At 40.9% G+C, this 144,179-nt stretch overlaps 7 protein-coding genes across 10 annotated transcripts in view; 4 read left to right on the top strand and 3 right to left on the bottom strand.

The window, feature by feature from the left end:
• The window catches only part of tomm7 (translocase of outer mitochondrial membrane 7 homolog (yeast)), a 5,002-nt gene extending 2,503 nt beyond the window's left edge, over positions 1-2,499 (top strand). Inside the window, exon 3 of the mRNA XM_040121991.1 lies at positions 2,319-2,499. Within this exon, the coding sequence (XP_039977925.1) occupies positions 2,319-2,334 (16 nt within the window). The 3' untranslated portion in view covers positions 2,335-2,499. The remainder of the gene's footprint in view (positions 1-2,318) is intronic.
• A 1,014-nt stretch (positions 2,500-3,513) lies between these two features.
• Positions 3,514-5,301, bottom strand: LOC120786412 (interleukin-6-like). The gene is made up of 5 exons (XM_040121854.1): positions 5,196-5,301; positions 4,911-5,104; positions 4,693-4,791; positions 4,450-4,593; positions 3,514-3,744 (listed from the first exon to the last, which is right to left on the bottom strand). Exons 1-5 carry the CDS (start codon positions 5,209-5,211, stop codon positions 3,514-3,516), a joined length of 684 nt encoding a protein of 227 aa, XP_039977788.1. The 5' UTR covers positions 5,212-5,301.
• Positions 5,302-24,159: 18,858 nt separating this feature from the next.
• On the top strand, positions 24,160-73,464 carry rapgef5a (Rap guanine nucleotide exchange factor (GEF) 5a). Of its 3 annotated transcripts, none has more exons than XM_040122220.1 (27): positions 24,160-24,275; positions 24,525-24,809; positions 32,275-32,325; positions 34,687-34,793; positions 35,322-35,443; positions 36,894-37,071; positions 43,910-43,991; positions 44,162-44,210; positions 44,396-44,469; positions 47,962-48,165; positions 55,275-55,420; positions 56,509-56,609; positions 60,254-60,332; positions 60,427-60,571; positions 63,449-63,540; positions 63,638-63,668; positions 64,082-64,160; positions 64,464-64,613; positions 64,810-64,919; positions 65,984-66,106; positions 66,622-66,800; positions 66,908-66,998; positions 67,095-67,145; positions 67,264-67,351; positions 67,504-67,568; positions 68,880-68,934; positions 69,314-73,464. In XM_040122220.1, exons 2-27 carry the CDS (start codon positions 24,666-24,668, stop codon positions 69,430-69,432), a joined length of 2,715 nt encoding a protein of 904 aa, XP_039978154.1. In that variant the 5' UTR covers positions 24,160-24,275; positions 24,525-24,665; the 3' UTR covers positions 69,433-73,464. The 3 variants fall into 3 exon arrangements, with proteins under 3 accessions (XP_039978154.1, XP_039978156.1, XP_039978155.1); XM_040122222.1 differs by lacking the exon at positions 24,160-24,275 and having other exon boundaries at positions 24,397-24,809; positions 66,625-66,800; positions 69,314-69,345; positions 72,885-73,464; XM_040122221.1 differs by lacking the exon at positions 24,160-24,275 and having other exon boundaries at positions 24,397-24,809; positions 69,314-69,345; positions 72,885-73,464.
• A 5,882-nt stretch (positions 73,465-79,346) lies between these two features.
• On the top strand, positions 79,347-86,072 carry cdca7b (cell division cycle associated 7b). Its single transcript, XM_040121025.1, has 10 exons — positions 79,347-79,675; positions 81,432-81,575; positions 81,683-81,783; positions 82,166-82,430; positions 82,562-82,624; positions 82,912-83,100; positions 83,396-83,551; positions 83,676-83,825; positions 85,255-85,391; positions 85,568-86,072. The coding sequence occupies exons 1-10, from the start codon at positions 79,658-79,660 to the stop codon at positions 85,587-85,589; spliced, it is 1,245 nt and encodes a 414-aa protein (XP_039976959.1). The 5' UTR covers positions 79,347-79,657; the 3' UTR covers positions 85,590-86,072.
• A 2,658-nt stretch (positions 86,073-88,730) lies between these two features.
• On the bottom strand, positions 88,731-94,842 carry sp4 (sp4 transcription factor). 2 transcript variants are annotated; one of them, XM_040122601.1, is made up of 7 exons: positions 94,276-94,842; positions 93,939-94,009; positions 92,630-92,980; positions 91,318-92,527; positions 90,734-90,932; positions 90,006-90,205; positions 88,731-89,759 (listed from the first exon to the last, which is right to left on the bottom strand). In XM_040122601.1, exons 1-7 carry the CDS (start codon positions 94,280-94,282, stop codon positions 89,488-89,490), a joined length of 2,310 nt encoding a protein of 769 aa, XP_039978535.1. In that variant the 5' UTR covers positions 94,283-94,842; the 3' UTR covers positions 88,731-89,487. The 2 variants fall into 2 exon arrangements, with proteins under 2 accessions (XP_039978535.1, XP_039978534.1); XM_040122600.1 differs by lacking the exon at positions 94,276-94,842 and having other exon boundaries at positions 93,939-94,241.
• A 15,920-nt stretch (positions 94,843-110,762) lies between these two features.
• Positions 110,763-112,748, top strand: sp8a (sp8 transcription factor a). Its single transcript, XM_040122226.1, has 2 exons — positions 110,763-110,899; positions 111,528-112,748. The coding sequence occupies exons 1-2, from the start codon at positions 110,879-110,881 to the stop codon at positions 112,746-112,748; spliced, it is 1,242 nt and encodes a 413-aa protein (XP_039978160.1). The 5' UTR covers positions 110,763-110,878.
• A 1,496-nt stretch (positions 112,749-114,244) lies between these two features.
• On the bottom strand, positions 114,245-129,934 carry itgb8 (integrin, beta 8). Its single transcript, XM_040122737.1, has 16 exons — positions 129,583-129,934; positions 128,202-128,287; positions 126,116-126,287; positions 125,771-125,877; positions 125,255-125,394; positions 124,659-124,824; positions 123,629-123,787; positions 123,193-123,288; positions 122,969-123,061; positions 121,601-121,741; positions 119,930-120,350; positions 119,536-119,758; positions 119,332-119,435; positions 118,444-118,560; positions 117,134-117,297; positions 114,245-116,113 (listed from the first exon to the last, which is right to left on the bottom strand). Exons 1-16 carry the CDS (start codon positions 129,674-129,676, stop codon positions 115,991-115,993), a joined length of 2,406 nt encoding a protein of 801 aa, XP_039978671.1. The 5' UTR covers positions 129,677-129,934; the 3' UTR covers positions 114,245-115,990.
• Positions 129,935-144,179: the final 14,245 nt, after the last annotated feature.

Below are 144,179 nucleotides of genomic sequence, written 5' to 3'. Positions count from 1 at the left end.
AGTTTTCACATGACATGAATTAACCAATGAATGATGGGTTTTACTGCATAAAAAGGGGCTGATTGTTTCCAGATTCTGTTAAACAATGGAAAAAATAAGAGAACTCTCTGAGATCATCCAAAAAGCTATTATCAAAAAACAGAACGATTCCAAAGGCTACAAGCCAATTGCCAAATATCTTGAAATCCCTGTTTCAGCAGTTCGTAATGTTATCGAGAAGTTTCACAGTCATAAAGCTCATAAAGCTATTTCACTGCCTGGAAATAGCGCTGAGAAGAAACCCAATGAGAAAAGTCTGCGAGGGTTGGTGCAGATTGTGGAAAAAATAGCATGGGAGACATCTAAAGAGCTTCAGGCTGACCTGGAGCAATCTAGAGTGGTGGTTTCAGCCTGTACCATACGCTGCACACTAAACTAAGTAGAGCTCCATGGGCGAAGGCCAAGAAGGACACCTCTATTGAAAGAAAGGCACGAAAAGTCAAGATGAATGTGCAATAACTCAGTCTCTCTGGGATAATGGTCTATGGATAGATGAAACCAAAGTAGTTGCTCTTTGGGAATGCAGTGCATCAGTTTGTTTATAGGCGACGAAATTAAGCCGATTAGGAAAAGAAGACCCTGCATACAGTAAAACATGGTGGGGATTCTATCATGCTGTGCGGCTGCTTTGCTGCCTCTGGTATTGGAGGCACAGAATGTATCAAAGGAATGATGAAAGAAGATGATAACCAAGGCATTTTAGAGCAAAATGTGTTACCCAGTGTCAGAAAACTAGGTCTGGGGCAAAGGTCTTGGGTCTTTCTGCGGGACAACGACCCGAAGCACACATCCAGCAGCACAAATGAGTTGTTGAAAAGGAAAAGATGGACTGTTTTAAGCTGGCCAGCAATGAGTCCTGACCTAAATCCTGTTGAAAACCTATGGAGAGAGCTGAAATCTGCTTTTGCAAGAAGGACTGCTGCAAATTTAAAAGAGCTTTAATGCATAGCAATGGAAAAGTGACAGAAACTACCAGCAGTCAGGTGCAAGAAGCTTCTAGATGGCTACAAGAAAACATTTAGAGGTTTTCATTGTTGCCAAAGGTTCTATAACCAAATATTAGTGAAGGGTGACAATAAATGTCTGGGGTACATTTTGTTTTTGTATTTTTTCTGTGTTATGCAAGTTTTGTTTTTTCTTTTATTCAGTAACTTTGGACATTGTATTAAAATATACTGGTTGTACAAAATTGGTTCATTTGCATTTATTTCTGAAGATATTCTGAGTTATGTACTTGAAATTAAGGCGTGCAAAACAGAATGGTGTGAATTGCGGCGCTACAAAAGAGTTTTCAGTTATGCACCACACCCACGAATTTCCTTTATTCATGGAATAGCTGGGCTAACTGTCACCTAGTCATACAAGTTATGTGAAATCTGTTGTTGTGCATGTTGTGGTTTATGTATTAAGATTGTGACAAAAACAAAAAAAACCTAATTATTTTTATTTTAAGGTTATGATTTCAGTCAAATTGTGGTGATTACTTTGCATAATTTGGGAATGAAAATAATGACGCTGCACATTTAGCACCTATCAAGGTGTTGCTATTTTCTGATTCTGTTTATTATTATTTTTAGTTATACACAGAAAAACACAACACTTAATGCACAAACTACTTTCCAGCTTTACCCAAAGTTCCCAACGCAGAATACTACATTTAAAACACAATATAAGAAAAAGAAAACAAATAATAATAAATACAAAATGTTTCCAATCTATGGCCAGACTGTGGGACATCTACTAGGCTTATGTCTTTGAATATCTCTCAATATTAAAGGAATCTCACATTTGGCTTCTAGTAAACAAAAAACAACTACATAATATTTCCTTCTTTTAATGTAAAAATGTTCATGATAATGATAAAGAAAAAATTTTCTTCTGCAGGAACAATACTTTCTATTAATCAAGAAATAAGTTTAATTTGTCTCCTAAGATTCTGACACCTCTTTGAGCTTCTGGCGCCTGTAAATCCTGAGCATCCATTTTATTTACGTTAGTTCTTGCTCGTGAGCATGCTAAGTACTACAAATCAAGCATTACAGTCAGTAACTGGAAAAGATCATGATGTATGATAGTGTGCGTGCGTGTGTAATGGAAACCACTTTTAACCTGTTGAGATGTACCATTTTGTTTTCAAGGGGAATTCTTTGATTCGTGGTGTATCATTAGTGAACGAACAAAAAAAAAAAACTTTTCCGGGACATCTTGGGCTTTGTAATTGAACTGTAGAATTTCAAGAGCATACTTGAACCTTTTAATTGTTTTATTCTTTTCTCTAGTTTGCTATGGGGCTGAGGAACATCGCTACATGGCCAATCCCCTCCCCTCTTTGAGACCATGTGACCGACCTGACTTTTGGAAGTCTGGGAAATGGACATTATTTTTCACTTTCTTCTCCACAAATCATAATGTCCAGTGTCTAAGAAATAATGATTTAATTATCTGTGCTCCATGTGTGTGTGGCTGTGTTTTATTTTTTATATATATATATATATATATATATATATATATATATATATATGAGTATTGGCAACAGAGATGGAAGATATTTGGATGAACACACTGGAATGAAGACTGTGTCCCAGAAAATATGTTGTGCTGACTGGACCATCAGATAGTATTTTGTCTATGAATGTGTGACACCGATGTTTGGGTATACCATTTGTTCCATGTTTGTTTGTTCTTTTTTTTCTTTTTTTTTTTGTAATTTAAAATTTCCAAAAATAAATCCTCAGATCACTCTTCTAATTTTGTTTTTGTCTGTTTTCATGGTTTCACACTCGTACTATCCAGCCTCCATCGAACGTACAGACACTGATCAAAATCTGAGTTTTAGAAAAAACACAGTTACAAAATGTATTTGCCCCCCTGAAATGTGTCACAAGTGTTGGACTGAAGAAACTGGCTTCTTAGGTATGCAATTCTTTTTTTTTTTTTTTTTAATTATTTCTACATGTGTACAGAATATTCCTTCAAATCACTCAAAACACGGCTTATTGCATTATAATTGTATGAACAGTGGGTAGAGTTTAGACATGAAAATAAATAACAGTAATATAAGTAAAAATAATTGTTTACAAAAATGGATGATACAATCATTTCATTTATTTAAAAAAATGCTAACAATGCAGCTCTAGTTAATTGTCCCAATCCAGATATGAATCAAACTTCAAAATCATTCTATCAAGTATCAAGTATTTTATTTTCATTTCAAGTATCCCACAGTCATGGATTTTCATATGACCCAATAAATAACACACCAAGTATAAATAGGTTAAATAAGCAATGCAATAGTGGGTGATTCAAGCCCTCACGCCTACAATGTTAAACGCAGTAGTTTGCCATAGAGCCACTATACCTGCAGTTAGTCAGTGCAGTCACAGTTGCCACTTTTATGATTCCCCCTTAAAAACGAACATTCAAGTGTGAGGATGATTCTGAAAAGAGTGACAGTGTTAACACCACCCAGTCTCCCTAAGGTAACCCTTCATAACTGATTTTTATTACTTTAATGTTTGTAGTATTTCCTCTGGGCCTCTCTCTTTTACGAATTGCCCGTTTGGCATCGCGAAGGAAGTCGTGGAAGTGGCGCAGGATGCTGTGCGCGGTCATCTTTCTGTAGAAAGTATCGGGGTTGTCGATGTCCTTCAGCAGCTGCTCCTCCAGGCTGCCGGTCAGCACCGTGACCTGTTCAGGGTTCCTCATCTGTGTGGCAGAAACAACAGTGGTAATTTATGAGTAAACAGTGTTGTGTCATGATGTTAAAGACATAATGCAATAGCAGACATGACAAAGTCCTTTATGATATGACATTTACAAAAAGAAGGTTCTAGACTCAGAAATTAAAAGCTGGATAAATACCGTAATAAATTAGCTATAACCAGCGGTGGAATGTAACTAAGTAACTAAGTACATCAACTCAAATCTATCTCAAATCTCAAATAGTAACTATTTAACAATAGTTAACTCATATTTTCAGGGGCTTGTACTCTATTATTTTCATTTTGTGCTACCTAATTCTTCCAGTCCCCTACATTTCTGAGGGAAATGTCGTACTTTTTACTCCACTACATTTATTCGCCAGCTATAGTTACTCTGCAGATTACATACAAAATTTATGAGGAGTTTCTGGGTACACTGTATTACTATAGTAACTACATAACGCTTAAAATTAGTGGTACCTTGGCTGACTACAACAGTTAAACACAACTTACACATTAATGCATACTCCATTAATGTCCAGCTACTTTTGATTGTTTTTTTTTTGTAATTAAGTTGTTCACTTACATTACTTTACTGTAATGGATCATTTTTACAATGCGGTAACTTCTTTTATTTAAGTGAAGGATCGAAATACTTCCATAAGTACTTCCACCACTGGCTGACAAGTATGCAGCACATCAGACCTACCTTTCCTTTGATAAGGCTGATCAGGAGCCCGCTGTAGTGTCTGACTTCTGCGAGGATTAAACTGCCGGGGTACTCCTTCTCCACATGCTTAAAAAGAACCATGTAGGTGTGCAGGCCTTGGGCCAACCTTTGGAAACAAGCCTCCTGGAGAGAGGAGAGAAAATCACTGTTAGTGCTCAAATGCACCCCATCACCAGTTTGTTTTATCATCGTATCAGAAGCAAAGAGGAAGAGACCTACTACCTTGCTGAAGTTGGAGTTAGGGCAGCTTGCTGGAAGTGAGGAGATTTTGTAGTAGTCCAGAAAATGATATTTCACCTCCTTTTCAAATTCGTCTTCAAACTGATGGAGGGGTGATAAAATAAAAATGACGGAGGTCAGGAGTGCAGTTTATTTTAAACGTCAGCCAACTCTAACTTTGAAAAGGACTCAGAGAAATTCCTGGAAGATAAAGCGCTTACCTCTTTCTGGTGGCGTTCAGTTGTGCCAAGGATTGAGTCCCAAATCGGGGAGGCGCTCAGCAGGTCAGAGGGCACCATCTCCTCCTCACCTGAGGTGTCACCTGCCGGACTCTCGGTTGGCTCATTTTCAACTGGAAGTCCAAGGGTGCAGAGTAGCCGAGCTGCCAGCATCAATGCAGAGATCAAGAAGAAGTCTGTGGAGAGTGCAAGAGCATGAATGACTGAATGAATGGAAAGAGGAAGAAACACAGGAAACATGCGCACCACAGGCTCCAAATCACTCACTGAGTTTAGCGGGCATGTTGCACTGCTGGGAAGCACTTGTTGAGTTTCCGCTGATGCTGAGGGCTGTCGCGGCAAGAAGGGGTTGCCTTGTCTTTGCGATGGGCTGTCATTTTATATTATCCAGACAGGAGGGATTTCCAGGTACCTCCCTGCAACATGCAGGAATTAATAGAATGTGTCAACCATTCCGGTCAGTGATTTTTGATGAAGATGGTCGCATTGTTCATCTTCAAAATGTAATATGCGAGGACAGGAATTTAACCTAATGTACAATCTGATTTTATTCTTTTCTTGTTGGGTAAAAGTAACGGATAAAGTTATGTATAACTAAATATTTCAATAATTGTAACAATAACAAAGCACGTTTCTCTCTCTCTCTCACACACACACACACACACACACACACACACACATGCACACAAAAACACTGTCAGTAATCACATCATTCTGAAAAGTCCCTCTGATATTTTCAGCCAATTTAAAGGGAAAATCCAATCCAAACCATATATTTGCATAGCATTATTCCAATGGTGTGTAATGCTAAAACCAGTATAAATTAATGAGTAATGAGAGGTCAAATTTACTGTGGAATACTTCCTTAAGACCATCTTCCCCAGTATTAGCAACGCTTGTGTGTAACGTAAGGGTTACACAACGTAAGATGTTCTTCCCCTCACATGAGCAAATGAAATGATCAGTAGTTGTCACACAGGTATTTTTTTTTATTATTATTCAGGCACTGGTATCTTAGGAACATATATAGTATATATATATATATATATATATATATATATAAATACACATTTTTATATTTGTACAAATGTAATTGTTGCATATGTTTTGTCTCCTGCAATCAGTGATTTTTGTGCTGTTTCTTGGCTTTAAAACTGATGATTTATGCTTAGTGGTGGAATTTAACTAAGTGAATTTACTCAAATATTTGAGTATTTCCATTTAATGCTACTTTATTGTTCTACCTCACTACATTTAAGAGGGAAATATTGTACTTGTATTGTTCTTTCTACTCCGTTACATTTATCTGATAATTTCTCTCAGATTATGATTAATTTTCGAATAAGGATTTTAAATACACTGCATAATTAAAGATTAAGCCAGTGTTTCCCAACAATGTTGGCTTGTGACCTCATACAAATGAGCAGCATGTAATTAGGGCTCCTCGTCATGTTTCAGATGCCTGAGTTAGTAGTTGGTAACGGTAAGTAATAGTTCTACAAAAGATACATTTTCCCTCTAAATGTTGTAGATGGTTTCATTTAAATAACTATTTGGGGCCCAAAAAGGTCAAATGATCAAATATTTCACAACATCTACAAAAATATCAAAATACTGTATGAATACACATTTATGTATCAGAACTTTGTTTTTTCTTCTTTTCTCTCCCATTTAATATTTCACTACCCCTAAGATTATATCCTGTGACCATTTGGAAGGGGCCTGAACTCTAAATTGGGAACAACTGAACTAAGCTACTTAACTGTCTCAAAAGTTAAAACTAGATTCACTTCAACTAGCTATGCTAGTAGTATAATGGTGCTTGCACACTTGCACATCAACAACCTAAAAATGTTGCATATATCAGTGACTTTGCTGACAAGGATTTTGGTACTTTAGATTTTCAATGTATGACTTTTACTTGTGGTGGAGTATTTTCATATTGTTGTACCAGTGGTTCTTCTAATTGAGTAAGAACTTTGTATTTATTCCACCACCGCCTATGCTTGACCTTGCCCCTACAAAATGTTTTAAAGAATACGATAACATTAGAAGTTTGTCATTTTCTACACTTCAAAATTAAAAAGTTAGCATCGGCCTGCTAGCTTCCAGCCTGCTTTCCAGGCTCTTCCAGTGTCTGCTAACCTGCTGCTTCCTCTTGAGTCAACTAGTTCCATGCCTGCAAGCCACCAGTCTGAACACCAGTCAGCTAGCTTCAGGCCTGCAAGCCTCCAGCTAGCACCCCAGTTGGCTAGTCTCCACAAGGAACTTCAGTCGGCTGGCCCCCAGCATGCTAGCCACCAGCACGTTAGCCACCAGCCTGCATCCAAGCCTGTTAACTTCCAATCTAGCATCCTGCCTGGTCCTACCCCTGAGCCAGCTAGCCACTTGCATGTTCCTGCTCCAAAGTTGATCAGCCTCCTGTCAGATCCTGACCCCGAAGATCTCAAGCACTCCCCTTTCTTCGGGACTCGTCTGGTCATTGCCCCAAGACATCATGGGGTCGGAGCCCCCGGAAGGAAGTGTGAGGCACAGTGACATCAATCCTCCAAGTTGCCCCTGATCTCCAGTCAGTGGCCCTGCCAGTACCACCCTCAGATCTCATATCAGAAGTTCCTTCTGACACACTACCTGTCCTCCCAGATCATCAGTTGGCTGTCTTTGCCAACTGAACCAGTCAGATCTTCGGCTGACTGCCTACTACTCAGTAGCCCAGAGGTCTGCCTGTCCCGTTCTCGGCTCCAACCCGCAGCTGCCCACCTCCTGCCATGCACCCAGCTTCGACCTACAGCTTAATCCTCTGGTGCCGACTGTCTTTCCAGACCTCCAGTCTCCATAGTGGTCTTTCCTATGGCGCCAGCCTCCAGAGAGGTTTCGTCTGTCTGGTTATCCTCCAGCTTTGTTTCCTGCGGGGACCAGCCTCCGCCAACACCTATGATTTGCCCCGCTCAGTGACTTTGTGCCTGGACTCTTCTGTGTTTCCTGTTTTATTTTGAAATTACAGCCCTTGTGCATCTGTAATTTTACTTTCTGTGTTTTATGTTTTTATTTTTCCCGCCTTTTGTGATTGCTTACCCCACCTTAATTAGGTTCACCTGTTTCCTATGTCTTCCCCTCACTAGTGTATTTAAGTCTCTGGGTTGACTTCACTCCTGGTCCATCTCCTATGTTTGGGGAGAGTAGGCCCCCTTGGAAAAGGCAGATGAAGGCACATCCACTCTGATGTGCTCCTGGTAAGCAAAGCGCAAGGTGGCCAGTGCAGTTTTGACCGGAGTTGAGGTTGTTAGGTTGGTGTTTTGAATATAATTTCCTGAGTCATAAATCAAGAATATTAAGACTATGAGTCTGAAAGTGCAAACATGTGATTTGACTTTCTGAGTTCAACTTCTATTATAAAAAAGTGTGTCAACATCTAGGATATTGCCCAGTATGTCATATTTCTGTGAAACTTGGCTAGGATATGATGCTCATAAACAAAATATTACCCTAACCTGGATATGAGCTTTGTGTTTCACATTAATTATATGACACTTACTCATAGACAGTTTCCTCAAGAGAATGAAAGGGAAGAGGAGGGTATCAAAGAATTCATCTCAATGACCAGCTTCGGATACCTCTTTTCCTTTTTCCTTAAACAACCAAAGAAGTGTCACCTGCTGCCACCAACTTTTAAATACGTTTTCACATCTTTATTTCTTTTTCAACTACCTTGCTTCCATTCAATTCACCATTGCAACATGTGTGATCATTAGTGCTTCCCTCTGAAGGTTCTGTGAGATGCTTCTTAGTCAAAATATGTCATTCTTTTTAATCCCCCCGCTACTATTTTTGATATGTAACTTTCAATCTGTCTGTCAGCATTACTCATGGGGAATCAAACAGGAGAACTCCCAAATTGGGTCAAATAAGTGGCAGTAATCCGCATATTAGTCGATGCTGGATCTGCTCTGTTGAGGATGTTGTAAGAACGGGTTTGTGTCCACTTAGGAAGTATTTTGGTACTTTCGGTGGGCAATTTGAGACTTTAGAATAGCTCAGGGCGGTGCCTGAGGTTATTGGGAAGTGCAGATCCTGGACTTTCTCCTCCCCCAGTGAAGAGCTCCGCTCAGGGACTTTATGCCTGGACTCAGATTTTGACATGCAAAGTTTTGGGCAAATATATTTATTCCAATTCTGAACCTTTGACGCACTGAGATGCACTCCTGGATTTGGTTTATGTGTTATCATTATGCTTGGTTTTTCTTGCTTGGGAAGAAAGTCTGGTGAGCTGGAAGCAGTTCTGACTCTCATTTCTGCTTTTCTGTTTTTGTAACCAACTCAATTTATTTTTTACAATAAAAGTCCACAGTATGTACTCCCCATTAGCCACAGACAAACCCCGTCTCTTCTATTGAAAATTAACTCAATATATCCTCAACATAAACATCTTTTATGTCTAAATATTGCATAAAAACTTACAGTTTAAAGCAACTTTGTATTATATTGTGGCTTCTCAGTGTGTGGCAAAGGGATGTGTCTAAGATGTGCATGAACATGTAAAGTTTGCACTTTACTTCTCTACTTTGTTTCTTTGCATTTTAAAAGGGGCTAAAAATCTAAGTAAGCAAGTAAGTAACGGTAAGCAGCTTGGATTGAAGGCACATTATGATTTACTGCATGGTTATCCTCAAAGAATGGTGCTCTAAGGAAACAGTTATTTGTTTACTCTTTTCAAATTTACTACATTTTGTTGATGTAATTTTAGCTTCTGTCTTTCAGACCTCAGACAAATAAAGAATGTGGTCCAAACTTTCTTACAAATTTTAATATGACATTTTTTTGAGTGTGATCTTGCATTAACAGAACATTGAATCTCTAAATACAGCAATACAGAAGATTAGTTTCAAAGTTCATTCTGGCCCTTGGAAACAGTAGTTCACAAAACCATCTCAGCTCAGGATCAATTTAGTAGCGGCTGGAGCTTTCGATCATATCACATGATCTTAATCAGAAGATGAACTTGCAGCAGTTTCCAATGTCAAAAATTTAACTTTTGAAACTCGACTTTTAAGGCCGCACACAGGACAACTTCTTAAAGTGCTCAGAATAAAAAACGGAAATTTTAAAATTTATGACTCCATGACAACTTAGCAACTCTGCATGCTCATGAAGATCCTGAGATGTGATTGACAGCTCCTGATTAACTGATTAACAGCTACCGGATGGTTCTGGAGGTGTTATTGAATTGAATTCCATGTAGCATTAAGATAAGGTGGTCGGCCAAGTGGATCAGCACTGTCACTCTCACAACAAAAGGGTGCTGGGTTCAAATCCACCTGCTGATTGGGGCCTTTCTATGTCACTCACTTAAAAGTTACAGTGTAATAATTCATATTTAATATGATAATACAAACCACACAGACTTTGTCATATCTGTGTGGTTATGATCTCTTAGCATCTAACACCAGATATTGTACCATATCTGGTCCTTAATGTCTGTATTGAAAAAAAATTTAGCTGAACAATATTATCCAACAGACAACATCAAAACAGCTTTAGTGACAAATTTTGAGGCCAAATTTTTATCCAGAGTGTAGGAACTATCCTAATGCAGTAAAGCTGATTTTAGACAGACCTGAGATGACTATATGTGAAGACCAGTAAACTCTTTCGAGCATCTTTACAATAGAGACCACACTCTAAGTAAAAAGAAAATGAATAACAGACACCCTACATACAATACTTTGAACTTTTTTGAGACACAAAATATGACCCACTCTATAGTATGCAGTGCAAGTGCAAATGCAATAAGGATAGGCTGAAAACGTAAGATTAGTGAAAACTAAATTGTCAGAGGTTCTGATAAGGTTGCTCAATTTCCTTCTTCTCTTACTTTCTACGGTAGAAAAAGCTGGCCAAATTGGCCACAGGGCTTTATAACTCATATGCCAATGCACTGCTTGAACCTTGGTCAGGTTCCCTTTGGCAGAGGGAGTTAATGCTAACTAGATCATCAGAAACATTATTCAGCATATTTGTAGAAGTTCACCATCGGCTGACATCTCTCCCAGTTTCCTCTTGCTCAAGTGTTTGCTTTTGTTCCTCTCATGCTTCCACTGAAATTCTTATTACTAAGAAAGGGAGGGATCCAGTTATTATATATATATATATTATTATCCTGTATATATTTTTATGGTTCAATTCTCCACAGTCACTTCAAGGGTTTGTGTGTCTGCACATGCATATACATAAAGTACTTACATATCTTCTCTTGTTTATTTTATTTACTTGTATTACTTATTTTAGAGATAATATTGCCTTTAGTCATCTAGCTTATATATATAAGGAAGCCCACACAAAGGAAAGGATAGGATCCATCAAACTTCCCACCTGGTCTTTCCCTATAACCTTCACTCTGTTTGTCCACAACCCCATCTTAATTACACCCTGGATGACGTATTAGTCAGATCCTCTTTTTAAATTTAGTTATGAAAGAAACTCAAATTCAAGTAAAATCAGTATCAGTTCTGTCCTTACAAGTTTAGTATAGAATAATCTTTAATTAAAATTCCACTGTTTTGATCTTTTACATTCTTTCCATTTGTCAGACTAAGGTTGCGCATAATTTATTGACTTTGTAGTTGAACAAGCAATATATAGAGTATGGCTGGGTATGTGCAGGCAGTTTATATTTTGTGTATATGCAGTTAGTAACAGTTAGTAACATATATGGGAAACATTAAGTCACTTTGGAGAACAAAGTATCTGTCGGATGATTGCAATGTAATATAGTAGAACAAATACAACACTTCGAAATGTGGAGCATTGGATCGAACCCCAACCCCACTATTATAAACCTACCCACTCTACCAACTTAACTATGGCCAACGCTAACATACATGTCATAGTGTCATCACGTCATATAAACAAAACATGTAATACTAAGCTACCACAAGCTAAACACAACCTTATCAGGACTACTCATCACATGAACATTGTATAAAAAAAATAATTCTCAAAACGAGATTTTGACACAGAGGCCCACTACTATTTATACAGTACAGAGAGGGCCACATAACTATGTAATAATGCAGGACCCTCATTTGGTGATAATGTTCTTCAGTGGTAAAAATGTCCCCACAAATTTTCAAATATCAAGTGTTAAAACCAATTAATATGTAGACACCGTGGGCCTTTGGATTTCCCTCAGGGTCTGGGGGCCCAGGGACAGTTGCCCACCTTGCCTGGTTGGTAGTCCAGCTTTGGTCATTAGACTTGGCGAGATGTAGAAATTATAAACTAAAAGTACCCCCATGGGAGGTAGCAGACATAATGGACTGGATATTCAGCTGGTGGCCTAATAACTACATGGGTGATCAATCAAAGCAACAAGTTGATCTTTTCATCAATTGAATTACTAATTTAATTCCTATTTTTTGATAAATAAATTTTTTTTTTCATTGTTTTCACTTTCATTTTGATAATACCTTTGGATAATTAGTATGTCGGGGTTGCAATGCAAAAATTATGTTGTGTAATCACCTGGAAAGTTAACCTCTGCACTCTTACAATATAAATATATAAAGTACATACAGTATAAAAAAGGATGGATTTATGACTCTCATTCATAAGTGTGAACATATTAAGATGTATGCTGTGATCAAAAGAGGTCAGTACACTTACGAAATAAGGATCCCATGTGCAATCATTAAAAAACATTCTAGCGTTGTGTGCAGTTGAACCTACATCTCCGTGGTTGAGAGTGGAGCTGGAGGATTCAATCCTTAAATCTGCAGTTCACCGAGGCTGCTGCTAGATGGCAATCCCGCAGCAGCTATGATGAGAGGCACATTCTCTGGAAGGGTAACATCCTGAGGCAACAGCATGGAGAGGACTGTTCTATGCTTTGCCCACGCACCACAGCAATAATATATGACCCTCACATTGAACAGAAATTGCCTGAGGGCCTCTGTAGACATGGAAGTGTGTGTTTGGACTTGAGTTAGAGAGTTTTGTGTACTGTACGTGAGTCCGAAATCAGTGTGCAATGTGAATTAATTACTGTGTATTATATGAAATATTTATAATCTAATGCCTTTAAAATTGTCTCAGCTGGAATGTCAGCATTGGGCTGAATTCTCTTAAGAAGTTGGACAAGTTTAGTAAAAAAAAGTTTTAGGGTCCCATCTTGTGTTTCCTCCGGTGCACGTTCATATGATTCCTTACTTCATACATAATGTTCATGTCAGGGTTTTGAAGATGTATGATGACTACGACTAAGAGTCTACAGCCATGGTAGCGGCTCCCTGAGGCTGCATTTAGGCACAGCGTTGCTTTGAGCTAAATGCTCAAATTTACATGTTAACATACTCACAATGACAATGCCAACATGCACTAGGAATGTCATTTAGTTTTGCAGGCATTGACTCATACACCAAAATATCAGACACATTGAAATTTCGACCTGATGGTGGCGCTGGATGAAAAGTCAGGAGTTCACAAAAGTTATCATAATTCATCCCAGGGGGAACCTGAATGTCTGTGTAAAATTTCATCCCAATCCATCCAGTAGTTGTTGAGATATTTCAGTCTGGACCACAGTTGTATCCTCCCTCTTTGTCATTTGCATTATTGGCCTGGATTCATGTCTGCCTCTCTCTGTTATCCCTGTGAAATATGCTGATGACCTTACAAAACACGGAGCTCTCCACCTGGCCTGAGTCAGAAGGCCTTGGATTCTGCGGCTGAATGGGAATGGGAGTTTTCACTGAATAAGGAAGGGAGATAAGACAATGGATGTGGTAATTAGTGCCAGGCGAGAAGTTAACCTCCCCCCTCCACCGTCTTCAACGCTGTGGTTTAACACATCAGCAGAGTTTCCTCCTTTAAAGTGGTTGGGGTTGAGATATCATCTGATCTGTCGTGGGACGCCCACATCAAGTGTACTGTATGCTCTCAAAGACTAGGCCTAGGGTTCATCACCTCAGCGTTGCCAAAAGGGAAGGTCTTACATGTGATATTCTAAAACAGATATACCTGTTTTTCATCCACCCAGTCCTTGAGTATGCCAGCCCAGTTTGGAGTGGGCTGACAAACGACCTCTCCAAGGAGATGGAGAGGGTACAAAAGCGATGCCGCAGGATCAATGGCACACTGTCTTCTTCTCTTACATCACTGAGTGAAAGGTGTGATGAGGCCCCCCCCCATTGCACCCTCACTAACATACTTGTGGACGTTCATCCTCCCCACATGGCTTCCTGCTTGCAACCCCAACACTTTACAGTATATGTAGTGCCCGTGAGCACAACCAAAAGACATGAACTCTCTTTTATTCATTGCGCTCTTAAATTCTAATGTTTGATGCATTTCAGGTTTCACTGTTTTAAAAACTTTTTCTTTTAATGCTGTTTTACCCTGCTTTGTCAAATAAATGAATCTGGATCTGAATCTGAATCTGAAGAGTGGTGGAGGGACCAGACAACCGACACTGCCATCCATAGTGCCATGGTTTCAGCCTGGCTAAAAAAGTCGTTTTGTAATGTCTTTCATGCACTACGGGGCAGTGCGGTTACCTACAAGTGTGCAGAACAGTATGAGCTCTTTCATGGTGTGAGCATTGCTCCTTTTCTTTTACATGACCTTAGCTGTCATATTGTGTTGAGCTTTTAGTTAAATATGGCAGTTCTCTCGTCATTTTTCCTTCCCTTCTGATTCTATTCTCAGTTTCTCTTTCCTGTCGTTTTATCACTGCCCTGCTGATTTCTCTCCCCTTACCCATTGCCATTGTCAACCTTCCCTCTCTGCCCTCCTCCTCATCCTCCCCTTCCCTTTGTGCCTTTTTCTCGGGCTGCGCTGTTCTTCTTATCCTCTTCTCCCTTCGTCTGGCGCTTCTTCTTCCATGGACGAGGAGAGTCCATATGAGACGAGAGGAATTGTATCTCCACTCAGTTCGCCACAGGCACTTTTCAATATTTAATCAAGAGTGCATTTGTTTGAAGAGAGCCCTGAATATGTGTGCGAGTGAGTGATAAAGAGAGATATCTGACCAATGTATGTGTGGATACTTTATTTGTATGCAGGAGAGAGGCAGAAAAGAAAAAAAGATAGAAGTGTGTATATTTGCGTGTGTGCTGACAGTTTGGGGATGAAAGGCTTTCTCCAGTCCTATGGTAATTGGTTTACTATCTCTCTCTCCCTGCTTTGGCCCCCTTGTTCCTCTCGTTCTGTCTTTCCCGATCTCCCCCTTTACTCCGCTTCCCCTCCCCCTATAATCCATTCTTTTCCCCGCGCACCATCATGTAACCCCACTATACTGTATGGTACTGTATATGCATTCCTATGTGGGGCTCATTCATTCAAACACTGTAGGTTTATTTGATTCTGCTGTGTGTGCATATGTGGCTGTGTGTGCATGTATCAGCGGCTGGTCTCAGTGGTCCCCAGGGACAGCAGAGCAGCAAATTTCATCATCCTCCAGACTCGGCACAAGAAAGCCGTATGGCCCCTTCTCTTCTTTTTGCCTCTTCAGCAATTCAGCAAACACTGAGTCTTCAACTTCTTTCCTTGCTTCATTTTTCAGGCAGCTGCTTGTGCTTGTGAGTCTAAATACATAGCTTGCCACTTTTTTCAGATTTACTGTAGAGCAACTGAAGTTACAAGTCATGCGCATACGCACTTTTAAACTCCTCACTGAAGTCCTTTGACAATTAGCTTTTGGACTTCTGTGGAGAAAACATGCTGATTATCATACTTCTCCTCAGTCTTGTCCAATGTGACACACGTACAACGAGCACTGTGGGATACTACTTTACTGGAATTATGTTAAATTTTTCCAACAGCTTATTTTTTTTTAATGTGTGCAAAATATCCAGAGGGATTTTTGGCTGTGTTGCTCTCAACTGTTATAACTTCTCCTCACAGCTGACCGTAGTTGTTTCACAGCCTCTGCTTCAGTATTGTTCACCAAATCTCAGAAGGTGGCTATCTGAACGATAATCTGAAAAAGGACTGATGGCCTCGGGCTCTCAGTAATTGTCTTTAGCCCTCCTTTAGCACTTTAGCAGATTATAGGACCCATGAGGCCCCAGATGGGATTTTTTTCACTGCTGCTTTGTAGATCACAAACCGAAAATCCCCTCATTATAGAAAGAGTTTAACTAACTGCTGCTTTGCATTTTTTTCGACTGTATCTTTCTCTACAAAAGCAGCATGTCAAACTCTCCAAACAAAGAATGAATTCACCAGACATGTAGCGTGTCAAGCCTGTGTACAACCTTAATGTTAAGACTCCAACCTGAGTGTGAGCTTCACTGTGTTGAATCATTGATAAACCAATACTTTTACTTGATACTAAAATTTTCAGCTTCTTACTACTAGTGATGGAGTCCTACATTATGACACTATTTCCTGCCACAGTTAGAGCAGTTTGGTTATTTCATGAGAGTTTTCTGCATTTCTTAGTCTTTGCACAAACTTTCCTCACTGGTTTGTGGTGAACGGAGCTCATTTGGGAAAAGATGTATTTCCATCCACCAATCAGGATATGTTTTTTATATATTGCTGAAATTGCCAGTCGAATCTGATCAAACACAAAACACCCACAAAGTCCTGATAAAGCAAATTAGCAGAATTTTTACTTTGTAATGTTTCTGTCTGTTCACTGTATTCCAGTAGCTAAAAATGTAACACAATATAGAAGTTGCAGCTGACATCCCGTTCTTTTGCTACTGTGAGACAACTGCAGGGCTATAAAACTTGATTTGATCAAAGATCTAAAGACCTTTACCTAGATTGTGCAGAGACTTCCAGATTTTGTGATACCAGTACTGCCATAGGAAAGGTGACAATGACAACCCCGAGTATGGAGAACGGTGGATAGAGTGTGTCTGTGTTCATCACAGTTCTTTTCCCTCATTTGAGTCTGGATGCTTAACCCAACTGGGCTTTAATGTGTGAAGGAATGAAATGTTACAGCAAGCCTTTGATCAAAATAAAAAAAGAGGTTTTCTTGATATGTCTGTGGGTGTTATTCAGATGTCAAACTCTATATATGCTGGTCCATTACCTCTGACAGCGATACTGTTGGTATAATCTGAGTCCCTGAAAGGGGCCAATTATCCCAGATTACAAATTCTATCAGAAAAGCAGGCTCGACATCTGAGTTATACAACTGAACCCACCGCACTCAAGCTCAACTCTGCTCAGCTTCATGTCATCTGGAGTATCAGGCTCATATCCTGTGGGATCTACTGAATCAAAATTAATTCTCTTTCATATCATATTCAGTTGAACTCTTTCATCAAATTTAATGCATTTTCACCAACTTCCAAAGACCGTTGCTGCTCAACAAGCCAAAAAAGATGGTATAGAATGAAAAAGCATGGTTTGGATTAGTGTCCTGCGTGTATATAGTGGCACAGAATTCATCTTTCGTAAGGTAGTGGTAGAGAATTGCACACATCATATTGTTGTTGAATTCAAAGTCAAAATGAGAAAACTGATTTTGACTTTGGCCTTCCAAAATATTTCAGGGGTGCTCCTGCATAGACAAAGTTTCTGAGTGAATGAACATATTTTATCATAATCATTTTTCATATTGTAAATACTGTTTAAATTTCAAACGTTTTAAAAATGGCTTACTTAAAAAGAACTAGTAGTCACAAAAATATAAGCAGATCTCCACAAATATATTGCGGATATCTGTTGAAAGATAGCCAAAAAGATAATAATAAATGCCAACATGTCTCACTTCAGTTATGACTAGTGACAATTAGCTTGTAGATATCTGAAATGGGAGTTTTTTCCCAGAAAGAATTCTATTGCAGATATCCAGAATGTTCACTCTAGATATCAAAAATGCTGAAACTGAAAGCCCAATACATATGAATGGCAAAAGTAAGTAAGTAATTCCAGTGTAAAAAAGTGACTTTGGACAGTTTGGATGTCTGACATGACAATTGTGGATAGTAAAAATGTCATTGGGGATATCTTAAATCTTCTTTTTGACTAGGAAGAATTGAATTACGGATATCTGCAATATATATCCCGTCTAGCTATTAAATGTCAAAACAGCTTGCCACATGTTTGCTTATTTTTCTCCCCTTTGCCCTGGAGCGCTGGCACTGAGTGTGCTGAGATTCATCCAGTTACAAAGTCCATCTGTCATTAATCTAAAGTCCTTTTTGGAAAATAATTAAAAAGCCTCCAAGTGAAATTAATATGTCTTACCTCGGCTCTGCAAAACGTCATCTTTCTTGGCTTTCTTTCGTTTTGATTTTTCATTTCACAAAGGATAAGAACTTTTGGAAGCCACGACAGTGCATAAAATATCTTTCAGGCTGTCACACTTGACGGACTGACCGACTCAGCTATCAACGTCAGTACATCAGTATGTTGTTGAAGGAAACTGTGATGGTCAAGTAATCAATACTTGGTCTGATATGTGTCCAATAAAGCATATTACTTATAGTTACATAAAAATGGTACATGTAATCATAACTGTGCACAGAGTGGTGGAAAAGAGAAAGATCTTTTTGAACTGCAGAGGAAGTGAATCTGTTGCTCTTCAAGGTTACCTAGGGATAGTAGAGAAAAGTGCACTACTGTACCAATGTGCAGGTGCAAACTTTCCCGACAGGGATGAGCAGCTCAGATATTTCGGTGTTTTCCTAGCAATCAGCAATATTTTAGAGGTACACCAATCAGAGAATCCTGTGTATCTCTTTAGAAAGAGAATGGAGCGAGGGGGTTAAAAGAACATGTCAGAGAGGTTAGTTTGGATTCTGCCGACCCTTTGCATGTCAGATTTGTGCTTTGTACTCTCTGTTATCTGAAGAAAGAAATTATGGGATATAGTATAAAATTTCCTTTTCTCCTGTGTTTTTGGTTTGGTGCCAGAAGTGGATGTTTGATAAAATTTGTTGAAGAATTGAAGAAGACAGAAGAAAATCCACAACGGCAATACATCAGAATCTGATGATGTCTTTGAAATGGGTTTGCTTGTAAGGGAAAGAGCTCTTGGAATAAAAACAGCTTTTTGATATATACAGACATTTTATTTTTGCTGTTGTGAGCTTGAGCTTATGAGGAAACTTGGTTACCAAAAGTGTCAATTTATATTCAAGGAGAAAAAAACAATACAATGGCGCAATGGGGCCCCTTGGCAGTCAAGGGACCCTAGCACATGCATAGTCTGCGTATAGCGAGAAACGTTTCTGCTGGTATTGAAATAAGCATTGCATTAGTTATTTTTTGTAGCTGCACTCTTTGGATTCTGTAGTGTTTATAAGTGACTGATAGACCAGCAAATTAGTAGCAGGAAAATCCACTGTTGGACTGGTTACATGTAGTAATGAATGGATGACTTTAGGATTGAATTGATCATTCTGTTTGCTGAGTGGGGAATTTACTGTTTGAGGCAAGTGTAGTAAATGGCATTTTGGAGCCCTCTTTTTTGCGCATGTTCTTACATCTCCTAGAACTGTGTATCCTTCTTGCAGGTTGTGTAGAGCCTAAGTTGTCTCATCTAAAGCAAGTTTCTGCTTTCTGAGCCTGAGCTCCATGTCACTGATGTGTCTGAACTGAAAGTTTTACTCTGCCAGCTGTTGTTCCTGAAGTCTGGGAAGCTGTCCTGAGCAATCTGGGGGGTCACAGCCAGTTTCTGACGTTCCTCCAGTATTTCTCTCTGCTTGGTCAAAGCTTCCGTGAGTGCGGCACAGTGTTTCTCACATGTTGTCATTTATTTTTCGAAAGCAGAGGCAGTCTGATCAGCTCTCTGGTGAAAGTCAGAACTCTGTGTCTTTTCCTGTTTTAATGAATCCTCAATTCTTGCATTTCTTCGTGGCTGTTAGAGAGTTAGCAGTGTTTAAATATTATTCTGTCATAGTGTGTCTGCGTAGCCTTGAATTTAGCCCTAATATCTGAATTTTCCATCCTTAGTGTCTGCTTGTCATACATCATATGCTCTGAGTATGCAGGGGCTTCTCTGAGCTGGTTACTGAGGATGGTTAGAGGAATTGTCTGCAGTCTGTTAATGTAAAACTGTCTGTTCAAAGCACTTTCTCACATTTTTGAGGGAAGACCTCGACATTTTTTCAGCAGTCAGTATCTTTTCTAAAGGCAGAGTCAATTTCAGAGAGCTTTTTTTCTTGCATCTGTATCTTTTTATATGCGTGTCAAGAACCAAGCCTTCTTCTTATTAACTGCCTTCTCAAGTCTGCTGCAAGCTTCTCTCTCTTCCTGAAGCTACTTTTGAGCAAGCTCTATATCATTTAGGGCAGCCTCAAGATCACCTTGCAGCCTCTTCTTCCAAGAAGCCAGTTGTCGGTTTTCATGAGTCAGATGGTCCAGCTCTTCTGCTTCCTTCTGCTGCTGGGAGGCAGCAGCCTCACAGTCCCTCTGGAGTTTGCAGTTTGAGGTCTTAGGCCCACTGGTTAACTTTTTCCTGGAGCAAGGAAACAGTAATTGGCTCAATATAGCTCTGAAGATTCTGAATATTGAAGTTCGGGGACTCAATTTCGTTTTGATTTTTCAAGACCTTTCTTCTGTTGCTCAATGAGTTAGTCCAGCTTTTACGAGTTAAAACAGCTTGTCATATGTTGGCTTATTTTTCTCCCCTCTGCCCCGGAGCCCTGGAACTCAGTGTGCTGAGATTCATCCAGTTACAAAGTCCATCTGTCATTAATCTAAAATCCTTTTTGGAAAATAATTCACAGCAAAAGCAGTATGCTGCACTGGAGCGCTGGAACTCAGTGCGCTTATTTTTCTCTCTCTCCGGGTCAAATTTTTTCCCTTCTCTCCCGGTCTCCAGAATGCGTTAACAAATAGCCAAATTTTTGAATGGACCTTTTCCTACCGTTATCCCGTCATGGTGTGTGGAGGCGTCAGTACCTGAATATTGTAATTATGACCATAAGGCTAGTTTCCAGATGTAGACAGATGAGGTTCGATAACACCATGATACCTCGGGTCACGTTAGCTAGCCTAGCCAGCTCTGAAAATGAAATGTGTGTTAGGGTTAGCTAGCTAGCTAGGTTGGCTTGTATTACACGTGGTAAAACTACCTAGCTAACGTTAGCTAGCCAGTGGTTCAGGTAACTGTACGCTCTCCATAAAAAGCTTCAAAGTGAAATTAATATGTCTTAATATGTCTTACCTGTTTTGCTCTGCAAAACGTCTTCTTTCTCGGCTTTCTTTTGTTTTGAGTTTTCATTTCACAAAGGATAAGACCTTTTGGAAGCCACGACAGTGCATAAAATATCTTTCAGACTGTCACACTTGACGGACTGACCGACTCAGCTATCAACGTCAGTACATCAGTATGTTGTTGAAGGAAACTGTGATGGTCATGTAATCAATACTTGGTCTGATATGTGTCCAATAAAGCATATTACTTATAGTTACATAGAAATGGTACATGTAATCATAACTGTGCACAGAGTGGTGAAAAAGAGAAAGATCTTTTTGAACTGCAGAGGAAGTGAATCTGCTACTCTTCAAGGTTACCTAGGGATAGTAGAGAAAAGTGCACTACTGTACCAATGTGCAGGTGCAAACTTTCCCGACAGGGATGAGCAGCTCAGATATTTCGGTGTTTTCCTAGCAATCAGCAATATTTTAGAGGTACACCAATCAGAGAATCCTGTGTAACTTGCATCCCAAAGACAAAGTTTCTGAGTGAATGAACATATTTGATCATAATCATTTTTCATATTGTAAACTGTACTGTTTAAATCCCAAACGTTTTAAAAATGGTTTATTTAAAAGAACTATTAACTAGTAAAATTACATTAATGACTACAAACTGGGAGAATCGTGACTAGTCACAAAAATATAAGCAGATATCCACAAATATATTGCGGATATCTGTTGAAAGATAGCCAAAAAGATAATAATAAATGCCAACATGTCTCACTTCAGTTATGACTAGTGACAATTGGCTTGTAGATATGGGAGTTTTTTCCCAAAAAGAATTCTATTGCAGATATCCAGAATACTCACTCTAGATATCAAAAATGCTGTGTATATCTGAAACTGGCAAAAGTAAGTAGTGTGGAGATGTCAGTACCTGACTATTGTAATTTTCTAACTAGGTTGGCTCATATTACATGTTGTAAAATTACCTAGCTAACGTTAGCTAGCCAGTGGTTCAGGTAACTGTACGCTCTCCAAAAAAGGTTTTAAGTGAGATTAATATGTCTTATCTCTGCTATGCAAACATCCTTGTTCCTCGGCTTTGTTTTCGTTTTTCGTTTCACAAAGGATAAGTCCTTTTGGAAGGCATGACAGTGCATAAAATATCTTTCAGACTGTCACACTCGAAGAACTGACTGACTCAGCTATCATATTCAGTACGTTAATATGTCAGAATCTGACAATCTCTTTAAAATCAGTTTGCTTGTAAGGCAAAGGGCTCTCTGAATAAAACTGCTTTTTTTATATGTACATACATTTTATTGTAGCCATTATGAGCTTGAACACACGAGGACACTTGGTTACCAAAGTCAATTTATATTCAAGGAGAAGAAAAAAAATACTTTGGTGCAATGGGGCCCTTTGATGGTCACGGGACCCTGTGCAGATGCATAGTCTGCGTATAGCAACTCTGCATAGTTTATGCGTCTCATTCATTAAGACATCTGAATCACAGAAAATATTCTGTCTGCTGCACGGCAAAAAGAATTTTGAACCTGTTTCCCAAGTTGTGAGTATTTCCTATCCAAGTAGCTGGAAAAAACATATCACCTTACTCGTTTTGTGTGACACAAGAAAAATTTTAACTCATTATCTTCTTAGTTTTATTATCTCAAACTGATAATAAAACTTGGACGTGTCATTTCCAGCTACCATCTGCGTTTGGATCACGAAAGAAAGTTAAAATTGGGAGAATTCTGAAAATACCTTTAGAACAACAGTGTTTTTCAGGAAAAAAAAAAAAGCTTAGCTCTGTGATTCGTCGATCATAATGTTTTTTACATTTACATTCCACTGACCTCAATTTGAAATATTATGTTAATACTAGGGTCTGGCTGACACTGTATTTTTGAGGCCGATACCGATATTGATACTTGCAAGTTAAAAAAAAAATCTGTTATCAATCTATTCGCTGACTTTCATGCAATATTTATCATAAATACATCATATAAACAAACGTTACTAATAAGCAAAGAATTGGTGTACTAATGGTGTATTCAGATTATGGTGGAAAAACAGCTTTTTCACGCACCTCCTCCCGGCACAGGGTGGAGTGGGCGTGTACCCAAAGTTCATATTTCTTGAACTTTTTCCCGGACTGCGCTGACTGTTGTGGGTGCAGCCAGTCGAAGTTGACCACTGCTTGAGTGAAAGATGGATAAAAAGCTAATGATTGTGTTTCTGAATGATCAGAACTGTACAAAAACAACACAGAAAAGATATTTTCTTGGTGAAATATCAGAATTGCAGAGGCAGGTACCAGGTATGTTACAAAAACAGTGTTTGACTCACTGACCAGTGTGATCTACTGCTTCTGGCGTTGTAGCTAAGCTGGTGTTGTTTGGTACAGCAACACCTGAAGGTCCAGTGATCTAAATACCGCAACAACTGACGCCCTTGTTTTACTGCAGAATTGTGAATACGATTTGTACTGAGCTGGACATTTTATAGTGGAAAAATTAAATTGTCCGTGCTCTCTGGTGGACAAACTATGTAATGGCACCAGTGTTTCTAAACTCATTGGCCAACAAATACTGTATATAGTAGTGATACATCTGTGAGAAGCTCATATTGGCGGGCCAATTTATTGTTGGACTCATGAAAAGGAACACACTGGGGCTACTTCGGATCCACACAATCACCAGCATGTTATGCAAACATACACAAGGAAGAGGAAGATTTTAAAAGGACTATTAGGATTATGAAAATCCGCAGAGTGGGGAACCACATGAGAGACACAGTGTCTCATCTTCAACAACCCACACCCGTGCAGGGTGGAGACCCTCTCATGTTTCATCTCACCTGCCCTCAGGTTAGACTGGAATGCAAAGCTCCAGGCTCCACAGCATTCTCACACTGTCGGGACGAAATGCAGCTTGCAACTTGAAAAATGGCCTTCTGAGTGTACCACACACACACACGCGCACACACACACACACACACACACACACACACACACACACACACACACACACACACAGGGGCTGCTCTTTGTTTACCTATGGAAATTTGAGCCAGGTAACGTGGTGACGTAGCCCTACCGAGTGCCTTCTGCTTGTCTCTTTTCTCCCTTCCCCCAAAGACCATTATCCTTATCATTGCATGAAATTTACAACTTGTGATATAAAAAAAACCGTAACCTGCTACTGTCGTGTCTCCTCTACCAGTACACCACAGGTAATTGGATGTTTTTTAAATGTACCTCGCGCATTCTTTTTCAGACTGGTCAAAGAATGAAAGGTGGAAGTGATGCAATGTTTATTTGCACCTGTGACCCACAGACACACAGACACACACACACACACACACACATCAACCTGGTAGTACTTAGGAGTAGGTCGCGCGAGCCATTGGGTGGAGCAGCAGCGTCGCGTGCTGCAGTATACATTCAGTGGGTCGTCAAGACTGCGCGCGGTTTGGTTGCAGATGCAGCTCGCCGAGTGTGAGCGCGAGGCGGGGGGAAATGGCGAACGGGCGCGGGCGGCGGTGCGCCTTGTGAGGACACAGTAGACACCGGGAGCGGAGACAGGTTGCAGCGCGAGGACAGACGGGAGAAGGAGGAGAACCATGGAGGACTCCGAGCCCGCAGAGGACGGCTTGCTCGCGGGCTTGCGGTGGAACCGGAGCGCACGGGACCAGGCTCAGCTCAAACACAAAATCCGGGATCTGCCGGGACTACTCAAGCACGGTCTGCACCTGCGGAAGAAGAGCGTGAGTATTTCAAAACGACCGCTGACTGACTGTCCGTCCTTCCTTGTTTGATGTTTGATGAACGTTAGCGACGGTTTTATTTTTTCCACCATCAATTTTCCCGACACCCCTCTGTGCTCTGAGGCTGTTTCGTAACACCGTCACGACTCAGGTGTTTTCATTATGGTTTAAGCATTACTGTCGCAGAGGCTGTGTGTGTGTGTGTGTGTGTGTGTGTGTGTGTGTGTGTGTGTGTGTGTGTGTGTGTGTGTGTGTGTGTTACATCCATAATAACCAGAACTGCTGTTGGACACCATACCTTCACACTCCTGTAGTCAAGGCAACACTACCACCACCCCCAAACACATAGGCTACACACACACACCTATTCACATGCACTTAGAAATACACACAATATATATCCACAACTATTTTCTTTATTTGTCCTTCACTTTTCAATGAATAGATCAAAAAATTGTGGAAAAATGTGCATCACAAGTTCCCAGAGCCCAATGTGATCTCCTCAGCTGTCTTGTTTTGTCTGACCGATAGTCAAAGGCTCAAATATTTGCCATTTAAAATGATATCAAACAAAGAAAAAGCAGCAATTTGTCATGTATGAGAACTGACGATTTTGCTTGATAAACTACTGCAACGATAAATCGAGTAGCAGAGTTGTCGCTATTTTATTTTCTGATCATTGACTAATTATAACAGCTCTATTTTGTAATAAATAAGAATATCTCTTAGTTGTAATAGTGCAGGATTCCCACTCCAAATGGGGCAAATTTGTAGAAATCTATCTCGTGGGTACTCTTTTTGTGATGATTGGTCAACTAAGCAGCAAATGTGTGTGACTCGCCGTGCCCTGATGTGGAACAAACGCACCTGACAAGCCAAATCGCTGCTCAGAGTGTCAGCACCACTCATCTTCATCAGCGGTGGGGGCCAGGAGAGAACGTGTCCCGGATTCCCTCTGTGGGAATTGCAGACAGAGTGCCAGGACTCTCAGTCCCACCGCTGCCAAATGTGCTAAAAATATGCAGCATTTGTAGTCTAAAGCCACTTTGGACCAAGGAGAAGAGCAGTTAATGTCGTGTTACATCGTATTATTTTAAGCGATGTTTAATGACCCACAGATTGATGTCACTTTGTATTCACGTCAGCTGTCTGATTACTGTAATTAAATCAGTCATACTAAATCCTACTATTAATATCAAAAGAAACTATGCCAATAGGGCAGTCCACACAAGAATGTTTCTAGTGAAACTATAGAGAATGATAAATGATTGGATTACGTTTCTAGCAAGTATTACACGTGTCTAAGTGATGTTGCTTCACCGATCAACTCAGTAGCTGGATCACATTTTAAAAAGCAGTCTGTGGGCCTTTTTTTTTTTTCACTGTATCATGCGTTGTTTCTTCTTTTTTTTTGTTCATTGCCTGTGATTGAGCTAAGCGAAGCAAAGAAGGGGATACTGAGTAGATGAAGAATGTCAAGTTTTCCTTCTCCTTACTTCATCTAACTTAGTGCGTGTGTTTATGTGTGAGTAAGTGTGATGAGGCGTAGGTAAGTGGTGTAAAGGCATGGCTATTCTGTGCAGGCTGGTTTTCTCTACTAGACACTGGCCATCGGCTATGCTTCACCTGGCACACACACTCTCTCACACACACACACACACTCTCACACACACACACACACACACACACACACACACACACACACACACACACACACACACACACATACACTCACACATTTTTGCACAGACAATTTTCCAAAATGATGTCAACGAGGAACTACCAGAGATTGTTTTGGCACTGCACTACAATAGCCCTTAAAATTGGGAACGCTAATTACCAAATAGTGACTTCTTCAGCGCAGTGATCACTGGAATGAAGCAGCATCTGTAAGCACTCTTCCAAAGGTGGACACTTCTACGTACATGAAACTGTTGTATCGCACAGAACCGTCTACTGCCTTTGGTTCCAGTCTGCAGCAGCCTCACATTATTCTCTGTTGTGACTTGCTCTGGTAGTCAGTTATTTGTTATTTATTGGCGGCAATATGACGTGAGCAGAGAGATTTGCCACAAGCAACACTTTTCTTACTCCTCAACTTTTAAAACAGCAAGGGTGCTCTGTAGAGTAGCCACCATGTGGAGAGTTTACAACCACAAATGCCAGGAAGGTTTTCTTCCGTCCTCCTCTAGAGAGAAGACTACAGCTCAGTCACGCGTTAGATTTAAGAGCCACTTATTGGTCTATACATTTGTGCAGAGGACATTATGAGTTACTCCACCTTTTTTATGGTATGTTGTCAGGGTAAAACATCAGTGTGAGCCCACTGGTGAGGAGACGTTAACAGAGCCAGTGAGAGGCTCAAGCTGCCACTGCAGCACTGCTAGCTAACAGATCGAGCTGACCATTTTTTTCCATTGTTACCCACCAATACCCTCAAGCCCTGAGTCAATTTTCTGCACCTGGTTTTACTAAAAGGTTTTGGTTGCTGACACCAAAACAGAGGAAGAATCAGTGTGTATGGCAGCTTGAGACATGAAAGATAATGCTCCCAGCAGTAATAAGAAAACAGATAACCTGACAGTGATGTCTTAATATAAAATTTATTGTAATAATAGTTGCAGCGGTTTAAGCGAATAGACCTATTTTGTGATTTTCACAGGTAGACTATTACAATTACATTGTGTTTCCTGAAGGGCTCCTTTTATCCAATCAATAAAAACAGACCAGTAGAACATTAAAATATGTGCTGTATGTGCATATGTTTTGTTGTTTTCTGTTTGCATTCTTAATGTCACTAAAGGAAATTATGCATGTTAAAGGTAGAGGGGGTAGAAATATGCAATAGTATATTTTCCTGAAAGAATCTTAAGACATGGTTGAATCATGGTGCACTCTCAGTTTAATCATACTATTTTGTTTGGGGTTGCAGCCTCTTCATCTTTCTTTCTTCGTCTAATGAATTTATAGCAGACTTCACACCGGAAATTACATTGCCACCCCCTGATGATATCAGATTTTTTATTTTCAAAGTTTGTGTGACGTCAGTCCTTCTTGCGGATTAAAATTGAACTCAAGCTTAGATTTACACATCCATACAATACGTCTACACAATACGTTGACCCAAAAACTCTGTATATAAATGTCCAGCTTGTTGCTCAAAACATATCTTTTAGGCGGTAAAATTAGATTATTACAATCATAATGTAAGCTATCAGACCACAGTTACGGTCTGAGAGGAAAGTTGATGGTATTCCTCAGAAGATGATCTAATTTCTGCATTATACATAGAGCAAAACAGTGGCTTGTGATGTGTTTTTATGTCTGCCAGCAATATCCATAACTGCATTATACATTACGATAAAAAAGATGAAAGGGCAAGTGAGGGGTGGAAAGAGTTTCAAACATATTCGCACTCACTCACCATATAAATTTACACATTCTGTGACTACAACCATTGCATTTGATTGAGAGGATTAGCTCAGTAAGAAGCATGCCAGCATTAGCCGAACTTTATTAACAATTTCAATATGCATTTCAAGTTTCAACTAGGAATATACTTTACTTAAATAAAAGAAAATATTCATTCAGTCAGTCTGAATTCCAGAATATTCAGTTTACTACTATAGAAGACTAAGATATCCAGCGAAACAAGCAGGATAACTAGATAACCCCTGGAATTAGTGTGGTATCATTAAATATAGACACTGATTGTTGGTAAATGTTGGTAAGCCAAAGGTCATGTGGGCTGGCAGATAGGTGTGGGCCGGCAGGTGGGTTTCTTAACAGCTTTACTGTGTGTGTGTCTGTCTGTCTGTCTGTTTGTGCTTGTGTCCAATGAGCTGTAGCTGCTTTGATGTCTCCATTTTGACTTCCTTGTATGACGGATCTGTCGAGGAGTAGACAGGAGCTTTGTGTGTGTGTGTGTGTGTGTGTGTGTGTGTGTGTGTGTGTGTGTGTGTGTGTGTGTGTGTGTGTGTGAGTGAGGGGGCTTGCCAAGCATACCGTGCTACAGCTCTTCTCTGTGCACAGCAATCTAATGTGAGAGTAATAAAGAGTAATCCATTTCTTGCCAATAATGACCTCGCTCTCTCCTGGTCTCTCTCTCTCTCTCTCTGTATACACACTTCGAAGTCATCACACAGATAAGCGTGTCAGCATGTGTTCTGTCTTAATAGCTCTCACTCCTCATCTGCTCTTCTTGTTCTTCTTCTCTATCACTGTCATTCGGCCTCCGGTGTACTGAAAGCAACGGGCTGTATACGCTGTGATGGAGAATGGAGGATGGATGGATGGAAGGATGGAGTGAGTGTTTGTGAGAAACTGAGACACAGACAAAGAGACTCACAGGAACATGGCTAGCAGACATCTCTCTTGTCGTGTGATACAGTATGAATGAAACACCTCTAGTGCTAGTGTGTCTGGACTGTGTTTGTGAGAAGAGATGATGGTGTAGAAACAAAGAGCCCTCGAGGGATCTGTGTTCATCAGACAGGGAGACAAAAAAGAGATGGAGAGATAAGATGCAGTGACCAAGACAAAAGAGTGAGACAGAGATAGCGAGAGTCGGAAACAATTTATTTAGTCTGTGTGCTTGGCTGGCTGGTGTGCTCTACTTAGCTCCCAGTCCAAACACTGCATGTCTTCACACACAAACACAGAAAAAAAGTCTTGTTATTGCTGATGTCTACAAGTACATATACACTGAGTGGGTTTTTTTTCACAGAAATTGTTTGATTGTGAATGGGGGAAAAACTGTGCTTTTGGAAATTCTGTCACCTCCAATCACCTCCTCTGATGTACACTTTTGTTGTTTGCTGACCCTCTTAAGTGTAGTCTTAAAGGGATAGTTTATTTAGGAAATACACTTATTTGTTTTCTTGCCTGGAGTAAAATTGATAAAACTCTAATATCTGACTGATAATATGAAGCTAGAGTTAGCAGCAGTTAGCTTATCTTAGTATAAAGAGTGTGCCCACCCAATGAATAGTGCTGTACACAGCCACCCGTAAAACCACAAATTGTTGTTTATACACTTTGTATTTTTTGTGGATCAAACAAATCAAAGATATAACCTGGTAATCAGTAAGCTTTAGAAGTACTGTTCCCTTTGGACTGAGCCAGGTGGCTGTTTCCTGTTGTTTCCAGTCTTTGTGCTAAGCTAAGCTGCTGACTGTAGCTTTAATTTTAAAGGACGGACACGAGAGTGGTATTGATCATGTCCTCTAACTCTCAGTCAGAAATCAAAGAAGCGTATTTCCCAAAATGTTGAGCTGTTCCTTTAATGGAGAGTAGGTGATTTGTGATAGTCCCTCGTTTTGAATAAGGCGTGTGTGCTCTTGCGTAAGCGCTCTTGCGTGTGTGTGTGTGTGTGACATCCCAGACAGTATCATCGCCCTAATGAGGATCACACACACTGCTCTATATCTCTCTAATCATCCCTCTATTTCATTTTTTTACAACTCAAAGCCACAGCTGAGCATTTCTCTCCTTCTCTGTCTTTGTCTTGCTCACTCTTTCTCTCTTTCCCAATTACAATTAAAATGATGTCTCTCACAGCCTCATATCTTTCCCTCTCCATCTGTCATGCTCATATCCCCTTTCATACATTCATAGACTGTTGTGAATTGTTCAACCTCTCTCTCTTTTCTCCTCTTGCACGCTAACTCATTTATAATTTTTCATCTACAGCCATTTTCCACAGTAGCTCAGGTGCTTTTCATTGATCCCATCATTTGATCTCGCTGTATCTCCCTATTCGTCATCATCTGGTGGTTTTATAATCGTCAGCCAGTGAGAGACGAAGGGCAGCAGGGATTGCTTTCTGTGAAGGTTTCCAGAGAGAATCAAGCCCACAACTCTGTCAGTGATCCTGCTTCACTGACTGAGCTCACAGGCCAGTTGCACTCCTATTGCAGGAGGTTCTCAGCTGTCGGCTTTTAATGAACCTTGGCGACGTGTTCATCATCCTAATACGATTCTACAGTTTGTATTTTTATCAGGGGTGCACTACTTTGGTGTTTTCAAAGCAGATAGCAGTATCTGATAGTTGCCTCACCCATATCCACTGACAATGATGCTGTATTGTTGAGATTGAGAACATATTCAAAATAGTGCTTATAAAATCTACAGACTGTATTCACCCTTTCTTTAACCTAAAATCCCTTGTCACAGCTTGATTACACACAGATGATCTTGGAACACTTGGCTGCACCATTTAGGTGACGCAGTGTAAAAGGGGTAAATATTGATGCAAACAGTCAATTTGTGCTTTATATTCATATTTAATTTAGATGCATTTGTAGAGGTTTTTAAATTTAACATCAAAGAGTTTCTTTCTATTATCAGTGTGAAAATGCCCCTCCAAATCAAAGTGATTTAGTGCTGTAAAACAATAAAACATGAAAACGTTCCAAGCATGTGAATACCTTTATAGGCACTGTAAAGTTTCACTGTGTGGGTTCGACAGTAACAGATTAAGCCTTTTCTTAATCACTGTAATTAAATATCTATACAAAATTAATATTGGAATAGTGAATACTGGCCATATATTAACAGTAGAAATTATACAAGACCAATAAATGTTTTAAAAGCTTCTAAAGCTTTTTTAATTTTTTTCTATTTACAAGTACCCTTTGATAAACAGCAAGGACTCAGATTTTAAGATCTATTATCTCTATCTTTGAAAGAAGCTTTTAATTCAGCATCAGTGCAACAACGGTGTTACTAAATTACATCACATCGTATTACACCGCAGTGAAATACTAAAACAGATTACTGCATGTAGTGCCATTTCCGTTTTACTTGATCTCAGACTTACTATCATTTTGAATCTCTTTTATGATGAGTGTGTCACCAGAGTGTCAACACTGTTATCTAGCTCTTCTGGCACCATAATAATCCATAAAGATTAAGAACTTATTCAGTGATAGGTGAAGTGGATACGCCCAGGGCGAAGGCTGCAACAAGATGGCATGATGGCAGTAACCATGAAGAGATTTATCATATCATATATAGTGTGATAGTTTTCCTGTGAAAGGTTAATGGCTTTGTATCGTTGAACATGGAACCGATAAATGTATTTTTATCGTTTTATTGTTTAATATGGCACTGGTTTTATATTGATGTGTGCTTGTGTGAATAAGTCCCACTGTTAAACCATTCATCATACACTTTCTTCACTTTTTTCCTCATCACAAAAATGAGTAGCCACATTCTTTAACTTTTGCAAAAGTCTATTACATTAACACATTAAGGAGTCACTGCACATTAAATCACTGAATAAAACCAGAAAGTCTGTGTGTGAGCAATGGTTATTAATATTGTTGGTTTAAACAAAACGTGACTAATGTTTTTGGAATGGTAAAACTGGTCTTTCTTATCTCAGTCTTGTTTGTTCAGTGTATTTACTGTGTGTTTCATTGTGTGTTTGCTCTGACGGCTTGTGTGTATTTTGTTTCAACAGCAATCACCTGACACTATTCCTGGACCAAGCACTGGACCTATAGTACACAGGGTGAGGAAATGTGCACACACACAGTCACAGGTGATGTCATCCATTTAGTTTTGCTGTGAGGCGAAAGTGTGTTTGTTTAGCCTCAATCAAGGTGATACCGGTACTGATATTACCTTGGGGATTTTCCAAGTTGGTTTCACCAGTACATACACAAACGTACATACACACACACTCGAGAGTCTTAATTTGTCATGCATCTCTACATTGCGGTTTGGCAAATACTTAAGTACTGCATTCTGAAAACTGCCTCGGGGGCTTAAAGCAACACCATTTAACTTTTGAGCAGTGGCAACAGCGGCCTCTGCAGCCACAAGTGGTAATTACAGGATGATGGCACATTAAATTCTGCTGGGGCTCCGGAAGTATTGTATCCCTAGAAGCTTACAGCTAATGAACAGAAAACAAAGTTTATCAATCACTCAGGCAACAAACACAAAATCCTCATCTCGGTACAAACCAGCAATCGGCATTCGGCTAATCTGACTGAAAACATCTGAACCCACAGCAGTTGTGTGTTAAAATGTAGATGCTAGGGGCCAGCTTTAAACTGACTGAGTGACTAGCAACAGGGAAGAATGGCAGTGGTGACAACTCAAGCCACGGCAACAGGCTGTTAGTGAGTTACCCAACATGTGACTATGTTCCGCCAATGTAACGATCCACATCATCTTCATACGCCGTGGAAATACAGTCTAGTGGCTGGTAGTATGTAACTTAACTCTGTAGATAACGCACCGAGTTACAAATTCTCACTGATGTCTGGTAGAAATGTATGTAACTTAGCTCTCTTAATGACCAGCTATGATGCATATACAGTCTGGAACTTAGTTATACTGATTTATGAGCCAGGTTATAGATTGAAGAGATAATAAGTTAACGAGCAACTGCACCAATGAGTTTCATTTTCATCAAAGGGGTTGATAAATAAAAGAGAACTACTGAGCTTGCTCCTTCTTAAAGGTAGCTGAAGACCCATAGTTGGAGACGTATTCCATAAAGCATTATGCACTTCTCACAAGAGATCGTACTCACTCAACCCAAGTAACATAGTGCAAGAACAGGCCTTGGGGGCGCGGAGTGGGAATGAGAGATGTGCCATCAAAATGATTTTGAAGCTGTTAAGGCTTTTAAGGTAAAATGGTTGCATAATGTTGCTTTAAATATCTCACATGAATACAGTTTTCTGTTATCACTGAAAACAGGAGCTAAAAAAAAAAAAAAGTTCTTAAAATATGAAAGAAATCAACATATGAAGCTTAGATGCTGCTCATTGTTTTGCACTGCTGTCAGTCCTGTGCCAAAAAATCTTTGTCTGCTTCATTGTTTGTCCCTCAGCACTGTTGTATATTCTATTAGTTGTTTTTCACTAAATTTTAATTCATGTCTTTGCTCAATAGCCATGGCTATGCTAACATTGATGTGGTACCCAAAGCAGTATGATGCTGGCAAAAACTTGCCCATGAAGGACCTAAGCAGGGAGATGCTTGCTTGCAAAAAAAGGAGCCTTACACACTAAAAACGTTTAATGCATTTCCTTTTTCATAAAATATTCGCAAAGCTGATGTTCTTTTTGAATATTCTGGGACCCGCATTGTTTACATCTATGTTTCTCTCATCTAGCAGTCTTCTTGCTTGCCTTTTTACTGGCACATTTATGTGTTTCTCGGCGCATTATGATACAAACAGTCGATCAAGAACAGCGTCAGAACAGAACCATCTGCAAGAATGCATATTGTGTCAGCCATGTGCTTTTGCAATTGCATCCTTTTCCATGTGCACGAGATGCGAAAAAAGTGATGTGAAAACTCACTCAAACTTTGCTCCACAGCACTACTAGTGGTCAAAAAATCCACAGGGTACCTTTTTATTCATGCAGTACATAGGTCAGTTTAGCTAATACATTCACTACCATCTTACTATAAAAGTAATAGTGACTTGACCATGAAGTCAAAAAGACGGGGCAGAATTTTAGGTTGAATTGACACTTAATTTAGTCTCGTCAGTCATGAAGTGGATTCTACTTTTTTAGCATGTAAAGGGGAATATGAATGGAGAACAACAAGCAGCCTATGTAAACAGCTTAATTGAAATGCGGCCTTATTTATGATAAGGTCAATAGCAGGATTATTACAGAGCATGTAGACACAGTCAATGTTTCATCCCTTGGGGGGAAAGAAATCGAGCTGTCCTTGTGAGTCGGTCAATGACGGTCTCAAGTGGCCACACTAGCTCTCTGCAGTCTTATATTCATGTGTGAAACAATGTTGACATAAGATTTTTGTCATTTTAGTTTCATTTATTATTATTATTTTTTTACTTTCAGGCTAAAAATGAATTTTGATGTGTTTCTGTGTGTGTCAGTCTTGCTCCCAGAGTTTCCCATGTGCTGGTCGGGCTGTGAGGAATGCCTTCCTCTCTCATGGACCATACCCAGCTAAAGACAAGATACACCTGGCCAGAATCATACGGTACACTTGTCTCTGTGTTTGTTTGTCTGAGTGCAGGGCTGAATCGATGTGTCCTGTGAAGCATACCCACTGACTCACCAGTTATTGTTGAGCCCCTACCCGATTGGCCACTCAAGTTGTTTATGCAGTAAGACGGGCAAAGTGACACAGACATTATATAGCAGAGCACAAGATGGTCCGAGAATACACGCACCTTCATACTGCACACACTGTACAGTACATACAGATGCATGCAAAAACCCTGTGAACATCTGGACACAAATATAAATAGATACTCTTAACCACCATTGCATATACACTCACACACATACACAAGGAGTTTATCCTGGGGGGAAGCAGACGGAAAGTGTTCAGTGTTTCAGAGGAAAAGGCTTACAGGGAACTAATGAATAATCAATGGATATTGATTAACCAAAAAAGACATCCTTTGTGCTGAGGGAAGAAGTGTGTGTATGTGCATGTGCCTGTGGATCGTAACACTGTGTGGCTGGACCTGTGTGCTGAAAATGTGTTTGTGTATTTTACCAGGCGTAGCTATGTGGGTGTGGAGCTGGTGCAGTGGCTGTGCGAACAGTGCGTGTATGTGCGCTGTCGGACTACTGCTGTGCGTGTCTGGCAGGTGCTGCTGGAGCTGGGAGTCCTGCTGTCTGGTAAAAACACAACCACACACGCACTCACAAACACACACACATTAACACGCCCCAGGATTGGACTGTCTACAAGGTGTCCATAGTCGCCTTGTAAAGACACGAGCAAAAATCTAAACATCTCGAAAGGGACAAGTGATGAACCACATCACCAGGTAATTTACAACTGAACAGAGAGACGAATTCACTGTCTCATTCACCTAATAAGATCTTGTCTAGTAAAGATATTGACATTACCTTTATGAGATTAACCAGGTAAAATTGCACTGAAACTGGGCTTCAGTGCACTGTGTATCCAAGCCCCCCTCCAATAATCTCAGTTAACATCCTTATTCGTTATTTACCAGAGACAATGTTAACAACACTTACGACACACTAAACCTCCTGAGATGCTATTAATTTTAATATCAGCACACTTGCACTTCGTGAGTATGATAAATGTTTCTGTATTCAGTGGAGCAGATGTAAAGTAAATAATATAGAAACCATGTTACATTACTCATCTTTGTAAAGACAGCAACTTTGTCTATCCTGACAGTATAATAGTCAAAGGCTGTTTCTTTAAAGAATGAACAGTCCTGCTCAGGTGCAGTTCATCGGTCTGGCTAATCCACCATAACTGATACAAAGACTTCATCCAGGTTTTATTGTGGGCACCATGTCTCTGCTCTTTCTCTAGAACTAAGAAGTGCTCAATATAAATGAGCAATGTTCATTTTAAATAGCTATATTTTGTCAGTAAATAACAATCCATAATAATTCAGGTGACTAAAATATTCACCACAGTGAGAGCAGTATTTTTTTAAAATGGCTCTTAAATTTGGAGACATAATCGACATTAAACAATTAATCATATCTTTCCGGTGGTTTTCAGAACACAACAACTTGAAGTGTTTACTTAATGCTCACTTAAATAATGTATTAACACAGTATATATTTAGCTCCAAAAATATAGTCTGTGTGTCATACTACTTCTACTACTACTACTAATAATGAAAATAATAATAATAATTTGCATGCCAGAATGCAACACAGATAAAATAATGTCTGTTTGGCAAATTAGAGAGAAATGCTCAACTGAGGCCAACTCTGAAAAATATTCTAAAAAAATGCCATTGCATGCAATATTTACCCTGTGCCTTTTAACTGTACCTGGTAAGTTGAATATGATAGCATTTCTCATACCTGTATATTACCAACAAATCTCTAGCTCTTCACTGATCTTGATTTATATGAATGTGATTAAGGAATAATCAATCTTACATTAAGTATGTTTATTCTAACTACAAACAGTACAATACATATCTCTTTCTTTTTATCAGTAGCATAGACCGTCACTCACTGATTATTATGCAGGATAGGCAAGCTAACATCGTGTCTGATACACAACATGAGAGGAAGCTAGTTCTTGTCACATTTTGTTTTGGTTTATCTGTGTCTGCTCTTCCTCCAGTGGACCAGCGGGTGGTGTTTTCGGACTCAAACTCTTACTACCAGTTCAGCTTTGAGGAGTGCGACTCTGCCTCCTGTGAGTTTCGCTCCAATGAGGGGGAGTGGCCAGAGGCTGTTAGGCTCCTCCTACAACTCGCCCCATATGTCCAGTTTCGCTCTGGAGGTGGGGCCAATAGCCCGTAAGTGTCCAAAAAATCTGATTGCAAGTTATGCTGGGATGGACGGATGGACGGATGGACGGTGGGTAGGGCTGTCACTTTTTTCAAAAAATTTCAAGTTTGAACATAGAGAACAACACTTAATTAGTTTGAATTAATTTGAACAAAACTTATATTTCAGACAGAGAACCTTACGTGAAGTGAACGTTTAAATCAAATGGTTACACAGTTAGATTTGGCGCAAAAGGCTCTGCTGTTTTAGTGAGCTCTCTAAGAATCAAAGCAGCAATGTGGATTCTGCTGAGAGCTAATTCCCCATACGTGAAGACGTCTCGTAGTTGCTGCCTTACCTGAGCTACTAGTGAACAATTATTAGTCATAATTGTTTGTTGTAATGACAAATTAGTAGTTTCCTCGGTTGTCACCGGGTGTCATTGTACCAGTGTGTGAAACTGTTGCAGAATGCTCCTTCAAGTACATTCCTGTCCCTGTAACATGAATGCACATACACACACCCCAATATCTTCCTCAAATCCCAGTGAGAAGCCTAATCTCTATTCAGTGTTCTAAATCCTCAGTCTGCTTATGTGAGAGACACGTTCATTTGCAAGAGCACACACACCTCCACATCCCCAGAAGAAATACACTCATACACAAAAACCGACATATGATGCGATCACTCATACACACAAAATGGGATCTGAAACACGCTCTCTCACACACGTGCGCGTGCACACACACACACACCCACACACACATAGGTTCGTGTCAGCCAGAGTTCCCTGATTTGCTGCTCTTGTGTGTGGGATTCCTGCTGAGGCTGCTATTGAACTCAATCTGTCACTCAGAGAAAAAGAGCGAGTTTGAGACGGGGGGGTGTAACAAAAAACAGAGTATATATGGAGAGTGAAGGAATAAGAGCGCACGTCAACACATTCATCTGTGTCAACTTCAGAGGGTGTATTTACTGACACCGGGGAGAGAGCACGACAGCGAAGGGAATTGAATGTCATTTTTACTAATATAAATCCCATGTATCATACTGTACGTACTTCTGTGTTCTCCATCAGTTACTTTATATACATTATAGCGGATGGCATGCATACTTAGAGGCACTCCACTCATAGTGTTCCCAAAGGTTGGCAGGGTGCAGAGGAATGGATGGAAGAGATGGGGGTTATTGGAATTCTACAAAGCAAACCCATGTTAGCACATTTCTAATAGATTTCTTTTGAGGGACAGACCGGAATTTACATGACAAAGGGGTCTGCATATTTGTATTATGTCGTATTTTTCGTGTGCACTTGTATGAAGTGTTTCATATATAAACTGTATTGGCCCAAGTATTTTTTAGGTTTTTCCTTGAAACCACATCTGCAGAAGTGCAGTTGTTTAATTTTTGCAGATTAGACATTGATGAGATTTTGTATTCAACATTCTCACTCTGTCTGTCACTTTGACCCTGCTGCTGTCTGTGTTTCTTTGATAGTTGTGCCGTTTCTCTGCAGGCATCCTCTCTGTCTCTCTCTCTGTCTCACACCCTCCCTTCCTGCATCTCTTCCCCTTTTTCCTTGCTCCTGTTGGTATAAAGGAGCATAGTTGTAGCAGTGAGGGAAAACACCTGATATAACTCCACTGCCTGCTTCCAAAAGGTTCCAAATGCTTTGCTTAATACACTGATCTATTAATGTTGATTTGTTTTTGTACAAAAATAGTAAAAAGTAGATAGAATTACCAGTAGGCTCATAAATGGGAGTAATTTAAATAAAATCCTGGCAATGTGCACTGTCTGGGGGTTTCTGAGCCTGCTCAAGCGCACTTGATTTCCTTGGGTTGGTGACTTTCAGGGTCCAAATTGAGTTCTTGGACCCCACCATACTTGCTTGTAAGTCTAGTTTCCTTTTAAATTGTAAAAAAGGATATAGAATAGTCATTGGTATCTCCAATCAGGAGATACCATATCTGATTGGAGCAGGTTTCGTATCCTGAGCTTGTCTTCATGGTGCCAGTACATGGATCAAAGGCAGAGACAGATGCACATTCTCAGCCTGTGTCACCAAAGTTGTAATTAGAGGACTACACTATTTTAGAAGGTTCTGCAGCCAGGTGTAACTGACGCTCATACTCCTCATGAATTATAGCTCCCCATCTCTTCCTACAGTTTAATCTAATGAGGTCAGCATTAAATTGATACTGATAACGTTTAATACATGATAAGGCAACATTAGCTAATTATTAAACTCCCTTCTTGTGATTGCTGCTTTGGATAGATGGATTGTTTAGGTAGATTGTTTATTAGCCACACAACCGAGGCCCGTAGAATATCTTTTTAGTACAGTATGATTAACTCTTCAGCACAATACAATACATACATGGACAACAGCAGACACATATCGTCACGAAACCATACAATGATAAAATAGCAGAAACATATTACACACTACCACATACCATAGGTGAACGGGTGTGCAGGCCGGTACTGTGTGAGGAGGGGACTCGAGGTGGAGTTCAGAGTCCTGGGAGCTGTGAGGGAAAAAAGCTGTTTGGGAAGCATTTAGTCTCAGTGGGTAGTGACCTGCGGCACTTCCCTGTGGGAAGGAGCTGGAAGAGGTGATGAGCAGTATGTGAGGGGTCTTTATAGTGTGGTGAGTATGTAGTTATAGTTAATATGTATGTTTAGTTTTTTCCATGTTTGATGATCTGTGCTGCTGCACCATACTGTAATAGAAGATGTGATGATGGACTTGATGATGGCTGAGTAGAACAGAACGAGAAGTTGATGCTTGATCTGGTATTTTTTAAGCTGCCTAATGAAGTGAAGTCCTTGTTGAGCTTATGCAATGATGCATTCAGTGTTCATTTTCTACTTCAGGTTATTGCTAATGTGTGTTCCGAGGAATTTGAAGAAGTCAGCGTTGGTGACGGGGTCTCCGTTTACTTTGTATGGGTATTTTGAGATTCAGCATACATCAGTACAGAGCTCCTGGGTTTTGGCTGTATTAGGCAGGAGGTCATTGTGAAGCCAAATGAACAAAATGCTACTGATTAAATGGGCTACATCTTGTGCATCATGCGTACGGGATGTTTCTTAGTTTGTGTCATTTTTCAGGCACATCATGGTTATTGAAGTTTGTAAGTTTATTGTTTATTCACTGCAGTGCTTGGCAGGACAAAAAGCTGATTTATGGAAATTAATTTAACAAGAATCTCATGGTTCAAAGAAAGTTTCAAACTTCAGCTTCCTGCATCATAGCAACCTGAATGAATTTTAAAAATGTACCCAGGCAGTTGTTAATTTACCTGAGTAAGTCAACTATTAACGTTATACAAAAAAAGTGTCTCTTTCTCTCTCTCTATCTCCGTCTCAATTCAGTTTGGTTTCATTTTAACGAGCTTTATTGGCAAGAGAGTCTCTCTCTGTCTGATTTTCTCTCTTCCACTTTGACATTACAGTAAGGTTAAATCTTGCATATATAGTGCTTTTTAGAAGAGCTGTGTAAGGAGCAGATATTAAAGTTTAACTATGAGAAGATTTCCTGCACGCTGCCCTTGCAACAGAAATCACTACATTTGTTCAATTAAAGATTAGTCCATGTCAAGTTTAGCAATGTCAAAGTGTAAACTGATAATAGAGAAGTTAAGGTCTAGATATGTATGCCACCACATCTAGTACACTAAACTGTATGCACTGATTTCTGTCCTTTCTACAGCTATATGAACACCTTCACAGTATAATGGATTCCAATACAATAGCCCTGCAACGAACACAATCAAGGCTTTGTGAGGCTCATATATTCATATTATGTTGAGAATGTTGAATATTTTGTCACTCTGTATACAAGCCATGATGTAAACTAAACACGAACTACAGTGTCAGCTTCACAAAAATGAATCTTCTGGCAGGGCCATTACTGTATATTTGATTCCACATTATTGTGTCCACTGCCTACATCACATAAGATTACATAATTTCTTTTATAATGTTTTACTGAGTAACAATAGCAGAAAAATTAGGGAAAATCTTAAAATAAAACAACTTAATGCACAAATCTGTGTAATCTCCAAAGGCCCTCTCTCTGTTCCCACATTTTACAGTATACTAAATACATTATATCAACTATGGTTTATACATAGTTTATTGTTTGGTGTGGTAGAAGGTGGCATGAATCGATAACAATTACATTGCCAGTTTTCCTTTCTTTAAAATACAGGGCTCTTTGCATATCATTGTGCAGGAGGAGCAGAATATGACACCTTAACTTGGGAGGAGAAAACAAATCTCTTGCTTTGCTCTGGTCCTACACAATCCATTGTCTTCTGTATTCAAAAGAAGAGCACTAAAAGCCAAAAAGACTTGGTTTGAAAGGAGGACAACCAAACAGTCACCAATTTCTATAGAGAATGCATCCTCCTCCATAAATCGCACTATCACCATTGTTGATAGTGCACAGCATTCAGATCACAACCACATGTTCACACACAGTAGTCAGACTAAATTATGTGATTATATTTTTTAGGTATCTATAACAAAAATAAGTTGTTAATATGTTGTTCAAAACAAGAATTGGGAAGCTTTTGATTTGGATCTGTTCTGGTAAACCACGAAACATCACAGAATATGACCTGAATATACCTTGTGGCATTTGTGTTTGATGTGGTCTGAGGCAGTGCCAGCTCCAATCATATTAATCCTCTATCAGTACTGCTCTGTGCTGCTTAATGATGGGTGTCACACATCCCACTGTGCCTCTTTTCTAGCTCTGGTACATTCAGGCTCATGGTGAGTCACCAAATTACAAAATGAACCCTGGCAAAAAAAACTTAATGACTCTGAGAAGAATAAATTTAGCTTGATGGCTCAGAAGAGACTTTGTATAGCTCATGTTCCACTGATGGACTTGTTTAGGAATTTGTTTTAGGAACAAAAAACATTGACAGAATTTCCAGCATTAAACTGCATTGACAACTTGATTATTTGCCCGTTGTTCTTATGGCTCGGCCAGATGTTGAGCATCAGTCATCTTATTTTAAAGGACAGTGGAGGCAAGTCAGTTTCCTCCTAAATACTGAAAGAAAAGCATAACCACCAAACTGCTTTTATTGAGACAGTAAAAATGTGGTATTTTCACACTCCTTTAACGTATGTGTTGGTGTACCTGCCTCTGTTTCTCTCTTCCTGTGTCAGAGCCAATAGCTGAAGTGTCAGGCATGTTATCACTATCTCTCCCACTTCTGCATCTATCATTCCCTTATCAGATCAAAGTGTACACACACACACACACACACACACATACACATGCACAGAGGTTCATTTTCTTTCCTCCATTACTATTACTATTACGATTACCACTGGGATCTGTTGATAAAATCCAAATTGCATGCAAATTGTTCTGTGTGTGTGCATGCGTGTCTGTGTGTGTGTCTGTGTCTGTGTGTGTGTCTGTGTGTGTGCGCGCGCATGCTTGAGAGACAGAGAATGTGTGTGTCTCTGTCTTGCAGTGGGGTGAGGCAGTGTGTGGGAGGCCAATCCAAGCAGTGGTTTAGTAAGAGAACATATTATATGAGGGGCCCTCGGGTGCAGTCTGCCGCTGTTGAAGACAAACTCTACAACCTCGTATTATTGCTGTGGGAATAATGCTGAGTTTACCCTAAAACAACCACTTGTTTATACAACACAAAGAAACGCACACAAATGGAGACAAATGTATTCACAGATGCACTCAATAAGAGTAACACATGTATATACATTCTGAACACATGTACAGAAAGCCGGCACATTGGTACACACACACAGCGTCACTAACATCAATAGAAGGGTGTGTCTGTGAGCTAATTTTAATGAAACCACATGAAAGAGAAAAGGGGGGTGCTGAGAGACTCTCAATACAAAGTCATGGGAGCAGTGAAAATCTAGAAAGACAGATGGGAGGGAAAATAAAACCGGAAAATACGACTCAGCTGAATATAAAGTATTCACACAAAAAATATAGTCATCTGCTGTATCATGTATCATCTTTTATCATGGTCAGAGCTGCAACTTAAGATTACTTTTATTGTCGATAAATATGTTGATTTATTTTTTCAATGAATCTATAAAAATTGTTGTTTGTTTACAAAAATTAAATACTAGAAATTATAAATTGTCCAGAAGGTGTCAAAAAAAGCCCGTAACAAAGCCAAGGTGACGTCTTTTAATTTTTTTTGTTTTGTCTGATCCACAATCCAAAATATTAATTTTTAGAAATATGTTAATTAGAGGAAAACAGCAAATCTTCACAGTTTGAGACACTGGAACCAGACAATAATTTTCATTTTTGGCTCAATAAATGACCCAAACAGTTAATATAAGTTTGATTGACTAATTATTTCAGCACTGTTTCAGTATAATTAAGATGTTTTGGTGCAGGATTCGATAAAATGGTTAAGTTCTATCTCCACTTGTATAGTCCATTTTGAATTCATTTTAGCGATCAGATTTTACCTTACTGGAGAAACCAGTGAGGAACCATTGGGAAACCTCTGTTAAATCCCTCCTGTTTGGATAAAATTTGAATATGATGCTGTGGGTTCCCTCACACCCACAGTATTTATTTAACTTAGTAAAGGATAAAAAAAATAGTCTTTTATCCACTTGTATCAATCCAGGTATCGTTTCATGTAAAAAGGTCAATCAGCTAAAAAGTAGATGTGTTTGTAGGCTGCAAGCCTTCTCTCGGCATACCAGGGGGCAGTGTAGAGAGGACCAAAGCACTGCATGAACATTTTTTCAATGGACAGTCTTTGGTCAGAATTATGCATTTGTCACTTCCAAATAAAGGTCTGTATATACAGGATGTGTCTTTGTGTGTGTGTCTCCAAGGTCAGAGGAGGACTCTGAAGGCAACAGGGACGTCTGCAGTGAGATTCTCCAGATGAAAGCTCTTGAGAGGCTCACATCTACGGTCAGTGTGTGCATGTGAATCTGAGAATTGGTAAATAGGAAATAAACCTGTCAATGCTTAAATGGATGGATCAAAGATGGCTGCATGAAGACTGGGTGTTTTACTTTATCATGCATATATTTCTGGTGTTATGTGTTCTTGTGAAACCTTCCACTTTTTTACTCCAACAGGTACAAAGTGAGTTGGCAGCTGCTCTCGCCCGAAAGACTCGCAAAGCTTGTAAGTATACATTTAGCGTGAGTGTTTATGGGTTTTCCTGAGACATTTTCCTAGTGTGATTTTTTTTTTTTTTTTTTTTTTTTTTTTTCAAACTGCATCATGTGGTAAGGTCAAAGGTAATGTCACTGCGTAAGGACAGTGAAGAACTGTCAGTCTAATTTGATTCTGTTTACAATTGGTTGCAGTATCAGAGCAGGACTCTGAGACGACGGAGACAAGCCAACAGGAGCCTCGTACACCCAGTGAGGAGAGCAGCCCGGTAATATACACGCATAAAAAGGCATACAGTACTGTGCGCACGCATAAATACACATAAGGCTTATAGTTTTGGTATAATACTGTGGAGAGGGTCTAGTCTGGAGCTGTTATGGCAGGAGGATTGGGACAGCCTCTCTTCATACCCAGCATAAACAAAAAACCAAAGATCAAATGCACTTTTTTAACTAACAGCAACTTTGTAGAGGTGTGGTCCACCTGTGAAGTGTTGCTGAAATACATGCAGAGTGGTTGTTATTTTAACCTGTGCCGTCATCGCGAGTATCATTAATTGAATAAGCTGGATATTATTTATTTTTTAATGCTGCTCCACAGTTTGCTTGCTTGTTGCAAAGCTGTGTGTTCGGAAGAGGTGTCAGTGTTTTAACAGGGCACAGTGTTTTTGACAGCTGTCGTACCCAGAAAGCTCTAAACAAAGGACTGGAAATGAACTGGGCTGAATATGACCAGTACTGGCCCATTAAAATTTAACCTGAGGGCTCCGACAAGAGTAGCTTTGGACATTCATAATAACAGATAATACAGTAATTGGCTTGTTCTGACTACCTTGCTCTCTTTTAAAGGTCACTGAGTGCAAGCTGTGTGTATGTGTTTGTTCATGTTTGTACCTCCATGAGGTTGCTGAGCATATGAAATGGGGTCAGACCAGAGTTCAGAGTGAGGCCTGTTTGCTTTCTGGTCCCATCTCTGTTCAGTGGAAACCTCTTTTTCTACATCAATTATTCATTCTCTGATTACACCAGAGAGATTAGGAGAGAGGAGGAGGACAGAAAAGAGAGAGCATCTCTTTTGTACACATACAGCACTGTAGATCAGCGCTTCAAATGTTTTTGGTTTGTGACCCCTTAATACAAAGAAAACGGCTCCTTCTGACCGCTCGTCACAGGCTGCATTTGTCATTACTTTGGGAGTGACTTTCCCCTCTCATAATCCGTTATTTGAATAATTTTAGAGGCCTGAAGTGCTGAAACTGCCTTTTTTTTTTTTTCTACAAGAAAAATTCAAAGATGAGAGAAAAGTCTAAAGATAAGCTTTAATGTTTTTTCTTGTTTCCAACCCCTGTAATCATTTTGTGACCCCTTTACACCGTATCTCCACAGGATTCTGTTCAATTGCATTCCGGTTGTGCTACGCCGGTGGTTTCAATGTCCAGTGAAACATTTCAGAAGCAGATTGTCTGTTCTTCGGCATTTAGAGTATTGTCTAGAGTTGTTTCGGCAACATTTTTTTTCGTGTTTTATGAGATGCAAACATGTTGAAAACATTCTCATTTAGATGTGGTAACAGATGCTTTGTGGCTGCACTTTAATTTGACAACTTTTTGTTGTCTCTTTCTTTATGATCGCTCCTTTTTAGATGTCAGTACAGACGTAATCACTGCACAGCTGTTGTCAGTTCCCCCTTTTATTTTTGTTAATTTTGTTTGACTTCATCATGATCATAAAATGCTGCTTTATCTGCAGCCCACAGCTTGGTAATGACTGCTAGTTAACAGCTATTCATGACCCACGTCCAATACTCGTTCTGTTGTCCGACAACAAAAATAAAAAATGGTAGAAGAGAACAACTTTGTTATGAATTTGGCTGCATTAAAACACGCTGTTTATGATCACAGAAAGCAGGAGGAGACAGAATGGAGGTTTAACAATCCAAGATGGTCTTGTTCCCTCCTTGCCTCTCTCTCTCTTTCTCTCTCACTTACTACAAACTGCTGTGTATGTGTAAAGACAAGCCACTAACAAATTAAATGCAAATAGGCATTTATGTGTATTTACAAGTGAATTTCAAATTTCAGAGACAAGCTTGTCTGGCAAATGTAGACCTAGCATATAAAGATAGATAGAGCAGAGAAAAAGGGCCACACACGACCCATTAGTGAGATGCTCCAGTCATGAACACAACCAGATTCAGTAGACACTGGTCGTTAGATTGATCCTGCAATCCTTGTGGGGGGTTTGGGAACCAATGCAGATTGTAGTGGTAATGCAAGTATTAACTGAGTTTTGTTAAAAAAAAAAACAAAACACAATTTTGCAGTTGTGTGTTTTACACAGCTGCAAAATGTCACGGATGACACATTGAAGTCCAAGACTTATTTCCTTTGTGGTCCTTTATGTATATACAGAGTAGAGTATTTCTTATGGTTTCAAAAAGAATGCAAATGTTTTGCTAATTGATCTCCACAGCAAATTAACTGGACTGGAGTCTAAATTAGTTTCACTTAAACTGAACGTTTTAGCTCGTCATAGATGTCAAACACAGGGGAGACCAAAGAAAAAAATAAGGATACACTGGGTGAGAGAAGGAGAAAGACAGAGACAGCCACACAATACAAACACATACAGCCCACAGACAGGATTATCTTCTGTGTGTTCTGTGTCTAGGACAGGAAGTTGAAAACAGGTTAAGAGGAAGCAGCAAGGGACATGGGACCATGGCTCTGATATAATGTCTGTGTCTGTGTGTACGTGGCTATTCTACAAGATAAGAGCTGTCATTGGGGGGGGGGGGGGTAAACAGAATGAAGCGTGGGACTTTGCCATCATGTTCTGTATGTGTGTATATGTGTGTGTTACCCTCTGCTAGAGGGTGGCACCGTGGGATAGTTGAGCTCGCAGGAAGGGTAACTCAACTCTCAGCCAAATGAAATACCCCTCTCTCTATCTTCCAAGGAAAATAAACAGACGAGGCTACCCGCCACTGGTGATAACAATCTTACTAGCAGCACCCAAGGGAGCCCACACACACAGTCATGTTTTCTGTCATCAAGTCTATCAGAGGACAGAGCCATTAGTTTCTCCAGTATCCTGCAGCTCTTTTAATGAAATATATTCTCTGTCTCTTGTTGTTTCCTTTTCTGCCTTTCTCTTCGTTTTTCTCTCTGTGTCTTTAGGTCTTAGTGTCTGTTTCTTTGTGCTTCTCTTTTTTTAAGTTATCACTGTTAGATATTCATATTTATACACTTTTATCCACTGCAGTTGGGCTACCCGGATTGTTAACACATTTCTAAGTCCCAACTATAGAGGGGAGGAGACAGACACACACACCCCAACACACACTCTTCCCACACAGACACACACGCCCGCCCACTTATACTACTAATCACACACACTCACTCTTTCTCTGCCAGATCCTCTGACACGGAGCAGTCAGACTGAGAGAAAGAGAGACGTGCAACAGATAAATGGAATTACAAGCTGTAATAGATAGAAACAAGAAGGGACAAAGAAGAATTAGAGAGAGAACAAGATAGACCCAGGATTACTATTTCTTCTTATTCTCCTCACATGGACATAAAGGGGCAACTGAAAACTTGTCATTGCATGCTTCTGCATTATGCCCACGCTGGTTTCATTCTCCCTGGGACAAAAACACTGAAGTTTCTCGACCTCCATTCCACAAACAGACCTTGAGTTTTTCCACCATGTCTTGGGACTGCGGGTTGAGATATGTCTTCATGCCTCCTGTGTTGCAGCTGGGCGGGGTATGTGCGTTGCGGGACGGCGGCGGCGGCGGCGGCGGTGGTGGCAGTGGCGGCGGCGGAGGAGGGATGGGGACTGTATGCGGCCGTGAGGAGCTGACAAGCCGGCTGGGGCTGGAGGCCGTTCAGCGGCTGGCTAAGGACGGCTGTCGGCTGCTGCAAAACCACAATTACCGGCTGCCCGACAGAAACCAGGCTGTGAGTAGAGAGTGTGATAATGGCATTGGAATTTTAAAATGTCATTAATATCATACAATAGTGATATGACAGATGATGTCGTTCTGTGAACTTCTTGGTCTTTCCCCATGTAATCTGCCGGGCAAGTGGTTGCTATATGGTTAGAATGAGTAGAGAGTAATGGACGTCACCATGTGGTAAATGCTATCATTATTGTCATCACTTTTAAGTGCACACACACTTCAGGTCTGGGTTACTCACAGACTGGGATCTGGTATCTTGTGAGTAAATCCTCATCATAATTTGTGTTGCTTTCAATTTGAAGGACCGACACACATGCACACATATGAACATCATCTACATGAGTACATGAGGACACATCTGTGCTCTGCCATGCACTCACACAGGCACAGTCTGATTAATAATGGCTTAGTGCAATGTGATCTCATGTTCTTTTTACAGTCCGTCAAGTACTGAGTGTGTGTATCCATGTTCACTTATGTGAGTTTGCTGGCTAAGGCCTTTATCATCATGTGTGGGAGCTTGTGTGTGTGTGTGTGTGTGTGTGTGTGTGTGTGTGTGTGTGTGTGTGTGTGTGTGTGTGTGTGTGTGTGTGTGTGTGTGTGTTCGTTCACGCACTGCTGGCACTGTGGCAGGCTGAGTCAGTGTGCGCGTATAATGATCGGGGTGTTAGGGAAGCGTTGTACTGTATAATCCTGCTTTACAGTACACCTGAGGGCAGGAAATGAAGCAAATGCAGTCTGATTTCACCGTACATCACAATGCATGTGTTTGTGAAATCCACTGCATATCTCATCAGCTTGGTGAGTTTGACTGAAGCCCAGCCTTGGGGATTTTCAAAGTTCATATGATTTTACTTTCATTCTTTACATGCAAAGGTAAAAACATACTGTATTTTACAACACCATTAGCACTACATGAAACTACAGAGAAATATTTATGCAGGGTTGTTAAAGCAGGGATGCAGTAGAGAGAGGGTTGAACTGGACTCCTAACTGCACACTATATACAGATCCTTTAATTTATTAAACAATTTAACCACTTTTAGCTTAACTTAAATCTCATAAAGTATCCCTTAGTTATCTTAAACAAGTTTAAGTTACATGGGGGCAAACCTCACTCGGTTAAGACTTTTCCTAAAAGTTTGAATATTATTTTTTATTTTAAAGTTTCTAAGCCCTCTGAGGATCAGTGAACTTACATTTTTACATTTTTATTTACTGCTAAATCATCATTGTTAGTGAATAAATATCAGAATTCTTTTATGTTGTATATTTCCCCTTTTTAAAATGCAGTTGTACCAACAGAGAAATAATTTTTACAGAGGCATACAGAACCAAGACTTTTTCTGATGAATCTTTAAATGCAAGTAAAGATCATGAAGTTTGCAAACATACATATTTTAGGGTGGGTTGAAGGGAAATGTGTGTGAAATTATATACAAGAAATTCTACCCTAATCCTATAGCCTCAAAGAATCCTGGAACAACCGGGATCCAGATAAAAATGATTGATGTGACATTGTTGTAGAGTGAGGAAACAATGTTTTCTTTAACTTAAAATCTACTTAAAGAGAGATTTGAGGTAAACATTGGGAACAATGTTGATGAATTAATGTTAAAAGGTTAATGATGAAACGCCCAGGTTGTTCAAAGGTCCTTCAGTCTACACACACATGCCCTCTCTGTTGCTTGGGTGAAAGTAAGCATGAGAAAGTCTTTTTTTTTTTTAATAGAAGCAGCATCAGTAGCTCATGCAGGAGTTGTCAGTTTGTCATCAAATTATCATTTCTGTTTAAGGCTTTTTCTGCAGGATGCAAAAAATTTCATAAAAATATTATGATTGCCTGTGTGCCTCCATATACTAGAATACAAGTACAAAAAGATGCAAAACACTGACATTTCAAACTTATCATAGCACAATATTATCAGAAAAAGGGGAGGCAAAAAATATACAATGTTTGCTGGATTGAAAAAAAAGAAATTAGAAGTATGAAATAACATTGCCAGGTACTGAGGTGTCATCACTGTGACAGCTATATGTCACTTCTGTGCAAGCAGTGAAAACCATACACAGTACGACCAAAAGGAGGAAGAAGAGGAGAAAGATTGGGAGATTTACAAAAGACGCACAATAACAAAATGCAGAAAATATCCTTCAAAAACAATCATTTTTCCCCTGCTTTATTCTTCCAAACTTATGTGTTTAGCTTATAGTGATGTTGGATTGTGTTATGATTTAAAAATCATCAATCATGTTGCATGAACCGACACTTTCATTCACAGGTTCCGTCAGACGTTATGATAAAAGTATGAAAGGAAATTAATCAAATGATTCTTGCAGGTCTGTGGGCTTGGAAAGATCCTCTTAGTCTTTTCCAAGTGTATAGGAAGCACATGTTGATCTATAATCATGTGTAAATGTGTGCATAGGGAAGATGCTTTTCAGTAAGGCGCCACAAATGTTAGATGTGTTTAACATAGCTTTGATGATCGTTTTTTCCAGTTCATTGTGCATCTTAGGCTGCAGAATGTAGCAGAAACCGAAACCAAGCAGCCAGCTCGATTCACCACAAAGACCGCTCTCCTTTTACTGGGTTGTCATGGTGATTTTTATTTTTTTATTTTTTTAAAATTTCCTTTTTTTCCATGACAGACAAGCTCTGACAAACCTGTGTGGGCTGTTTCCATAGTGATATAACTCATATGTGCACTGGGTGCATCTCTGCCTTGTAGTCACTTCAGACTTGCATTTGTACTTTTCCGTATTTGGTTCAGCCATCAGAGTTTACCAAAGGTCAACCTGCACAGAGGATTAAACAAGGTCACAGCATGCATGATGACACACACATACACAAGCCAGCTTTTTGGGCATCCTGTGTTACCTTCTAATAGTTATAGTTAGAAATTATACTATTTGTGTGTTGCATGCATGTAAAGTTGCACATGTGTGCGCTGCTGACCATAAAAGCATTGTGTTTTCATATTCTTATCCATTATTTCCAGGAATCAGGTTCAGAGCTATCACAACACTGATATGGCTTCGTCACTCTCAGTCTCTCTCTCACACACACACGCGCGCACACACACAGGAACAGGAAGGGAACAGAGAGTGTTTCCTTTAGGCTTTCCATGAGGCCCACCTTTCCTCTGAACAATGTCATATTGATTGTGTGTGTGTGTGTGTGTGTGTGTGTGTGTGTTAGAGAGTGAGAGAGAGAAAGAAAAACAGACAGACGGACAGACTGAGTGAGCGACAGATATATGGATGATAAACGAGCCTGTCTGGCACACAAGTTTTGATCTTGTAAGAGGCTGAATATATATGCTGCATCCTTCCTTTCTCATTCTGTGCGCGCAAATTAAACACTTTCACATGTGTCTGTGTGTGTGAGAGAGACTGTATACGCAGTCTATGACCCTGTGAGGGGCACAGCAAGTGCATGTCCCCTGCTCTCTGTTGTCTGTCCCCAAATCCAAACTTCTAGAGGACAAAATCTGACAATTCAAACGAGACAAAGATAGAGAGAGACTTGGCTAGAATGTCATGCAGAGAGGAAAGAGAAAAAAGTGTTTCCAGATGTGTAGAGAGGAGACAGTGAGGAGGGAAGGGTGGAGGAGAGGTGGAAGTACAGATGGTTGAATTGAAGGAAGGGATGGGGAGGAATGAAAGGAAAGAGACTGACACACCTGTTAGCTGAGAACAAGTGACTGTCCTGAGTGATGATGTCACAAAAACATTTATGCAGGTTAGTTTTTATCTTTTTTTCTTTACTGTTGATAAAGAAAAAAATATCCATCTCTAAACTTGCCAGAAATGTCATATCCAACTCCAGCTCATATCCAGCTTGCCATAGTTGGGTGACCATTCGAGTGTATTACATAATTGCCAATTTCATGTACTTGTTTTCAACTTAATATCAAAGCATGTTGCCATTTTTAGCAGAGACCAAAACAAGAGCATCTTGAAACTGATCATTTAATTCTTGTAAGATTCTCTTTTTCTCATCAATGTGTTTAATAACATTCAGAAATCCCCTTATAAGCATTATAATTTTCAGTTGGATTCAAATGTCTCTTTCTCAGTCACTTCTTCTTGTATTTCTCACTTTTCCCCACGCTCCTCCATGTCTCTCACTTTCCATCACGGTCTCTTGCCCTTCATCTTGCTTTCTTTTCTTGCTCTTTCTCTCTTTTTATGTTACATAACTTTCTGACCCCCCTCCTCCCCTCCACAGTGTTTGAGTGTCTACTTTGTGTATTTTTCCTTTTTGTGGCTTACGTTCTTTCTCAGGCTAAATTGATGTTGTTCGCTGCTCCGTTTGCACTTATTCTTTAGAGATTATTTGTGTGTGTGAATGCATGTACAAGCACTATAGTTACATTTAAATAGTGGCAGTGTTGCAAGTTTTACTTAATGTTGTGGGGCATTTTCTGGAAGCCTTTTGATCTTGACTGTGTGTATGTGTTATAACACTGCCTTCCTCCATTGTTGTTTTTCTTGGCATCTATGTAAAGAGAGTGATTGTGTTATCAGAAAGATCAATAGTTTGCCACTTTATCAGGAGCACAGCAAAACATTTTACTCTCCTTTGTTTTTACAGTAGTTATACTTGCTTACATAATCTCTCTCTTTTTGTTTTTTTCACTGTATTTCTGGGGCAATTTTCCATCATTTGATAGTTATTGGTGTAGAGAGACAGGAAAGTTCAGCAGAGATAAAGAACAGAGAACTGTGATTAAAAAAAGTCCTGCTTTAAATTTGAACCCTGGATGCTGTGGTCTAATGGCATGTCCCCTTTAGACCACTTAGCCACCAAACTTGTTATCTTGACATCACATCTGGCCACTGGGTGTGGTCTGGGTTCCAGCCTAAAATGTAATTAATGGCATGCAGTGTCAGATCTCTTTACATCAGCTGTCACTACCTTATTTATCAGTTGTGTGCATCTTTGTGTTGCTAATCCTTGAGGACATTTAATTTCAGCATGTTACATAATGAACTGGCAACGATAAGTAAGACAACTGGCAGTGTTTTCATGTGGTTGTGTAAGTTAATGATAGTTATAGCAGAATTGAGAAATTTAATTAAAGAAAATCTAAAATGGCAGAATGAGGTACTGAAATGTCAAAATTATAGGAAGTTTCAGTCATCTCATCGAAGTCAAAGATGCTCTAAAGAGAGTCCTAAACCAGACTTTGTGCTGCTGTGAAGTGTGAACAGCACCAGTTATGTTTCTTCGAGTGCTCAGCCAAGATAGAAGCTCCGCTGCGAGGAAACAAACCAGAGTCTCTGCAGTGGTGGGCGAGTGTTTTTTTTCCTTTTTTCTTTTTAATCTACCAGCAACTACCTGAACGCCCCAAAAATGAATTGTTATAAAGTGTGAAAATAAATAAATAAAAATATTCCATGTTGTATCATCAATACCATAGCCCCAACGTAAACATGGACAGTGAACATGGAACTGAAGCTTGACTTGACACAAATTCACCTCATCAGGCTTTATAGTCAATACATCATACAACAACCTCTATCCTTAGACGCTTGAATCAGATGAGGAAAAACTCCCTCCCAGAATACCCCTCAAAACACAGTTATAAAGTTATTAAACGCGCGCACACACACACGCACACACATGCACACACAAACACGTCCGCACACACAGACACATGCACACACACAGACACACACACACACACACACACACACACACACACACACACACACACACACACCAGTTTGGGGATATTGTTTTCTCTCACCCATGTCAGATTCCACCTGCTGTCTCTCAGGATCAGACCGGTCCTTTCATGATCAAAGACACAGAGGGAGAGAGTGTGTGTGCGTGTGTGCGTGTTTGCTTCTTCGTGTCTACCTGTCTATTGACTTGTTTTTGTGTGTCATAAAGGTGTCTGTGACTGCATCAACAGTGCTCTGTGTTAGGGCGCCACGATGTCTACAGTAAGAATCCAGATTCCAGATGTTGTGATCACAGTTATTGATTAGTGCACTGTTGGCACTTCGTATGAACCTTAGCACCCTTTTACCACTTTTTTCAAACCTCAGCTTATCACCACTGTTATATTATGTAATTTTGGCAACTAAATGTCGATATACGACTAAACACAGCTGTGTGCCTGTCTGTATTAAAGCAAGAAACACTGCAACAGAAAGACAACCCTGCACAGATAGCTCTCTGTGTTTGTGCTGATTGCTGCTTAATCCCTGTGGCCGCGACAGGGACTGCAGCGAGCAGCTGGAGGAGAGACATTGCTTCTTTATCTCTCCTCCTGCTCCTGTCCTCTGCCTTTGATCTCCCTCTCCCTTCCCCTTCTTCTCTCCTTTCCTCAGGGTGTTTTCTTATTGTGCTCCTTTGTCCATCTGGAGCTCTGGTCCCATTGCACTACCGCTGTGTGTGTGTTTGTGTGTGTGTGCCGGAGTCACAGATCAAGTTGCTGTTCATTTTTGGAGCAGGAGATAATTTCAAGTGTCGGCCCATATACGTAGGTATCCCCATTTGTATTTACTATACAGTACCATTTCTTTTAAAGGCAGGAAATGCAGTACTTCCTGCTATTTGTGCCTGCATGTGTGGATTGGTGTGAGAGTGTGGGTGCTGCATTCACCTATGTGTAGGAGAAAAAATTAAATCTTAAGTGAAAGGGCCTGGACAATAGAGCCCAACTGATACTGGATTTCTGAGGTCAATAAAGATGTAGGTATTTGAGAATTTAAAAAGTCTGACTACGATAGATTGTCTGGTATTCGTTCTTTAACATAAAGGCATTACATAAAAAACATCTTTCATTATGATCCCTTAAATTTGTTCAATAAAGAGTTGTGAACAAGATAGTATGTATTGAGTAATACAATTTACAGTTGAAAAATAAACTCGTCAATGCTCTCTGGTGGATAGAAATTTAATGGCGACACAGTTTGTAAATTTCTTCAAACATATGTTTGGGATTTCTGTGCTGTAATTCCTCGTTACTTATTGGACGTCATATACAGTGCACAGATACCAGTATATCTTTTAAGAAGCTACAATAGGCCTATAATATCAGCTTGGCTCACTGTGTGACAAGTTGTCCCTCTGCATTTCTCTCTCAGGAGGCAGTGGGGAGAGTTTGTCTGAAGGAGAGAGGACGGGACGTGTTGGTGTTGCAGAGAGTGACATCGTCAGTGACGTCGCCATCGGACCGGCCCTCACCGACATCTTCAGGGGGCGGGTCTAGGGAAGAGGAATGCGACAAGAGGTCAGTCCCTCCTACTACATAATAAGAGCCCTCCAAACAAACAGTAGCAACAAAAACATAATCATAGTACTCCTCCTCTTTTTTAGATTCCTACTTTGGGATCTCAGGTTGCAACCACGTATTCTTGCACATACATGCAAAATATCAGTAGTGCTGTCAACACTGTCTGTGCGTGCGTGTGTGTGTCTGTGTGTGTGTGTGTGTCTAAGATAATGAATGCTTTAGCTTCTGGAACAGAGCAGGAAGAAGAGAATGGCTTTTTGTTTTCATCTGAAAGGGAAACAAAGATGACACCAAGACTGGTTTACTTCCTTCCAAAAATCCGTATATACGTTGGGGATTATATATATATATGTGTGTGTGTGTGTGTGTGTGTGTGTGTGTGTGTGTGTGTGTGTGTGTGTGTGTGTGTGTGTGTGTGTGTGTGTGTGTGTGAGTGTGTGAGTGCATTTCCTCGAAGTTGATTTCTTTGTAGAGTGTCTGTTTTTGTCTGTATATGCCAAGACCTAAGGCACAATGTAGGGAGTGTCAGTGACAGGCAGGTTATATGTGTGTGTGTGTGTGTCTGTGTGTGTGTGTGTGTGTGTGTGTGTGTGTGTGTGTGTGTGTGTGAGAGAGTTTGTGTATACAATGCTCACCATCGTGAGTAGTAATCAGTTCTCTCTGAGGGCTACTGTAGGGACTGTCAGAGAGAGGGTTGTAATCTCTGAAGCTCTTAGCTGACAGGGGCAGACGGCAAGGCATTTACCACGGGAGAGTACCCTTCCTGGATATGCAAAGCTTAAATGAGGGTTGGTCCTCCAGACGTGTTCAGATATGAAGATGACCACCGTGCTAGCTACACTCGCGGAAGCAGAGGAGGACATAGATGATGAAGATGATGATGATGAGGAGGATAGAAATCCTGATGAAAATACTAGCAGTTCAGAGATCTGTACATTTGATGTTCCCCATTTCCAGTATATCGATGACGACGATGTTGAGGAAAATAAGGAGGAAGAGAGGGAGGGGAGATGGAGGGATGGAAGAGGTCGTACTTTGTGTTCACGCTCTAGTGAGGAAGATTGTCGTGACTCTGCGTCTTACAGATATGTGGTGGTGTCGGGAACGCCGCTCAAGATCTTGGAGCACCTACTAAGTGACCTGCGGTTGGATGACCAGAGAGGGGCACCAGAGAGCAGGGAGAGCGGTAAGTTTTGAGACACACACGTAAACACGTTTGGTTTACACTGTGTACATAGACACATCTATGACAGGGCATCGATACACATAGTGTGGCTGTATGTCCATTTCAAGAAACAGAGATAGAAAGGATTAGAATTTTAGTAAGAATAAAGTTAGGGAAACAGTTTGTCATGTAAATAAAGCAGATGAGATGTTTATAAATGCTGTTTGACCAAAGGTGTATTTAAAACTAAGTACTGGACCTCCCTCATTCCATTTTAGTGCCACACAAGTTACAACACAGCCCAGCCTGTACCTTTCTCTGTCTCAACTTCCTCAAAGTGGGTTCAAACCATACTCTGGGTGCGTGCGTGTGTGTTTGTGTGCACGCACGCTTGAGTGAGTCAGCCCTCACACCACATCCAGGTGCGTGTGTGCGTTTCTTTCAGCCATGGAATTGCTTTAAAATGTGAGGAACATTCAAGAAGTTAAATGCTCTGATGAGTTAGTGAAACGATGCCCTCAGGGGGCTTTAGGCATTTCTGCAGCAGACAGTTTCACCAGGCTGTTAACTGTCATCTCATTTTCAAAATCCTCAAGTCTCCTTTGTATCTACTTGGTTCTTTGACAGTGCAGCAGTTACAGTACTACTATACTGTTTAACCTCGGGAAACGTTTTGTCATTTGTTTTATGTCAGCTTAGTGAACATAGACCACGCTGAAAGTCTTTACTATTTTTGCATGTAGTCGCTCATCGTTTAGTACGTAAACTATAGCAAGAAGTTAAAAACGAGTGAAAAACTGACAAGGTGACGTGTTTGAATATCTTGTTTGGTCTGATCAATAGTCCATAGGTCCGTAATCCCATAGGCACCCAGTTTACCATCAGCAGAGAAAAGCAGGGGATGCCCCTGTTTCAGGGTTAAAATGGTCACCACAAACTCACTTAGTTTTATTATGTCCTGTTTATAATGTAATAATGCAGTATGTGCCCCATTTTGTCTCGAAATATTGCCAATGTAACATAATTATTCCTGCAGAGATCAAAAGAAAAATGCATGTTAGTAAAAATACAAACTAATTTCTTCTTAATGGATCTTATTTTCCTCTAATTAAATTCAGCATCACATTCAGGGACATCTGGGTCTCAACCTGCATTGTATAAAACCCTGCTCTTGCCTGTTTGCACTGTTTTAAGACAAGGCGCCTTTATGTATCAACTCCTCAGCGCCACCAGTTCCCGGCAGTCCGCAGGGAGCCATCTCACTGAATTGCAGGAAGCAGAAGAAGAAAGAGGGAGAGATGAGTGTAGGAGAGAGAGAGGGAGAACTGAGATGGTCTTTGTGGAGGAAGACCGCCTGATATTTATTCACTGAAAAGAGAAAAGACACACTTTTTTAGGCTTTAGGCAATTTTTTTTTTTTTTAGAGGGAGTGGAGGGAGAGGCAGAAGCAGAGATGCAGATCAAGAGTGTATGTGCATGTTTGGCTGTCTTTGTCTCAGTGTTTGTGTGTCTATCTTACGGTCTTGGTGCACTGAATAAGCATGAGGGTGTGCATGTGTGTGTGTTCAGGCCCTCTGGGGTGGTGTTGAGCATCAGTGTGCCGTTTTAGTGGGCTTAGCTGTGCAGCATGTTGAACAGGCTCGAACACGCTTCCATAGAGAGAGAGCGGTTACCCCTACCACCCCTCCTCACGTACACTTAAAAACACACTCACAACAAAAACCACAGAAGCAGATTATTGCGATTAGTTCAGCACACACGCAGTTTCTCTCTCTTTCCATTCTCTCTCACAAGAGATAAACTCCCCAAGGTCAGAACTGAATGAGTTATTCATCAGGGTGCTGTGTGCGTTTGGGTGTGTGTGTTGCTGTGTCTATGAGTGTATTCGTTTGACTTTGTGTATGCCAGCAGGCAAATGCAGAGGGCATATGTTGAAGATGAAAATGGATATTTATCATCACAGAGAGCTGAGAGAGGGCGAGTGTAGGAGGGTAGTAGTGGCGGGGGGGAAATGTAACTGGCAAGAAGGAGAAAATGAAAAACGGGGGTGTAGAGTGTGTGTGTGTGTGTGTGGGTGTGTGTAGGTGGGTGTGTGTGGGTGTGTAGGTGGGGGTGGGGGGGCACTAACAGAGAGCATGGAAAAGACCAATAGCTGGTCAAGAAAGAGCTCTACATCCACAGGCCGAAGAGAAAAAAAGAGAAAATGACAGGAAAGTAAGTCACCAGGGTTTTGAAAAAGTGATAAGCTCAGTCATACCTGCCTAAAAATATTTCTTGAGAAAAGCTGTGTTTTTATTTCTAAAGAGAAGACACTTGCTTAAATATTAATGCCGTGGCCTCTGCTCAGTCTTCTATAATTGATTTCTTTGCTCTCTGCCTAACAGAGCCATATTTGGGTCACACATTTTCCCAGGGAAAGAGTTTGACACCACACACATGCACACAGACACAGACTCACACACACCACAGCTCCCTCACACCACCAACAACGGCTCATTACCCATCTGCCACGAGGGCTGTTTATATTCGGTTCTTACTCATGGAACACCTGCTGAGTCTCTCAGACATACACACATACACTCTTGCCACCTCACTTGCACATTAGCTTGCTCTACTCTGATGCGTTTCTTTAGTTTTTGAAGTTGTTAAGAATATGAGCCCAGAGGAAGAAAAACCTGTATCTCTTTGTAGTGATATAAATGTTTGCTTTGGTTTTTCCCTAAAGCCTCTGAAAACGTCCTAGTATTAGCATTTATCTATAACATAGAATATCCTTGACAAATAAGCAACAATCAGAGTTAATATTTGGAAAAAAGCCTCTTTTGGTATCATTTATTAAAGCTTCATCAGGACTATGTGCGCGGATTTGGAAGAGATTTGATTGACAGTGGCTGGCAACGTAAGTGACCTTTAACCTCTTGTACCCTAAACTCCTGCTGTGCAACCAAACTTTGGTCAAACCCACTGAACTTTATTCTTACTTCTAGTGTACATCCCACAGTCTCCAAAGATACTAAACATTTCATAGTATCACCTTTGATGTGGCGAGCCTGTCACCAAACAGTTGCCTATATTCACATCCAACAGACACAGAGCAACATTAGCATTCAGCTCACCAGCTAGCCTCTAACCTTGACTGTTTGGTGCTGGGCAGGTAGTGTAAAATTAGTTTTTAGAACTTTTTCACTGAAAAAAGCTGCCTGCTACAGCCCAAACTCATGCGTGAATCAAAACAGTAAAATTGTGGGCCGGATAACCATAACAGTGAGCTGAAAGATGCTAAAACGCTCTGTAGAGCTGAGGGCGACTTCACAGTTAGGTGACAATTCTCTGTGGGTTCATCACTACGAGCAACCCCTTTCCACATTACACACATTACATAATTTTATCTATCATAAATAAAATTATTGATTACTGCAGCTGTAAAACTGATACGGGGTTAAAGTGTATTGGATATATGCTTTGTAAAGTGCCTACCATTCATTAGTTCAAAATGTAGACTGAGGAAATCAGAGTTGAAGTCAGGAAGAAAGGCAGAAACTAAAAGAAACGTTTTATTGTGACTTTCCAATTCTTAATTCTACAGATAAGGAGAAATCTTCATTTGGACCACTTTGTACGTAGAGGGTTATTAAGTGACTGATGGTGTTTTTCCTGTCTTTCAGAAATGTTGCTGGATGACTTTCTGTTGACCTACCTGGTGTTCATGTCCACCCATGACCTCTGCCAGGCTCTTTTGGGACAATATCCTTACTGGCAAACACATGCACAAACATAATTACACTCATATCCTTTCAGCTTACACACTATCCTTCGTTGTCACTTTGACCGCTTTCACCTATAGCAGCGCCCGCTGCAGGGGCCAGGAGGAGGGCAAGGACGCTCTCTTCAGAAAACGTAAGGTACTGCAGCTGGTATCACACTGGACCAGGCTTTACAAGGACTTCCTCAAGGAAGAGGAGCACGTCAGGAGCTTCATGAAGGTACGACATTTATTGAGTTTGATCCTCCACCGTCATTTCATCGTGTCACAAAAGAACATCAGAATTCTCGTTCATCTTCATTTGTGTCTCTGGCTTGTTCTAAAATGGGGTTGTCCTTCCTCAAGTTTTGCACAACAGGACATTTGAGCTGCAAAGTGTGTATATGTGTCTTCCCTGATGTTCTTGTTAGCTGCATCTTCTTGTTAGCTGGAAATTTTTTTCAGCCTACAGGGGGAACCTTGGTGATGTTTTTTTTAAATCTCATCCCTCTGATATGGGATCAAACTAATAAGAAAGAGAAAAAAATACAGGCATTTCTATGATGTATCATAGTGGGAATGATGGAGTATAATCATAATATGTGGCTTTATGTTTTTTTCTCAGTTTTTAATAACAAGTAACAAATAAAATAAGCAAAATTTTTTCTACTGTGTTCTTCCACTGATGTGTACAAAACAGTATTGACACAGGACACCAAGGTCATTGAAATCACACACATACAGATTCTCAGTGTCACATCATTGCCACATTTCTCACTACAAACGCTGCTTGTATCTGCTGTGTTCCTGCTATATTTTTACATAGTCGGCCAAAGCGGATTTTAATACCTGTGACAACCGTCACACACACGCACATAACATGATCACACATGGACAAATCCACACACTTACCCACAACAGCCGCATACACTCAACAATCACTTGTCCCTCCTTAACCTGACTGCTCCATTGCTCGGTGCTGGGTTGCCATGGAAACCCAAGTGCAAGGGTTGGCATGGGTATAATCTCATATGGAGTGCGTAACCCAGGTGATAGTTGCCTAGTAACAGAGGAATGAGAGGGGAATTGTGATGGGGGGCTACGGTGGGTCAGTGACAGTGATAAGCAGGTGTGTGTGTATTTGTGTGCGCGTGCACGCGCATGTGTTTATGTTTGCAAGTTGTAACTGTTTCTTCCTCCTGAGCTTTCATTCTAAGTACTAATGCTCCGCCATGCACACACACTGACACACACAGACACTACAGAGCGTGCCTAGTCACCCATTCAAGTACAAGGTACAGAATTTGTCTGATGTTTGTCTACATAATCTACCTACACAGCATAATTTACACTTGATGGTACTCAGTAAATGAGCTGCACAGACTGGAATGTTAATGCCATGTAGTCTTATTTTGTTGGTTTAGATGATCTTCTTAATCTCAATGGTATGTCATACCTTACAGTAGCAAGAAAAAGTGTATGAACCCTTTGGATTTAATTGTTTTTATGCATTAATGGGTCATAAAATATCTGATTTTCACAAGTATACACAAACACAATGTGCTTAAGCTAATAACACACGAAAAAATGTAACCTTTCACGTTTTAACATTTAACATTGACACTGTTGGTGGAAACAGTGAGTGCACCCTTGGATTTAACAACTGGTCGAACCTTTGGAAGCAATAACCTCAAACTTTTCCAGTTGCTGTGGATCAAGACAAATTTTCAACCACTCTTCCAAGCTGCTTCAGCTCAGCCATATTCTTAGGATGTCTAGCGTGAACGGCTCTGTTGAGGTCATTCTACAGCATCTCTGTTGGGTTAACTCCAAAAAGGAGATTTTCTTTGCCTGAAGTCATTCTGTAGTAGATGTACCTTGATGTTTAGGGTCATTATCCTGCTACATCACCTGAATTCTACTGAGCTTCAACTGGTGGCCAGCCACACTGACGTTATCCTGTAAAATACCTTAATAAACTTGGGAATTCACCTCGGAATGGGCCTGGACAGCTTGTCATCATTCCCCTCAATGATGACAAGCTGTCCGGGCCCAGAGGCAGCAAAGGATCCTCAAATCATGAGTCTCCTCCCACAAGTCAAGGTGCTCCATGGCAAACATCAGGCGTGCAGCTTCATGCAAACCAACAATTCTTCAAAGTAGCTCTAACCCACACCTCCATCTGGTTTCATTGACTGGTCTGCTAACTCCTGACTCCAGTTAGCTTTTGTTGATGTCATTAGCCGAGGGGTTATCATACTTTTTGCAACCTACACTGTGAATTTCTGAATGAAGTATTCAATATGGACATGAACAATACAATAATTTGTGTATTAGTTAAAATTGATTGTGTTTGCTCATAACTGTAACTTACATGAATATCTGACCATATTTAAATACAGATTTATACATAAATGTGGCTAATTCCAAAGGGGACACTTACTTTTTCTTGCCACTGTAGCTTTGCCTCTTTGTCCTTCTTGTCATTGTTTCATAAATAAACAATGTCTCTGAAATTCAACGTTTCACTTGCCTACAATAAGGACTGGAAATGTTAAAAGGTTGATCCGCTCAAATTAAGAAAAAAAACATTTTCTCATGTTTTTACATCAGCCCCCTAGTATCTGTATGGTATCTAGCCATACAGATATTAGGTTTTAAGATGTCCAATTGAGATTTATTCTGCCACCCCACCTCAATTAATATGAATGGAATTTCATTTATGATGTTCAGAGCATTGAAAAATGATTTGGGGGAACAAAACCTATAAAAAATTGCATGCTCTCTTTCAGCCATTACAATTCTGAAATGTTAAGGTGTTTGTGTTATCCTACGACTGCGCGTAGGTTGTTGTAACAGGCAGGTAGTCCGGTATCCGTTTGATATGGAGCCATTGTAGAATGATGGTTTGATGGTCTGTGCCTGGTGAATAGTAGAGGCAAAGTCTGAGTGCAGCTAAAGACCAAAGACTAAGGCATTCAAATGTTATTCCTGCAGCCCGTTGCCAGCCTTTCTGATAGCTCAAACAAACAAATATTTTACCATCAATCAACAAGTGTCAGCATGAGATTGTGGCTGCAATGTCATGGATCTTGGTTTTCTTCTCTTTGTCTTTCAGACCCTGTACAGGTGTGTTTTAGAAGATCTGTATGAGTTCCCCGTTCTGGAAAAAGATCTGAAGGAGTTCCAGAAACTTCTGCGTCGCAGACAGTAAGTGGGTTTGTCTCTGCACAAGGCCTTTGTTCTCGATTTTTCTCCCCCCATGCCTTACCGCATCCCTCCCCACTATTGTGCTTGTTTCTTACAGCACCGTGGATGACTGTCCTCCAAACCAAAAGGTAAGCCAAACAGAATGGGGATGCTACTTGACACTGTCCGCTACATTTTATTGATGCGACATCAAATCTCTAGCTCTAGCTTTCAAATGTTTTAATGATATGAAAAATATATAATTTTTTTTTAAATATTTGATGTGAACTGACAACAGGTCAAAGTACCAATACCTTTTCTACTACTTAAATTAGTCTTTCATGCCAATAGTATTTACGGATTTAGGAAGTTATGGGAAAAAGTAAAATATTTACAGTTAATCATAGAGTAGACTCTGAGGTCGATAGAGGTTAAACAGTAATAAATAAATCTGAGCTGTATAGGAACTGGTACAGATGCTGTGCGTGCATCACAATATTCAGTGAAGTATATACACAGTACTATGCATCCTTATGTTTCTTTTGCTCTCTCTCTCTGTCAGAGTAAACAAATGTATCAGCAGTTGAGTTTGAAGGAAAACTGTTTGCAACTCCGAAGTACACAGATCGAGACTAGAGAGGGTGGGTAACAGGTGCAAAGACATGCACACGCATATATACACAACACAAAACACAACACTGCCCAGGACAGTACACAATTACGCATAATGACCGTCTGTGAGTTTTAATTTCATGTGCACTAACAAATTGCTTAAATATAGTATGTTCAGTTTCTTTTTCTGTTTGAGTACTTGACAAAAATTAACTTAGGTCTCTTTCTTTAAATACTTGAGTCTTTTCTTCATCTGCTTCATTATGATTTTAAAGCATTTCGGCATTTTTGTTTTAGCCATTTACTGTGAACATTTTCATTGTATTTCTCAGTAATTTGTTGTGTGTACGTGAGCGCTGACTCCTACCTGAGTGTCCACACACACCCGTCACTGGAGGCCCATGAGCTGCTAAGGATTGTGGGTCTGAAGATGGACAGAACAGAAGAAGACATGGTGCTTGCTGTGGTTTCCCACACTGGAGGTACACACACAAACACAAAGAAATGCATGCACGATACATAGTTAGCATATTAGTAACCATAGTATTACCAAGTAATAAATTCCTTTAAGAATGCAAATTTTCTACACCAGTGGTTCCCACCACTGTTCTTCACTCTTGGCTCTAAATAATCATCATCATCATCTCTCTCTCCTTCTCTCTCCTTTTCATTTTATAGTCGTCTCTGCAGAGCGGAGGGTGTTACAGCCCAGTGACTGTGTGTATTCAGAGTCTCTGACCCCACAGGGAAAGCTTGTGGCCTGTCGCAGGGATCTCACTGAGATCTTGGTATGTAAATGCACTGTTCTGTCTGTGCCGCTGTCATTCTGTGACTTTCAATCATTCCATGTGTTTCATACACGCTGATAGAGGCTAAAGGGGCACTTTACAGGTTTAAAAGAAACCACATCATCTCAAAGGAATGATTATTTTGGAATTTGCAGCCTCTGATATTGTTGGTTGCCTCTGTATCATCTTCCGGCTACATTAGGCATGAAAATCAAATATTCTAATTCCCCAACTGACATATTTTCACAGTGTTACGATGATTCATGCATTATAAGCACTCTGGAAAGACTCAGGCCGGGTGATTGTTATTCATTTTGAGTCAGTAGGAGAGAAAAGGTGTGAGCCACAGTTATTTTGTTGCCCAACCGTGACGGCAGGATTGGAAAGTGCTGTATCAGGGCAAAGTATTGTTCTGTAATGGTATGTTTTTAAGAGTGGAGCTTCAGTTATGAATCCTTAAATAATTTTGCACTATTGGGCGTTTTACAAACTGCAGTTTTAGAGATTTTGGTTTCTCGATGGATGTGTGTATTTAGAAGCCTGTCAACAGTAGATTCTCTATACAAGATCAGTTAAAAAAACAAAAAACAACCTACTGTCCACATAGTAGTCTGGTAGGCATGTAATATTTAGTTTTATTTTGCATATTATCTGCCGAGCTAATATCAATTGTCAGGCTTATAAATGCAGAATTGTAATGAGTATAGTGACCTGTAAGCAGAGTTGGACAGAACAATTGTGTTGTAAGAATCAATGTTCCCCTCTCAGCTTTCAGTCCTTCTTGTATGTCGGCAAAAGGCACTTGCTCTCATGGCTCTGTGCTATATTCTTTCTTTTGGAAATGGATTGTTTTTGAATCCCCCACCAGTCTCATTGTTCTGAAGGTGAGATATTGTTGCTATTGTTTATCGGATTTAGAGATAGCCTTGTTTCTTCAAATAGACAGTATCTGTGTGTATCTGTACACACAGATGTTACTGTATTTTTGAGCATACGTGATACAGGGACACCCAACGTCTTTCTGTGCACTAACCTAACTCTTCTTTGTATGATTGTACATGCAGCCTCCTTTAACAGACAGTGCTGAGCTAAGCAGGAGGCCGGTGCGACTCCTGGGGATCAACACATGGGACGTGGCAGCTGCTCTCACACATCTGGACTGGAGCCTCTTCAAATCCATCCACGAGGTATACACTCACACACAAAAATATATGCATGTGGTGTGTACACATGCGGTAGTTTATAATAAATTCATATTCATGACAGAGATTGCTGGAACATAAGCAACAAAGATGCAAATGCTTGCTGGATCATGAGTACAGACCATCTTCTTACAGATGAGCGGTTGTCAGGAAGAGCTGAATATTTGTTGTGAAAATGGTGAAGCAGAGCACAGACATGTGGGATGTTACTGTATCTATAGGGAATCTACACAGTGTTTTGTGCTTGATTCTCATTCTCGAATATGAGCATTTGCTGCTTTTCTCTGTTTGTATGATTGTAAATTAATTGTATATGGATTTTGGACTGTTGGTCGGACACAATAAGCAATATTAAGATGTCATGTGGGCCTGTGGAAAATTATGATTGGCATTAAATAATTATGAGGTAACTACAATCTTCAAGGGAGAGGATATTATGGGATGTGTTCTTCTGAAAAGCTTTGTTTCTCACTCACATTCTTTCTTCCTTCCACATGCAGCAGGAGCTGGTGTACTACACCCTCAGCCGCACTCCCGGTACTGGCCACACGGCGGCGCTCTCAGTCCTGCTCCAGCGCTGCAATGAGGTCCAGCAGTGGGTCATGTCCGAGGTGCTCATGTGCGTGTCTCTCAACAAGAGAGTGCAGCTGCTCAAGAAGTTCATCAAGATCGCTGCTCAGTAAGAACTCACACACATGCTCAAACGTACGCAAATAAAAGTGTATTTATCAATCTCATCCAGATTTTGCATTTTGATAACATTTTTCTCATTTTTTGTGCCTATAGTTGTAAAGCGCAAAGAAATTTGAACTCTGCATTTGCCATCATCATGGGTCTCAACACAGCAGCTGTCAGCCGACTCAACCAAACCTGGGAGGTAAGTGTGTGTCTGTGTGGTTGTGTTTTCATGTTTAGTGAATTTATACACATACTTTGGGTTTCAAATCTAATTCTGAACAAACGTTCCTTTCAGAAATGTCCGGGGAAGTTCAAGAAGCTTTTCTCAGAGTTGGAGCTCATCACGGTGAGACTTAGTCAACAGAGACAGAGAAACATGCAGAGTGTGACATATGTTCCTCTTTTGATTGGATAATCAGTCTTGAAATCTCTCCTCCTTTTCACCTCCTTTTTTCTCTCCCCAGGATCCATCTCTGAACCACAAAGCCTACAGAGAAGCTTTCAAGAGGATGAAGCCTCCCAAGATACCTTTCATGCCTCTTCTCCTGAAAGGTATAATCTCCAACCCCCCAACACACACACACACACACACACACACACACACACACACACACACACACACACACACACACACACACACACACACCAAGACTTTATTTTTTTTGGTGAATGAAAACCTTAATACGACTGTCCACTGCCCTTAGATATCACATTTATCCATGAGGGAAATAAGACCTTCCATGATAACCTGGTCAACTTTGAGAAGCTGGTGAGTTAAGTCTGTTCTCTAACGTCTGTCAGTGTTTGAGTTTGTGTTTCAAACTGTTTGAATGTGTCCTTTCAGGAGTTTTACCTTGTTTTAACACTTATCTAGTGACTACATAGATAACAAGATGAGATGTGTCAACAGGTGATTAATTGATCAGTCACATAAATGGTAAATGGGATATAAATGCAGTAATTTATATAGCGCTTTTGCCTCCCATTCATCCATCCGCACTTACACATCAATGGCAGCAGGCTACCATGCAAGGTGCTGACCTGTTTCACTGTGTTGGCAAAGGACAATAGACATTTGGACAGGAGGAGCTGGCGATCGAACTGCCAACCCCGCAATTAGGGGGCGACCACCTCTACCTCCTGGGCCACAGCCGCCCCCATCATACATTCACTTCACAGCAATTAATCACAGCAGCAAGTTTTTTGAGTGTTTGAATTTTTACAAGTTGTGAAAGAGCCAAAAAGAGCAAAAAGAAAGAAACAAAAAGAGCCAAGTCAGTCACAATCAGGGGCTGGTTCGTAACAAAAAGAAAAAACTCAGGCTGAAATTTGTTTGATAATCACAAGTTGGAGACTCGTTCTATCCAATAGAGTCTGCATCAAAAAAGTCAGGGAAACACTGGTATGTTTTGTCAGCTGGTAAGGTGTTGTTTTCATTATAGATGAATCTGCTGATTGTTTTCTCAATTAATCAATTAGTTGTTTGGTCTATTAAATCTCAGAAAATTGAGAAAAATGCACATCATAATTTCTTAAAGCCAACGTACATGTCATCAGATTGCTTGTTTTATTTGGCCAACAGTTCAAAACCTGCAAATATTCAGTATACCTTCACATAAGACAAAATGGCAGCAAATCCTCACATGTGAGACGCTGGTACTTGACCACCTTATTATGAATATCTGAATATTTATAAAACATATTATATATGTGGTATTTTTTCTTGAAAAAAGAATGAAACGATTAATCATTATCAAAATAGTTGCAGATTAGTTTTCTAATTGATTAATCGACTAATTGTTTCAGCTCTAATTGGTATTGTTGATCAACCATGCAGTGCTGAAGCCATTTATTTTTGTTGTTATTTAGCAGGGTTTTTCTGCTGGGAGAATTTAAAGACAGCCACCTTGTTCAAATTTCCTTTTGCCTTTGTTAAAAAAACAATTCGGTGATCATTCAAACCCGTTTCAGGAGCGTTCAGATGTCATTTATGTCGGTATTTGTTGCTAAGGGGCAGTTTAAATCTGCCCTAGAATACTAGATCTTGATGGTTTGGACATGTCTTCTTCTAAACCAACAGCATATGATCGCAGACACAGTGAGAATGATTCGCCACTGCCAAAGCGACCAACCAGGTGAGTCTTCTTGTTTCTGGGTGAACTTCATTGGTGCAAACGATGCTAACATCACAAATGATGAGATGGGCTTATTGTCTCCCCTCTCTGACAAAGTGTTGTGTTGAATGGAGTATTTTATGTTTGGGTCCATCAATTGTGAGGAAACACCATCTGCAGTTGAGTTAGTGTACTGCTCCTGTGCTGAGTGCATTGTCTCTCCTGCTCAGTTTTCTATTACAGTTTCTAAGCAACCATTTCCAGACAGTCTTTTATTTTCTTTTACATGGCCATAATAGAGTCTGTGTGTTTACCAAATGTGTGTGAATGTGTGTGTTCTTGAGTCCGGCAGACAACTCTTCTGCGTGACTAATGCGCATGTTTTATGTCCGTCTCTTAGGCAACGAGGTAATCGGGGTCGACAGTGCGGAGGTGAGGGCGAGTGTTAACTACCTGCACATTATTGACAATCAGCAGACCCTTTTCGAACTTTCACACAAACTGGAGCCACGCGCTTAAACACACACACCACACACACACACACACACACACACACACACATACACACACCTGCACACTCCTAGACACACACACACAAACACGCTGGACACGGCGCAATGGAAATGCTCGCACTGGGTGACATGGAGGACGCTTTGTACAGCCAAATGTCACACACTCACACATACACTGCAACAAAATCCCACTACCAGCAGTGGTTACCAAGTGGACTATAAAGGTGCCATGTGTTTTGACCCAACCCATGAAGACACAGGGTTGCACTCTGGCTGCTCTCTAAAGACTTTATAACACGGAACATGTGTTTATAAAAGATTTATAAACACCGTACACACTCTGTGAACTGTCTACAGGAAGAGATTCTGTGCAGCACCACAGAGATTTGCCAAACTGAGACAGCGAGTAAAGGAGGCTGTAATTAGTTTGTACAGTATCTATTGAACTAAATATACCCTTGGTTTTGTTCTTGTGATGAGTTTTTGGTTATTTATGAGCCTGTTCAGCAGGCGGAATGTTCCTTTATTTCTGTCAAAGTCTTGTCGGTCCCACCCTGGAGGTCAGCAAGGACTTGATAGCCCTGTCATCATTTCAGTTACAAACACAAAAACATCTGTAGAGGAATTAGATTTGTTTGTAACCTGATGGCCAAAAATCTGCCCTACGATTGTCTCATATTATTTTATCTGCATATCACATATCTGCCTCGTGACGCATGTACATGCAGGATACATGTTACAGTTCTGTAGGTGTATGATGTGGAGCCATTTTTTGGCTATTGTGCTGTAGCATATTATAAAACACAAGCAGCAGCCAGTGCAGAAGCAGCGCAACACTTCGTCATACCTACACTTTTTACCTCTTCTCACCGAGGCTCTGTCTTTTAACTAAAAAAGCACAGCCTCAGTGAGTGGCAAAAGGTGCACCATTAACAGTGTATTGTACCTGGTATGTGAAGGAAGCATTTGCAAGAGGTTTTCACTGACTGACTGTGAGGTTTGAAACCCTACAGGTCTCCTGAACGTGCCAGAGTTCAAAAAATGTTGATGAACAGTGAACAGTTATTGGTTCTCCCTTCCATTTTAAAGTCCTGGTTGACTTTTAGCCAAACACTCCTCGTGCACTCTTCTCTATGATGTGTTTGTGTGAATAGATAACGCTTATTTTACATTGTATATAATATGGACCTATACATTTTTCAGTGCCAAATGCATTTTTGATTTCCTTGAATGAGCCCTGGAATTACGCCTTGTCCTTGATCATGTACAGCATATCTGACTCCTCGCAGAGATGCTTTCTGACATTACGATGACTGATTTTAGGGTGTGCGTATGTGTGTGTGTGTGTGTGTGTATATGATGTCCCACTCATCCTGGGTTGCTATGGAAACACAGCCCCATCACAGCCCCCCCCCTTTTTTTTTTTTGGATCTTGAGTTATATAGTTAACTTATAAGTCAATAAGTCAAAGCACTGCACCACAGAACTTTAAGAAAATAGCTTTATTCCACAAAATCATGTTTGTGAGGAGATTTTGACATTGATGATTCAACCTTACTGACTGAAAAGATCACTGCATTCAGAGGTGGTGTTGTGTAAACTGCCTTTGAAAACCAACACAGGGTGTGGACAGAATAATGGGAGCACTGTAAGGATTTTTAAAGCTTTGTTTCATCCATTAGGTATTTATCACTTTAACTGTGGTCCTCATAATTTTCACTCTCCAACTGCATGTTGGCAAGGAAAATGATCCTTTCTGAATCCAATCAGTTCTCATATTCAGGCAACGTATTCCTGTTGACACAGCCGTGACATGTGAAAAGCATCTATTGGTTATCCAAATCCCTGAGTAACCAGCCCGTCTTGTTCAGAAAATTATGACTCTGGCTCGCTCTGTTGAAATGCAGCATGGGTTGCAGGGAATCATTCAGAAATGACATATGATCGATGATGATACATAAATATTAGGACAAGAAACACATCTTTCAGAACCATGAGCAATCTATATGTTTAGCAGACCTTATTAGTGTTTGTATTATTTTGCCCTTGCCCTGTATCTGTTCATGCAGTCACTTCAGTTTTACATTTCTGCTGAGTGGGCGGAACCATCCAAGGGTGAGATTCCTAAATGTTATGTAGCGATTCATGTCAATGTGCATTGTTCAGATAGTTATAAAGCATGGGGGTGAAAGTGCAAAACAGTAAAATGTTGTTGCCACAAGTGTTCATCGTCATTTCAACGCTATGCCTTTCAGAGCACAGAGCTGCTTTCTCTTGCAGACCATAAGGATTCAATTACATAAGGGAGAACCTGAATTTCCCAAACTGTCTTTGTGCTTAAAGCATCCTTGATTCATTAGAAAAAGAAATTAATGTGATCTCAAGGAGAAGACTGATTTAAAAATAATTTTTGTGTTATGAGTAGCTTAGTCATTGTCTGCTTTAAAAACTCAAAGACGCTGCTGCTGTCACCAACACTTGTACAGATGATGTGATACTGACTGGAGCCAGTTAGAGTCACCCAAATTGATGAATTCAAACTGAAAGATTATTTGAGTCGTGTAAGTATTTGATATTATGGTGGATGTAAAATCTAAACCAATACTAAAGAAGTCTGTTTATTGTCCAGAAGGTTTTGCTTGAAATTACACGAGTCCTGAAATTATTTCTCTCCAGTTATTGATGGCCACAAAAATTACATAAACAATTTAAGAAGATAAGAATAAAAAGCTCAATTCCTATTCGGTTAACAGTAGTGGATAGGAACATGTACTAATTCGCCTTGTTCTATCGCCCATTCTCTTGAGATTTGTTTAAAATTTCCAATAAATTTGGATAAACACAGTTTCTACAAAGTGTTATGTGACAATGTTAAATGCTAAACCACAGTTTTGCTGTCAAACATTTTGCTAAAGACTAATTTAACATTTAGCTAAAAAGCTGAGTTACTGTAACAGCACAAGTGGAGAAAAGTGATGAGGTCAGAAAACTGACTGCACATTATAGAGCTATAGTTACCTAAAGTTTGCTAACGTTAGCTAATATTAGCCACCATAAGCTACTGGTCATACCAGAGCAAGTAAGGCTGTAGCAGCAAAACACAGCAGCAATCCACTACCTGAATGTTACTGGATTGAGCAACAACATGTTTTATTGCTTGTAAGTTCAGCTTTTTATGTGTAAGAGGAACACTGTTATTGCCAGAGTTACATGGTCACATTTGCAGATGCTTTTTGTGAAACCAGGTCAGTGATTCTTTGACTGCGAGAGCTGATAAATCAGATCCGTGGACTGTTCATATTCAATGTCATAGAAAGGCCTTGTAGTCATTTTTACAATTAACCTGTACATGACACACACACATGCACAGACACACCTCTGCTCACTGTGTCCAAAGGGCAGAATACTTGTGCTATATCAGTTATTTATTGTAATATATTGTTTATTTATGTATTTCAGAGGTGAAAAAACGTCTGATTTTATGTGCCATGTTCAGAGGTGCAACAATGGGGAAGTGCACACTTGAGAAGAAAAAGATGTTTGTGGTTTGAAGCTGCAATGCTGGAGTGTAAAAGTACCTGTTGTAATGTTTTTGTGGCCACATGAGGGCGGCAGAAGAGCATGTCAGTGTGATGATGCTCAATCTCTTTCCTCTGGTGTCAAATGCTTAAATGGAGGGAAACCCAGCAGTAGGCTGTATTTAGTGTTTTATCAGCCACTGTCATGACTGTGTAAAGTTGTATTTTTTTTTTTTTTTAAAGCAATGTTGTTTAAATTCTGTTTGCATGTTAAAACAAAAACACAAAGTTCACAATGCAAGGGAGGACAGATTAAAGGCTTTGTACTATTGTAATATTGTTGATGTGTAAATATATGCCTATGTTGGTATGTTGTTACGTTATTATTATTTATTTGTTGTAAATGGAAAAAAGTCAACCACAAAGCAATACGTCTCCTCTCGTCTCCCCTCAACCTTCGGACAGCTGAGGCCACATGTCTTTTCTAAAGCTGCGTTTTACTATGTCAAAAATTTTACTGAAAATGAATAAATTATAGGTTTTATGTGACATATCCAGGTGAGCTGTTGGTTTTTTCAGCTTGTGTTCAGACACTGTGTAGCTGTGTGCAACTGAAATTGTTTGCCAAGTGCATTTGACCAATCCTATCAGAGCAACAGTGCACAGACCCTCTCTGACACATGTAAAAGAAAGCAGCGTTTCAATTGTCTGCAAGAATCTTGCAGGGGGAAGAGGACCTTCAAACAGCTGATAATGAAGCTGTTTGAGAAGAAACAGCTTTTCTCTTTTCCTTTGTAACAAATTCAAAGAGACACAATATAGGAAATTCCATAGAGAACACAGAAATATGTCAACTGAACCCAGTAGATCCCTTTTGGATATTAAGTGTAAATTGACACGTAGATCATACATTAATTGGTTTTGGAGTCCTGGTCCATGTATCGTAAACCAGATTAGTACAATTTTAAAGCCTAGTTATAGAAAGAAAATGTGTATAATTTAAGTGGATTCATGAAAAACACTAACACGTTGGTAACAAGCATTTTTTTTTTTTTTAGGGTTTTTGCAATGAAAAGTTCAGTGCCAAAATAAAAGGAAACAATAACAGCTTTATGTTATGTTATGATCATGTTTGAGATCTTTGTAATAAATTCAGAGAGATACAGTACAGGATACTGCATAGACAACTCAGAAAAAAACTGATCCCAGTAGATCACTTTTGGGTACCAAGTATAAATTGACAGGTGGATTATATATAGTCAGGTCCATAAGTATTTGAATAGTGACACAATTTTTGTAATTTTGCCTCTGTACACCACCACAATGGATTTGAAACAAAGCCATCAAGATGTGATTGAAGTTTAGACTTTCATCTTTAATTCAAGGGGTTGTACAAAAATACAGCATTAACAGTTTAGCAATTACAGCCATTTTTATTCATAGTCCCTCATTTTCAGTGGCTCAAAAGTAATTGGACACTTGACTGACAATGAGTTTCGTGGCCAGGTGTGACCCCTTTCCCTCATTATTTCATGACAAATTAAGCAGATAAAACATCTGGAGTTGATTCCAAGTGTTGAATTTACATTTGGTAGCTGTTAGTGAGAAATCTCAATATTCTGTCCATAGAGGTGTCGATGCAAATGGAGGAGGCCATCATTGGGCTGAAAAAAAAAAACGAACCTATTAGACTACCAAATCAACAATTTGGTACATACTTAAAAAGCAGGAATACACATGTGAGCTCAGCAACACCAAAAGGCCTGAAGGACCACCAAAGACAACTAAAGTGGATGATGGCAGAATTCTTTCCTTGGTGAAGAAAAACCCCTTCACAACATCTATCTAGGTCAAGAACACTCTCGAGGAGGTAGGTGTATCATTGTCAAAGTCTTCAATCAAGAGACGCCTTCATGAATGTAAATACAGAGCATTTACCAAAAAGTGGAAAAATCCTGGTAAAACTCAAGAACAGAAAAGCCAGATTATACTTTACCAAAAAAGATTCTTTGCACAAATAAAACCAATATTAACTTGCATCAGAATGATGGGAAGAGAAGAGTATGGAGAAGGAAAGGAACGGCTCATGATCCAAAGCAAACCACATCATCTGTCAAACATGGTGGAGGCAGTGTTATGGCATGGGCATGTATGGCTGCCAATGGAACTGGGTCACTGGTGTTTATTGATGATGTGACTGCTGATGGAAGTCAGCTGCAGTGAAGGCCTGGCAAAGCATCTCAAGGGAGGAAACTCAGGATTTGGTGATGTCCATGGGTTCCAGACTTCAGGCAGTCGTTGACTGTAAAGCATTTTCATCCAAGTATTAAAAATAATCCTTATATTTATAAATATGTTGGTTTGTCCAATTACCTTTGAGCCTCTGAAAATGAGGGACTATTTATAAAAATGGCTGTTATTCCTGTAATTCTGGTTTATGTGATATTTTCTTAAGCCCGTTGAATTAAAGCTGAAAGTCTAAATTTCAATCACACCTTGAAGGCTTTGTTTCAAATCCATTGTGGTGGTGTACAGAGACACATATTTCCCCCTCTCAGTTATAACTCTGTAACTCTATAACTTTGTTTGATACTGTGATAATGTTGCTAAGCATTATTATGATGCAATAGTTTTTTTTATATAGATTAAAAAAAACACTGGAGCTCTCCTGAACATGCCAGAGTTGAACAGCTGTTAATGAACAGTGAACAGTTATTGCTTCTGTTTAATTCCCTTGTTTTCCTGTTTTCCTTTTTTTTTATCCTGGTAAGTTTTTAGCCAAAAACTCCTCATGTACATTTTTTATTACACTATAATGTTTTCACTCCAATAGATAATACTGATTTTATATTGTAGTTTATATAATAAGCTATATATGTATCGTATAGACCCACAAAAAAGGTATAAATAAGGTTGAGGTATAAATATATGACTACATTGGTATATTGTCATTATTTATCTGTTCTAATCAACCACAAAGCAACAAGTCTCCCCTCTTATCCCGTCAACCTCGGACAGCTGAGGCCATGTCTTTTCTAAAGCTGCGTTTTACTATGTCAAAATTTTAATAAAAAAGAATATATTATAGGTTTTGTGTGACATGTCCAGGTGCGCTGTTGTTTTTTTTTAGCCCGTGTTCATTCTCTGTGTGGAAACGGAATTGAACACTGTGAACACAATGACTTGGGTACAGATTTGAAACGGAACGACAATCCGTGTTCTCAAACATTAAAGTTTGTTTGTGCATCTCCCACAGTTTGTTCTAACAAGTGAGAAGGTTATGTCTGATTCAACTCAGTGACATAATGTATTAAGCCAACATGGTAAAGATACAAATGTGAAAGCTTATGCAGAGAGGTCATTTCATTAACCTTTCATTTTCATGAATGTTAGACACTAACACAGGAGATTTTCAAAACATTTGAAAATCTCAAAATGTTATCTTTTCCTTATTGAACCATAGAAAAATGTATAGATTTAGAAGAAAAGGTACTTTCTCATATGTAAATCTACTCACGAATAAAAGGGATTGTTTGATGATAATAATGATAATGATGTTGTTATGTATTTTAAAAAGGTCAAAATACTTTTGGATTTTTCAAAAGAATTTTTCTTTCATATCTTCAAGCCCACCACTTTAAACAAACAGTCTGGGGTTGCGCATTGTTCGATAAATATAGCAACATAAATAAGTTCCATATGAATGATTTTATTATTTTTTTTATTATTATTATTACTTCAAACACACAGTTAACTGTGAAAAAAAAACAGCTTTTACCTCCTTTAACATAAGAACAACAGCAACTCTGGTTATGGCATGAAATGGAATTTGTGTGCAGAAGTCATTTCACTAACTTCATTTTGATAAATGTTGGAGACACACCGGGTAACTCCAGTGGTTATCAAAGGGAATACTTCAAAATAAACGTGCACTATAAAGGGAATTAAAATTAAAGCCACATACAGTAAACATGATTTCAATCCCTAGATTTCTACGCCCTGCACGTATGTGTAGATCAAAAGTTTTTGTGTTTTTGCATGTCAGCCCCAGTTTTCCATGATCCACTGTGTGTGTGTTAAATTTGGGTAAAACTCTGGTTTAATGCTCCAGTAGAGTGTTTAACCATTCACATGGACATTTGCGCATTATTCAAAATTTAAAACCCTGATAAACCTAACTGTGCAGCCTTTATGCTGCTCTAACATAACAGTAAATATTTAAAAATAACTGTTAAGTTAAAAATGACCAACAGGTTTTACACAAACACTATGATTAACACCTCCATAATGTAACTTGCTGAATAAACTATATCCCATCACATGCAAACCACCTCAGCTCAGGTATCTGTGAGAAAAATGACAGGCATTACATGACTGTGAAATGAGTTTCAACCTACAAAACCTGACAATAGTCACAGACAACTGAGACTGCTCTTAGTTGAGTGTAAAGGGAGAAACCCCACCACTGACCACACCTGCTCCTTGATGTCCTCTAATAAGATGAACTAGTTGTGAAGGGATCATTTCTCTCTGAGAAAAAAAACAAAAAAACAGGTGTTTCACATACACTCTGGGTGAGTCAGTTGTGGGAAAAGACCTGGGGGGCTGGAAGATTGTAGCCAGCATAGAGTGAATTAAGAAATTCAGTCATGGAGCAGATGAGTCAAAAAAGAAGCATGAAACTACGCTGCAATCCCCTCAAATAAACCCTTCTACTGTTATTTAACTTATGAGTTGTTGGGAATTCACTCAGTCAGTGATTAAAGCAAACTGCACATAATGTTTCCCTGTAAAGTTGGCTGATGCAGACGGTTCACACCCTAGACAACAGTATTACAAGGTTTAAATTATATATATCCGCAATGCCTCAAAACAAGAGAGTCACCTACAGTTATGGGACCGATTACTTCAGAGGGAGGGTGGAAATGGAGAGGAAACCATTTCAATATAAAATGAAGACTAATTGTATACTTAAAGCCAAAGAGTTTGTTGTGGCAGTGGAGGGGACAACAGAAACATTATTGCTATGTGTGAACAGCTGCCTCTGTCTCATCTCAGCTGATTCCAGCTGGCATGAACTGCGTTGAAAAGCGGTAAGCACTCCCTGCCATGTGCACTTTGTGTGCGTGTGTGTGTGTGTGTGTGTGTTTGTCTGTGTGTGTGTTTGGAGGGGAGGTATGGTCAGTGGTGGTTTAGGCTTGGGGTGCAGCAATATGGTTTTCTGATGCCGTTAACACCTATAATTTTGCAGTCATCCTGAAATAGGCTCCTGACAACTTAACAGCAGTGGAGGGTGAAGTGGAAATGACGGAAGTGAGAGACACAGAACGGTCGGGCTCGGTGTGATGCAAGTGCTGTGTAATTATCAATCTGACAGAGTGCTCAATGAGTGGAAATCATGCAGAAATTGATACAATAGACATTAAGTAGCAGGGTCATAGTCAGGCTTTTAGAAATACTGAGTTCATAGTCTAGCACACATATGGGCTGTGTGCTGGACTAATTCTTGGCTCTGGGTAGTTGCCAGGCAACCGGCCACACAAATTCCAGGAAACTTGGATGTGTATAGGAAATTGATCATGGATACCCCTTGGCCTGGAGACTCCATCAAGGTCTCAACCTAAATTCCTATCAGAAATTTCACCCGAAGAAATTCCCCTCAAATGTTATGCCCAAAAGTCATTGGTGGAAGAAGTATTCAGATCCTTTACTGAAGTAGAAGTAGTGACAATGGACCCTACATATACTCCATTACAAGTAGAAGTCCTGCATTGAAAAGCTGACTTAAGCAAAAGTATGAGTATCATCAGAAAATGTATTAGCATGAGTAATAGTATTCATTATGCACCTTATAGGATACCTGTCAGTGTTTATTTTGTTGTATTTTTATTTAATTAATTATAATTGCTGATGCAATATTATTTTTTGACATTTCATAGACTAAATGATGAATCAGACTAATGACAATATTGCTAATTGCAGCCCTACCTACTGTTTATACATTTGGGTAGATTATTATATATCAATATATTATTTTTTATAAACTAATCATGTGTAAAATCTTAATCTGTAAAGTAACTACAAGTTATAATGAATGTGGTGAAATAAAAAGTACAATATTTACCTTTGAAATGTATTGGAGTAGATGATAGGAGAAGTAAAGTACAAGTCCCTCAAAATTGTTTTCAAGTACAGTATTGTAGTGAATGTACTTTTGTACATTCCAGCACTGCAGAAAGTCTATTTAAATTGTTAATAATACACAAACATGTGTGTCTACAACACATGGGTAGACACAACCAACACACACAATAAAGGTAAATTTACCATAGTATGAGAGGGGCAGGGTCTCTGGCTCTCCGGCATAACCACGCCCATACGCCATTTTCGCGCGAAGTGACGGACTGCACCATTGTGACTGCGGGTGGGGGACGCAGGAGAGAGACTACTCCTAAACATAAAAAAATACCCTTTCTCAAAATTGCAGAAGAATAAAGACTTTCTATACTAAACTATCATTATTGGACTCTAAAAATCACAATTATTGGACTTAACTGCCAATTTAGAAATAGGCCCATCAACGACAAAACCCTGCTTTGCAATCACCAGACCGCTCTAGCGGTTAATTTTTTAAATCCACCTCTACTGATTGGTTTTCATGTGACAAGACACAACTTTTTGTTGGGCCGAAATTTGCCGGAAAACGGATTTAAAATGACCCTCACATCAAAGGTAAGTGGCAGAGCTGTGCGTATGAATGAAGCTCTTTTCCCCATCATTTTTTTGTAGTGAAAAAAACTCGCACTGAGTCAAAATGAACACCATTGTTAACAGCTAACGTTTCTGGCTTGGCCGGCCTGAATTTCCTCCATTGTGAAGATACACTAATAACTTTCTCCTCCTAATAAGGTGATTATTTTGGCTTGAGCTAGTTCATTATGGTAACCCAGACATCCCGTCATAACCTCTATGTTCTGAACACTATTTCTTGTCTCACGTCTTTTGTTTTGACCCCGATTGACCAGCTAGCTTACAAGTGATCTGCTTCACATCAGTGTTCAAACGCAATCGTTTACATGTTGGGTTAATGCCTGAGCAGTAAGATGATGCTCAAAGCAAAGGGGTGCAGGCTCAGTGTTTTGTCAGAGTGGTGGATATGTGGGTCCAATCTGTGTAGTCCTACTCTTGGAAGGTCAGAGGTCAACACCCCTGAGGCTGGAGGAGATGGTGCAGCAGATATCAGCAAGTTAGACATGGGACGTCAACTGCATGGCTCAGACACCACTTGACTCGGTTTTACATACAGTGTAGCTGTCAGAGACCATGGGCCTAATAGGAAATTTAGTCTTGCATCTAGACGAAGGCTTGTACACTTTTGTCGCAAGTGGCCATGATAGAAAAACATGTAACACTTAACATTGATATTCTGCGAGGGATACAGGGAACCCCGGCCCCTTTTTTTTTTAACAGCTCAGAAAACACACTTAACATAGTTTTATCAGCTGGATATGTCAAGAGTTTCCCTGATGTAATTAGAATTGCTTATAAAGGTACTTTTGGACTGAGGACATGTTTATAAAGCCTGCTTCAGAGCATTATACATTAGTTCTTTTCTTGGTCTCAGATCCCTGCTATAAAATCCAGTTAAATACACTGGATGTTTATATGCTCTATATGTGCGATGATGTGGACAGTACTTTTTACACATCGAAACCCCATCCAAATCCAAGAATAAATATTTATATATAGTTTCACAGCCCATATAAAATAAAAAATTCCGTATTATTCATGTATTACACATATAGCACTGAGGTCTGCGCAACCCCAAACAATGAGGAAGTAAAACCAACGTATGTTTGTTTTCCACTTGACTGTTATTGGTCTCAAATGGCCCTGCCCTGCCCTGCCATGGCTGAGAAGTTGCACAGGCCTGCAGTGATAAGGGCGTCCTTGGGCTTAGTGTGGTATAGGCCAGCGTAAACTCAAGAAGCCAAGTTTCCTATGATGATAGCCAGCCTCAGCTCTGGTGATCCGGACAAGTAGCGTAGTGACAACTGAATTAAATTCATTGTTCCCGCAGTTTTTACTTTGTGGCCAAGGATAACAACTGATAGAATGGTGCTTCTTCTGGTGTAAACCCTAACAATTGCTCTAACAAACGGTCCTCTGGCCTATCATTTTTATAGCAGGTCATTTATAGTCTGACTGATGAATGGCCCAGAGTGTGCAGCCTTGGTCTGTCGCTTTGATACCTGCAGCACCTTCACTTTTGTACACAAGAGCGTGTAAATACAAATTCCTAAGAAAACATCGTATTCAACCTGTTGTGTTTAGGGAGTGCATTGTTGCCACAGTCAGTAATAATACCTAAATATTAACCAGTTGAATTCAGACCTCTAGTTCTGTGTTGTGATGATAACAAAGGACTACACATGGAACATGTCATTAATTCCACCAGACCTATGATGCCTGATATGTCTGCCAACAGACTCCACGTTTCAAATCCAAGTTTATCACTGCTGAGCTGGCTCATCTGTTCAGCCAGTCGGACAGTGAGGAGGAATTTGAAGGTTTCAGCGAGGATGAGGACGAAGAGGACAGAGGATGTTGTAACAAAAGTCTGAAGACCAAGGTATGAAACGTTTATTGTTGGCTTCATTATTTGATGAAAATGTGTGATTTTTTTTTTTTGCAGCAAAAGCTCCAGCTGGTATGCTTTTTCTCTCTGGATTTCTCCAGATGGTGGATTCAGAGGAGGACAGCGATGTGGACACAGGCTTCTACTCTGATGGCGAGGAGGCTCCCCCTCCAAAGAGGAGGAGTCTTTTAGTAGCCCTGAGGTGGGTTTACAGGACTGTAGGATACATTGGATTACACAGCCTTTAAATAAAACAAAGGGTCACGTGATATATCTTGAACAGGCAAAGACTATGAGTGTATAAAGCCTCCTATTGCTGGTACCACTGCAGCTATCGGTGAAATTAATTATTTGTGTCACATTTGATGCCCTGAAACCTGACAAGGCCATAATATATGGCATTGATGTTTATTATTTGGCCTAAAAAGTGAATCGGGCATAGATTCAGTTTAGTACTGTTTCCCAGTGTATTTGTCCAATGGCCCAACTATTCAAGGGACGTTATTAAACACATGCCTATTTCATGACATTTGTGTTAATCTCCAATGATTGAAGAATAAACTTATTTTAATCTTGTTCCTCAGGTTTCCCATGAAAAGACTGTCTACTCCTAAACAGGAACCACAGGAGAAAAATGTCAAAAAGCCTGTCAAAAAAACTCCTCCTTCAAGGACAGCCAGAGGAAGGCAGAGGATGAAGCAGAAGCAGGACGAAGAAGAAGAAGAGGAGGAGAAGGAGGAGCAGGAGCAGGAGCAGGAGCAGGAGCAGGAGCAGGATGGGGATAAAGAGGAGGTCCTATCTCAGAGTCTAAGGAAACGAGACAAGAACATCCAGGAAAACAAGGCCATGGTAATGAACCCTTACAACCTTTTGTGTTTTCTCCATCCAGACAAACTGTGTGATCTGTAAACTTAAATTATATCAGTCCTTTGCTTGTCAGATGTCTTTTGACTCTGGTCTTCTCTGTTGCTGTCTTTCAGCTGGCTAAGCTGTTTGCTGATCTGACCACTATGGCTGACCTGACTCTGCCCACCACCCCTCAAGTGAGTATACGCACCAGCACCAGTTTCTCACAAACCTATAGCAGACAAATGAACATAAACTCCTCTGGAAATGAACCATTCATAAAAGATTATTAATCACCAGTAACATTACATTCAGTTGCCAGACTGTAACAAGTACAATTAATAAAACAAATAGATTTTATACATGTATATATTTTGTACATTGTATATTTGTATTAAGTTTCTGATTTAGCTTTTTACAGACAGCTTTTTTTTTTTTTTTTTACTGTTCTGATATGCAAATACTGTCTGTTTTATTTCTGCAGAAGAAGAAGAAGAAGCAGGCGCCACAGAGAGCAACGCCAGGGAAACGCAAATTTGAACCAGAGATGGGGTCAGAAAGGAGGAACCCGTCTCGTAAGGCTCGTCCTCCTGAGAACTTTGCGGTGGAAGAGAAGAGCGAGCCACTCACCCACAGAAGCCCCAGGACTGTAGACATCAGGAGACTGGTGGAGGTACGACACACAACACACCCTTTTTAGCCAGACATTGTTTAGTTTTGAAAGATCTTCACTTAAGTAATTTGTGCCCTCAAGATACTCGATTACAGTCAGCAGTTAGTTATCTAGTCAACTGTCATATCTGTCATCTGAGATCTGTGAAAAAAATCTCAAAAAATAAATTAGACTTAGAAGAAAGTGCAGTTATGATTTTATGTATAAAACTTTGTCTTAAAACCTTATTGTCTACATAGCAATGTCCTGTTTGTGTCCTCTCAGTTGTACCAACCTGTCTGTTGTGATTGGGCAGGTGGATGAGGAACATGTCGGTGAGAGAAGGAAAAAGAGGAAGAGCCAGAGTTCGAGGAGGAGCCAGTATGTGGTGAAGTCAGTCGACGACATCACCAAAGAAGACCTGGACAACATAGCGTACCGCAGCAAAGACAAGATATGGGATAAAGAGAATGTGAGTCACATCGGGCCTTTACCCATTTAGTGCTGTCAGTGCTGTACTCTACTATCAGGTTTGTGTTTCAGGTTTCAGGGATAATGCGTTTCTACACTATGTGCGTATGTGTTTTTTCTTTCAGGGCAGCTCATGTCACCAGTGCAGACAGAAGACTCTGGACACCAAGACAGTGTGTCGCAGTGGTTTCTGTGTGGGGGCCAAAGGTCAGTTCTGTGGGCCGTGCTTGAAGAACCGCTATGGAGAGGACGTACGCACTGTGCTGCTAGACCCGGTCAGTGCTAATATACACGTGTTAAACATTTCATTTTCCTTTTCTTGCACTGTGGGTTTCGCTAACTTGAGGTGGATGTGGTGTCTTCTGAGACTGAGGAGACACCTGAGAGAGAGAGAGAAAAAAAAAACAAAGCTTGTGAAACCTGAAGTGGCTTAATTTTGATGTCCCAAAGCATTGTTAGTTACAAACAGATTAATAAACCATTTGTCTCATTGTAAGTAATGAGCTTTTGTTTAATTATTTATTCATTTATTCATTCTCATTTTACAAAAGAAGCTATTGCAAAGTCCTACTTAATGGACAATTAAAAGCACTAAATGTAACACTGTCATGCAGAATAGTGGTGAAGAAGTGGTCATGGCCCGTGACCACATTTTCTGACACGCTTTGCCTGTGGTGCTAATGAATTTACATAAGGAAATAAAATTATATGTGGGCTGCTTTTGTAGTGCTGACTTTTCAAATACAGGATTTTAAAAATATAGGTACATTTTCTGTTATTGTGATTGATATTTAGTTAAAAGCTTTTATATTTTCTTTTCGAACACGCTGAATTCAGTAGGAAAAATGTGGGATTCTCTTTAGATTTTCAGCAACAGCCAGACTGTTTTTATGTTTTGTTTTGTTTTGTTTTGTTTTGTTTTCTTTTAAATAACAGCTGAGCTGTAATAATCAATAGAAGTAATCAAGTCATCAACAAATGCGATGGGAAACAACATAGCTGAAACCACTAAGCAAAGAGCACCACCTACAGAAACTTAATTATTGGAAAGTCCAATAAAAAAGACATAGAATGTAAAGTAAAGATATAGCTAAAGATACTGTGTCCAGGCTAGAGCTAGACTAAATTATAATATATAGGAAAACATCTCTTGTTATGAAGAGACAAAGTTGTTTTGCCAGTGTGTTTTCATTATTGTACATCATTTACTGCATCATTTACTGGAGCAGCATATTAGCTTGTATTTGAAAACAACTGACAACTTTTTAGTCCTAGGAAATCAGATTAATGTTTGCCTTTAGATTTTATATAGGACAAGTGAATAATTTTATCATTTCATATAGTACAGAGTGTTCAGCTAACAAGTGAAACTAAACACAAGGGATTCAGACCTCATGCTGTTTTAACAGTTGAGGCTGCTGTGCGAACGGAAGTGAATACATACATTACAAAACATATTTGATATATTATTTGATAAATTTGTTGTCGTGCTTGTTCAGTCTCAGTAGATATGGATGTTGTGGACGTCTGCCTTAATTTTGTGTTCCTGTCTTTTTGAAGTTGCTCATTTGTCTTAAGTAGAGCACCCTGTGTGTTTATTTGTTTGGAAGCTGCTTTGAGGCCAGAGTACTAGTGGCACTGTGGGAGAGTCATCACAGGGAAATGCAGTGCAAAACACCAAATCAGTGGAGTTTTTCTTAACAGACGTGGTCATGTCCCATCTGCCGAGGGATGTGTAACTGCAGTCTGTGTCGAAAGAAGGAGGGCCGCTGTGCTACTGGCATCCTGGTGGGATTGGCCCGCTACAACGGCCACGACAATGTCCACGAGTATCTGGAGAGGTAGGTCACCTCATTCTCACTGTACTGTTTGATGTTACAGGCTTGTATGAAATCTCCCTAAATATAAAGTTGGAAAAATTATTGACAGATCAAACATGACATTAATCATTAGTTGCAGTCCTGTTGAAAAGTACTCTGACAGCAGATAGAACTCATCTCCTGTTTTTCCATCACAGTATTCAGAAGGAGCTGCAGTAAAGTCCAGAGTACTGACCAGCGAGGACAACCCGCTTGTACAGCTGGTACCTGGAGGAAGTTATGGTGCTGCATAGTACTGTAGAACTCATTTAATGCACATTTGTAGGTTTAGGTCAGCCTTTTATCTAACTAGAGAAACAAAAGCAAAAAGATGTTTGTTTGTTTTTTTGTCACCATAAGATGAGGCACATACACTGTTAATATGTTTTATATAACCTGGTTTACCGCTGCATAAAATGCAGTAATGTTTTTTTATTGTTTAAAAGCCAGTACTCAGTTTTGAGTTGTATATTTTCTTTGGAATATTTCTACTCTTGATGTTCATTAGAACAAATGTAAGTGGTTCATTTCTGTGTTACGGATGCAAACGGAGCCTTTTATACCAGCTACTTTTCTAAAAGTGGTACAGCTTTCTTGTCAGTCCACTGTAAATTTTAATAAAGAAATGGCATTATCTAAAGGATTAGCCATGTTTTTGAATTATATCCATGCAGGCTTTTATCTGTTGAATGTTTGTTTCAGCTCTCTCAGATGCAAAATCAAGCCTAACATTATTCTATACTGAGGGCAGGTGCACAAACCTTTTATGCTGCAACAAAGTTGTGTGAGAGGTTGCAGCAGGCGAGCCTGGGTAGGATGAGGCAGGTCATTGTCTGTCTGTCTTTGTGTGTGTGTGTGTGTGTGTGCGTGCGTGTGTGTGTGTGCGTGTGCGTTCGCACAGGGGTCCCACACCTGGCCCCTGTGTAGGGTCAGGGACCAGGTCAACTGTTGGCTAGGTACCTCAGGGTCACAGCCCTATCTGAGGTCACTGGATCTTTATGAGGCCTCATTGAAAGAAATGTGTGAGAGAAATAGAAAGATATATTACAGCTGTCTGGTGGAGCTTTTTTTCTAATGGCTGATGTCAATGTCTTACATTGCGCACAGATTAATGTGAGTGTATGTGCACACTATCATGATATAAATCAGACAGGTTATAAACGTTTTACAAAATGAATTAAAAGCCTCAAATGTTTAAGTCCAATGCTAAACACCTGAATTCTAAAATCTGTAAAAATCTGTATCTGATTTTAATTTCCTTTATTTTCTTGGTCAAAATCTAACCCAATCTGTCTTTAACATCTAAAGTGATTAAAAATAGTGGTGTCAAAAGTCTGTCCTTTTTCTGACCATTTGAGAGTTCATTACGTTAAACTCCTTTTTAGCTTCAAAACCCCACAAAAACACTTGAGGGTGTAGAGAGAGGCTTTAGATTAAGTTGTTTTTCTCTCTCTCAAGTCACACTTGTGCTGATTTTACACTTGGGGTGCTTTGAAGTTCATGTTTTCTGAAGTAGACAGTTTATTGGCTCACTAATCACTCCCACAAACAAAACTAACAATCAGTCAAAGGAGGTGTATGTTTTAGAGTGGTAATAGAAATTTCCCTGTAACTGAATGGTCACAGGTTGGATTCTCGCAGCATCGATTTTTTTTTTTTTCTTTTTTTTTTTTTTTTCTCTCCCATCAACAGCAGAAACAGTAACCAGGGGCAGTAATTGTTCACAAAGGAAGCGCAGGTACTCTATCATCTCTGCTGTCACAACACAGCTGACACATTACCCAGTAATAAGGAGGCAGGAGTAGTTACAGAAACTGTGTGTGTGTGTGTGTGTGTGTGTGTGTGTGTGTGCGCATGCACGCTGAGGTCAAAGTGCACCGTGTGTAGACATTATGGCTCCCTTGTTTCTTTGCGATTCTATTTTCTACTGCTACCTGATCGATACACACAAATACCAGAGCATCACAGAGGAATTTAAGACAGTTTAAATCACTTTATTGTCAAGTGTTATGCAGGCAAAGCATTTTTTTTCTGCTTGAAGTTGTCCTTTTTTTCTTTTTTTATTGACATAACACGTTTGTACAAACCAGTTTTAAAAATATCAATAAACTGAAGCCTTTGAGGCTAACCTGGCAAAAAACCCATTATCAAATGTCATGGAGACGAACAAACATCTTTAGAAAAAGATTTACAAATGAGATGTCACTACAAAATATCAAAGAAAAAAAAGTTGGTTGTCACACAAAATATTACCAAAAACATCTAAATTTGTTTGGTATCAACCTTTTCAACTTTAAACAATAGTAACTTTTTTGCTTTCTTCTTCTTTTGTTATTTCTTTTTCTCCAAAAACATGTTATGGCGCAAAGAGAAGAAGAAGAAATGAACAGCAATGGTCAGACGTAGAAAAAAAAAACAGAAGCACAAAGAGTAAAGAAGAGAGAGAAGCAGCACTACGGCAAAAAACTGAAACATGCTGTACACAACCTCAGAATCAACGCACACAAATACAAGTCCAGCAAAAGGCAAATAATACAAATCAAGGATAAATAATAAATTAGCCATACACAGTGGGGTACTGTGTGTTAACATACTGGGGAGGGGACTTTTTAAAACAATCCATAAATTCTATAAAATAAAAGTATCTTTTAATTTAAAAAGTATATACGCACTGAACTAACACAGAGCAACACCACCAGAAAAATCTCAAATATCCACATAGCTAAATAGCCCGACCCACACCCACCCACAGCTCTTATCACCATCTCACTTTACTTCTCTGTGCTGCGGTCTGCTCTCCACGTCACCCCAGAATAATACAGGAGAGCTCCCATCTTTCTCTGTCCACCTCACTCTGAAGTTCCCTCTGTACAACAGCTTGTGTTAAGGCAATTGTGGTACATCGGTCACGGGGCAGGGTTAGAGGCGGAGAGAGAGGTTGTCGCCAGAGCACAGAAAGCAAAAAGCGACGTCAGTGGCAGTCCAGCCGTCCGACAAAACCAGGTACCGCCTGATGGTAATCGCAGCAGTGATGGCGATGCCGCTCTGCGGTATCTGCAAAGTCACTGGCTTTGTTCGGATGACAGCACTGCTTTCAGATGTTTTCCCTAATCTTAGAGCAAACTGGCTTGTTTTATTAACAGAGAAAACTTCCCCTGACAATGTAAACATGGTTTCACTAGGATTGTCATTATAGTATTGCTTTCACTACACAAACAAAGTTGTAGAAAGCTAGATTGTTTTTCTCTATAGAAGCCTTTTTTTCTAATGGCCACTGCAACTCATTAGGAATGCATTATTTATAAATCTTTTTATATGTGCTTTTCTCCACTCTTTTTTTTTTTTTTTTTTTTTTTTTTGTAGAATCATCTCCCCTCTTCTTCAATAACAGTTTATCCGTTGACTGGTCTCGAAGGAATCAACACCTGAATCTGATCCGAGGACTAAACCTGAACCATGAATAAAACTCAAATTAGGTAGATCCTCTCCGTGACAGCATGGGAATACAAACGCAAAATCATTCATTTACATACACACACACACACACACCATCCCAAGACTGTCTCTGCTCTGTCACTTCTCTGCAACAGTCCTGTACCATGATTGACCCTCAGCACTGTCTGACAGGTATGAAACAGGAACACAACTTTGTGCATAGAGTTAGATTCTGTTGAGATTAGGAAAATGTCTCTTTATGTTGGATGGTTTTAGATTCAGCAGGTCCTCCTGTCTTGTGCTAATCTAGACACTACTTACATTCCTTTCATCACCACGCATGGAATTATTATAGATTCATTTTATAAAAGCCAAACTAATCTTTCATATGTTTAGGCTAAATTTTTGTTATTATATGTGTTAGTTATTTTTTGGATTGTAAAGTTTATATTTTTCGGTTTCTGTTCGTCGCATGATCCCGTCTCTCTTTTGAGTCCCTTTTTCATGAGAGAACCACATTTTTAAAATGATGTAAAATTAAAAGTGAAAAAAGAAAAGAAAAAGTAGCCACCCTTACAGTCCCTGCAAAGACTCCCAAAAAAACAGGAAGTCAGCCTTCCGCAAAGAAACAGCAGTCAGTCGGCTATTCAAACTCCTCCTCTTCCTCCTCTTCTTCCTCCAGGTGATTAGAGGTGGTGGGTGTAGCGGGGTCTGAGTCCCGCGAGAGTGTCGCCACAGCGACAATCTGAGGGGAGGCGCCCAGGCCTTCAGGGGCGTCTTCCTCCATGTCATCATTGGTGATGATTGACACCGTGGGTCCGCCCTTCTTGTTCTGGTGGGTCTTGATGTGCTTGGACAGGTGGTCGCTGCGCATGAAGCGCTTGGAGCATTCAGGACACTCAAAACGCTTCTCTCCTAGACGGGAGAAGACAAATAACTGGTGAAAAAAAAACAGAGCCAGGAGAAATCACAGTGACTGAAATATATCAAGGAAGGACCCCCCTGGATACCTCACAGACTAAAAGATTTCTTGATGATGAACATAATTGTTGTAGCCCTAGTTTGGATTTAGTACTGGATTCATATTTGACAAAATGCTATCAGACCCCAACCCCAGCAATGCGACCAGGTCGACCCACATCACCAGTCTTTATCCTGTACCTGTGTGTGTTCTCCGGTGTCTCTGCAGCTCATCGCTCCTGGTGAACCTCTTGCCACAAAAGATCCAGTTACAAACGAACGGCCTTTCACCGGTGTGCCAGCGCAGGTGGGCCCTCAGGTGGGACGTCTTGCCGTACACCTTCCCACAGCCCTCCATGTGGCAAATGTGTTGCTTCTTCTTTGTGGGGTCGCCGCTGTTCCTACAAAACACACCCAGTTTAGGAGTAAGCTGGACGATGTGTGTGTGTGTGTGTGTGTGTTAGTGTATGTGTGTGTGCGTTAAAAAACAAATGGAATCACATTGTTTCTTTATTTATGCACTTTCAGTTTAGGTATAATATTTAGTTAAAACATTAAAAAACACCATTTGAATCAGATTTTTGGGTACAAAAAAGTCATTTACACACCAAATGCTAAAATACAATAAAATGTAAATTTTACTTCTGTTTCACTGCACTGGTTTACTGCAAAGCTGAATACATCTGACTGGTCTCTGAATATTCTCAGTGTATGTTTTGGATGCTAGCATCTCATTACAATCTGAAGAACTGGGTGGTGAGAGGTCGGATCTCTCACTTTAGGATACAAGCTGCACTGTGTTCTATCCATCTGTCTAACCCGTGATCGATTCGATGTCCCCAAAACCAGTACTTTCCTAAATGATTATATGTTTAACCACGGTTTTTCCTACTGCACCCATGCACAGTATGTTTCTAGTGTGTCCATACCTTCCCTCTCCATCCCTGCAGTTTGGACAGGAGCACGCTACACGTCGAAGCCTCTTGCTGGGCGGCCCCTCCTGGTCTGAGGAACTTTGTACGGAGCCCAGCTGGTCTGGACTCATCGATGAGCCCGGTGCCACATTGCCAACAGCGACTGTCACAGGAGACGACTGAACTTTGACCCCATCCTGACCCTGTGGTTGACCTGAAAGGTGATTTTAAATGACAAATTGAGTAAACTTATTAATCACAAAACAGTATTGTATTGTTGTATTGTCTGTGCAGTAAACGGAAGAAAATACAATATAGAAAGCTGAGAGAGCAGGATCCAAAACAGCCTTGAGTACATTAGATACCAGCGGGACATCCTGGTGTAGTTCATCTTTGATTGGTAAATGTATGAAGTAATGTAAGACAAAACCGGAAGTTGGAATGTTCGGGCAGGAAACTCATTGGGACTTCTAATTAACTAATAATGCTCTCTCTGCACAACCATACTGCTCTATCCAAATTTTTGTTTGTTGTAATGAATGGATCAGTTGTGGATTAGTCCCTACACACTCACACAGTTACTCTTAGTGTGTCCTTACCCTGTAGACCAGTGATGGTGAGGGGAACACCCTGCACCTGAACCCCAGCAGTGCCCAGCCCTGCAATGCTGACCGTCTGTACCCCGGACCCCGGGTTGATCTGGGCTGCGCTAAGCGTCAGGGGAGCTCCGCTCAGGGAGACCAGCCCTCCACTCCCCACTGTCGTCCCACCAGCCACCGGGGCCAGTGTCAGCTGCTGTGGCACAGCAGTCCCCAGGCCGCCCTGCAGGGAGACTCCACCAGGCAGCTGCAGCGTCTGCCAGGTGATCTGCCCAGAGGGGGACAGGGTTGGGGTACGAATAAGGACCTGGGCTGGGTTTTGGAAAGCCTGGATGGGCTGGAGGGTTTGTCCAGGGGCTAGCTGGAGGGTCTGAATGTGCTGAGGTTGCTGCTGGCCCTGGGCCTGACCCTGACTCTGAGCTTGGGGCTGCAGCTGGATCTGCTGCACCAACTGGTGCCCAACCTGGCCCACAATCACCTGCTGTATGGTTCCTGCTGTATCTGTCTGGTTCTGCAGTCCATTGGCCTGGTTCTGGCTTTGAGAGTCTGCCTCACTGCTCTGGACTTGGGTGTCAGCTGGTCCACCCTCTGATCCAGCAGAAACCACTTGTGCCCCATCAGACATACCGTCACCTTCGGCTACTGCCGTTGTCGAGCCAGCTGATGCTGTAGGAGGAGCTGCTCCAGACACTGCCGTTGTCACCAGCTGGTTGCCATTGGCAACGGAAAATGTACCATCTGCAGATTGGATGAGCTGCACAGCCCCGCCCCCTCCAACATTATTAATCACGGGCAGAGCCAGGGTCATGCCACCGAGGTTTATGGGTACCGTGGTCATAACAGGAGTCTGGGAGCCCTGCAGAGTCTGCAGCTGCAGCGGAAAAGACTGCGCAGGGCGGATCTGCAGTGGGACTGTCTGATTGGCTGTACTTGTCAGGATGGCCTGCTGGTTGGCTGGCTGGAGGATGGTCTGGGTCTGGCCTGGGCTCGGGGTCTGAATGAGCTGAACCTGCTCTGGTAGAGCCCCGATGGAGGCCGTCTGAGCTGGGCTGATATGGATCTGCTGTCCATCTGCAGTCTGCAGGTGGGGGATGACCTGATACTGGACCCCGCCCCCGGCATTGGGCAGGTTCTGAACCTGGATGATCTGGAACTGCTGCTGCTGCTGCTGATTGGCTGCAACACTGTTGGTCCCACCTACTGCCTTCACCTGCCAAACAGGAGAAGAGCAGTGATACAGTTAAGAGGAAAAACACTGACAGACACCAAAAAAACATTTGCTCAAGCCCACTGCGTCCCCAGCCTCCTTCACCTTGCGTCCGCCAGGTGAGCTGTCATTAGCCAAGGTGGTGGCCACTGACACAGCAACGGGCTGACTGGTGTTCTCCTTTGCCATAGTAGGAGCCGCTGTAATGATCTGCCAGCCGTTCCCCGTGAACTGAGCTGGGACCAGTTCCAGCTGCTGAGGCACCAGGGCCTGACCCCCAGCCGTGTCCACCACTATCTGACCCTGGAGCTGACCTGCCTGCAGCTGGATCTGACCGGCCTGGACCTGGATCTGCTGGGCCCCTGCCTGGGCCTGGGCCCCCTCCGCTCCCCCCTGCCCTCCGATCTTACTGCAGGTGGCTGCTAGCAGAGCCAACGGAGAGGGCTGAGAGGAATCCTGAAGGAGACACGGTAGGAAAGAGGGCGGAGGAGGGATGGAAAGGAGTGGCAGAGAGAGAGAGATGGTTAAAAAGGAGTGACAAGGGAGGGAGGGAAGAGAGGCGAGTCAGGGTTAGAGACAGACGGAAACACACATAGAGAGCTCGTAGACATGCACAAACAAGAAAGTACAAGATGTAAGAAAGAAAGCAAAAACGAAGGGATTGGCGGGGATTATTATGCACAATCACACAATGAACAATTTGAAATGATGTAGTAAAAGAGTGAAGGGTGGGGAAAACACTGTGCAGAAAAAAGAAACACCAAAAGCTGGGAGAAAGAGAGAGAGCTGTCAGTGGAAGTGGGCGGTATTACAGGAAGTGAGTGGGTGGGAGTGTGTGAACCACATTTCTCTTTTCTCAGAACACTAGAAGAAAATGCCGCCTTCTCTCTCTCTCCTCCTTTTCAAAGGAACTAGGTCGCTATACATCTCTCAGCAGTGCAAGGAAACAGCCTAATTTCTGTATTAACTAAAATAGCGTGGGAAATAACACAAAAGCAAGGCTTGTCATCCACGTTTGACAGCAAAAGATACACTTACTAACTGCCAGGCTGAAAATAGTCTCCAAGAAATATACAACCTCTAAAACAGCTAAATATAGAAATTCCACAGTTGTAAAGCCACATCCCAACACTGCAGGTCTTTAAAAATAAATCCATATGCTGAATCAAATCATTTTGACCCTAATTCAACCAGACAGTTCAAAAGTACAGTGGATGAAGTGTGACAGCCATGTAAGCCTATCCATGAGGCTCTGGATTGGCTCTCAGCAGGGCTGCACAGAAGCAGGAAGTTGAATTCACCAGAGAAACGCCCCCAGAGGTGTCTAGCTGGGAGGGGAGGGAGTACATTTTTGGCCTGCAGGCAAGTCAAAAGTAATGAAGTAGATTCAACTCTTATTTCTTTTTTTTTGTACCTGCGATCCAGAACTTTTCCCCTTTTTAGATGCTTTCCCTCCTTCAGTTCCAGATGATTCCTTCTTCGAGTCTGTGAAAAAGAGAGGGAAATATTCTAATTTCATCACAGGAGTATATCTGAGTGGTACAAAGTCCCAGGATAAGCAGGCTCTATGTAGGGACTATGTACTGTGAATAAAATCTGATCATAATGCGGATACAGCACAACAAAGGTGATCAATAAAGGCATAGGAGAAACCAGTAACATCATCATCAATATCAAAGGGGCTTGGAGCCTCATATCTATCAAACGGAGAGAGAGAGGAAAGAGGGGTGGAGAGGGGGGAGGGTACCTACCACTCATAACGCATTAATATACCGAGAGGGAGAGGGTGTAGTTCACGGTAGAAGGCCGGCCGGGTACAGAGGCGGAGGACGGCCTATATGTTCGGCGCTGGGCCGTGGCGGATCTGCCCGTTTGACGAAACCACCCACCGGCCAGGAAGGGCGGTGCCAAGCGCAGGCACAATCAAGCAGCCCCGAAATAACGGAAATAACGGAGAACACAGTGACCGTCCCCGGCCCGTCGGCCCCCTCGCAGCCCCGTCGCACGCTAATTTTACCGGACAGACAGAGCATTAACGAGCAAATTAGCGCTTGTCAGAATTATATCCACAGAGAAGTTGCCAGTGTGTGACCGTAGAGGCCCACCCACTTCCATTTAAGCATCAGGACAACACCCTCTCCGCTGCTCCTGCCTGTCGCCGCCGTTTCTCTCGTCGCACGACGCCGGGACGCCTCGTCGCCGTCCGTCGTGCACCGAAAACAAACCGTCAGCAGTGTTTGTATTTTACGCGTATTCCCTTATTTTTCGTGCACAATTGATTTTTTAAGGGGGAGATACGGGAAGATAGCTGTGGCTTTTGTGGGCGGACGCGCTCCTCCCACATATTCAGATTGGACGACGGGGCTCGGCGTGCGAGGGTCGAGATGGGAGTTGTATTTTGGTGAGGCCTCGCCTTCTCGAACTGGATTGGGCGGCCGGGACTACAAGTCCCATGATGCTACGGGGTGTGGGTCGCGGCTGGGGCGGCAGTGTCGGTAGTCATGTTGGTGTGAGAGCGAGAGCGAGAGCGAAGGGCGGTGACTTCTGTGTCGTGGGGGGTTGGGCGAACGGGAAAGGGAGGCGTGTGTGTTTGTGTGCGCGCGCGTACTTTGTGTGTGTGTGTGTGTGTGTGTGTGTGTGTGTATACACGTAGATGTTTGTTTCCACTTTGTGGTCTCACAGGATGACAGCCCCAGTTAAAAGAAGAACAAGAAAAAGAAGAAGAAGATATAGCAGTAGAGCAGAAGTGTCATTTATTTTTAAATTACTTTGGAAAACAATTTTTAACTATTAAAAAATGTCAGGATGTCAAGATGTTGCATCTGTGCTGAAATACTTCTGTTTATTTGCCTCCATAGTATCTTCTCCATCCTCAGTCCCTGTCCGACCTCTTCTCATATCTACAGTATAGTCAACTTTGAAGCTTAAATGGTAGAAAACGGTATTTTGATTGGGGACTTCACAATAATACAAGTCTGAAACAATTTGTCAAATACATCAATTAGTTGATCAGAAGAAAATCAATACCCAACAATTTTGATAACTGATGAACCATTTAAGTCGTTTATCAAGCACAAATGCTAAACATTTGCTAGTCTGAGCCTCTCACGTGTGAGCTTAAATATATTTTGGAAATATATTAATAATGTTGTAAAAAGTGAATATCTTTGGATTCGGGACTGTTAGTTCAACAAAAAATAAGAAAAGGCAAATTGAAGTAATCAAGACAGGAAAACTGATTTGGGAAATGGATTAAAGCTTAAACTATTAGGCAATTAATCAATAGTCGATCAACAGAAAAGTAATCAGCAACAATTTTGATAATTGACCAGTCGTTTAAGTCATTGTTTTAAACAAAAAAATGCCCCAAAACTTGCTGGTTCCTGGTTCCAGGTTCTCAATTGTAAATATATGCTGTTTTTTTCTTACACTTCTTCTTGGAGTTTGGGCTTTTAGGTTGGAAAAAACAAGACATTTGAATTTGTCGGCTTGGGTTTTAGGAAATTGTGTTTGGCTATTTTTTCAGTTTTCTGACATTTTAAAGTGTAAACAATTAATTGATTAATGGAAAAACTATTAGACAGATTAATCAATAGTGAAAATAATCATTGGTTGCAGCCCCTCACTCCATAGATTATTATTAATATACTCATATTAGTATTATACAAGTACTCCAGTCTTTTTGTCTACAGTTCAGATATACTTCATGTGTATAAGATATGAAATACCTAAAGGTTCAGGCCAGAGTAAAGAAAAAGTTGAATTATGGGTATTTAGGAGGAAGGACACCAGAGAAAATAACTGACAAAAAGTTATTTGTTGCAGTGGCAGTAATCACGCATAAGTTTCTTGCTTGTGTAACAGTCTGAAACAGAAGTCGTGTCTCCCACCCAAACGCCAGAACCTCTTTCAATCTCCCAAAGGGAAATCATATGTTATATTCATCCCGGCAAACAGAGTTAAATGTTGACGTACAGTAGTAGGCCTGTATAGTCCCAGGCAGGGGGCTCAGGCAGTTTATCTCCCTCAAGAGAAACCCCTCCTGAGTCAGGAGTGACCTTAGCTAAGTGGAGTCACAGCCCTGGTTGACCGAGCAGAAAACATCATTAGCAGGCAGCCAACTGAGGATATGCCCCTGGCACACGAGGGAAAAATTTAGGCTTCTAGGCAGTCAGCCAAGGCAATGCTGTCCCACTAAGATACACCCTGTCACATTGACACTAAGTCAAGATGGCATTGAAAGTTGTTCAGTACTTATATATATCTTTGTGTTACCTCTAAATATCGAAAATGAGAAAGTTTCAGTGTTAAATGTAAGATTGGCTCCTTGATATTCAACATGGAAACTTAAATGTTGATAAAATGATAGGATATTAACGTGTAGATTTTTTTTATTTGACCTTCTTGATCAGCGTTATCATGCTGACACATTTCTTATCAGGACTTAAGGAGAAATCTGACTTTTCCTCATCCGAGGCCCAAAACAAGCGACTGTATTGAACGTGGTTGTTTCAACAGGCCTCATACACTTTCTGCTCTTGTGGTTTCATTTTGGTCATGGGAGCGCTTGTAGCCTAGGCTCGCTTCACGGCCAAACTGCACACACACACACACACACACACACACACACACACACACACACACACACACACACACACACACACACACACACACACACCTGTGGTGGCCCAGAAACATACAAATACGCACACATGCACTGTAATTACTGCGGAAGCCAAGTGCCTTGCTCCCGCCCCTAGGCCACTCGGCAGGGTGTTGCTAGGCAACGAGGTCTGGTCTAAAGAAGGGGTGTTGTCTGTGTGCGAGTATGTATGGTGGTGGTGATGGGGGGTAGAGAGAAGGCCATGGTCTGATACAGAAAACTGCAACATGTGTACGAAAGCTAATTTTCCAATATTCAGTACTTTTATACCGTATGTTGTATTGAGGAATCTACTCGCAGCAGCATTGATCCTCAATAAAAAGTTGCATTCAACCTCTGGTGGTCATATTTGGTAAGTAAAGTCTTTGGGGGGGCTTTACACATGTAGGACCAATTTAGGACAAGCAAAAGATGAAAAAAAAAATAAGCTGCAGAAAAATAAATATTCCTACAATGTGAAGAAAGTGAATGTGGCTGGAATGCTTGTTTTTCCACCTGCTGCCACTAGATAGCGCCATATACCTGCTGGGGGCTTCATAGCTACTACCATAGACTGTATGCTAATACCTGCATCCTTCTCCCCATTAAATGTTAAATGTAGAACACTACATCACATTTTATTACCCGATCAGGTTTTGTATGTAAAGTCTTATTCTGTAAAGTAACTAGTAACTATTGCTCTCAATATTTCCTTCTGAATTGTAGTCAATTATAAAGTAGCATAATGAAAATACTCAAGTACAAGTTTCTGAAAATTGCTTATGAGTACAGTACTGCACTGGTGCTACTGTACTTGGAATGAACATATCATGTGTCCAAACTGTTTCTCTAAGAGGAACTAACTGATAAACTGATAAAAAAAAAATTGCTTCCTTTAATTCAAAGTCATACCTCTGTGGCATGTGTGTTTTTTTGATTAGCCTAACATTGCAATTTCATTAGAATAGAAGACTGAAAGTTCATAGCTCTTTCAGTTCCAGAAAAGGAGAAATATATGTACAGTATGTTTATATTTCTTATGACTTCAGTGCTACCCGTTGTGTTAAAATAATAATTTCATGACTAAACAAGCAAGCACACAACTACAACTTAGTGTGAGAGCAAATCTGCAGCTGCAAGTTAAAATTCAAGAATGTGCAAGAACCGATAAGTGCAGAAAAAATTTTGAGATCAAATTAGGCCAGAATTGTGAGTGTTTTAGATGTGTAGTGTAACTGTGGCACTAGATTTTAGTAAGAACTGGAGTTTATCTTTAAAGCAGCACACTCTCAGATTTGGCAGTTTGTATCTCTTACATGTGAACTCCAACTGAGAGCAGAGCAAACTGCCTTGGATTTTACTGTGAAAGTGAAGTGTCAGCCTGATACACGCCAAGTGCCCAGAATCAGCTGAAATTTAGCTGGAGAAAGATGTGAGAGCAAATTTCCAACTGAATTTGCAATTGAACTCATGTATCTAGTTTTTATTGCCCTGTACATCAGTCCTAATGCTGCCCCTCTGAACTTGGGTGTGTGTGTGTGTGTGTGTGTGTGTGTGTGTGTGTGTGTGTGTGTGTGTGTGTGTGTGTGTGTGTGTCTGTGTCTGTGTGTCTGTGTCTGTGTGTCTGTGTGTGTGTGTGTGTATGTGTGTGTGTGAGTGTGTGTGTGTGTGTGTGTGTGTATGTGTGTACAGGAAAGTAAGGTTTATATAGTGCATCTACCTATGACCACGTTTGCATGTGTGAGTCAGTGCATGCCTGTGTGCAGCTGTGTTGTTTTTTTTTTGTGTGTGATAATCCCAAGCTTTCTTTACACAAATATTTGCGTATGTGTGCATTTGTCACACACAATCTCGGCGTCAAGATGTCTCCCTTTCCTAAAGATTAGGTTGTAAAGACAAAGAGATTTATGACTTGTACCGTTTGGGTGTGTGTGTGTGTGTGTGTGTGTGTGTCTGCGTGTCTGTGTGAGTTTGTCTGTGTGTACAGACCTGGAGTACTTGTTGACAAGTGATAAAAGACATGTTTCACATGCCATAACAAGCTACGGTATAAGCTTTAATAATAGGCAGATAGATAATTTGATAGATATTCATAAACTGACAGTCAGTCAGTACTCATCCTTTTGTACCAATAAATGTGAATGAGAACGGGTGATGTCACTCCTTTGCTATGTGTTATCACAACTTCCTACAGTCCACCATTACACTACAGTAGATACACACACACACACAAACACACTTGCACGCACACACACACACACACACACACACACACAGACACACACACACAATATGTTGGATAATAGAGCAACTGTAGCTGTAGGTGCATTACTTTAATCATCTTTCTACTGTCACATACATAAATCTAAGTGTGTATGAACACAGTAACCTGTGGAGATGTAGCCTGGTGTGATAGAAGATCTTTTTAGTTTTTTTTATCTGTTTATTCCTGGAAACATGACACATCACATTGCACTGAACTGGACTTGCATGAAGCTCTGTGGGAGCTGGCAGCGTTACTCTTTAATGATAGTTCAATGATTGATGCTTCCTGGTGTCTGAATTAAGTGGAAAACAACCACTGTGTCTCATGGGGCATGGTGCCAGTTCAGGGTATGGGTGGGACATGCATCTAACCTACAATGAGAAAAACAGTTTGTCTAAGTGATTATTTTCCTTGGCGGAGGTAATAAAATACTTCTTTGTTACTAATTGTTAAGACAGAATTGCAACAAATCTTTTATCATTGAGATACAAATTATAATTGATTGTGAAATGCTGACAACCCACAGATAATGTTTTTGAATTAAACGCATAGGTCACTTACGTCCTGTCTAATGTCGCAGTGTTGTCTGTATCTTTCTCCCACTTGTCATTAGTGTGCATGCAAACACACATGAAGGACTGCAGTGCAAATACAAACAAACAGTTTAGTGCTCTGTGTAAAACTCTTTGCTCCACCAACAGTGAAGCCAAGAGCTAAATGTAATTACAAGTCCTGCGATTTAGACGACACCTTCAAAGATTGAGTCTGAATGACCAGAATGTGGAGAGTGTGTATGTATTTACTACATACTCTCAAACTACTGTATGGCATGCCTCCATTAATCTGTGCCACTTTGTGCAAATGCATATGCATTTTGCACATGTGTGTGTTCATACAGCAGGTCAAGTACCTTCCCTCTCCTCTCTGCTTCTGCACACGCGCACACATGCAGAGGTGACACTGGAGACATTACAGACACACCAGGAGAGGGTAAAAAGTCAAGTTGCGGTCAGCCTCCAGAGCTATATGACCCCAGAGGTTCAAAGATCACAACAAAGAGCTCCTGAGGACACGAGATGAGATGCTCAAAGATGCAAAATCATTATGGTAGTGATAGGAGCAAAACCTTGAACTGAAAGTGAACTCTGAGTTGAAATGTGACCCCATAAACCATGCGTTATGCTAAGGTTTTAAATGTAATTGAGGATATAGAATGATTGATTCTGTTGTTGGCAAATGTAAAAGCAGTAGAGTGCTTAGTTACACTTAGATTCATGATTAACATAGTCATCAGTCAGCCGCACTCTGTAAGAAAAACAAGATTCCTAGTGACGTATTTTATGGTTCAAGACACTGAAATCTTCGCTCTTTGTTTATGAGAAGCGGCTGTGCACACAAGTTATTGAGAAATGCACCAAAGTGCTCCCCATTATCTCAGTTGTTTCGCCATTGCAGTTTCATAGCCCAAATGCAGCTGAACTCAAAGACGCAGAATTAAGCAGAACTGAAAGACTATTAAAGAGGACGGGACCCATGCTGTGCTTTCAGACAGTTAGCAAGCATGTGTTTAAACAGTCTCTTTGAAGCTAAATGTGAAATGATTAAGTCCGCTTAGAAGTCCGTGTGGCTCTTCAATGTGTGTCTGTGTGTGCGTGTATGGACCTCTTTGAAGATGGTACTCTTGTATGAGTTCAGGAAGACCTTTACAGCAGCGCTAAGTGGAGGGTGCAGCACGCCATAAAGATCCGAGATAAGTGTGCAAATGTGTGTGTGTGTGTGTGTGTGTGTGTGTGTGTGTGTGTGTGTGTGTGTGTGTGTGTGTGTGTGTGTGTGTAGTTCACTGCAGGCACTGACATGACTTGCGGGTCTGGATGAGCTGACGCCAGCCACTTGTTTCTGACTGTCTGTGTATGTCCTGAATGACAGCCCAGAGGCAGTGCATGTGTGTGTGTGCTTAGGTGGGAAAAGAAACGTTTCATGTTTGACGGGAACCATCAATAAAACAGCAACCATGAAATCACCTCAAAACCACCTAAACCTGGTCTGAGCCAGTGTGTAGGAATGTGTGTAAGATTGTAGAGTGTGGGTGAGTGTGTTTGTGTTTGTGTGTGAGAGAGAGAGCAAAAAAGAGACTGAAGGATATCAGAGGATGTGTATTGACCTGTGTTCTTTTCTCTCATTTGTTTCGCACCTCCATCCACCCTGCTCTGATTGACAACCATGAAGAGAAGAATTTGTGTGCATAAGAGTAAACGTACAGCTCATCTGATTGATTTATGCTCATGTTACAAACTACAGACAATTTCTGCCAAATCTGGGTTTTTTTTGCATTTCTCTGTGGAATAAATTAACAATTTGTTGCACGGCAATTAGCATGAAAAAGCAAGCAGCTTTTTTCCAGTCAATTTAACATCAAACCATCTCTTGGTACTTTTCTTAACCCCCTCTCTTCTTCTGCTCCCTCAGGCCCTGAATTTTATGGCAGGCATTGTGGCTAGGTGAAACCCAATGAGTGGGAGGAGCACTAGTTAACTAGGAACATAGCATGAATAGTGTGTGTGTGTGTGTGTGTGTGTGTGTGTGTGTGTGTGTGTGTGTGTGTGTGTGTGTGTGTGTGTGTGTGTGTGTGTGTGTGTGTGTGTGTGTGTTTATGTATCTGCATATGTATGTATGTGCATGGCTGAGTGTTATTGCATGGGTTTCTGTTGAGAAGTTCTTTGGCCCACATAGAATAAGTCATGGTAACCCTACACGATACAATTTATGTGGACTCCCTTCTGCAGAAAAAATGCACACAAATACGTATGGAACTTCTTAAATGTCTGAAAGTTTTTATTCTTTTGAGCTTTTGAAATAGTGTTTTAAAATATTACTCATTTACTCATGAAATGTTGTAGAACATGAGATAGGACAAACTGTATTGATCCCACACAGGAAAACTGAAGTGTCACAGCAGCAGAATTATAAGAACAAATGAAAACCTTTAACTATGTACTATACTACTGTGCAATATATCATATACTATATATAGTACTATATTGATTAATCTTGCCAAGAGTTACAGTTGAAGTTAAAGCACTTCAGTGCACTCAAGCACTTAGCAGTCTCAATTGAACACTAAAAGGAGTTGAAGTGTTAGTGATGAAACAGTTGATATTTCAGTTATCTATGTTAATCATGAAGTGAAAGCGCTGAAAGACTTTTACTGCTACTCTTGAACTGATATTTAAAAGAATTATTCAAATGAAATATAAGCAATGAAAACAGTTGAAGTGTAAGCTGTGAATTTTAGTTAAAATTGAAGAGCTGGAGATAATTGCGTTAATTGTGGGTTAAAGGCAGGCATGGCCAGCAACTGGTACAGTATGTCAGTGGTAGTAGTCGAACTGTGAGTTAAAGAGTAAAAACAACAGCTGCAGGGATTTTCTCCATTTACATTCAGGTGGATAGAAGACAAATGTTTGGGATGATTTCGGTTGGATTCAAGTTTTTTGGAGAGCTGTAAAAAAGCTTGTCCTTCTTGTCTCTATGTTGTTCTTGCTGGAATCCACTGTTCCCAAAGCTGTCCAACAGAGGTGATGAATAACATGTTATTATGACCAATGGTCATAATAGACAAAAACATTAGAATCAACCTCTGGCTTACAAATACTGGATATTCCCTTTAAAAATCACACTTAGATGCACAAACACACACTTAAATCCAGACAAAGCTGGCTGTCATGGCTGGTTGTCCTACGGGCAGAGATAGGTAAAGAGACCCTACATACAGGCATTCTGCTGGGTATTGGGGTGTCTACTCAGTCACTACTTGCCTCAGACAGACAGAATGACTGCTGCCCATTGAGACGCATAAGCACACAAACACACACACGCTTTGAAGATGACCTAGACCCCCCAAGCTGAGGTAGCAGTGATCAAGTGCATCAAGTTCATCCATCAAGTCTGAAAGTGAAAAATGAAGTCTGGAAGTGTATGATTATGCCCCTGGGCTTCTACACATCAATCAGCGGACACACACACTCACATACATTTGACCACACATTAAACAAAGAGAAGGCATAGAACTTGAAAAATGAACAAGAGTAAATTAATCTCCTTGTCCGAGAAGTGTGTATCTGTGTGTGTGTGTGTGTTGGCGAAGAGCAGAAAGAGGGATGAACAGTGTTATTGGTGAAGAGAACAGAGGACATGGTCAGAGCAGGATTTAATCAAGGAAAGAGAGTGAGAACAAGTCTGTGTGTGAGAGGGATAGTGGTGAGGTTTATCTGACTGCTCTTCATTGGTTCAAACTGAAGAACATCACCAGCTTCAGCTGAAAAAAAAAATCTTAGAGAAGCTTAAAAAAAAGCTTAAAGAAATTAAAACATGCGTGACGTTTAGAATAATCAGCCTCCCTGTTCTTTTGTCTTCATCCCCTGCTCTTCATCTTCTTCTCTCCGTCTTGTCAGCCTTCTTCATTGGTGTGTGAAACATGGCGCTACTGCAGTGTGTTTAATTCAGAATTGGTGATGTGTGTGTTGGATGTGTCTCAATGTGTGTGTCAGAGCCAGCTGTGGAAAATAGGCCATAATAACAGACTTTAAATGCCGCATCCGCTCTTCTTTATCATGTTAACGACTACAGTAGTCTCCAAATGCTACATAAAAAGCGCACCTCCATAATGGCTCCTCTGTTTATCTATGTAGTATAGAAGACCTCTTATAGGTTCAAAGAAGAGCCCTTTTTCCAAGTAAAACAGAACTGCAGAGTTAACTTTGAAAGATATCCATTTTGACAAAAAGAAACAATAATTACCTAATTTTATATCTATTCAGTATGAGTATTAGTATGAGCATCAAGTGTTGGTAATTTTATGAAATATGCTTATTTGTTTCCTTGCTAAGAGTTGGATGAGAGGATGGATACCACTCTCGTATTTCTCTGTTAAATATAAAGCTATGGCTAGCAGTTATCTTAGCTTAGACTAAAGACTGGAAACAGGGGGAAACAGCTAGTCTGGGTCGATATATGTCTCATTTGTTTAATACTTAAAAAACTGAAGTGTAAAAATGATAGTTTGTAGTTTTATTGGGGTTTTTTGTTGGGCTAAATAATAACATTAATTAATAAAAACCATTCCTTTGAGGAATGGTAGAAAAAAATACATTTAGATTTCTAAAAAAAAACAACATGGTTTGCAAAACTAGTTAGCTGTAATGTAACATATGTGTGACATGTAGTTAATGACCAAAAATATATTAAAACCCTGATATGGCCTTTAAATATGTTTTTGTTTTCGTGAATCTGAGCAAATAATAACGACTGATAACTGATGGTAAAACACTAAAAAAAAAAAAAAGGTAGGGGGAGCAAGGGCAGCAAAGTAAGTAGGAAGAGGAGAAGGGAGATGAATGTGTGTGATCAGACCAATTGTGATGTTCTGCAAACCAAACTGTCATTGGTCATCAGGTGAAAAATTAAATTATAGGTGGGGACAGAGTGAACGTCCCAGTGACAGGAGGTGAGGAATAACAGCACTGAGACAGACTTGATGCAATGCCACAGGCTGCTGTTAAATAAGATAATGTCACATTCGCTGCCTTACACAGAGTTTTTTTGTTAGATCCAATTTAGAGCTGTCTGTTTTTTCAATAAAAGTAGATTACTCACAGAACAAATCATATAAGCTGTGGTTTTATTCGAAGACAAGATAACACACTGTCAAAGAGGCAACTATAGTAAGTAAACATGGCACAGCATGAGTGGATAAAAGCAATTGATCAGCAATCAACACACACATGCTCCCTTTGAAATGTCGGAGACAGAGTCACTTCACAAATGTCAACAGCATTTGAAGAAATCAATGAAGACTGCTCCCCCCGAAGCATATCATTAATACCTTGGCGTGCACAACTGCTCCTGAACATAAATAAGCAACTTTATTGTCAGAAGTTAACGGACACAAGACGAGGGTTGATGGACGAGCAGAGAAAACTCATAAGGCAAGCAGCTACGATGAGGTTGCTTGTTAAAAAGATACCACTTTGCTGCACAGTGTGTGTGTGCGCGTGTGCGTGTGTGTGTGTGTGTGTGTGTGTGTGTGTGTGTGTGTGTGTGTGTGTGTGTGTGTGTGTGTGTGAGTGAGGCAGAGGGAGGCAGAATGAGAGCTTTTCATCCGCTCCAGTTACTAATCACAGTCTCATTCTCTCTCACCCTGCATAATTCTCCACCTCGTCTTTATAAATCTTTCTTCTCTCCCCACCTCTTCCTCTCTTTCTGAGGGCAGAGACAGCAGATGTGTTGGCAGGTTAAATGACCTCTGTGATGTATGACTTAACAAACCCCAGGCATCCATCAACCCTAACCCTAGGTGTGTGTGTGTGTGTGTATGTGAGTGTGGAACAAAGAGGGAAAGAGATGTTGCTCATAAAGTGCAATTTCAATTCACCTTCATCCCAAACTTGTGACTCACTTACACACGGCAGAGGCCTCTCCTCTCCTCGCCCATGAATCAATCCTCCTCCACCTCTTTTTCCCCTCATTTCATGAATGAGTGTGTCCGCTGGAGTATGTAGATGCGCTGTATACATGAATGTGAATGAAGCGCTTCTACGGTGTAATTACATTGGCCAGGATTCCCTGAGTCTGCTGCATAGATAGACTGACTAGAGCTGCCCTTCCCGAACTCTGCATGTGTGTGTGTGTGAGAAGGAGAAACACACACAAAAATGGCTAAAACTTCCATAGATTTAGAGCTCTCCCGGCAGTAAAATATGTATCTGCATGCAACAACATTGGAGAAAAACCATGAGACTTCTCCTTTGTTCTGCTTTGTTTTACTGCTAGTCTAGTGCATGTCTATGATTGTACTGTTTAAGAGGTTTATCTTTGATTTGCTCTGAGAGAATAGGACAATTTGCAAGACAGTGTGCACAAGATACATTACAGACAACAAAAGAGGCAGAGATAGACAAAGAAAGTGAGTTAATGTGTGTGTGTGTTTGCATGACAAAAAGAGGGGTTTCAGTACGTATTGATCCTTTATTGTATGTGAAGATGAAAGAGGATCTTATAAATCCCCTGATGTGAATGTTTCCATCACAGCAAACTGAACATGTTTTCCTGACTCTGCTGCCAGCCCCGTCCATCAGCCCCGTGCTGACAGACGGCGGACGTGCCCTCTCTACGCAGTAATTACAGGAAGCCGAAGAGGAGCTGCTCCAGGCACATCCTGGCACGCAGTTCACCTGGATGACTTTTCTTCTCTCCTGTAAAACAAGTTCGGTTTGTTTTAGGGGTTGACTTTGGAGGGCATCAAAGACAAATTCAGGTCAGTCAGTCACGGGGACTCTCAAGTGATGTAGTGTGAATGTGAACTTTTTATACTCAGTTTTGTATCAACATATTTATTAAAAAGTTAATAACACTGACAGAAAATGGCTCATTTTTGTATTTAACAATTACGATTGGACTTTTAGATGAATCTTCTCGGCCGAGTGACCTAAAATCTTAGTTATCATGTTAATTTAATTCAGTATGCCTAACATGATACTCCAACCAAAATATTATCTTTTGACGGAGAACAGCTTCCGTTGTCAGCTCAAATTCAGTCTCTTACAGTGGATCCAGTGGTTACAAGTTTTTTGCTGTCCAAAATTACAAGGGTAGAGATCAAGGTTGTAGACACAATATTCGTGTAACAATAAAATTAATGGACCGATAGCCTTTTCAGTTCGGGGTAATGAACATGTGGAACCTTTTACTTTTTAAATAAGTACAGAGACAAAGGTTTTTTTTTCAATCAGTTCCAAAGCAGATCACCATTGAAGTTTTAGTAGTGTCAAGCCAATAAGGAGAGGTAACTTTAACATAAATCTTTATGCCAGCCAGCTCATCATTGTCCCAAAATGCACCAAAGAACTGCACAGAATCTTGGACCTATAAGCGTTTTTCTGTCTTTTTCACAAATGGCTTGGCTAACCCCCTGGCTGTAATGAATATTTTTTGTGTCATGTTTAGCAGCTTGTCTTTTGACTCTGGGATATTCCCGCTAATTGTCTCAGCAGGGCAGCTGACCAAGATGGCTGCCCTGCCCTCTGGATCACTGTGACTATGCTCTACCAACAAAAGAGGAGATGATAAAAACAGCAGGGAGAAATAAAATACTTCACCCACTCCTCTCCCAGAGAAGTGCCAAATCTCTATTTCACTCTTTTCTTGCTGCTTTTTCTGTCTCAGCGCCCACAAAGTGATTGGAAGGCAGACGACAATCTTCTGTTGTTGACGTTCGATGGCGCGTAATAATGTGGTCATTATCATTGCTAAAGGAACAGGTTGGGGCTCGGACAGGGTTTCATTGGGGGCCTTTAAAGCACACACAGACATATATAAACAGAAACACACACACACACACACACACACACACACACACACACTTTCAGTGTGGGAAAAGAATGCTTCTAAAAGAGGGACAGCTGTTTGGGTGGCTCGTGAGGATGGCGATCAGGTTAAAGGGATGATGGCCTACTGTAAACTCCACCTGTGCATTTGGCCAAGCCTGAGGCTGTGGGGCAAACGGGCCAGCGTGGGACCCTTTGATTTTGTCCAGTCCACTGGGAGGTGTGTATTAGTGTTGGACGCTTTCCAAAATGAGACCAGAATAGATCTATAATAGACCACATTTTAATCTGACTTTTAAAAGTCCTTTCAAAATCTCCAAACTCAAATTATCTGATAGGGTAATAACTGCTGTGGACAGTACTTGCCTATAAAGGTGAGAGCAGTAACTACAAAGCAGTGAGGTTGAATGGAAGAGGTCTGAAGTTTTCAGGCTGGCTGGCGAACTACGTAGAAGATAAAAAGGCTGTGAAGCCTTCATTTTATGGCTTTTTAACCTACATAACACCTAAAAAAAAATGCAGATACTGAATTCTGCCTTTAGATAGTCTTCAGAGCATATTAAAAAATACAACTATATACATATGAACGCAAAGACATTCGCATACATAAATACAGAGACACTTGAACCTACATATACTCACATTAACGTGAATTAAGAGTGAACCTGCACCTGTGCAGGAGAGGTAGCTAAAATTTTTGTCCATTTTAATCAGTGTCCCTATATTCTTCTATACCTTAGAGGAATTAAATGCATCTATGTTTTTCTAGGTGTCTGTCTGTCCATCTACCATTAATATTCAAATCAATATTTATTTACAAGTTAAGGGGTTACATTTAATTGTGTGATTTAAAGGTGGATCAACCAACACCAAATTGTAAAAATTCCACTTTCTTCAAGTTTTGCTAAGCTAGTTAGCTTTGTCAGGAGATTATGACTCATGACTCAGTTTAGCCACTGCCTTACTTAGTTATGTCGGAATAAAAAACTGAGTTATCAAGATGTTGCTTCATTAAACTGGATATTTAAACGTGAGGTTTTTCATTTACAGAAAATATCTGTGGGGAAAAAAAAACAGGAAAAAATTGGTCAATTTACTTTGAGCTTTAGCCAGGGCTGCTCACGGCATACAGCTTTCATTTGACATGGTTCCCTTGTTTCAGCTGTGTAGTTGGCTAGCTGTCTGTTGCACAAAGTAGGGATGGTGACTTTTAAAGCCCACAGATTAAGATCAACAAAATCATAACCTCATAAAACATATTTTACTGAAATACAGACAACCTCTGTTTAGAAGAATGTGATATTGAGCCCCGAGCACAAAATTTATTGCAACTGTATTTCAGACATTAGAGGTACCTCCATACACCTTGCTTTAGCCACAAAACATTATCTAAAGTAAGGTAGAATAAAGCACAATGCCTACACACTCTTCCCCATCTTTATTAATTTTGAAAAATACCTCCTAAAACATTTTTAGAGAATAGACTATGAAATTCAAGCTTTCTGATGGAGTAAAGCGTTTTGCTTTGCACAGCATCACCAAAATTAATCTTACATACTATCAATCACATGGTGTAAACAGTAGGTTGGTCGGTGTGTGTGTGCGTGTGTGTGCGTGCATGCGCGTGAAGGGGGTTTGAGTGAATGAGGAATGTGATTAACTTTTCCATCTGTGTGTGTCTGGCTGAATTCATTCCAGCTACTCATAGAACAAGAGAGATGAAGAAAGGACAGGGAAGCAGTTAATACCACACAAATGAAGGAAATTGATTAAACCTTGCTGTTTTATTAAATTTGAAATTCAAATGAAATGCTCCTCCTGTGGTTTTGCTCATAAGTTATATTAAGATCATTCTGGGATATCCCTAGGGTGTGCGTCATCATATTGGCTAACCATCCGTGATTTGAAAATAGGATTAACTATTTCCCTCTTAACATTCAGGTCATAAAAGTTTTCAATCACGGTGTGTATAGTCTGAGTCTGATTTTGGCTGAAAAGCAAAGAAAGAGGTGTTTTTTGTTTGTTTTTTTTTGAAAACACATCTCATTTCAGTTGAATGAGATGAAACTGCGGAGGCAGTGGTAGTGTCCTCCCTCTCCTCCTTCAGGGCTGACTGCATACGCCCCAGGGACGGGATGGGACGGACGGGGACAGCCTCTCATTCATCGGCCTCTCCCTTTGCGTGGCTTCAAAACAACGGGCTGTGTGGCGAAAACAAAGCCTTTCTGTCTGTGACATCAGGTTGCTTTAAATTATCAAGACCCTAAAATTTCTCAAGACCTTTACTTTAAAACAAATTAAACAAAACTGTCTAAACTGTCCACAGCAAGTTGTCCCTCATTCTGGAAAGTGCTGTTGCCCTTGAGTTTTCAAATGTCACCTTTTTTTTGTTGGTTTAATTTTTGGCGTCATATTTGCACACAAATTTAAATTCCTGATTTTATTTTATTTTATCAAGGTCCCCTGGGGCTTTCGCATTTTGTGTACTTTCCCTGGTCCGTAATCGAGCCTTGTGGATGTTTGAGCTCTCTAAATAGGTAAATAAATTGTGATAAAACGTCTAGTATTAACAAATAAACAATGAACATTTGCTAATACAATAAAAACAATTCAGTTGGAAACATGGCCAGTTAGTCGACTTCTCTGGTTAACCAGCGCCTCTCCGGTCCCTGGATTTCTTGCCTCTAACTTCATATTGTCTCCTACTTGTTGCGGTGTGGAGGCGCAGCCCTCGCGAGACTTCACGTCGGACACTTGCGACTACCCCGAGCGCAATTATTAAGAGACGGTCGGAGCTGGCTTCTGATTGGTCCCCGGGCTCTCAGCGGCACTTCAAAGCCACGGAGAAGCTACAACTACTACAGCAGTCAGAGAGGAAACACACACTCATCACGGACAGTCATCGCGAGTACAGACACAGACGCGCGCGCGCTCTCGCACGCAACACACACACACACACACACACACACACACACATATACACATACACACACACACACTCTCTCTCTCTCTCACACACATACACACACACACACATCTCGGCCGAAGATAGTACAGCACAGCCCATGGCTGCTACATTATTAGGGGTGAGTCCTACCATTTATTTGCTAAAACATCTTTTACCGAGAAATTGCTAAAATAATCGCTTATGGTTTATGGTTGTAATGGTCTCGTCGCAGTCAACTTAATGCTCCGAGGTGTTTTACCTCCCGTAGTGTAGCTGTAATAATAAATAACATTCATAGATTTTTTTTCTGTCATAGTTTACAGAATAAAGATTCTTTATTAATCCGATAGCAGTTGTTTTCACTGATCCTGTCAGTGTCCTGCGGTTTAAGTGAATGGAAGATGGACAGTTGAGCATATTGTTTATTTTAAAAAAAAACCTCTCACCGTAGTTAATAGGCTTATCCATTTTATTTTTACTCATAATATGCAAAGGTTTACCTGCATGTACTGGTGGTGCTGTTAGTAGACAAAACACTTGGATAGGTTCCTCCATTCGTCGCCGCTTGATCCAAGTCAGAGGCGCAAACCACATCAAATTAGTAATTTACATCACTTGGATTTAGTATTTGAGTTCCAAAGTTTTGCGAAGTGTGTGACAAACACACTAGATTTACTGGATACCTAACGCTTTGCGCGTATTTACGCACACCATGTTTAGCCCCGACTCCGGAGTGACAGGTCTGCATGTCTATGTGTCCCCCACAGGAGGAACCCCGGCTGGGCAGCACCCCGCTGGCCATGCTGGCCGCCACCTGCAGCAGAATCGGCGAGCCCAGCCCGTCGTGCTCCCCTGCTCTTTCCGATGGAGCCCCGGGTCTCGTCAAGGGCTTTCACCCGTGGAGGGGGGGCGCCCCCGGCACCAGCGGCTTGGGTGTCCGCCTCAGCTCGCTTGGGGCTCCTGCTGGCAGCGGGACCGGCGTGACGGAGACCTCCAGCGCGTTCTCGGTGACCACTGCCAACTCTCCTTTTGGAAATGATTTTTCGGTGTACCAGACGGCTGTGTCATCAGACCACAATGTTTCCGAGCCTACACACGCACAGCGGTCCGTGTTTCTAACTAAATTCCCCTCCTCGGTGGAGGGCATTGCGGGGATATATCCGAGGATGCACGCGCACCCCTATGAATCGTGGTTCAAACCCGTGGGAGAGGTCGGTAACGGGTCTTCTTCTTGGTGGGACATGGGCACCAGCTGGGTGGACGCCCAGAGCGCGGCCGGGTTATCTTCTCCTCTGAGCGGCTACAGCAATGACTACAGCTCCGCCTTCAGCCCCGGTGCTTCTCAGCACTTGCTCCCCGCCACACAGCACCTGTTTGACGGCTTCAGGCCACCTGTCCCGGCCCCCTACACGGAGTCTACGACGGCGGGGGCACCGGCACTGACAGGAGCCCCCGTCGTCTCCCTGCCCGCATCTTCCCGCTCCTCCTCACGACGCTACTCCGGCAGAGCCACCTGTGACTGCCCGAACTGCCAGGAGGCTGAGAGCCTTGGCCAGGGGGGCGCGAGCCCGCGTCGGAGGGGCCTTCACAACTGTCACATCCCGGGTTGTGGCAAGGTCTACGGCAAGACCTCGCACCTGAAGGCCCACCTGCGCTGGCACACCGGGGAGAGGCCGTTTGTCTGCAACTGGCTCTTCTGCGGGAAGCGCTTCACGCGCTCCGACGAGCTCCAGCGACACTTGCGCACGCACACCGGAGAGAAGCGCTTCGAGTGCTCGATTTGCCACAAACGCTTCATGCGCTCCGACCACCTCAGCAAGCACGTGAGGACCCACAGCGCGGAGGGCTCCGAGGACGCCGGGGAACCGGGACTCCGTAAAGGGAACAGCGACACGGACAACAGCCTATCCGGTAGCCCGAGCCAGTCTCCCGGGCTGCACCTGCGCGAGACTGCCGAGAGCAGCGAGGGGCAGAGGGCGGTGGAGTAGTCCACAAAGCGAGATATGAACAAAGCAACGCGTGGACATTTGATTACGCCGCACCAGCCTGCATGGAGTGTGATCAGCTGGACACCTCGAAACTGAAATGGCACTTTATCATGAACTTCAGCTGTGGATGAACACTGTGTCCTTACCTCAAATAGGTTATCTGTAGCCTTCTTAAACAATAAATTTTTTACTCTACAGTTTATCAAACTTGTGTTGTTTGAAGATATGTTATACGCGCCTAATTTATTCTACACACACACATTTGGATTTAGACTGAAACAAGTAGCCTGTTATTCATTCTCTTTTTTTCCTTCAACATCATGGCACAGTTCTTTTTTTTTCTCTTTAATTTAAGGTTATGCCATTACCGTTACAGATTATCTAAAACTATATTGCGTTGAATGAACTTGTTATAATTGAGCTCTCCTTGTTAGTCATGATCATAACTGGTATCGGTCAAATAGGACAATTTTGGTACATTTTCCGTTTCTTGTTGGGCCTGCTAAGCGTATGATTTAGCCAAAGCATTTTTTGTATTTTATAATTTGTTACTAAAGAGTCTTTTTTCCTAGAATTGCAAATATAAAACAGTGAATAACTAATATATAATGTCCACCTTGACCAGGCAAATCTAACCAGAATCAATTACTCCTATTACCATTTATCACACTCTACTTCAGAACTTTTCTATCAGGCACATGAAGTTTATCTATTCAGCCTTTTTTTTTTTTTTTTTTTTTTTTTTTAAGGGGTGTTAGGAGTTGATTGATTCATTTTGGGTGTGGGCCTAGATAGTATTAGTACAGAGATGTGCCATTAAATCTAGTAAATTACAACTTGAAGTAATAATTGTGTTGAGTTGATGTGTAACTGAGGCCTATAACAGGCTTGTAAAAATTAAACTTGCCTGATCAAGGTATAGAAATTATTTTAGTTCTGTCCTGCTTTGGCGATAAAGAATAATATCAGGCTTAGTTATCCCTGCAATTTACTCACTCACTGTAATACCAGCAGAGTTGCCATTTGCTACAAATGGTAATAGTGATCAGTAAGACTTACCTCAGTTGCTTTGGTGTGTATCTCCACCTAGTGTTGAGTTTATACAGTTACCTGTTTTGTTTTTGACCACATGGGTTCTGGATGCTAAAGCTGAATGCAAAAGTTGGTCACACCTTGATCTTTTGTCCATTTTGTTGAAACACAAAATATGAAAAAAAAAATCTTCGCATGGTCTACACAAGACCATGAATTCAACTGAACTGAAAACAATGACGGTATAATCATAAATGAGACACTGGTCTTGCTTCAAATAAGACTGTCGCAGTAATAAATGTTTGTTGAATTATTCATGTGTTTTGCCACGCTAATATAAATCAGGCCTACCAGATTTCAAAGTTTTTTTGTTTAAAGAAAAACAAATTCAAGACAAGTGTAGATCTGTTGGTACAGAAAAGTCACAGAACTCAAGAAATGATTAAAAAATCTTGCACATTTTTATTTTGATGAAATAATTCGTGCTACACAACTAGTCACATTAATTGACAGCAAAACTACAAAAAAAAGTGCTGTTGTTACCCCGAACTGAGTGCCCGGTAAGATGAGATGATTATTACTTATTGCTGAATTATTCTCATGGTTAGGAATAGAGACCACACTTCATAAACACACACCAGTACTTACTACCAGTTACTCAAGTAGCCTTGTCATAAAATAACACAATTAACATAACAAAATAAAAGAAAAAAAATAATAAAATCACAATAAATAATCATTAGTGTTCCTGACTTACAGAAAAATAGAGCAGCTATTGCTGTAAACAATATTGCGTTAAATAAGGATCACAAAAAAAAGGAACAGGAATAGGCAAGCAAAAGTCTCACAAGATGCCATGCAACTGGCACTCTGGATCCAGAGGATCTAGTGCATGAGGAGTGTGAGGAGTGTAACTCCACCTCCAATCTCAGTACCTTTGGAGCTGATTCGTACCTTTGCCCAGGAGCTGGTCTCAGAGTCTAAGCGTGTCAGTTTATCTACATTTCTCAGCAGTTATGCCTCTGGGATGATCAGCAGATGCATGCACACAGAGTTCTGTCTCTGTTATAGAGGTCACGTGTTCAGGCGTTTGATGATGCAGTTGCCATTAATTATCGGTATGTCTGTATTTTACCTATGGATTTTCAGTCCATTGTCATTCCAGTGTTGTGGTTTTGTTACATTAGCTTCAAATGCACTTAGTTGCCTTCTAATGCCCAACATATAGGAATCAAATCATTTCAGACCCACCATTACAGTTCTCTCGCCCCAGAGACCCCGAAGTTTTCAGTAGTATAATGCAAAACAATTGTTCTAGTGCAAGTCTAACCAGATTATTAACAATTTACAATCATATGAAACTATATTCTCACTTATCATGATAGAAAAATACTATAAAATAACACTAATTTGCAATGCAGTTGATCGGTTAACAAAAACAAAATGCAAAGAAGAAACATTTAAAAGATACTATAAGACCAGATATGACACAAATGACTGAAAATCTACACAAAGAAAAACATAAAAGAGGATACAGAGTCACTGGTGTGCTTCATGAACTACATCCCAAGACAATACAGCTGAGGTCAGCAATGTGTAGACAGTATTATTTGAGAGAAAAATTTCATACCTCAAGCTGGCCACAAGGAGGCAGACTAGGACAGGTAGACAGTACAATTGAAACGTTGGAGTGTCACACAGTCACATGAGACTAAAATATGTAGTGTTTTTACTTTAAAATTATAAATAGTAAGCCTAGATAGAGCATAAACGCATCTACCTGCACCACACACACACACACACACACACACACACACACACACACACACACACAAGCACACACACACACACATGCGCACACACACACATGCATTCATAAGTTAGAGCAGTAATTGCTGCATGGCTAAAAAGTAAGGAAGGATCACCCTTTACCCTGTAGGAGAAATAGCCTCGCTGCTGCTACAGAGGAAGAAGAGGTGGGGGACTTGTGCTCTTTGCTGTCATCTCAATTTCCAGGATACTGGTCACATTAGTCACACAGCTTATGAGGGTTTGGTCAGTTCACTTTACAAATGTGTTTCCATTCCACATACAGCTGGTAGACGTTTTAGGAAGGGTAACTGGACAGAAAAGAAGCCTTTAGTCCAGCCCCTCTTCTATATGTCTCTACTGACTTCCTTTGGACCATGACCTCTGACCTCTGGCTAGCACTACCAGGGGTCACCAAGGGGCATCTTGGGAACCTGAATGTGCATCTCCATGAGACAGTCAGGTGGATGGTCCCTCCTGTAGGTAACCGTCTTCTCATTGGTTGTAGGAATGTATGACAGATCCTGAAGGGTGACAGAAATTTGCCGTGAGTAATACTCGCCCGTACACATACGCACATGCATCCACACAAGTACAACATGATATTCAATTTAGTGTTGCATTTCTACAAATGTGGGGACTCATGAGAGGCTGAGACATCCTGACCTTTAGTTCACAAAGACCGAATCCTACACTGCCCATAAAGCAACTAAGTACCATGTTTTGAAAGTGCCTCGTTCACGTGACATGGGATGGATGGCAGTGATGGAAAAAAGGCTGCCACGTTTACGACCTGTGAGTGTTCACATCATTTGACAACTCAAAATTGGTTGTATGATTGCAGAGTTGGTCATGTTAAAACTAAAAACACCATGCTTTGACAATATTAAAACTATATCCATTATATTCTCTGTTAAAAATTTGTTGCCCAAACTAGGATTATGCAACTGATGTCATTTGGACCATTTTTTCAGACTTGACAAAGCTTCTCCAGAGCCACAGAGGATGTTGTACAACTGTTTTCCCAGGCGGTGTAGTCGTTTGAATTTTACATAAAATAAGTGCGGGGTCCCTTTAATAATAGGCGGATTTCATAATGTTCAACCTAAGAAGAGGATGGTTACCATTTATTACATTATGTAATCCTTGAGGAAGTGGGTACAGCCTTTCAACACTTGCAAAACCCCCAGTTAATGTAAACCAAACCAGTCTAGGCACACATATCTCCAGAAAGCCCCCATTTGTTCAAATTTATATTTTTTCCTTCTTCTCAAAGGTGCTGTACATCACTCTAAGGTCACAATTCTGGACGCTGTAGATGGCGAGCTGGGAGTTGAGAGGAAATGTAAAATACAGCTGTACCTCTAACAGCAGTCTCAAATTTCTCACCCCTGGTTCTAGCGGACACCTGACATTTACAAAAATATCCTATAGAATTAAGGGGTCCCTAAAGCCTCTAAGGGCTCCAGGGACACTTCCGCTTCCCTTCAAGAAAACCCTGCAGTCCAGATGCCACCCTACATCCTGGATTTTTGAGAGCTAACCTTTCCAGTGCAGTGATAAACTCCATCCTCAGCAGCGTCCCCTGGTGACCAGGATTTTTTCTGTAGAAGCAACCGAGACATGGCGACCACCACCAACCCACACAGCACGGTGAGAGCACACACACTGAGGAATGTTCCTACCAGGCGGCTAGTGCTGGCACACTCTGTGGACACACACATAAACACACGTATGAGGTTTCATTGTGGAGAACTGGGACACTGTTACACGGAATCTGAACACACACTCAAATACACACTAAAATGTGCAGTCGAAGCAAAATATATATAGTTTGCAGGTGCAGAGACTCCTCATGACCCTATCCACACACAAAACCCACACACACACACTCAAAGTTTTGTATATCTATACTTGTTAGCACTCTTGTTGATATATCGCTTTTCCTGGCCTGTAACATTAACCTCAACCATCACAAAATACATGCCTAACCCCAGTCCTTATCCTAATTCCAACCCTCATTTAAATCTAAAACCAAGTTTTAATCCTCAATCAACCCTTTGAAGATAGTGAGGGACAGAACAAACTGTCCTCAATTTCTAAAAATATCCTCCCTCTTAAGGTCTAAAACTAAAATTGGTCCCCAAGAATGTAGATGAAGAAGAGCAGCAGTGGTGGAAGAAGTATTCAGATCCTTTACTTAGGTAAAAGTGCCAATAAGTGTAAAAATACTCCATTACAAGTAAAAGTCCTATATTCAAAATCCTACTTAAGTAAAGGCACAAAAGTATTTACAGCAAAATTTACGTTAATCATCAAAAGTAAAAGTACTTGTTTCATAAAAAAATGGCTCCTGTGACAGCAATTACTGTTGTAGCTGGTCAAGATGGAGCTTGTTTAAACTACTTTTTATATACTTTGGTGTGGGGGGGGGGGGGTGGGGGTGGGTTAGGAGGAGATAAAGGGGTCAGAGAGGGGGGGAATCACACAATGAGCAGTGCTGTTCCAAAAATTGGGAAGGCGGGGATGAACTGTAACTCTTGGATGTGCAATAATGTGTGTGTGTGTGTGTGTGTGTGTGTGTGTGTGTGTGTGTGTGTGTAACCCAGGTCATGTGTGAACTAGTGGGTTTTAAATTGTATGTATGTGTGTGCGTGTACGGCTGTGAAAATCAAGAAAGTGACCTGGGAACTGAAGGGAAATTTAAAATACAGCTGTAACACTGACAGCAGACTTGCTGACTCAAATACACCAGGGTGCAGTAGTGCAGCAATGGTAGCAACGGAAGTGACCTCGAATGAAGGCATATGTGTGTGTGTGTGTGTGTGTATGTGTGTGTGTATTGAAATTATACCTGGTCTTGTGCTAATGCGAAGCAGGGTCTGACCAGACTGTGAGCTGGTTTGAAAGCGATAGCGACAGCTGTCATTGCTGATGTACATACAATGAATCCATATCTCCCCTCCTTGACCTAAAATGGAAAAAAAAGGAGATGTGGAGATAGAGAGAGAGAGAGTTGAAGTTTTAGATGTTATTAAGTCCAGACAGACTCCAAGTCCTGGTGAAAATCTTAAAACAAGAGCTCAACAGCTATTACTTTCTATCCTTAAAGCTGCACTAATCAATATTTTTATACTACTGTAACAATGGATCGAATTACTGTCTGTAATTTGAAGAGTGTCACTGGTGAAGACAAATCCACAAAATTATCTCACTCCTTTAGTTAGCTTGGTTTTCTCAAAGACCATCATTCCCAGCAGCTGCAGACAGCTGTTTTTAACAAAAAAAGAGCTTTAAAGAGGAACTAAACACCAGTTAAAAACCCGTTTTTTCTGACATTCAGTGGTTTAACCTCTTCATCTTGCTGCAGCAATGTAGAAGTGTACTCCAGGTTGTGTGAGTACCCAGTGACATCACTGCTGGGTGTGGCTACAGGTGCAACAGAGCACATTTCTGACAACAGCAAACCACACCCACCACTGACGTTTGATGTGGAAACTTTCAACCGGGGGGGGGCAGTGAAACGCTGCCATACAACCTGATGTTAACTTACTCTGTATGTTCTTAGTTAAATAGTAAATTAAATTTTTATAAGGGGGAAGCTCAGATGGAGCACAAGCTTTGAATTAAACACACATGAAAACCATCATAGTCCCTAAGTAAAATCAGACCTCCTCAAATCCACAAAAAATGCAAATAATGCAAAGCCCATGTGCAAATCTGTTGTCTAAACCGGTTTTACCTGATACATTATCCATGTAGCCCACCAATGGTGCACAGGTGCCATTGCATTGTCCCGCCTCTTTTTGTGTGAGACCATGAGACAGGTGGCAGTCCACACACTTCCTGGAAGAAAGAGACAAAACAATGTGTCAGGTTCAACTAGAAATAGGGCTGTAAGAGCTCCCATCATGCTTTGTGGTAGCAAATAGAAACTGACAAGTACCAGTATGACTGGCAAGTGCTTTGGCAAGCAGGACATCTCTCACAGAAGTCTCCAGAGTATCGGGGATCATCACACACACACTTGCCACACACACATCTTCCCTGCCCGCTGCACAACAAGCCACTGGCTGATAGGCAGGACGTTTTGGAGACGGGACAACCGCAGCTATCGCCTGTCCAGCCATCCTCACACACACATTCACCTGACACACACACACCCCGTCCTGAGGGGGACAGAGAGTGACAGGAGGAGAACTGTTAGAGAAGTGAACTAAAAATTGTACTGTGTATGGTTTGCATCAACATTCCTCATATTAATACTTTTTAATTTCTTATCATATCTCTATGAACTAAATTTCATAATACTTTAGATTTTTAAAGTGTGTTTGCCTTACCTCCACAGAGAAGTCCCCCTTCATACGGGCAGGAGAAGTCGTCTCTCTCGCAGTATTTCCCATATACTGACCCGAGCCTGCTCTGTTCACACACACACCTCCCGCACTCACACACTCCCCGACCACTGCAGTCCACATCAGACCCATTGGCTCTGCATTTCCAGTTTGAATCTGTGTTTGAGTGGTTAGTCAGCCCATGATCTGGTCTCTGCTCCTGATTGGCGCCGTCTTGGGTCCCTGTACATGGAGATTGGCTGTCGTCATGACAGCGCCTGGTTGGTCCACAACTGCAGCGACATTTAGAGTGAATCTTGATGACAGTGGATTCGTTGTAACCCACAGGGCGAACCATCGCTCGTACATCTTCATCTTCACCGTCATCAGGACAAGAGCGCAGGCCAATGGTGACATTGAAGTAAACCTGCATGGGAAGACAGTGAAGTTAAGAACAGCTACTGAGTGATTCTTAAGGGATTTTAATGTGGGTTTGTTTAGTCGGTCCAACACTAAAATAAGATGGTGAACATGGTGAACATTATACTTGCTAATTATCAGCATTTTAGCATTGTCATTGTGAGCATGTTAGCATGCTGACATTAGCATTTAGCACAAAGAACCACAGCACCTGAGTACAGCCTCACAGAGCAGCTAGCATGGCTTGCTAGTAGATAGATAAGTAGATCTATTTGGGAGTATTAAAGGTAAATATAAAACTGTAATCACCAAGTCCTGACATACAGTAAAAATAAAATTATTGCAGATGTAAATCCAAATGGAATGACATTAAATGAGCTACTTCTCATTGCATTATTATCACAATCTCTGATAAGGCTTAAATAGTCGAATAAGGAACTGGATTCTAACTAAAATTTGAATGCTTTTTAAAAAATATGGTTTATGTGCATGGCAAAGCTTTGAATCAACCATCAGGCTTTTTGCTTGATTTTTATCACCATTCTGGTAAATGTGGGTACTTTCCATAATTCACTTTAAACCACCCGTGTATTAAATGGCTGGACTTCACTTAGTTTGTACAATGGACTAACTATAGAGCAGTGATTAAGCAGCTTTGTGTTCGAAAAAGTTAAGAGCCCCCGAAGGTTAAGGAGGAGAGGAGTCTCATAGGCAGTTTAGGGAGTGAACAGAAAGAAAACTTCCACATGTAGTCAAAATGCTCCAATTAGTAACAAATGAGCTCCTGTTTAGTGCCGAGAAGTACAAAAAAAAAAGCTCTTTGCAGTGGTGCAGAGTATGTAGGACTTTTATTTTGGTAGATAAATGGATCAGGTATGACTGCAGTGGATGTCAAACGACCTACTTCTAAAAGTAAATGTCCTATTTGTTTGCATAAATGCTTTAATATTCGGCAAGGTAGGGATTATAGGACTTAAGGGTCATGAAATCACATGGAAATGTTTTCCAGTTAAATAGGGCCTATAATCCGCTCAACACGGATTATTTACCAAAAGTTTTCTGTCACGTAAAGCTCTCAGTGATGCCCTTGCGTGTTTGTATGTGTCAAAGTAATCCTATTCAACCAATAAATGTCCTCTGACATCTCTGGGATCTCTTTCAAAGATAAATGCAAGTAACATTTAGCTAAATTCTTACTCATCCTTTGTGTGTGTGGTCTGATACTTTTGTGTACTGGATGTATGTTTGTGTGTTTACCGTCTGGTCAGGCTGCACCCCTGAGCAGCTCTGGTCCTTGGCAGTGGACCCGTCAGGACAGAGAGGAGACACAGACACCCAGTACCTGCTGACTGCCTTGTCCTCCACTGACACTGCTACCGCCACCTCTGACAACAACCTCTGGGTAGAGCGAGGGTGGAAAGAGATGAAGAAGCAACTTCAAATTTACTACCTGATATCTATAAATTCTTTGAAGTCAATGTATTATGGTGGTTGCAAGGTTAAGATAAAAGACAGCGGGAAGAACAGTGGCAATTTAAATTTTAATGAACATAATCTGCGAGAGGGAAAAGTAATGAAGCAAAAGGAGAAAGAGAAAAGAGAAAGGGAGAACTCTCATTAATTGAAGTTGTCACAAGTCCCCAGAAAGCCCTCATTGTCATCCTTTCTTTCATTCTGACATACAGGGGGGTTTAAGGGAACAAGGAGGTGGGGCCAAAAATAGCATCTTTGTCTTCGTCCATGATTAGGACACATGGTTTCCACGGGGATCTGATAGCTATAATGCCAGCTTCTGTTTGAGCTCTGCTACTTGTGTATGCATATGTGTGTGTGTGTGTGTGTGTGTGTGTGTGTGTGTGTGTGTGCGTGTGTCTGTTTGTGTGCGCGTGTGTGTGTGTGTGTGTGTGTGTGTGTGTGTTGGTCTATGTGCGCATTGGTGTGTATGTGCCCGTTTGTGTGTATGTATGCGTGGCTCTGCACCCGGATCTGTGGATGCGGCAGATTCTCGTAGCAAACAATGGAGCGCTGTGCCTGAGGCAAGATTATAGCCTAGACTGCTGCCAACTGAACAAACGCCTAGTCTCAAACACACACTCACTCATGCACAGAGGGCCTTACCCTTCCTTAACCTTCTGTTCTCATCTGTGCTTTTCTGTATCATTAGGCCTTCAGCAATCAAAAACATCTCCAACCATCGACCTCAGAATTTCAATGAGTTTAAGTTGCATTACAAGTTTCCTTGTCATTCAAACCTAAATTTCCTGGATACATACTGTATGAGCTGTAGCATTTTCAGAAACATACTGTAGTATCACAGACTCACAGGAATGTTCTGCTGGTCAGCGTGCATGATCAAACAAGGCCAAAAGAAAACTGAGTTCGTGTTGACTCAGCAGATCAGCGGACTACTGCCTCAAAAATTTTTGAACCCAGACTGCGTGGGCTCATGAATTCACCTCATGCTGTGCTTCTGTACTCCTCTCTCAAACCTTTTACTTGTCCCTGTCCTTCTCGTTGTTGTCTTACGAACTGATAATATACTGAGAGGGGGAAAAAACGGGATCTAAAAGTGATAAAGATGTTATTATCTAAAGTTGGAGAGGAAGGAGGAGTAGTGCTCTGTACCTTGTATGAGTCCACCACCAGCTCTATTAGGTTTGGAGCATGGAAGAGGCCTAATTTTCCCAGGTAGGAGCCAGGTAGCAAGCGCACCAACTCCTAGAGAAGGAAAGGGAGGTGAGGAAAAAGAAATGCTTTGTCGCTTTTAAATATATTCCGCCTAATGTTGGAAAAAAAACACTACACTAGCACCACAAGTCAGTCATGTCAATATCGATACCGGTCATTACCTCGTACCACTGGTACTGCTGCTTCTCCACAGCAAAGATGGAGTAGATATGGTTTTCAAGCAGCTTATCAGACAGCTGACCCACACTAGGATGGTCCTGAGAAAGAGAAATCAACAAACTGAATTACAAATCATTTCTGGTTTTTCTTCAGATGTATCATACCAAGTTTAAGAAGTTTTATTTTGGTGTATCATCTTAAAGTGTAGACCTGATAATGGAGTGGAACACTGTTAGACTCAGAGTATACAAAACAAATTTCACCTCAGGCCAATGTAAAAATGTACACAGTCCACATTATTTTGTGACCATTTGAGCTTTAAGATGTTAGCCTCACTCCACTCCTTCACTGAGTGTGTCTACTTTACACATTTCCATCCTCAGTGTAGCTTTTCTGACCCTGACTTCTCAGCACCTACAAATGTCTCCCTCCTCTCACCATCCTGGTGCTCCCTGTGTAGATGTTGTTCTCCAGGTGACACAGGCCATCATGTGGTGTGACAATCCCTGCCAGCCGGCTGTCAAGGGCGAGGTGAGATGGCTGGTCAGTCATCAGGAGCAACAGACGTTTGGCGTCTGCTCGCCAACCCACCGCCCTCTGAAAGAGAGACAGAGAGAAATCAATGTGATGTCATAGTATGTTTAGCTGTAAATTTAAAAAACCTAACATATCCTGATTGAACCACCACAGATCTATGTCTCTTTTCTGATTTTGGAAAGGATTTTTTTTCCCATTTTTATTCCCTTATATCACTCATCAGCTGCACTCACACAAGCTGATGTGGAAAAATACTTTTTGTGTATGCTTCATATTTTAAGGCTTTAGACGTGTGATAAGAATCTGCACATTCAAACATGTTGTTCATCTGAACTACATTGGTTCCCTTGGTGATCAGTTCTTTCTGCAATGCGTTACTCTGCCAGATTCTTCCATCAGCCACATAGTCTCCTTCTTTATGTCTGTGACGCGCCATAGACACTGAGAAAAATGGGTCTGTGTGGGCACGTGTGTGTGTATTTAAGGAAACCCAGTGAGCTTATAAGTAGGCCTGACATAATGGAGAGTCTATTTCTAGAGTCATGACCACCGTGGTGTTTCCCTCCAGGCTGGTTACTCAGCCCCCCCATGGTATGACTCTCAGCCCTCCTGCCATAGTATAAGCAACTGTGACTCCGTGGGTGCGCGTCTGCAATACCCCAGCAATGGTGTCATTAAATAGTGGGATTCCAGTGGCACTATCCAGTGCTGAGTCAGACTGCCACCGTTCTCCCAGAATAAATGCCTCTTTTACCAGCATGCAGACTTACCACCAAATTTGGGCTTTACTCCCATTTTTTCTGAACATATTCAAGAAACTAGGAGGGAACTGAGTTGTATTTGTCTCAAAATGTTTTGGTAACTCCCTTTCTCTTTGTTTCACACGTCTAGCTCTTGTAAGCCTGACTTCCAAGCATCTGTACATACAAACCTGGCAGACAGCTGCTTGCAGCATAGCATCCAGCCCTCCCTCTGGTGTGTCCATGTTTCCGGAGATGCGCTGGCGTTTGATTACACGTGTGAACTCGCTCATATTTCCTGTCATGCTTAGGACGTGGTGGTAGCCATGGGCTGGACGACAGCGGATCTCATAATCACTGGTGAGAGGCAAAGACGGTCCAAAACCAGGAAAAAAAAAAAGATGTTAATTGCAACATTCAGGAATGCAGAGCTCCAAAACAACCACCAGAGTAAACAAATGCCAAAAGCCTGTCTGTTTTTTCATTCTCCTCCCCGCACAACTCATCATCATAACAATGTTGCCGCAACAACTGATGAGTCTCTCCCTGAGTCAACAAAACCTAGGAGCAACCAATAGGAAAATAATCTCCCAAATCACCACACAACTCATTTTTTCTCATTAAAAGAAGAAAAAAATTAGTTGATGAATGTGACAAGTCAGGCTTTGAAGGTTTTAAAGATCTTATTCATACCAAGAACATTAACAAAGTGAGCTGCTGTATATAGAGATGATTAACCCACTTTTGTCAGAAATCAGTAACCCAACTAACAAATTCTGTGTCTTACCTGCAGGGGTTGTTGATCTTGGAAGGATGGACATTTATGTAAGGGGAGACAGGTTTGTCCACGAACGAGCCGAAACCCAGCCAAAGGTCTGAGGAGTGCTCCGTCATACGTAGAGACAGGGCTACACCCACTGTCTTCAGCTGGACCACAGACAGCAAGCGGAGGCACAGGACGGGAAAGGCCAATACGTGTAAAGAAAGGTACAAAGGAAGATGACAACAAAAGAGAAAAACAAAATCAGACTGATGTGACACAAAAAAACCTGTATTTATTTTTGAGAGATGTCTCATTTAAAGTAGATACATGCATTAAATCTCTGAAATTTCTACAATTTATTTAATGTCAAATTTAAAATAGCCATCTTATACTCAACAGTGATCTAGTACTAAGCCATTTTCTGTGTTTAGAGGTACAGGTTCTTTGAACAATATGCTTTTTTTCTCAGCAACAATAATGAAATGCTTCAGCACTGACTCACTGAAAGGAACAATGACAGCTGAGTGTTTTGACACCTACATGATCCAGGTTTTCCTGCATAGAAGCCGATACATCCACCAGGTAGTACAGATCCACAGGGTAACGCTCCATCTGCTTCACAGCTATTATGAAGCTGGCCTCTGAACCTAGGAACACAAACACACACACACACACACACACACACACACACACACACACACACACACACACACACACACACACACACACACACACACACACACACACACACATATATAGCATATATTAAAAGTTAACTTTAATTTTTACATCTGCAGCTTTTAGAAAATGTGGTGCAAACCGGAGATCCAGTCATATTTGAGGCACAAACATGTACAAAGCCAGAGTGTGTCGTCTGTCATTTACCTGGTCTGAGGGTGATACTGATGTCTTGTGGGGAGACTTGTGTGCTGCTGATGGTGGCGTTAACCTCCACCTTGATCTCGGACTGCTCCATGAACTCCGGTCCACAGCCTCTTCTGAGCAGGTTCACTGGCAGGTTGCAGCGCTGGCCTGGCCACAACCCATCCTGAAAGTCCTTGAGGTCACACAAGGTCAAACAGCGCCGAATTAAAAAACAAGACACAGAAAACAAAATAGCAACCAGACAGTTGTAAAGATAATACAAATAAGCCGTCTTTTTTGGTCTCATCACTATAGTCGTGTCTCAGGAATGAGAAGTAGTGACACAAACAAGTGGGTCAAGTTGAATGCTAGGTTGTCCCATGTATCCCCATAGATCAGAGGTACTGATGTTGAGAAATATATGACCATCGTGAATGTACAGAACATTCTGTCAAATCTCTTTTTTTGGGGGGTTATGCAACCTTAATCTTTCCATTTGTACAACAGTTATATATTAGTTGAACCACTGTTCGAAGCAGGGCAGACAGGAAGATTTCTGGGTCAGAAGACTAAGTTTCCTACGTCCCCGTACTCCCAGTAATGCATATATTCTTTCACCCATTGCTTTTATTTTGTGATCTTTGGTTTCTGTAAAGTATGGAGTGAGAAACCTTATAGAAAACACTGGTTCTTTCTCACACAAGAAAACAAACAAATTGAAACTAGTTTCACAATTACTCGATAAAGTTTCATTTTTCATATCCGTCATTTCTATGATGTTTGCATTGATTTGCAAGGGGGTGACGGCCATTACATTTTTCTTATGTGACTCTGACGTTACTCTTTAGAATATCAGGAAGAAGTGTCCTATTTGTGCTTACTCATCCATGTCCAGACCTACTATCTGATCAGTGAGGAGAGGAAAGTTCCTCCTAAGTAGGAGAGCTGACAGATACAGAAGAGATTTAGTACAGTATATAATTCGACCAGCACTGTGTTGAAAGAATCTTGATACACTGTAGGTAACCTCTCCACTGCCTAATAGCCAGCTACCCCAACAATACAGTACAAAAGCATCATGCTTTGCAGCTTTAGAGTGGATTATCGACCTTTGGTACTTCAGTCTGTGAGAAACACACTCACAAATACAGTGACTAGGAACATAAAAGTAGACCGTTAAATGTATGTATATACTGCATGTTATGGGCCTGATTGGTATGAGTCAATTTAAAGAGTGACATGACCAACAAGATCACACAGCTAAGGACTAAAACAGGACAATTAATTGAAATTACACACAGAAATAGCACAAGAGCCAAGCAGCAGTCTACAATAAGAGCTGAAAATGTAGCTCAATATGTGACCACAGCTTGAACCTGAATGCTAGACTGAATTTGGTTTATTTAAGGCTGTCCCTGTGGCTATAATTTGTCCTGTAACAGCTCTGACTATCAGAAAGTTTCATGGTGACTTCCCGGGACTTTCCTTACACGGGCTGCCTCTTCAGCTGGCATTACATGAAAGTGTCAGGATGTGAACCTGCATATTGATAAGCTCTGTACCTGCTTAGTTGTAAGTGTATGGCTCTGTGAGTTTGTGTTTGTGTCTGTGTGAGAGGTTAGAGAGGTAGTGTTTGAATGCTTCCACACACCAGTGAGCACGGCCCCGCTGAATGATGTCAGATAAGGTTAGAGTTCATGGGGTGGGAAACCACCTTATGCCTGTAAAAACACACATGTTGACAATCCAGTCTAGCCACAGGTTAGTTCTGTGTGTGTGTGTGTGTGTGTGTGTGTGTGTTGTGACTGGTGTGGGGCTGGGAGGTTTACAGCTTCTCGAGGCTAATTCAGGATGTGCTCTTTACAAGACAGACACCCAGAAAGCCAACACAGCTACAGGCAGACACACAGGCGAGTGGAAATATTCACACACACACACTCACACAGGTCATAGGGCAGTCCACTAGGCTCAAACATACACATTATATTCACATCTGCAGATGGCATCAAAGCTTTGGTGATGTGTCGTCTGAGGAATGCCTGCCACGTTCCCATTTTTCTTTCCCTCTGCCACACACACAAACACACACTTTCATACACATCCCTACCTCCTTGAAGCACCAGGCACACTGTGGTCCACGTCTGAGACACTCTGTACAAGAAGTGATACTAGGAGACCAACACACACTGTCACCTGAGGTAGAAAGAGCCAGTGAAAGGAAAACGAGACAGACAGTGAAAGACAGAGAAGAGAAGAGAAGAGAAGAGAAGAGGAGAGGAGAGAAGAGAAGAGAAGAGAAGAGAAGAGAAGAGAAGAGGAGAGGAGAGAAGAGAAGAGAAGAGAAGAGAACAGAAGAGAAGAGAAGAGAAAAGAAGAGAAGAGAAGAGAAGAGGAGAGAAGAGAACAGAAGAGAACAGAAGAGAACAGAAGAGAAGAGAAGAGAAGAGGAGAGAAGAGAAGAGAAGAGAAGAGAAGAGAACAGAAGAGAACAGAAGAGAAGAGAAGAATATGTGATTAGCATATGAAAGAATTTGTGTTTCAACACTCATTAGCCATGCAGCCGAGCCCCTGTGGATATTTAGAGATTTCATAAACACTTTTGATGATCGAAGCACCACTTAGCATCTCATCTGAGACTATTCAGTATATATTAGCCAGAAATTAGGTGTAAAAATGGCTGGGATCGTGGGAAAAGGTGCTTGAAATGTTGGAGTGGTGCAATGGATCATATCTCACACCCATAAACACTCATGCACATGCACAGAGGACATCAAATCTAGAGTCAGTCAATGAACGCTGCATGCGAACAAATGTATTAATGAAGTGACACTGTGACAAATCAGTCATGCTGCAAGATACTTTCTGTGACATTAGCATAAAAGCAGAAGTAGAAACAAATTATGATGTAGACTGAAAATTTTACGAGGTGGCGAAAGGCACAAAGTGGACTCAGGCTTACTGTAGTGGGATGAATGATTCATTGAAGTGATTTATCTGCTGAAATCCAATTTTCCCGAGCCATTTCAGTGAGCTACAGGGCTGCAATGTAGGACAGAGAAAGGCTGCAGGTTGCCCACTGACCCAATTAGCACTCCTGGCCTCTGGCAAACCCCTGAATAGGTGAAGCATTTAACTTCTAATTATGACTGATCAATACATGCTGAAACAAGAGGTCGGTGTGGGCTGGGCTCTTCCAGTGGGTTCCCAGATTGTGGGTCTAGAGGCTTCCCTTCAAAAATGATTTGTAGTTTGTTACTGTGGGATGAAACAACTTATAAGCCTGACTCTTTTGCTAAAAGGTTCATAGTCTGCCTAAAACATGTGCTATTGTGTGGCAATATAGTCCTAAAATGCTCTTAAAGATGCCTCTTTAAAAAAAATCTTTATAAAAAGGTCTAATGGGGAGTCCCGTACGTTACACATTTGGGGAAACCATCGACCCCCTTCAGAGAGCACAGATGATTTGGCCCTAATGAGCCTTCACTCACCTGCATCGGAGGCTTCTGCGCAGACAGCGACCACAACGCAGCACAGCAGGAGACACAGTGGGACGCTGCCGTATGTGCGGAGCCAGGAAGTCATATTATCCTATCCACACTGGGAGGGAGACCGGAGCGAAGCAGCGAGGACACACAGGGGCAGAGGCTGAACAGCTACTGGAGATGAACCGCGGGAGAGCGGGTACCGTGCGTCCGCCGCCACACGAACAATAGCAGGACCGAGCCACGGGGCATTGTCGTTCACCCAATAACCTTCTAATCCCGGAGAGGTATTCACATCCCCGGGTCAAATCAGCTTACAAGCGCGCTCCCCCGTGGACCAGGAGAGGAGGTGAGGCAATCGGTAGAGTGCGGCGTCAACAGCGGCTGCGGCGCAAGTCCCTCCATTTATTTCCATCCGGCCGCAGGTGTGCGACGTGTCCCCGCGTCCCTCCACGACGGACCTGGTCTCACAGCCGGTGGCAAAGTCTCATCCCGGGACAGAGCAGAGCCGAGCTACACACGCGAGTACGAACCAGAGCTGCGTTCAGCCGGTGCGCGCCAGCATGCCGACTGAACATCCCACACTAAAGCAGGAGAGTGACCGTGTTTTAACCGCTGTACTGACTCAAGCAGGCGGTGCCATGGCAACGACGCTGTATCAGAGAGCTAGTCTGCGTTAGAGAGGAAGGGAAGAGAGACAAATAAGGAGAGAGAGAGAGGAAGAGAGACATAAAGTGCTTACTACAAGAAGTTGTGGTGGGGTGCATTCCTGGCAAACCATGGCCTTGAATTGAGCGCCTATGTTTATATTGCTGCCTCAGGGAGCCGTTCAACAGCACTGACTGCTCCTGTGTGTGTGGGGACCCGAAAGTCTGTGTAGATGGATGATGGGGGGGTGGCTGTGGGGGGGGGGGGGGTTGTCAATAAAACCAGAGCTGTTGTGGAGGGGTTCACAAGCTGGTGCTAAAGGAGGATGAGGAGGGGGGGGGGGATTTGGGTCCATTGTGCACAGATTCCAATGACATGGAGTAACCTCGCCTTGCCGGCTGCTCCGCTGAGCAGGAGCCAAAGACTTACTAAACAACTCAACATTTTAAGCCAGGGGAAAACAGAGACAAGCAAGGACAAAAGACACAATAGTCTACCATCTCTGACGAGATCAGATGCTTGTCTCCGGTGGAGGTCTACTAAATAAAACAGACATGTTTTAATTGGCACGTAGCCTAAACAGTGATTGTGAGTGTGCCAGCACTTAGAGCCAATGCAGAGCAGTAAGCTCGCCCAGCATACACACTCACGCAAGTCTCTTATCTACTCTGTTTGACCTCATCTGTTGCTGAGCAGCCTGGAGCCGGGCCAGCTCCGCCTCTCCTCTCATTCATTCACATAATTTGTCAAAAGGGAATTTTAGACGGGGTGGTGGTGCCAACACCTCCCCATCTGTGCCCTCTTAGCAGTCACTCTCAATTATGGTAATGACGCAAACACACACCACACTGTTTTCTGAGTGTGTGAAACATCTCTGAAATGCAGATTCCACAGACCCACTCTACCCAGGCCAAGTCTCTCCTCTCTTGGCCTGATGGTGGCAGGAGGGTATTGGGGGTTGTCTGGAGGACAAAATATGGATCTGTTCCCTGCTGAGAAAACTTGATAATGGACTGTAGTGTAAACACTCCCTCAGGCCTGTCAATACTGGTCAACATCACCATCTTAATAACAGTTGTCATTCTCGTACAGCTGACACGAAACATTCTCCTTCCCTATCATTCCTCCCCCACCTTCTAACCTCCACGCCCTCGACCCTCTTTTCCCTTTCTCTCCCCATGGTGTGTTTGTGTTAGCAGTCTGCTGGGCTTTCCATCACGCTGGTCTGGTCTCATCACTCTCCAACCACACACAGAAACACACACAGAAACACACACAGAAACACACACACACACACACACACACACACACACACACACACACACACACACACACACACACACACACACACACACACACACACCATCCTTGTTCATGTGCCCCACTTAACTATCACTCCCACTCAAACACCTGTCCAACTTTCTTTCCAAAATCGCCTTTCAAAAGTCGACCCATCTCTTCGACTCTCTCCCACACTCTCCTTTCAGCCACTCATTCTTCGGCCAAGCTGAGCGGAGGAAAAAGTAGGGGTCAAAAGTGAGACAGGACCCAAATAGGGATTCCTATAAACAGAAGCACACCAACCACTAAAATCGCACAACATAGTTACTCAGGGAAAAAAGACATTTGGAGAAATCTGATATGGGGAAATTTTCCCTTTCTGTGTCTGAATGTCAGCGTTTGTGTCATTTAGTGTAAGGTGGAGGCAAACAATCATACAATTATAAAATATTTAGTATTTACTCTCCTAAAAGAATGAATCGCTTCATAATTCAGTTATAAACACAGCAATCTGAATTCCCCTCTCAGACTATAGGCCAACATTTGGTATTTAGTGAACTGAATTCCCCTTTATCATCATCCTACACCTACATGACAACAGTTACATATACAGTACATTTACATACAAACACACAGACTGAATAGTCTTGATCATTATCAAATTAAGTGGAATATAATCTCAAATTTCTGCTTCCGTCACAACTGCACGTCACAAATTAAGAATGAAGCTGTAGTGATTTATATTTGGCTCCTGCTATTAATAAGACTCTCCCCACAGACAGACGCAGTTCAACTTATGATAACATGAAAGTCTAAAAATAGTGCAGAGAAACCTTTGTGTTCCTGTTTTTGTGCGTGCGAGTATTTATATATTTCTACCATATAGTCAAAGAGTCCCCTCCATGGAAACTCAACGTAGAACTGAAATTTTTGAGGCGATAGTATAACAAAGTTATCAGTCACATTATCTGGTCTGAGCCTTCGTGTTTCTATTGTTACCACTTCACTATTTTGAATGTCACAGTGAGAACAATCTGCAAGTTGCTGTGTGAATCAGTGAAGTGCCAATCTGGTTTTGATGCTCATTCTACCAATAATTTACTCATAAAATGTGTGTGATTACCGTTTGTTTATTCATGTGGTCTATTTTGTTTTTAATTTGAGGTCATTTTTCATTAGGGAAAATGACACCCTGGGATGAATAGCAATTTTCTGTGACCTCCAAAGCATTTCAAAGACCAAAGCCAACAATTCTTTAGTCCGTCTTTCAATGCTTTCCAAAGTCTGTGGCTCTCGGCGCCAAGTCCATTTGTTACTGAAGATAAATAATAAATATTTTAAAATGGGTCACTTTCATGTAAAAGAGGCTAAATAATATCCTAAAACAGCGGGGCACTGTAGTTTTTAGCAAATGCAGCCAGTGCAACCGTGTGGCTAACTGATGTGTGTGTAATAGTTTTTGGACAAGAGCGATAGCAAAGAGGCCTAACCATTGTCAGACTTTAGACTACTAACAAGACAAAACCTGTTAGTCGGATCCTTTAATTTTCCGTGGTACCTCACTAACTTTTCCACAAACCTCAGGATTCAGGTATGACCTCCTTACATTCAGTTGTGGGTATTGTGTTTTGATGTAGAAATCAACAACAGCAGAGTTTCTCAGCTCGAGTGAGATTCTTGCTCTTGCTCAAATGAAGTATTCAATCAATATACCAGCCTTACTGGCATTTAGGGTAGTGGAACAACAATGAAGATTCCCCTACAGTACGGTGTGACTTCTTCTTAAGTAGTATTTCTAATTACCTACACAAAATGTCAGATGCTTTGATGAAATCACAATAAAAAAAAAACCCCTCCACATTCTGTTGTTTGTGTTTTTTTCCATGATGAGAAAACTAAACCCATATACCCAGTCTCTTACTGTTGCAAAAACATTGACGTTTTACGTATGAATTTCATTTGTACCACTCTCTGACTTTATGTGGTACTTGGAAACTTTAAGTTCTGCACTTTAAGAACATTATTTTGTGTATGGCATCATAACTTCAAGATGTTTGAATTGAGATGTAGAATATATCTCAGTGTGCGAACAAACAGGATCAAATATATCCTTTGTGGTTTCATGGTTGGAATGATAGCATGCAGTTTGATTTCAGAAAACATCCGTTTTCTACCTTCTGCACATAACCAAGGAAACCCCGTGGTTCTGACCATGACAATAATGACATTTACATTGACCATCAGTGGCCCTGTGGTAAATGCACATATGCAGACACCTACACTTCAGTCAACCACCAGCATGACTGTCAGCACACAGCAGATACTTCAAGACCACAGTGACCCATGTTTTTCACTGACTTATAGCCCCAAGGAAATTCAACTTTAGTAAGCGATTACAAAACTAACGCTCACAAGTGCCTCAGTTCTTTTCTAGGATCTGATAAAATGACTTGAAAAATGTTCAGAAGTCCTACCATCTTTGTGCCTGGGCTAGATGTACAAATGGTTTTCTGTTGGATTGTGACACAATTCAGGTATAAAAAGTCTCTGATATTTGACTTTCAATACACTGAAGATTGGGCAATCCAAGCAAAATTCATAAGTTAATTCTTGACCTTAGAAATACTAGTTTGACAAAATAAGCTTAAATCAAGGTGAACTTAATAATTTTATCCACGGCTTTCAATAACATCTCACGACCTCTATTGGTGGATAGGGTTTGCTCAGTTGACAAGTGGATGGTGTCAACTGAGCACCCTTGTGAGGCTGGGCTGTTAGTTGATGTAGCCTTAAACCGTTCGACGCCTTACACTCTCTGATGGTACACTCTCAGCCGGAGAAAGATAAAGGAGGACATTCACATCTGATGCTAGAATCCATCTTTGAACTGAGACATAGGTGCTGATCTGCCCCGACACACGAACACCTGTTATCATGCGACCAAATATGATAAAAATATGATAAATGAGCTATATCTATGAAAACTGAGCACACTGATGGAGACTGTGAGATGCAGTGTAAAAGCTCAGGAAAAAGCTAGTAAATGATGTTGTTTTTGTTAAAAAAAAAGACAGGTTATAGTTCCAAAACAGACTTGACCTTATTGCTTCGGTCAGCTTGTAGGCAACCAAGAAAAATATGAAGACATTCAACTAAACGAAACTAAAGACACTCAAAATGCATCTGATTTGTTTTGATAGTTTTTGGATAATAATGAATATATATGGCACAAATTAGAAACAATTCACTTTTTGGTCTTGGTCATTGGATTGTTGACAATATGAAAAATATATAATATAACCAAACGTACTTTAGCAATATTCCAAGTATTAAGATATAGAAAGTTTAAAAAATGAAAAATCTCCCTTTAAACACCGGTATTCGGCACCCTCTCAGTGAAACCATGAAGGAAAAACACCTGTTACTGTAATCGTCTGGGCACGTCTCAGAAATACACACTAACTTTTCCTCAAAAAGTTGAAAGTGAAATTCGAGGAGAGGGTGCCTGGAGGGCTTGGTTATCTGTTCTAGTCATCATGCCCTTTTTTGCTCACCATGGAGTCTTGGAGAGTCCCTGATTTCCTCTCGCACATTCTGGGTGCCAGCAGCTGTGCACTTTGTAACAGTAATTCTATCAAGGCCAACAGATCTGCTCTCCAGCTCGGTGCCAACCTCCCCACCTCGAACGAGAGAGTGTGAGGGAGGGAGGGAGGGAGAAGGGTCACTGATCTCAAGGACTTTCAGCCACAGTGTCTATATTCATGGGAATAACACATTTTGGACTGCAAGGGTTGCAGCAGGGAGCATTAACAATGATATACCATCCTGTGGTTTAGTTTGCAGTCCAGTCCATATATACACACCCACACTCACCACCAGTTCTCCGAATCTCCACCCAGGTTAGATTTCACTAACACAGCTCTGCGGCTGTGTGATGTGAAGTGACCCAGTACTCATGCGGAAATTGACGCTAAATTCCAAGTTATACACCCACTATCTGTTTCAATGCAGTAAGAGTTACACTGCAAATGATTAATGTGGCTTGAGTCTTGCCATTGTGTCCATTTCCCAGTCAGGGTTAGGGAGTCATGGATTGTATTCCCTGGATACAATATACTAACATATAAGCCATGCAAAAATGACAATGTCAGCGTGGACTAATTTTGACACTAGCAAGGTTGTGTAAAAAGTATATTTTAAAAAAATCCTGTTCATTAGATTATTTATAGAATTAAAGGGCCAGAAAAGAAGCTTTATATCACTCACTGGCTAAAGCTTCTACTTTTTATGGATTTCCCCCAATTCCTGTCAGGCAAACCTCAGGGCAAAATGGTCTAATCACCATTATAATGGCCAAGGATCATGTTCTACCTTAGATGCAGCAGTTTGACCTTCAATAGAAGGGACAAAGACAAACACTTAGAGAGCAGTGAAGGCCAAAGAGAAAAAGAGAGAAACATTTTTGTGGCCTCATTAAAGATGGACAGCTCTGAAAGTGAGAAAGGCTTTTGGTTCGCTGCCATTGAAGGTAAAAATGATCTGTAAAGAACTAATCATATCTGATCAACTGCATGAAAGGTGTTACTAGTCCGAAAGTAGTAGCACAGTCAAAATCTATGGGAAAATCCTTTAATTGATCCGCTATGTCGGTTTTCTGCTTCAGCTCCCAGCACTTTTCCTCCTTCCTTCCCAGCAAGTGATACCAGTTAAATCACACTGTAACCAGCTAACACTGCAGACAGTCAGTCCTGTAAACAATAACTAACGTAGCTTGAGAAAGACTAGAAAATACTTATAGAGTTCCATTTTTGAGTGAAGCAGTAATAAATTAGCTGCGGAGCTACGTAGTTTTTAATGATGCAGGTAGCGACTTCAAGACATTGGTTACCTGCCAAACTGGCTAATTAAAAAAGGTCAGGTCAAGCTGCATAGTTGGCAGAGAACGGCAGGTTCATGAGTTGAGAGTGTCTAAAAACAATAAAACACAGCCTAGGCCTACTGAGAGTGCCGAGGTGTTTACTTTGGTTAAGTTGGTATAACTTGCTTATATTTTTTGTGCTGCTCTCTCAGATACCTGCTCAGTTTACACTGTGTAATTATTAACTAGTTTCAGTTTGGTAATTAATCAGAACACATTTTGAACACTGATTGTAATCCCCTGGACCATGACTACAGTACGTGCATCATTTTAACATCAGTAAACTACAGCACTGAGTTTGAGACCCTATCATAAATATACAGGAAAGAAACCCCTGGTAACATAACTGGATGTGTGCTAACAGGTAAGCTGTGCTGCTGACTTGACCCAGTGGCCAGCTGTGGTACTGCAACAATAATATCTTCTTCACGTGGTGGCAGAATGACCTTCAGGATCTAGTGTGTGTAAAGTACACACATAGCATCAATGCAGTTATCACAGTAAGTTAAGTAAAAACACTTCCTGATTTCATAATTTATCAGTTTTATGCAGCCTACAGCTTAATGTTTTGGCAGGATAATAATGCATATTGTTTTATTACAACTTGATATGGGCATATCACGTTAGTGGTACCTGCACTCTGTGGCCTGAAAGGTCCGAGACACCAAATACTGGAAAAACTCGAAATACTCAATACGTTTAGAGGTCCAGACCTGGTATATACTGAGGGGAAAAAAACACACAAACCTCCCTGCACTAGACACTAAATCACTAGTGCATAGGAAGCAAAGAGAAAAAAACCTTCGTGGTAGATTTGCTGTGTGAGCAACTTTCTTAAGGATGAATGAGTTCATCATCTAGTGTCCTGATCTCATACTACGTATATCTGTGGTTTATGCAAATGGCCTGTTGTTGAATACGTAAAAGGCTGAGGAAGAAGTTGCTTCTAGCATTCTTAGAGAATGAAATAACTCTGTGATCACAAAAGTGTAACAGGAGTCAACAGCATTTATGGTAAAAGTGGACTAGATTTTGAGTAAAATAACATAAACAAGTGATGTGAGATTAATAGATTTAAGGATACATGTGAAGTGTTTACATTTATTTTTAATGTTATGTCAAGTGTTCAGCATGAACAGAATTTCATGTGAACACACTGGTAATCTAACAGTCAGGTAAGAGGTGTGGATCTGATGACACAGAGCGTTGAGTGTATAATGGGAGTACCGGGAGTTGTGTAAATAGATTTTTGTTTCTTTTGTTTCTCTGTATCCGCTGTGCTTACTGTCCTACGGCTGGCTGAGGCCTGAAACACTCACTTGTTCACTCTGGGAAACCAGCGACTCCGGGAAGCTATTACATCACCTCAACTGTGTGTGGGTGAGTGAGTGTGTCAGTCCTTAAATTTATTTGTCCAGTTTCAGGATGTGTGTGTGTGTGTGTGTGTGCGTGCGCATATGTGTATGTGCATGTGTGCATGAGTGTGTCACTTTGTGTGTGTCCCTCCCTCTCCCTGTGCGTCATTGATGAATATATCATCATGAATATATCATCCTTAAACCACCTATAGTTTTCATTTCAGCAGTTCTCTAATCCCTTTCAAAAGGCGCCAGAACTGCAAATACCAAAGAAGCCTAAACCTGCTGTGAGAGAGGAAGAGAGGGGGATTGTTTTTATGAAAACAAACTGCTGACAGTATCAGTATGAAACTCAACCTTTGATGTTTTCCAGTACACTTGAGGGAGTCGGCTAATGTGTGTATATTGACACAGTCCCCCCCCCCCCCTTTTCTTCCTTCTCTCTCATATACATATGCACACAAACACACACAGCTGCTGTAGTGGACTTTGGACTGACGTCCTTTGGGAAAGCAGGGAGTTTCCTTCCTGGGTGAACCAGTTTCTGTGTCATTCAGTGGGCTGCTCCTGTGGTCAGGGCTCGGCCAGCCGAGAGGTGGAGAATGAAAACATCGAGACAAACCTTTCACATTCTGAGTGGACGCACAGACTCAAGACTCTGAAAAAAGTCAGCCTTCCATCGGTCTCATACTGTACAAATTTAATCCCGTTTTTTCCTCATTAATTTTATTTTTTACACAAGTGAGTGTGGATAGATCAACTAGATTAGGAATAAGATGGAACTGAAACTGAAACACTGCCCCTCCATGAGCTGATGGGAAAGAGAGTCAGTGGGCATGGATTTAAGCTTTACTCAGTGGTGAAAGAAGTACTCAGATCTCTTTAAAAATATCTATTTAACAATGTAAAATTTCCCTATTTCAAGCAAAGGTCCTGCATTCAAACTCCCACTCTATTAAAAGTATTATCGGCTAAATGGACGTGTATTAAAAGTAAAACTACCAGTTCTGCAATAAAATGTCCCCTGCGACTGATATGTTATTATATTCTACATTGTTAGATTGTTAATACTGATGTATCAGTGTGGTCAAGGTGGAGCTAATTTAAACTACCTCATAAGAAGTCGGGCGTTTTAGTCCAGGGGTTTCCAACTTAGGGGTCAGGACCCTTCAAATGTTCACAAATCAAACAGTAAAAGAAGAATGTAACTGCCTGCTGGCTCTCACTGTGTGACAGGGCCCTCTTGTGGTGCCACTTTGTAAAGATATATATTAAGATATAATTAAGGGTGAAATTGGACAAAAATAACATGGGTCTCACATTCTTCTCTTGTTTCTGTGTTCTCTCAAGTATCTCCATGCTGACAAATGAAAAAAAGGCTCAAGAGGAAAACAGGAACAGGGGAGGATGTATTTTTTCTATTGCCTTGGATGATAATGTAATTATAATTTTTGTGACTTTTACAGATGCAGGTTAAATGTCAGAGAGCAGGATTTTTGCAGCTTGTAGAGATTCGGCATCTTGAAGGGTTTCTGTACCCGCTTACATGATCATACATTACACACTCGAGAGAGCTTGTTTCAAGGTCTCAGCTGTCTGTATGGGGAGCTGAATTGGGTTGGCTCACACTCTGCTAACTAAGTCATTCATCTGTCCAGCCATTAGAGGCCAGGAGGGACATGGGCTGGCTGATGTTCAACTGTATGACCTCCTTACAGAGGATGGAGAAAGAAAGATCCAATTTCACTGTGCCTGGAGGAAAAAGAGGCCACTGAGTCTGCACTGGGATTCTCATACACTCCTTGAATATACTTGCATTTGTGCATCTTTGTGTTTATGCATGTGTGTGTGTGTGTGTGTGTGTGTGTGTGTGTGTGTGTGTGTGTGTGTGTGTGTGTGTGTGTGCGTGTGTGTGTGTTTGTTTGTGTGTGTCTGTGTGTGTGTGCGTGCGTGCGTGTGTGTGTGTGTGTTTATTTTGTGGTCCCTGCTGTGAAGTGTTTAATAGTTAATAAGAACCCTGTTTACTTGGCAGGGCGGCTGCCCACACAGCAGATGTTGCTCAAATGCTGAGAAATACAACTTAGGAAATACAGGAAATAGATTCAAAACATGATTTTGATACTTTGACAGTGTCAGAACCAAATATAACATATGGCAACCAGCACTCATTCTTTGAGAATTTGGAACAACTTTGGAACAACAAGCATTTTCTTGTTGTGTCTAAAACTGACAGGGGAAAAGGAAAGAAAGAAAGAATACTGGAAAGATGTGTGCATCCATCTCTGGTGTTAACATTTTAATAGAATGAAAGATTACTTTTTCCAGTGGCACTTAATTTTAGTTTAATTTAAAATCACATGAACATATTACACACAGTGTCTTTTAAAACAGAGCTCATCCGGACACCAGGCGACAAGGGATACGTACAGACGTACAAACTTGGACACCAAGTAAATTAATCTTCCTAATCAGTTGGCCTCTTGATCAATATGTCTCTCCCAGGAATCTCTAGAGCAATAGCACATTGCACCTGTCTTGCCTTCCATTCACTTTCATCATTGCGCACATACACAAAACGAAGGATAATGCAGGAAAGCCTGTCTAAAATTTAAGGGTGGCAATGTAACCACGACAAAACAATCGCCGAACTGACAGGTGAGCCAGGTCCCATCAGGAGAGGGAGCGGAAGAGAGAGAGCCCTATAAACAAACACAGATTGAGGAACAAAAACACACAGACAGACATGATGAACAGACAGTGACAGGCAGGTGCAGAGTTTCATTTGTTATTCGTGTAGATAAACAGCATATTCTGCTTCTATTGTTTAAGTACAATATCTGTTTAGGAGTAGTAGATGTTAATTTTGCAGAAAATAAATAATTTATTCTACATGCACTAATGTTTTTGAGAGGACACTATGTTTCATTGGGTTCTTGTTGCATATCTGACGGCAATTTCCTTTCTCATGGCAGATTCATTCGAAATTATCAGCATGTTTAGCACATTATTTGTTGAGGATTAAGGGTTTGATTAGAAGTTGAAAAACAACTTCTATACAAACCTGAATGTGTGTGAGAAGACTGTGTGCGAGAAGAATTAGAGGGCTTTAGAACCAACAAACTTTCACTTTGAATATTTCAGTTTATTTGAAGTGGGCTCAAAGGAAAAATATTATTCATATCATTCTGGTGAGTTGGCATCCTGGTAAATATAGGAAATTGTCACTGAAGTGGAACTAGAGAGGGCAAGCTGAGGGATGATGGGTGTAAGTGAACAGTACTTTGTCACTAAATAATTCCTGGAATAAATTAAATATCACAAACTGATGATCGTTAAGAGTGTAAATTAGCGATTTGAGATAGAGCTTTGATATGGCTTCAATATCACAGCAGAGGTGAGGACTGGACTGCAGAGGTCTGGTAAACTCCATACACCCAGATTTTATTTTTCATTTTCAGACTTGCAGCTGTCAGGCCCAAGTGACACTGACTTTGTAAACTTTGATATGAAAAACTTCAAGGCTGTCATAGCTGGCAAGATTTAAAGAAGAGTTATGCTAATTTCTACTAATTTCTAAAGCATTCAAAGCATGTTGTCTAAATAACTTGGTTCGGTGTATCCTTACAAATGACTCCCCCTGTATCCACTTCCTTTTTGTCTGTGACCGTATCCACTTACAGCAGTATCTGTACTGAAGCATCGAGTGATGTATGAAAAATATCGATCACAGCAAAACACCCACAAAGTGCAGCTGCATCATTAGGCACAACCTTTGACTTTTTAACACACATTTGACTGCTAACAAGCACCTTTTCTCTCTAACTAATGACCTTAATACGTGGGACAAAACAGTGACGAAAGACAGTGTATTGATTTCTGCTATAATGACCACATCCATGCCTCTGTGTATTGTTGGCTGCTCCTCTGTGTGTCTAAGTGTGTGTGTCCACAGGGAGGAAGAATTTTATTATCCAAGATTTCCATTGTCTGTGAGGCAATACACATACACACACATGTGGCATGTATATGACAGAAAACAGGACCCAAATTGCGGATGTTTGGGCATAAATCATTTCAGTCTCCATCTTCTATGAATCTAGCTCCAGGGGCTAACCTCACAGAACATTGATACCACTCTTGTATCAAATCTTCTTGTTTCACCTTTGGCAGATAAGTATCCAAAACATCCAAGTATTCCTTTAATGAGTAATCTTTAAAAAGCACTTGTGGATGGATTTTGAACTTTGGAGAGAGCCAGGCTAGCTGTTTCCCCCCCTGCTACCAGTCTTTTTGCTAAGCTAACCTCTAGTTCTTTATAAGAAAGTCAATATGTGTGTGTCCCAAAATGGTGAATTCTTCTGTTTGACTAACAACTCTGTGAAGAAGAAGCGTTGCTAAACTTTCCTCTATCACTTCATTTCATGTACTTTCTTTCTCATGTATGTCCTCTGCTAAGTTCCCCATTTTATTTTGCTTAATATCCTTCCTTCACCTCTCTCTCCATTGCTGTTTTTGTCTTGTTCATGCCTCATTTTCTTTATGCCTCACATTGCCAAGTCTGCGGTCACTAACAGGAAACAAGCAGGAAAAGCTCTAAAGTTTTGGCAAAAACAGAAATCCCATCTGTTTACCCATGTTGTAAGAGTGAATGTGGAGTGGCATTAAGAGGTTGAATCCTTCTCTCTCTAGAATCACAGTTTTTTTTTTTTTTTTTTAGGGAGAATGGAAGCAATGCCAGCCAATGTGTGGGTTGCTTAATGTGTGTGTGTGTGTGTGTTTATTGTGTTTGGAGTTCAGGGGCATTCCCCCACCAGTCTCCTGGCACTGACTACAGCAACATGTGCTGCAGTTTGAAGAATTGCTACATTTTCATGCCTGCATGCTCATCGCTTGGAGCCACTGCGCACACACACACGTGCACACACACACGCACACACTCACACACACACACACACACACGCACACACACACACGCGCAGAGGGAGAAATTGCTTTGCTTGCTTTATGAAACAAAAAATGAAAGCTCTGCTTCATGCCTCTTGACAGACGAGACAGGTGATTAAAACCTCACGTCACATAACATTCAAAGTGAAACGAACATGCGCACTGATTAGTTGCTTTATACAGAGGGTGGCATCGCCTTTTTTAGAAGCAAGTGGATCCTTTTGTGTTGACCTTTCTCTCAGCAGGCATTAATTAAGCAAGCCAGCCATTTGACCTTTGACCTTCAATGACCAACACTGCCTCACAGTGCACTTAGCAAGTTCGGCGTCCTGTCAGGAGCTCACAGAGGGAGTGCTGGCTTCAGCCTTGAGTGATGAGTTTAAAGGAGAGCAGGGTGGAGATTCAAGCTGGAATGTGTGCTTCTACTGTATATATTTTAGACGATAAAGTCAGTGAAAAAGAGTCAGTAGAAGAGCAAAATAGAGAGAGACGGCTAGAGAAAGAAGTGCCGGCTTGCTGTGGGCCCCATGAGGGTGAATTGATTTTAGAATTGGTTGTCTTTGTCAGTACACACACAGTAAGAATTTATTGACTGATTGCATAATCTCTCTCCATCTCCTCCTCCTCTCCCTCCACTTTCATCCCTCAGCTCCTCTCTCCTTCATTCCTCTGCTGTACCCACATCCTCGCCTGTCCTTCGGTTCCTCCAGCAGGGTCTCTTCATTGGTTTTTCGGTTCTCCCATCCCTTCTCCTCCTTTGTCTGCCAACGCAACTCAACCTTACTCCGTACACACACAGACACACGCTGATCAACACAATCCTCTCAGGTTCATTCAGTCTTCCTAACTCATCAGTAGAAGGAGAATTACAAACCTCTCCTGTATTACTCTCGCCCAATGACCAAAGAAAGACAGCAAAGAATAATCCACACTGCTGTGTGACAGAAAAGCAGTTTCAGTATGGGTGTGTGTGTGTGGAAACATCTGGAGGTCAGGACTGCAATGGATGCCAAGTTCACCATTTCCCCTGCAACCATTTCGGATTGGAACAGTAAAGGGTGTGGATAAACACCATCTGGAGTCTTTGGATGGACAGAAGATAGGCTCAAACACTTAAATTTTACCTACACACATACTACCAGGTTTCTTGGAAATATTTAGTAGATAGTGTGTGTGTGTGTGTGTGTGTGTGTGTGTGTGTGTGTGTGTGTGTGTGTGTGTGTGTGTGTGTGTGTGTGTGTGTACATGTGCATTTTGTTGCTCTGCACTGATAATGCATCCCAAATACACGGTTAATAATGCCTGAAAATCACTCACCATGATGGTGAGTGTGTGTGTATTTGATACTGTGAGTTAATGATGTGTGTGTAACACATTCCTCTCACATGACTGAGTGAAGTGGCAGACTGCTGTTCATGCTGTATTTGCATCCAAAAACTGTGTGTCTCTGTGCA

This window comes from Xiphias gladius, chromosome 24 (genome assembly GCF_016859285.1).
Source record: "Xiphias gladius isolate SHS-SW01 ecotype Sanya breed wild chromosome 24, ASM1685928v1, whole genome shotgun sequence".
NCBI classification, from domain to species: Eukaryota; Metazoa; Chordata; class Actinopteri; order Istiophoriformes; family Xiphiidae; genus Xiphias; species Xiphias gladius.
The sequence above is the reverse complement of the archived record's forward strand: the minus strand, read 5'-3'. Positions and strand labels throughout refer to the sequence as shown.

What these genes read in the sequence shown, in the direction of transcription:
- LOC120786412 (XM_040121854.1), bottom strand. An exon ending in CTGAACGCCACCAGAAAGAG is followed by an intron (nt 4,792 to 4,910) that starts GTAAGCGCTTTA and finishes CCCCTCCATCAG; the next exon opens with TTTGAAGACGAATTTGAAAA. An exon ending in CTAACTCCAACTTCAGCAAG is followed by an intron (nt 4,594 to 4,692) that starts GTAGTAGGTCTC and finishes TCCTCTCTCCAG; the next exon opens with GAGGCTTGTTTCCAAAGGTT.
- rapgef5a (XM_040122220.1), top strand. Translation starts at nt 24,666, where the DNA reads ATGGAGGACTCCGAGCCCGCAGAGGACGGCTTGCTCGCGGGCTTGCGG. An exon ending in ACGTCAGGAGCTTCATGAAG is followed by an intron (nt 60,572 to 63,448) that starts GTACGACATTTA and finishes TTTGTCTTTCAG; the next exon opens with ACCCTGTACAGGTGTGTTTT. An exon ending in TCTTCAAATCCATCCACGAG is followed by an intron (nt 66,107 to 66,621) that starts GTATACACTCAC and finishes TTCCACATGCAG; the next exon opens with CAGGAGCTGGTGTACTACAC.
- cdca7b (XM_040121025.1), top strand. An exon ending in AGTCTTTTAGTAGCCCTGAG is followed by an intron (nt 81,784 to 82,165) that starts GTGGGTTTACAG and finishes CTTGTTCCTCAG; the next exon opens with GTTTCCCATGAAAAGACTGT. An exon ending in GTCCACGAGTATCTGGAGAG is followed by an intron (nt 85,392 to 85,567) that starts GTAGGTCACCTC and finishes TTTCCATCACAG; the next exon opens with TATTCAGAAGGAGCTGCAGT.
- sp4 (XM_040122600.1), bottom strand. Translation starts at nt 94,043, where the DNA reads ATGAAATTAGAATATTTCCCTCTCTTTTTCACAGACTCGAAGAAGGAA. An exon ending in TGCAGGGATGGAGAGGGAAG is followed by an intron (nt 90,206 to 90,733) that starts GTATGGACACAC and finishes TGTGTTTTGTAG; the next exon opens with GAACAGCGGCGACCCCACAA. An exon ending in ACACCGGAGAACACACACAG is followed by an intron (nt 89,760 to 90,005) that starts GTACAGGATAAA and finishes TCTCCCGTCTAG; the next exon opens with GAGAGAAGCGTTTTGAGTGT.
- sp8a (XM_040122226.1), top strand. Translation starts at nt 110,879, where the DNA reads ATGGCTGCTACATTATTAGGG. An exon ending in TGGCTGCTACATTATTAGGG is followed by an intron (nt 110,900 to 111,527) that starts GTGAGTCCTACC and finishes TGTCCCCCACAG; the next exon opens with GAGGAACCCCGGCTGGGCAG.
- itgb8 (XM_040122737.1), bottom strand. Translation starts at nt 129,676, where the DNA reads ATGACTTCCTGGCTCCGCACATACGGCAGCGTCCCACTGTGTCTCCTG. An exon ending in ACACAGGGAGCACCAGGATG is followed by an intron (nt 123,289 to 123,628) that starts GTGAGAGGAGGG and finishes TCTCTTTCTCAG; the next exon opens with GACCATCCTAGTGTGGGTCA. An exon ending in TGGTGGTGGACTCATACAAG is followed by an intron (nt 121,742 to 122,968) that starts GTACAGAGCACT and finishes CGCTCTACCCAG; the next exon opens with AGGTTGTTGTCAGAGGTGGC.